The sequence below is a fragment of the Symphalangus syndactylus genome, chromosome 17, assembly GCF_028878055.3.
Source record: "Symphalangus syndactylus isolate Jambi chromosome 17, NHGRI_mSymSyn1-v2.1_pri, whole genome shotgun sequence".
Classification (NCBI taxonomy): Eukaryota; Metazoa; Chordata; class Mammalia; order Primates; family Hylobatidae; genus Symphalangus; species Symphalangus syndactylus.
The window spans coordinates 18,777,092-18,916,295 of NC_072439.2; the positions used below are offsets into that span (position 1 = coordinate 18,777,092).

Sequence of the window (139,204 nt, forward strand, 5' to 3'; positions counted from 1 at the left end):
TATGCAAATTTATCAACCCCTGATTTTACTTCTTCAAAGCCAGCCTGAGGCTAGTCAAGCCTGGTTTCCTCTTACAGGAATTAAGGTTTTTGCCCCATGGTATTTGTGTAACCAGGTTACAAGATTCAAAAATCTATCGCAAGTGACAGTAATTTAAAAAAAAAAATCAAATGTGGGCTACTCTGGAAGAAGAAAGCATTGGAATGTAGATTTTATTTGTTTATTTGCAGAGACATGAACCAGCTTATACTCGTTTGATTTCCACATTATTCATGGCGGGTCCAAAGTCAATTCTGGGAACAACAAACCAACTTGAAAAGCTGTTTAAATTCTATTAGTGGGACTTCCAGAGGTACAAGGGTTAAGAAAAAGAGAGGAGAAAAGAGAAAAGAGGGGTAGGGAGAAATGAAAACGTGACACGAATGTGAGCCAGATAATGGAGATGGAGAAAAAGCAGTCGAGAGGGACAGAGGGTGCGGTGGAGGTCTGCAGGATCTGAAGATCCGCCTCTCTTCTCCGGATGCTGACCTCTTACCCGATCACAGAAACAGACTGAGCTTTAACTCTGACCACATACTCCTCAGGGTGACGGAGGGTGGGGCCACCTGCACCCCGCCAGCCTTCCACAGCCCGTCTGCATGGGCTCTGCCCCGCACCCTACTAGTGCTCTGAGGCCTCTTATTGCAACAAATGACTTCCTGGGGCTTCCATTCCCTCCACCGCCTCTTGCTTCTCGGCCAAGCATCTTCAATGGTCTGGATATACGTTTCTTTGCTTCCACTGGTCGCCTTCCACTCACTCGTCCATATCCACTTCCATCTTCCCCTTTCTCTAACATTGCTTGTACTGAGATCAGCAACATCCTCCTTTATTGCTAAACCTGCCAGGAACTCACAGGTTAGTTTTGCATCCTTTGACACTGGTGGCCACTTCTTTTCCTGGAATAATCTCGGTGAGGTAAATATGCATTTTTAAAAATTTTGTTTAGCCTGTTGCAAAAAGATAAAGAGACTCTCCTCTTTTCGCTCAGAGCATTTTCTATTCATTCATTTATTCATTCATTCATTCATTGACAGAGTCTCCGTCTGTCACCCAGGCTGGAGTGCAGTGGTGCCGTCCAAGCTTACTGCTGCCTTAACCTCCTGGGCTCAGGTGATCCTCCCTCCTTAGCCTCCTGAGTAGCTGGGACTACACGCACACCCCACTATGCCCAGCAAATTTATTATTATTATTGTGTGTGTGGAGATAGGATCTTGCTAGTTGCCTAGGCTGGACTTTGAGAGCATTTATTTTTTAGAAGAGGTGTAAGTGAAAATTCTTTCTCTGTCCCTTGAAGATGTATGCAAAGCTTTCTAAAGCATACATAAGCATCTTGCCTGCCTCACAACCAGAACTGTCCTCCTCAAGGCCATAGGAGCCCTGTCTTTGAAAGGCAGGCATCCGGGCACAAAGTGCCCCTGTCTCCCAGTTTCTGTGAGAAGGAAGGAACCTCAGTTCTGGGGGCATCTCACTCCCAGTTGCAAAACTACCTCCTGTCATAGACAAGAGAGGTTTGCTTTTCCTGTGGATAAAGCCAATTAACCACACAGAGAATCAGCCCAGTTACTGGGTGAATTTAGGATGAACCATGTGTGACAAATGGTGCCGTTGAGTCCTCTCAACTGGGAACTAGTCACCGTCTATCTGGAGACCATGTGTGTAACGGGTTGCACCTGCTTGGCTGGATACAAAGGTGGGATTTCTTTCTGTCTTTGTCATCTCTTAGCAGATTGCATCGCATTTTGGCTTAATGCTTACTCAATCATAAGACAGGTTTCTTTTACTTCTACGGATGTGAGTGGGGTTTCTGGGCTGAGCAGAAATTTGTTTCTTAATTATATTTTTCCAGCACCCCCTACCCAAGCTACCCCACCTTCTCTGAAGCTACTTCCCCCAGGCTTTAAAGGAGGCTGCTCCCCGGGGTTCCTCCCGGGCCCTCCCTCTCCCGGTTCATCTGATCTCCCACCCTTGAGGCATCGTACCTTCCCTCCCTTCCGTGTGCTCATGCCTCTAAGATCTCTAACTCTAGGCAGAAACCAGCTTCTCAGTTCCTCAGCTCAAACACCCACCTTGGGATGGGCGTCTGCACCGGGACATCCCGCCGGGAACTCTCCTGGTGGAACACGGTGCATGTTCTCTGGCTGCTCTGCAGTTTTCAAATGCCACCAGTACACATGGGGAATGTTCTGCCTTCCCAAGGAGGAAGCCGGAAAGTTCATTTTCCCAGCACTCCTTGTAGGAGGGACACCGACACGGGTCCAGCCTTTCCCCATCAGGTGCTCCCGTGAAAGACTCAGGATCCCGAACAGCACCAGGAAGCGGAGGGTGCATGGCACCGATTTGCTTTTTGTTTTTGTTTTAATTTTTTGAGTGGGGATGGGGGACAGAAGCGTCTGGTGCAGAAGCTTCTGGACTCCAGGGCCAGCCTCAGTAGTGCAGGGTGCAGGGTGTGGTTTCTGCATCCTGCAGTAGCCAGAAGATTTTGACTGGAGCTGTCCTGTGCCTGTGGTTTGGTCCTTGCCCTGGGCCCTGTGGCCTCCAAGCGGGCTTCATGAGGGCCCTGGGAGCTTGGTGACCTTCCTACCCTGTCCTTTAACCAGTTCCTTTTCTGCTTCTTGCTGGAGTGAGCTGGACGGTTTTCTCTGAATCTGGTCCTCTCCTGGGTTCTCCCTTAGGGAAGGCACCTTGGGCACCCGACCCCTCAGCCAGATGCCCAGCAGATGTTCTCATGCTTCCACTTCCTTGCCCCTTTACGTCCGGTGATCACTCCTTTCTGTCCCTTCCATGTCCTACATCTCTCTCTGCTGTGTCCTGTCTTCTGCACCCTGTGGCCTGCACCTAAGTTTGCACCAGCACCCATTCCTCCTTGAATGAGTACAGTTGTCTCCCCGGGTCTCCCTGTCTCCTCGGGGGCCACCAGCATCCCAGCCAGTTTCTTCTCTGTGGCAGAGATGATCTTTTCCAGGCCTCCTCCAGCCATGGCCCTCTCCTGCTCCTCTTTCCAGAGCTGCCAAGTCCCCGGGATGCGCTCCAGCTGCTAAGAGAGTCCTCGAAGGTTGGGTGATGTGGCCTCCACAGTCCTCCTGAGCCGCCCCCGCCCTCATCCTTCAGCTCCATTACATTTCCTTTCTCTGTGTAATTGTTTGAATAGGTGTTGTATTTAGATGGCTCCGAAATTTGCATCCGTGTGTATCCGTACGTGTGTGCAGGCATGAAGAGCCTGTGTCTCATCCCTGTTCCCTATGCACCCGGGTCCTAGCCCCACGCCAGCCCCAGTGGCCAGCTGTGCTGTTCATGACCTGCAAAGCTTTCTACAGCTGTTTTATGCAAAACAATAGGTATTATTGTAAATTATGGTAAAGTATATATAACATAGAATTCACCATTTTAACCACTCTTTTCTTTTCTTTTCTTCTTTTTTTTTGAGAAGGGGTCTCCTTCTGTCACCCAGGCTGGAATGCAATGGCACGATCTCGGCTCACTGCAACCTTCACCTCCCAGGTTCAACCGATTCTCCTGCTTCAGCCTCCCGAATAGCTGGGACTACAGGTGCATGGCACCACGCCCGGCTAATTTTTTGTATTTTTAGTAGAGATACAGAGGGGATTTTGTCATGTTAGCCAGGATGGTCTTGATCTCCTGACCTCATGATCAGCCCGCCTCGACCTCCCAAAGTGCTGGGATTAGACGTGAGCCACCTTGCCCAGCCCATTTTAACCACTTTTAAGTGTACATCCAGGGGCAGGAAGTACATTTAGGTTGTTGTTCAACCACCACCACTGTCCATCCCCACCCAGAACTTTTTCATATTCCCCAACTGGAATTCTGTACCCATTAAACACCAACTCCACTTTCCCCCTCCCTCCAGCCACTGACAACCACCTTTTCATTTCCTGTCTATGCATTTCATGATGTTAGGCACTTCTGATAAGTGGAATCATGCAATATTTGTCTTTTTGAGTCTGATTATTTCACTTAGCAGAAAGACCTCAAGGCTCATTCATGTTGAAGCACCATCAGAGCCACCCTTCTTGTTATGGCTGAATCCATTCGTTTGTATGTATAGACCACGTTTTGTTTATTCATTCACGGATGGATGGACACTGGGCTTGTTTCCAACTTTTAGCTATTGTGAATAACGCTGCTATGAACAAAGACATGCAAATATCTGCTGGGGCCCCTGCTTTCTGTTCTTTTCGGAATACACCAGAAGCCGAATTGCTGCATCTTGTGGTAAGTCTATGATTAATTTTTTGAGAAATGACCACAGTGGTTGAGCCATATTACATACCCACAAACACTACACAAGTGTTCCGATTCCTCCTCGCCAACACTTGTTCTTTTCCGTTTTTCTTTCTTTCTTTTTTTTTTTTTGAGAACAACCATCGTAACGGATGTAAGGTGGTATCTCACTGTAGCTGTGATTTTTATTTTCCTAATGATTAGTGATGTTGCGCATCTTTTCATGTGCTTATTGGCCATTTGTAAATTAATTTTACATTTCCTCCTTTGTAATGCAAGAGGTAGCACACTGTGCATTGTTCTGCTTCTTGTTTTTCTCACTGTGCTGTGTATCTTGGAAACCTTTCCCGGTGCACAGACAGAAGGACACCTCATTCTTTGCCACAGCTGCACAGTACCCATGACGTGGATCATGGCTCGTGACCCAGTTCCCTACGGATAAATGTCAGGGTCGTTCCCGGTCTGTGGCCGTCGCCAACACTGCTGTGACTAGTCTAGAATGGGTGCCATTTCATGCATTTGCAGTTCCCAGAAGTACACTGGTTAGTCAGCAGGTGAGTGCATTGGTGAGAGGATGTGACTGCAGTCTCAGGAAATATGGAAACCTTCTTCCCTTTCTAGCTGCAACACCCCCAGTCTGGACAGCATATGGAAAGCACCGAGAGGAAGCCCCCACTAAGCACAGAACCCTGCTGGCCACCCGAGACCTCAATACAGATGGACAACATGAAGCCCCTGGCTTAGGGGAAAACAGAGAGACTGAGAAACACACAGAGAGAGTTGGGGCAGGGATGGAGAGAGAAAGAGAAAATGATAAAGACCCAGAGAGAGACAGTCAGAGAAATATGGGGGTGGAGAGGGGAGATAGAGAGAGAGACAGAGAGCAAAGGGGACAGAGACACTAACACAGAGAGATGGAGGGAGTGGAGAGGCATGGAGAGAGGGAGAACTCAAAGAGCCAGAGCCAGAGAAGTAGAAGGTGAGCCATAGAGAGATGTAGGGAAGGACTAGGGTGAGATAAGAGAGGACCCAGGCTTGTGGATTCTTGATTAAAAATCAATGGTGTTGTAATCCAGAAAAGAGAGAGAGTGGGGGGAGAGAGAAAAGGCCTAGGACCAAAAATTAAGGGGTCACTTGTGCAACCCCAGATTTGGGTGTCTCCTTAGATTTTGCAGCAGAGACACCTCACTTACCTCACCCTCGTCCTGGTCCTGAGACCCCCACAGGGACACAGAGACAGAAGGAAAACACACAGAACCAAAAGAGCATCCGAGAGGAGGAGGAGGAGGGACATGGAGACACCACGATAGTCAAGCTGATGGGGCCACACAAAATCAGGACAGAGTGAGCTCCTTTCTATCCCCCAGAGCCACCTCTGTCACCTTCCTGCGGGGCATCATCCCACCTTCCCAAGCACTAAAGAGCATGGGGAGACCCGGCCAGCTGGGTTTCTGCATCACAAAGAAAAGAATTCCCCGGGTTTGGATTTCCAGGGCTCTGCGTGTGGAGCTGACAGACTTGAGGCCAGGACATATCAGAGGTCAGCCCTGGGGAGGGCAGGTCATCCTCCCAGGGGACAGGGTTGCACCAGCCTTGCTACTGAAAGGGCCTCCCCAGGACAGCGCCATCAGCCCCGCCTGAGAGCTTTGCTAAACAGCAGTCAGAGGAGGCCACGGCAGTGGCTGAGCTCCTGCTTCAGGCCCCAACAGACCAGACCAACAGCACAATGCAGTCCTTCCCCAATGTCACAGTCACCAAGGAAAAACTGAGTTGCTACCTGACCTTCGAAAGATAATAGCCGATTTCACGAACAGGCCAGTTTCAATCGCATGACAATGACCTCCCCTCTGCTCTCACGGTTCCCAAAACAGGAACCTGATTCTCCCCCATCAGAGATTTCTCCCTTGTTCCATGAGCCTTCCCTGAGTGGCCCTCTGTTTTTTTGTGTTTGCTTTCCGCAGCCCTCCCCTTTCTATTAAACCTGCGCTTCTGCTCAGCTCCTTGACCCACATATTCTGTCTCATGGGATGAAGTCTCGCCCGATTTTAGGATGGCAAATAAAGCCACTTGAAGTCTTTATCTGTGCTAGTTTGTCCTGTGACAGCTCTGTGTATCTGTATGTGTACATGTGTCTCAGTTTCAATGAGTCTGAGTATATATGTGTTTGTGTCCATATATGTGTGTTTGCCTGTATGTCTGTATATACGTGTATATGTGTTTGCCTGTATGTCTGTATATATGTGTGCCTGTGTGTATGTGTGTCTGTGTTTGTGTCATGTCTGTGTGTATGTGTGTGTGCATCTCTGTGTGTGTCTCTGTGTGTGTGTATGTGTGTGTGTGGACAAGTGTGGAAGGAGAGCCATATCTAAAGAAGGCAAATGGCCTCAGCAGGTCCTAGGGACCAAACACACACAGAAGGGAAGGGGAAGCAGGAACCAGAAGGCAGGACTGAGAGGGGAGGGGACAGAGAGGCATCCTGGCCAGAGCCCCACCCTTGCCCCTGGCCCTACGAAGTGCTCCTGCCCTGAGAGAAGGCTCAGCACAGAGGGAGGAAAGACAGCAGAACTGGCAGTCACAGTAGCCCTGACCATGCTGGAGCCAAGCTCCTCTCCACAGAAGAGAAGCAGGCAGCAGAGACCATGAGGCCCTGCCTCAGCCCATCCCTGCAGAGGATGCACCCCCCTGGCAGGGGCTCCTGCTCACAGGTGAGGGGAGGACTCCCTGGGAGAGGGTGGGAGGAGGAAGCACAGAGACTGGCTGGTGTCTCCTGGGGAGGACGGGGCTTTGAGAGGGGACAGGAGGCTTCTGTTGAAGCCTGAATAGGGGAGAGGACATCAGAGAGGGACAGGAGTCACAGCAGGAAAATTACATTGAACTGGAATTGGAAAGGAGCAGGAAAACCTCAATTGCTCCGTGTTTCTAAGGCAGTAATCAGTGGCCACTAAATATTGAAAAATGATAAGGAAAGCAACCATTTATGTCACCGTGACACTGCAGAAAACAAACCTTCCCAGGGACTCCTGGGAAACCCCTGCCGGGTCTGAGACATAAGCCTATACTTTCTTGACCCTATTCATTAATGGCCTCCACGAAGAACTCAGTAATCCTGTTGAGAAACACGAGCTACATGGAAAAGCCACTTTATTTGAGATGTAAAATTATATGAAAAGCATTTTCAAATCATAAGGGGTAAAGGATGCTAAACCTTCTCTATGGTATATTTATGGATATGTTACTGATATGATTGTTCCAAAAATTGTATGAGATTCCTAGAAATTAAATATGTTATCAGCCATAATGTCACATACCACAGAAGTAACTAACTTTTTATGTGAGCTGTGTTATCACAATGAATTCTCATCAGAGTTTTAACCATAGTCATTTAAAATCTTTGTCATTCACAGACATTGTTTCTATTCTTCCTCAAAGCACTTCCAATCAGCTACAGTCCAAAATTGCTTCGTTTTCAAGGAGATTTATAGAAAAGATGCTGACAAGTACTCTTTAATAGAAGTTTCTGATAACTTTCAGATTATACCACTGGACTGTCTAAGAACTTCCAAAACTTTAACAAACAGGCTGATATCTTCATAAAATTCCCGGCCTAGACCAAGCAGGAAAAACATTGATTTCATTGAAATAATTGATAATAATGAGGGTAATGTTTTTATGATTTTTATTTGAAAATTTGCTGATTCTTTAAATGGTTTGTTTTCTAGATTTGTGGATTTTTCTCCTTTAATCTATCTATAGCTTATAGCAGTTCAATAAACTATACTTCTGGGAATGATAATTGAAACATTTACTTTTGCTCTCTACCTGATTGCCCCAGAATTGGGCAACTATTCACAAGTATTGATATGTTTATGGTAATACACATATTTTCACAAGTACAGTAAAAATCTGCTCTCTTTGTAACAGGACACACTTGAAATCATTGATTATATTACCAAGGCTTTGACTGGGATGTTATATTTAAGAATATAGATAGAATGAACCAATATGAACTGCAGGCAAAATCTGAAGTCAGCCTTGGTTTGGCATCCTATTCTCAAGAGTTTTGTGAAAGTTTAATCTGAGATTCCTTATAAAAACTTAGAGCAAAGAAAATTTTAAAAGACAGCCTACACGGTCCATTGCTACTCTTGCTGCACTTATGTAAAGAATCAGACCACGTTTGAAGAAACTCAACCTATTTTGCAAACGAACTTATTCTACTGAAATTATCATTGGTAAAAATAGAGATGCCCATAGAGAGAAAAATTATGTGGAAAATAAAAACTGTAGTACACCTGTTATGAGATTGCAGCCCTGTTCATTGTTTCTGTGTTTTTATTATCCATCTGGAGACTGGACATTACCCTGAATTCTACCAGTTCCTCCAATTCCATTTTCTCCCATGGAATCACTAAGAGCAAGACCCACGCTGTTCCAGAAGCCCTATAAGCTGGAGGTGAACAACTCAACGTAAATTTCATGGGAAAACCCTTGGACCTGAAGCCTGAGCCACTCAGAACTCACCAAAATGTTCAATACCATAACGACAGCCGCCCAAACTGTAAACTACGACAACAAGCTGATGACTTCACACCGTGGACAGTTTTTCTCAAGATGTCAGAACACGACTCTCCATCATGATGAGGCTCTCACCCCTCTTAACTGTCCTTGCTCATGCCTGCCTCTTTCACTTGGCAGGATAATGCAGTCATTAGAATTTCACATGTAGTAGCTTCTGAGGGTAACAACAGAGAGTCAGATATGTCCTCTCAACCTCAAACTTTTACATAACATCTCAGGGGGAAATGTGGCTCTCTCCACCTTGCATACAGGGCTCCCAATGGAAATGAACACAGAGATATTGCCTGTGTGTTTGCAGAGAGGATGGTTTCTATAAAGAGGTAGGAAAGCTGAAATTATAGTAGAGTCCCCCTTTAAATGCACATTGTGTGGATGGCTCTCGCTGTTTCCTAAGAGATACATTGTAAAACGTGACAGTAATACTGATTCTAGCAGAATAAAACATGTACCACATTTGCTAATACTGTTCTCTTAAAATAATTTTAAAAGAATGGGGTGGGCCCTCCCATGTGTCCAGGCCAGGTCTCTAAACAGAATCCACCATCTTCGGTAGCAATGCCTAAGAAGATGACATGGACTTGTTCCTGATATGCAGCCATCCCTGTATACCCTTCCCCTGCTGCAGGTCCGTACCAGCCCAGGGCCCAAATCTTCAGCTGCAGAGCTGACAGAGAACATGGGATACCCAGCATCCCTTACCTTCTTCCAGGCCACTGCAGTGGCTACCGGCATGGCCCATTTACCCCTGAGGACACCCATCTGCTGACCCACAGTTTCTAAGAGTCAGACTTTCCTGGCTTCTCAGAGTCCCAGCTACTTTCACTCTGCTGAACCCTTCTTCTCCCCACAGGTGTGATTGCCTTAGCAGACACCTCTTTCAGCTGCAGCTAACAGGTAAGCCAAGACCCAGACCCCAGAGGATAAACAAGGATTTCAAAACCTACTGTGTCCAATGGAGATGCCCATTTGTGGGTGGCAAGCCACCCAGGTGCCGAGGCAAGAGACTGAGGGCACGAGCTGTTCCAGTATAATAAAACATAAAAGAAGAATAGTTATAGCAGATATAGATCTTAGATATGACAATATATGAATATCATTAATCATTAGCTGGTAGCAGTTACTCTTTATTCCAATATTATAATAATCCTTGCTCTATAATCATAACCTAGGAAAAACCAGGCCATACAGAGATAGGAGCTGAGGAGACATAGTGAGAAGTGACCAGAAGACAAGAGTGTGAGCCTACTGTTATGCCCAGACAAGGCCACTGGAGGGCTCCTTGGTCTAGCGGTAACGCCAGCATCTGGGAAGACGCCCGTTGCCAAGCAGACCATGGTCTAGAGGTAGCCTCAGTGTCAAGGAAAAACACCCGCTACTTAGCAGACTGGGAAAGGGAGTCTCCCTTTCCCCGGGGGAGTTTAGAGAAGACTCTACTCCTCCACCTCTTGTGGAGGGCCTGACATTAGTCAGCTCCACCCACAGTTATCCGGAGGCCTAATCATCTCCCTGTGATGCTGTGCTTCAGTGGCCACACTCCTAGTCCGCCTTCATGTTCCATCCTGTACACTTGGCTCTGCCATTTAGTTAGTGGTAGCAAATTAGTGAAAGTACTAAAAGTGCCTAATAAGCAGAAATAATGGTGTAAGCTCTCTCTCTCTCTCTCTCTCTCTGCCTCGGCTGCCAGGCAGGGAAGGGCCCCCATCCAGTGGACACTTGACCCACGTGACCTTACCTATCACGGGAGATGGCTCACACTCCTTATCCTGCCCCTTTGTCTTGTATCCAATAAATATCAGCACAGCCTGGCATTCGGGGCCACTACCGGTCTGTGCATCTTGGTGGTAGTCATCCCCCAGGCCCACCTGTCTTTTCTTTTATCTCTTTGTCTTGTGTCTTTATTTCTACAATCTCTCGTCTCTGCACATGGGGAGAAAAACCCACCGACCCTGCGGGGCTGGTCCCTACACCTACTGTACAGAGACAAAGAAGTAGAGATGTATACAACTCGCCCAACAACACTGTATCCCAAAACAGTGTCCTCTCTGCCCCTCATCATGGAATTCAATGTCTCTCACCACGTGGGCAGGTACTTCCAGGGTCTCACAACTACAAGAGGCAATGCACACTTTCACATAGCACTTCAGCAAATAAAGTGGTGACAGTTTACCTACTTAGATAAAGTTTCTTAAAAGGTTCTCCCAAATTTCCCCCTGAAGAATACAGAAAAGGCTTTCCCAATTGTGAAACATTGGCCTCCCCACCTTTCAAAAAAGTACCCCTGAATAGCCAAAACAATCTTGCCAAAATAAATTGTAGGGCTTGAACTTTCTTATTTGAAATCTCACAAAGGAGTACAATTATTAAAACAGAAGCTGCTGGCAAAAGAATGGACATAAAGACAAATGGGATAGAATTGAGAGTCTAGAAATAAACCCTCACACTTATGGTCAATTACTCTTTGAAGAGGGTGTCAAGACAATTTAATGGAGGAGCAATTCTCCTTTCAAATGATAGTGCAGAAACAACTAGATACCCACATGCAAAACGGCGAATTTAGATAACTCTACCGCCCACCATATCAAACACTTCTCTAAAAAATTGATTAGTGAGTTAAATATAAGAACTACAACCACAAAAACATCTTAAAATAGACATAGAGGTAAATATTGATGACCTCAAATGTACAATGGATTCTTAGATATGATACAAAAGCATGAGAAACAAGAAAAAAAGATAAATTGGGCTTTATCAAGATGTGAGCCTTTTGTGCATCAAAGGAAATTATCAAGAAAATAATTAATAGACACAGAATGAGAGAAAATATTTGCAAACCACACACAGGCAGTTTTCATGTCCAGATAATATAAAGAACTAGCTACAATTCCATAACAAAAGGACAAACCATCCAATTTATAAAAAGACTCAAATAGACATTTCTTCAAAGATGATATACAAATAGTCAAGAAAGACATGAAAAGATACACAACATCATTAGTCTTTAGGAAAATACAAAGTCAAAGCTGCAATGAGACGCCACATCACACCTACAAAACTGGCTACCATTCTGTTAAAATGTTAAATAACAAGTAGCAGCCTTATGTAGAATTTGGAATCCTCATACATTGCTGGTGAGAATATAAAAAGCTACAGCCATTAGGAGAAACAGTTTTGCTGTTCCTCAAAAAGATAATCATAGAATTCTCATTTGAAACAGCATCCATTCCTAGGTATATACCCAAAGAATTAAATGCAGGGACTCAAACAGCTACTTGCATGGGAATGTTGATTGCAGCATTATTCACAAAAGATAAAATATGAAAACAATCCAAGTGCTCATCAACACATGAATAAATAAATATGGTGACACATACAACAGAATGTTAATCTGCCATAAAGAGGAATGAAGCTCTGACACCCACTGGAACGTGCATGGACTTTGGAAACATTATGCTAAGTGAAATATGTCAGAAAAAAATAACATAATTATATAATTCCATTTATATGAAACATCAAGAATAGGCAAATTCATAGAGACAGAATAGAGATGATCAAGGTCTAGGGTGGAACATACAGGGAGTTATTGCTTAAAAGATACAGAGTTTCAGTTTAAAATGATAAAAATTTTCTAGGAAAAATAGTGGTGATGGTAATTTAACACTCTGTATGTGGTTAATTCCACTTGGTTGCACATTTTAAAGTGGTTAAAATAGCACATTATTCACAGAACTGTGAAAAACATATTTCTATTATTTAATTCACCTAGGCTGAGGCGTCTGTTATGGCAGCTGAAGCCCATAAATACATCATCTGACCCAGTGTTTTCAATGAAATGCATCAGTTTTTCAATCAAGTTAGCTGGAAGCTCCTGTCCCCAGCAGAACCAGAGGCCCCAAAACGAGAGCTCCAGCAGGGGCTCAGCCAGCACAGGTCCCATAGGGCAGCCTCAATGTCAGGTCCTGGATGGCATGTGAGGCCACAGCGATACAACCACAACGTGAAAGTGTTAAGTATTTTTACTACTTACAGACACCGGGGAGCACTCGGCACACCTGGAGACCACAGACACAGAGATCAGTGAGCCCCGGCAGGGAGGAGAGAAGAGACCGGTAAGCCAATGGCTTTATTAAGTCCTGGGTGTTATCTGACAGGTTTCCAGCAGGGAGCTTTAATGGATGTGTTCAAAGCAACTAGCAAACACTGCGACGAGGAGCTCACGCTGTGACTGAGAGGTGGTCACTTTAAATGTGAGGGCGAATGTCAGAATGATCAGTTTAAAGAAAGCAGCTGGAGAGAGGGGAGCCCAGCACACCAAGCAGGAGAGATGCCTCTAAGATTTTATCTCTGGCCACCAACTGGAGCCACTTGAAGCAGATACAGTATTGAAAACTGCCATGGTGACGAAGCCCTGCCTCTGATTTGAGGCAAATAAACTTACACCTTAAAAAATGAACGTCAAGGCAACATGACACTATGAGCATCATGACATCCAGGGACACCAGCAGGGTGTGGTGCTGTGCCCTGGAGTCACAATCCTGGGTTCTGGTCCCTGGGAGTGAGAAAATGAAAATGACTTGTGCCTGCCCCCCTGACATTGATCTTCCCACCCTGCTGCTCCCTCTTCTGCTCCCAAGCCCATGTGCAGTGCTCAGCCCCAGACATCACTGCCCCCAGGGTATACACAGTGCCGCCTACTGCACACACACAAACTCACAGAAGGTGACAAAAATCTGCGTTTGGGACATCTGATTGTGAAAGAGGGAGAACAGTGAATGTAGAGCCACAGAGACTGGGACTCACGGGGCTGGAAGGTGATGGAGCTGTAACATAACATATGTGTGACCTCATGTGAAGTGTGCAGATCCATGTGGAATAAAACATACAGCCTGGCCTGGGATTGCTGCCGTTCACACTTCCCTCCCTGTCCACAAGAGGGAGACAGAGTCCCTCCCAGCCTGGAGACTTCCCAGGGGATGCCAACCTCCCTCAGCGGAACCCACAGCCCAGCAGGGTCCACCCTCACCAGGGTCACTTCGGCCCAAGTCCTCAGCGCCCTCCATGCTCCCCACACGGACTCTGTCGGCTCCTCTCTGACCTGGCGGCCGCCAACCTAACACCACTCCCTCTGCAGGTAGCTCCTGCCCCACACACCTGCTCCTTCCCTGGGCCCAGCTAAAGGCATCTCCCAGGGCAGCGCTGGCACACGCGACGCCACACTGGGCGCTTTCCCCTCATGACCTCCCTCCATCCTCATCAACTCTTTCTGTCACTGCTCCCTAAATGCCCGCCCCTGCTCCATCTGTCCTGTTCTCTGGGGCATCCCAGGCCAAGCCTAGCACTGACACAGAACAGCGGCTGCCTGAGGGCCCACAGCCTCCCCGGGAATCAGCCAGGCACCCTGTGTCCTGCCTGCCCGCTGCACCCCGGGGGGCTCAGAGCGCGTGTGATGGTCACACAGAGGCACCATCCGGGATGTGGCCACCTACCCCCAGCTGTCCCTGGGGAAGACAGACCTCTCCTGTGTGCTTGCGGGGAGAAGGGGGGTGTTATTGCTCTTTGCTCCCAGAACACAACTCACCCCCACCCGCCCTCTCAGGTGTGAGCAACGCCCCTCCAGACAGGCTCTCTGGCCACTGCCTGTTCCCCATCTACAGACAGCAGCTTGGCCAGGTCAAAACCCTCAGGACAGACCCCTGGGTATGTCAGCACATGGAGGGCTGAGCCCATCATCGCCTCGGAGTAAGCCGGGATGAATCTCTCCAGCTCTGAACCCCTGCTCTGTCCCAGGCTCCCCTTCCTGCGTCTCAATGAGTCATGTCCCACGGGGTTCCTGGGTAACTCCCCACTTCCTCCTGCACCACCACGGGGAAGGTGTGGTGACCACAGGACAATCAGCTGGGCAGAGAAGAGAGGACCTCAAAGATGGTCAGGAAGAACATGAGAAACCCTGAGCTCCAGCTCAGCCGCCAGACCCCAGGGAGCCATAGAGTGAGCGAGAACTGTCCCTTTGACTATGGGACTCACAGCCCCCACTGAGCAACCAGCACAGGCCTCTCCTCCCAAGAGGCATGAGAGATTCACCCTGCACACCTCCACGAAGGACAGTTTCCTCTGGGACACCCAGGTTCTGAATGTCCATCCTTGGAAGCTGCAGCCAAGCTAGACACGATTACAGAAAGGAAGGGTCCCTCTCACCAGGCAACACACGGCTCACCCACAGCAAAATGGGGTGTCACTATGACAGGGACCTGGTGCAGCTCCAGCCTCCTGCACTGAAGGGGAGAGCCAGATGGGGATGAAAGAGGGCAAAGGGCGTGAATGTGCACCCCGACCCAGAGCCATGGGGACAGCAGGAGGCTGAGGCCCAGGACTGTGTTTGCCCAACCTGCAGGGTATGTGTGTGACTGTGTGGGTCTGTGTGTGTCTCTTCTGTGTGTGTGTGTGTCTGCACAAAGTGTGTGTTGAGGTTTGGTGAAAGAATCACTGCTGAAAAAGGCAGAGACCTCCACAATTCCCAGGGACCTGAAACACAGACAAAAGGAAAAACAGAAGGAGGGACAAGGAGGCAGGACTGAGAGAGGAGGGGACAGAGAGGTGTCCTGGGCCTGACCCCGCCCATGAGCCTGAGAAGTGCTCCTGCCCTGGGAAGACGCTCAGTGCAGAAGGAGGAAGGACAGCACAGCTGACAGCTGTGCTCAGGAAGCTTCTGGATCCTAGGCTCATCTCCACAGAGGAGAACATGCAGGTAGCAGAGACCATGGGGCCCCTCTCAGCCCCTCCGTGCACACAGCACATCACCTGGAAGGGGCTCCTGCTCACAGGTGAGGAGAGAACTTCCTGGGAGAGGACAGGAGGAGGAAGCAGAGTCACTGGATGGGGTCTCCTGGAGAGGATGGGGTTCTAAAAAATAAAGGAAGCCAGCACTTTGGGAGGCTGAGGTGGGTGGATCATGAGATCAGGAGTTCAAGATCAGTCTGGCCAACACAGTGAAGCCCTGTCTCTACTAAAAATACAAAAAATTAACCAGGTATGGTGGCGTGCTCCTGTAATCCTAGCTACTCGGGAGGCTGAGGCAGGAGAATCACGTGAACCCGGGAGGCAGAAGTTGCAGTGAGCCGAGATAGCGCCACTGCACGCTGGCCTGGGCGACAGTACGAGACTCCATCTGAAGAAAAAAAAAGGAAAAAAGAAAAGAAAGGAAAGAAGGCTCTGTTGCAGCCTCGATAGGGGAAAATACACCAGAGAGGGACAGGGGTCAAAACAGGAAAGCCACATTGTACTGGAATTGGTAAGAGGTAGGAAAATCTTAAGTGTTCTGTTTTCCTGATTAATCATCCTGGGCCACCACATTTTCAAAAATGATAATAACAACTGTATCAGATGACACTTCAAATAAAAATATAAACAGGGCATGAAACACTGTCCTCAGCAAAAAACCTCACAATTGGGGAGGAGGGGGAAAAACACCCAGAGTGTGGAGGGCCCTGAGAACTCTCACATCTACAGGAGTCTTGTAGCCTGTTCCAGGCACTGGGGTGCAACCAGGATCACAAAAGTCCCTGTCCTCACGGAGCTCACGCTGTCATGAGGAGGAAGACAGACATGCAAAGAGATCTAGAATGTGAGGTCAGGTGTTGACAAGAACCCTGGAGGGAGCAGAGCAGGGAAAGGTCAGAAAGGGAAGACCCAGGTTCTCTGAAGGAGGTGTCAGGAAAGAAGTCTAAGGATGCCCTGATGTGAGCAGGACCTGGGGGCAGTGTGCAGGGGGCCGTGCGGACCCCTGGGGAAGAGGATTCCAAACAGAAAAATGCCAAAGTCAGAAGTGTTGAAGGAATGGGGATCATGCTGCTGACCTTGACCTAGTAGGACAGTAGGACACACACACATACACACACACAAACACACATGCCCTTTTGTGTGTGTGTGTGTGTGTGTGTGTCTTCAAGGCTGAGGATTGAAGAGACCTTCTCAAGACCCAGGGCCCCATCTTTTCACCCCAATACATAGGTCTTAATATTAACTGATGCTCTCTCTACCTCCTAGCATCACTTTTACACTTCTGGAATGCACCCACCACTGCCCAATTCACGATTGAAGTCCAGCCACTCAAAGTTTCCGAAGGGAAGGATGTTCTTCTACTTGTGCACAATTTGCCGGAGAATCTTGCTGGCTACTTCTGGTACAAAGGGGAAATGACGGACTTCCAGCATTACATTACATCATATGTAGCAGACCGTCAAATAATTACATCTGGGCCTGCATACAGTGGACGAGTAACACTATATTCCAATGCATCCCTGCTGATCCAGAATGTCACCCGGGAGGACGCAGGATCCTACACCTTAGAAATCATAAAGCGAGGTGATGAGACTAGAGGAGTAACTGGACATTTCACCGTCACCTTATACCGTGAGTGATTCCACATGATCCCTGGGTGTTGGGGGGCAGGGGTCACTTCTACTTCACACACACAGGATTGTCAGGCATGGACTGTGCCTGTGTCCCTCTCTGCATTATGCCCCATGCTGGGGTTTGGACATTTAGTGCAGGACACACACAGAGGAGACAAATTTCAACAGATCAGAATTCCTTTCCCGCATCCAGACCCTGCAGACACTTGCTGCAGAGGAAGGACAGTCTGATGGGGGGACTCAGCAGCAGGAGATCAGTCTCAGCCAAGCTCCTCATGCCCTCTTCATAAATTTCACCCTGAGAAAGACCCTGGAGAACTGAGTAGAGCTTGGCCTCAGGGGCCCCCTGAGATACTCTCAGAGAAGTTCAGCCCTAGAAGCCTCAATCCCAGACGGCTGTCCCTAAATCCTTACTCCAGATAAAGCTGAGGAGCCTGTGCCAGGGCTGGGCTGCGGCTTCTTGGGCAGGGCTTACTGGGACCAGGGATTTACCAGCTGTCTGAGGACTGTGTCTCCTGGAGCTGCTCACCAGCCAGGGCTCAGCCCTCAGAGCCTCACCTGGGCAAGGACAGAGCTTTCTTCACCTGAGACTCAGAGTGGAGAGGACAGAAAGACAAGCTTTGTAGACCATTAGCCAACTGCCTTGGGAGGCTTAGGACAGTCCTTAGAAAGTCTAATGTCCCCAGAAGCAGAAACAGAAGAGAGAAGATGTACCTGGTAGCAGCTTGTCCACAGGGATCTGACCTAAAGGTGCTTTCTCATGGAAGCAAATGAACAATAAATGATGTTTGTGTGAACACCTCCACTGTGCCAAGCATTAGGTCAGGTGACTGTGAATAATTTAAAATTTATTCACAGATAGAATGAAAAGCCACAGTCCATTTGCCATTTAGCTTATTTGACTGAGAGAAAACTGAGGCACAGGAAGGCACAGTCACTGAACCAGAGTCACACAAACACAAAGGGGAAATCAGGGTCACATGAGGTCTGTCTGCAGCCACAGGCCCATCCTCTCCTCCACCAGAAGTGAGGGCTTACTGGGTTCCAAGGACCCCATAGTCATTTATTGGCTCAAATCCTCTCTTCTTAGGCATCCAAACCTCAGAGGAGTGAGAGCAAATGGTCAGCTGAGTAGTCTGTACCCCAGAACTAAATCACCTGCCTCAACCGTCAGAGTCAGTGCAAAAAAACTGTCCAGGCCTCCCCCTCAGATCTTCATCCCCATCCCTGAACCTGAAATCCTGTGTTTCCCAAAGTGTCCATGTCACTGTTATGAGAGGATCAAGGAGAGGACCTTGTTTTCTTTCCGCGCTCACCCCCTACACTAGCACAGGCCCAGCGAGAGAGACACACTCAGGAGCTCTCACATAACAAATGAAGGAATCGAATGAAGAAATGAATGATCCAAAACCTCTTTAGAGACTGGATCTTGGATGCAGAATCCTAGGAGGTTCTAGCCATACCTGTCCCTTGTCCTTCAGAGGCTGACACCCATGTTTCATCCCCCCACTACCTCTTGCCCCTAAAGCCACCCCACCTCGTGTAACTCTGAAGCTCTTTGGCCACCGGAGGGTTCTCAGGGCTCCTTGGTCCTGGACTGTGGAACTGGGGGCACCTGGTCCCTGGGGTCTCTGAAGTCAGTGTAGCCCTCACTGCTCACTGCCATGGTGTCTCTACCTCTCTCTGCTTCTCTGTGTCCCTCATCTTCCTCCCACTTCATTCTGACTGGCAAGCCCTGTCCTGCACAGCTTCTTCCTCCACCCCTAGGCCTTCCACAGACACTCCCTCTAACTAGGCTGGCTGTTCTGTTCCCTTCCCACTAACACTGTGGCCTGGCCCATCTCCCAGGAAATAGGAAAGGTGCAGAAATCACTGGAGTTGTCACTCCTGCCAGGCTTCATCTCGAGCCAATGTCCCCAGGTCACTAAGAGAATGACCTTCCACTGTATTCCCATCCAGGGCTCTTTCCCTTTGTGAGGCTGACCTGTGGACAAGACCATGGGACAGGGATAGGCAGTTCCTCCATCGACTCTTATAATTGCCAGACAAGTTCTTCTGGCCTCCTGCACACAGACACACAAAAAATTTTATCGAAATTGTGATTTGTAGTAAAGAAAGATTTTAAGGACTCCAAGTCTGCGATACAGGAGGACGGAGGTTTATTATTCCTCAAATCAGCCTCCCCGGTGGATCAGGGGTTAGAGATTTTCAAGGATAGTTTCAGGGTCACAGGACTAAAAAATGAGTACTGCTGATTGTTTGGTGATGGAATCATGCGGGCGGAGGGAAATGATCTGTTTGTGCTTGAATCCGCCTCTAGGTAGGGACCACATGACTGGCTGAGCCATTAGTCATAGGTATGGATGAGGTCAACCAGTTGCCAGAATGCAAAAGAATGAGAAACATCTCAAAAGACCAATCTCACGTTCTACAATAGTGATGTTATCTACAGGAGCAATTAGTTACAAATTTTGTAAACTCTGGCCAAATGACATTTGAGCAGTCAGGGATTATAGAAACTGTGCCTACATTTTAGCAGAATTCAGTTCCCTCCTATCATCTTAACCTCATGGTCTTTCACTAGTTTTACAAAGGCAGTCCCTGTGCAAAGTAAGGGTGTTAGTTTTATGGAGGAACTATTATCATTCCTGCTTCAAGGTTAAACCATAAATTAAATTCCTCCCAAGGTTAGCCTGGCCTATGCCCAGGAATGAGTGAGGACAGCCAGCCTGAGACTAGATGCCAGATGGTGTCAGCCATGCTAGTTTGCTGTCACTGTTGTAATCTTTGCACTGACTCACCAGAGTGTCAGAGGCTGGACAGGCCTGCAGTCCCCAAAGCCCATGGGCTCATTTCACCCATTTCACTCGTTACTCCATCCTCAACCTGCTATGGAGCTCACATTCTCTGGTCACTTCCTAGAGACTTCTGGCTTCCTGTCAGGCAGATAACAAGCTTGAAATTTGTCACTCGGTTCTAACACTAAGTAAAAAGCCGAACAAACTCAAAAGTTAACAACTCGCTAAAATCCCTCAGAGACGGCTGGGCACAGTGGCTCATGCCTGTAATCCCAGCACTTTGGGAGGCCGAGGTGGGCACAAAGTCAGGAGACAGAGATCACCCTGGCTAACATGGTGAAACCCCGTCTCTACTAAAAATACAAAAAATTAGCCGGGTGTGGTGGCGGGTGCCTGTAGTCCCAGCTACTTGGGTGGCCGAGGCAGGAGAATCGCGTGAACCCCGGAGGCGGAGCTTGCAGTAAGCTGAGATCATGCCACTGCAATCCAGCCTGGGCGACAGAGTGAGACTCTGTCTCAGAAAAAAAAATGCTGTTAGAAAACGAAGAATGCTTTTGATGCTTACTGGTAGACTGCACACAGCTGAGGAAAGAATCCCTAGCTTGAGGATGTGTCAATAGAAACTTCCAAAACTGAAACAAGAAAGTTCAAAAAGAGTGGGGAAAAAAAAGTGGAACAACATATTCAACTTCATATTTAATATTTTGTTCTGACAATAGCAATTTTTAAATTTTGTAGTTGTGGGACAACTACAAAGGCTGTAACATACACGTAATGGGAATACTGGTGGTTTTGGGGACCAGTTGGAGGTGGCCCGGTGGGCGCTATCTAATGGTTTTACTGCCTGTGCCACATACAACTGTTTCCTCATGATGATGCCGTATTCACACGTTGGAGTTCTTCGTGTGGGGAGACACACGAGCCATTGGCATCTCACTTAGATTCTTCCTAATTCACACAAACTTACACTCTAGCGGTGTTTCCTGAGCTTAAGAGAAAATGAAGAAAGCATTTCACATACCTGTTTTGGGGTCCTCCCCATTTTTCCTAACTCTGTAGAGAAATTAGAAGCAGGAGTTCTTTCTATATTTACTGACATAACACACATCGCTTCTTTTAATTTGGCATCATTCCTCCCTTTATGTAATTGACGCACTGACCAGTTCTGTCCTTTTAACGGGACTCTCTCTACTTAAGGAGTTGCTAATTTCAAATCACCTTTGGCATCTTTCTTTGAGCATCATGTGATCCTGCTGGAATTCACGGCACACCTCAACCTTATTTTGATCTCAAGAGAAATACTACCAGCAATTGATCTTAGATGTTTGAACCATCAGTAAAAATTTCCACTTATGAAAACATTTTCATGTTTCCTCCAAATGTATTTTTTGTTACTAGAGTGAGAACATAACATGAGGTCTAAACTCCTGACAACATTTTATGGGAAAATTCCAGTATTACAAATTGAGCATCCCAAATCCAGAAATCCAAAATCTGAAATGCTCCAAAACTCAACACTTCTGACCACCGATGTGATGCTAAAAAGAAGTGTTCACTGGTGCATTTTGGATTTTAAATTTTTCAGATTTGGGATGCTAAACCAGTACATATACAGCAAATATTCCAAAATAAAAAAATGAGAAACCCAAAACACTTGGTTTGAAGCTTTCTGCATAAGGAGCACTTTATCCGTATGAACTATAGGCATGAGGCTGTACAGGAGATCTCTAGAACCTCCTCATCCTGCATAACTGAAACCGCACACGGACGGAACAACGCCCTATTCCCCTGATCCCAGCTCCTGGAAACTACTATTCTACTCTCTGATTCACTCTGGAATCAACTGATATGAGGTGCATAGAGTAGTCAAACTCAGAATCAGAGAGTAGAATGTCTAATGAGAGAAAGTATCTGCAAGACTTCTTCCCAAATATTGGTCTAATACCCACCAAACACATATGGTCCATGAGGGCCAGACTTCCATCATCAGTTCATGTTCGCCCTTTCCACCAGTCAGTTCTGCATTTGCAAATATCCAGATGTATTGCTAGAAAGATCCACATGGTCCTCACCTGCGCTCTACAGGGGGAGGGGAGCATCATGGACCCAGAACAGGGAACATGGTCTTGGTCCAAAGCTATCAGCTCTTGCCTGTCCCCTTCACTCTTTGTAGGTCATTCCTTGGACTCTCCTTTATCTTTAGAGGTCACTGGCTCAAGCCAGTCACTATGAGACACCTGGGAAAACTGCCCCACCTTGTGGCTCCACTGCCTGAATACTGAACTGACCTCCAAGCTTGATTCTGGTCTCCCAGTCCCAGGCCAGGCTTTCCAGTACCCAAAGGATTTAAGGACAAGGGGAAGTTCCATCATCCATCTCTAGGATGTCCTTGGAAAGGGAAGCTGCAGAGAAAACATACCTCAGGGGGCAAAGTAAGACTGAAACTAAGAAGATTCCAGCACTGCATGCTCCAAGTGAGGACCACAAGGTGGGCCAGGGAGGCAGATGGAGACGGAGGGACTCAGAGAGGTACCAGGGGCTGTGCCTGCTGGTCCTGTGTCTTTCCATGACCCAATGCTGCTACTCAATTCACACTTAAGAAAGTCTGTGCTTCTCCCACATAAAGCAGGCAGTCTCACAATCTCTGAGCCCTCAGATTGCCATGCATCTGTCTTGTAACACACACACCTGCCATGGGCTTTTAAGGACTTGGGTGGACTGAGAGGTGGGAAATGCCAAATCGGATTGAAAAACGCCTTTGGAGGAATGAAAGTTGACACACACGGCAATCTTGTCTCTGTTTTCTGCACAGTGGAGACTCCCAAGCCCTCCATCTCCAGCAGCAACTTAAACCCCATGGAGGACATGGAGGTTGTGATCTTAACCTGTGATCCTGAGACTCCGGATGCAAGCTACCTGTGGTGGATGAATGGTCAGAGCCTCCCTGTGACTCACAGGTTGCAGCTGTCCAGAAGCAACAGGACCCTGTTTATATTTGGTGTCACAAAGTATATTGCAGGACCCTATGAATGTGAAATACGGAACCCAGTGAGTGCCAGCCGCAGTGACCCAGTCACTCTGAATCTCCTCCGTGAGTATCTTCTGTTCCTCTGGGAGCCAGGCTGCCATCCCAAATACACATGGTCAGAGGCCAGGCCTCTCAGTCTCTCTCAGGTCCAAGTACAGAGACCTTTACCCCTGGACATCAAAGCTGGCCATGACTTTCTGCCCCAGGCAAACCAGAGTAGGCCTAGGCTTGATCAACAATAGGAGAAAAGAGGCTGCTCCTGTCATGGAGACTCAGGGTCCACAGCTTGTGATGGGAGAAACAGGTGAATGTCTCAGGCTCCAGATCAGTGAACACAGCGGGGATTTGGCTGGGACTTCAGTGTTGCCACTTGGCTCACAGGGTCACTGTGGCCCTTCCACAGACCAGGAGTTTCCCTTCCCTCTGACAGTATCACCTGTGACTTTATTCTCTTTGCTCCAGATGGTCTGGATGCCCCCACCATTTCTTCCTCATATACCTATTACCATACAGGGGAAGTCCCCAAGCTCTCCTGCCTCACAGACTCTCACCCACTGGCAGAGCATTTTGGCTGATTGATGGGAAGGTCCAGCAATCAGCACAAGTGTTCCTTATCCCCCAAATCACTAAAACATACAGAGGGGTCTATGTCTGTTTCATCCATAACTCAGCCACTGGTGGAACAAATCTCATAATCAGGAGCATCATAGTCCCTGGTAAGTGGCTCCCTGGAGCATTGGCAATATGTTTTCCAGTGCAGTCTATCTAGCTATCAGGGAAGAGCCACCTGCCCTCTGCAAAGGGAGAGGGAAAATAAAAAAACCAGGACAGGGAATATGTTTCTGCTCCAAAACCACCAGCTTTTGCCTGTCCTCTTCACTCTTTCTAGATCATTCTTTAGACTATACACTAACAGTGAACAATCTGAAAGGAAATTAAGGAAAGAATTTCAATTCACATTAACATCAAAGGAATAAAATATTTTGGAATAAGTTTAACCAAAAAAGTCAAATGATTATACCCTGAATACTACAAAACATTGCTGAAAGAAATTAAAGACGATATCAATATATGGAAAGACGTTTCATTTTCGTGGATTGGAAGAATCAATATTGTTAGAAAGACAATACTACCCAAAGTGAGTTGCAGATTCAATGCAACCCCTACCAGAATCCCAGTAACATTTTTTGCAGAATTAGAAAATTCTGTCCTAAATCTGACCTGACAGGCTCTTATTAATGACTGCCACAACAGAAACACCGAGAAAAAGATGCAACCATGAAAAGGTGGAAAGCTCTGATGACATAGAAAATAGCAATCAGCCTTTCTCGCATCCCAAAACCTTCAAAAATATACCAGTGCAGCATGGCCAGTATGGAATTGACCGAAAACTAATCACCAAGCTAGAAACGTGGTGAGAGGAAAAAAAAAAAAGGGCAATAATATATTTGGCTTATCAACTCCCACTTTTGCCTACTAATCTGATGCTGAAAAGAAATGCTCACTGAAGTATTTTAGATTTTGAATCTTTCAGATTTGGGATGCTAAACCAGTAAGTATATGACAAATATTTCAGAGTGAAAAAATGTCAGAAATACAAACACTTTTTGTCCTAAGTCTTATGCAGAAGAAATACTCAATCTATGTGAACTATAGGCATCAAGCTGTACAGCAGATCTCTAGAACCTCCCCACCTTGCATAACTGAAACTTCACAGCCATGAACAACTTCTGATTCTCCCCACTCCCAGCTCCTGGCAACCAGCAGTCTCTTCTCATATTCACTCTGGAATCCACTTACATGACATCCCTAGAGTAGTCGAACCCATGGAATCAGAGGGTAGAATGTCCAATGAAAGAAAATATTTCTAAAACTTCTCTCCAAATTTGTCTCATATCCATCAAACACACATAGCCCATGAGGACCGGATTTCCACCAGTTCATTCCCACCCATTCCACCAGTCAGCTCTGCATTTGCAAATGTCCACATGTATTTCTGGGAAGATCCACGTGGTCCTCACCTGCCCTCTGCAGGAGAGGAAACTTAAGGAACCCAGGACAGGGAACATGGTTCTGCTCCAAAGCCACCAGCTCTTGCCTGTCCCCTTCACTCTTTCTAGATCATTCCTTGCACTTTTCTCTATCTTTAGAGGTCACTGGTTCAAGTAAGCCATCATGAAACACCTGCAAAAAATTGCCCCACCTTGTGCCTCCACTGCCTGATGACTGAACTGACCTCCAGTCTTGACTCTGGTCTCCCCTGTGTTATTTCTGCTGAAACATCCAGTCCTAGCCCACGCTGCTCAGTATCTTCAGGGTTTCAGGACACTGGGAAGTCCCATTATTACTCATCTCTAGAATGTCCTTGGAAATGGAAGCTGCAGAGAAATCATATCTAGGGGGGCAAAGTAGGATGGAATTTGGAAGGGGCCCAGCAGTTGCACATTCCAGTTCAGGAACCCAAGGTGAGCCAGCCAGTCAACTGATGAGGGAGGGACTGGGAGGGGTACCAGGGGCTGTGACTCCCACTGATGTGTCTGTCTATGACCCAACACTGCTGCTCAATTGACCCTTGAGAAAGTCTGTGCTTCCCTAAGACAGAGCAGGCGGCCTCACAGTCTTTGAGCCCTTAGATCATCATGCATCTGTCTTGTGACACACGCACCAGCTATTGGCTTTCAAGGACTTGGGTGGGCTGAGAGGTGAGAGATGCCAACTCTGATTGAAGGATGCCTGTGGAGGAATCAAATGTGCCACACAGGACAATCTTCTCTCTGTTATCCACACAGCAAAGCTGCCCAGGCCATACATCACCATCAACAACTTACACCCCAGGGAGAATATGGATGTCTTAGCCTTCACCTGCGAACCTAAGAGTGAGAACTACACCTACATGTGGTGGCTAAATGGTCAGAGCCTCCCAATCAGTCCCAGCGTAAAGCGACCCATTGAAAACAGGATCCTCATTCTACCCAGTGTCACGAGAAATGAAACAGGACCCTATCAATGTGAAATACGGGACCGATATGGTGGCATCCGCAGTAACCCAGTCACTGTGAATGTCCTCTGTGAGTATCTTTTGTTCCTCTGTGGGCCAGGACATCAGCTTAAGTCCAAACGACCAGAGGCCAGGCCTCTCAGTCTCTCTCCGGTCCAAGTATAGACACCTTTACTTCTGGACATCCGAGCTGGCCATGACTCCCTGCCCTGGGAAAACCTGGGTAGGCTCAGTTTTAACCAAGAATATAAGTGGAGGGGACACTCTTGTCATGGGAGACTTGGGGCCCACAGCTTGTGATGGGAGAAACAGGTGAATACCTCAGGCTTGGGCTCAGTGAACATAGAAGGGGTTTGGCTGGGACTTGAGTCTGTGTCTTGACTCAGAAGGTCACTGTGTTCCTTTAAGAGACGAGGAGCATCCCCTTCCCTGGGATGACATCACCTGTAGCTTTATTCTTTTTGCTCCAGATGGTCCAGACCTCCCCAGAATTTACCCTTCATTCACCTATTACCGTTCAGGAGAAAACCTCTACTTGTCCTGCTTCGTGGACTCTAACCCACCGGCACAGTATTCTTGGACAATTAATGGGAAGTTTCAGCTATCAGGACAAAAGCTCTCTATCCGCCAAATTACTACAAAGCATAGCGGGCTCTATGCTTGCTCTGTTCGTAACTCAGCCACTGGCAAGGAAAGCTCCAGATCCATAACAGTCAACGTCTCTGGTAAGTGGATCCCAGCATGCTTGGCAATAGGGTTTTAGGTGGAGTCTATCTGGCTTTCAGAGAAGAGTCAGGAAAACATTTTTATTCCCAGCCTGTGTGCCATGGGCACAAGCAAATCCCAAACTCTCCTCCTGAACCCTCCCAATTTGTCTAAGGATTTCCAAAACTTTAACAAACAGGCTATCTTCATAAAATTCCCAGCCCAGACCAAGCAGGAAAAACATGGATTTCATTGAAATAATTGATAATAATGAGGGTAATGTTTTTATGATTTTTATTTGAAAATTTGCTGATTCTTTAAATGGTTTGTTTTCTAGATTTATGGAATTTTTTCTCTTTCAATCTATCTATAGCTTATAGCAGTTCAATAAACTATACTTCTGGGAATGATAATTGAAACATTTATTTTGCTCTCTTCCTGACTGCCCCAGAATTGGGCAACTATTCATGAGTATTGATATGTTTATGGTAATACACATATTTTCACAAGTACAGTAAAAATCTGCTCTCTTTGTAACAGGACACACTTGAAATCATTGATTATATTACCAAGGCTTTGACTGGGATGTTATATTTAAGAATATAGATAGAATGAACCAATATGAACTGCAGGCAAAGTCTGAAGTCAGCCTTGGTTTGGCTTCCTATTCTCAAGAGTTTTGTAAAATTTTAATCTGAGATTCCTTATAAAAACTTAGAGCAAAGAAAATTTTAAAAGAGAGTCTACATGGTCCATTGCTACTCTTGCTGCACTTATGTAAAGAATCAGACCACGTTTGAAGAAACTCAACCTATTTTGCAAACAAATTTATTCTACTGAAGTTATCATTGGTAAAAATAGAGATGCCCATAGAGAGAAAAATTATGTGGAAAATAAAAACTGTAGTACACCTGTTATGAGATTGCAGCCCTGTTCATTGTTTCTGTGTTTTTATTATCCACCTGTAGACTGGACATTACCCTGAATTCTACCAGTTCCTCCAATTCCATTTTCTCCCACGGAATCACTAAGAGCAAGACCCACGCTGTTCCAGAAGCCCTATAAGCTGGAGGTGGACAACTCAATGTAAATTTCATGGGAAAACCCTTGGACGTGAAGCATGAGCTACTCAGAGCTCAGCAAAATGTTCAACACCATAATGACCGCCGCTCAAACGATAAACCAGGACAACAAGCTGATGACTTCACACTGTGGACAGTTTTTCCCAAGATGTCAGAACAAGACTCCCCATCATGATGAGGCTTTCACCCCTCTTAACCGTCCTTGCTCATGCCTGCCTCTTTCAATTTGCAGGATAATGCAGTCATTAGAATTTCACATGTAGTAGCTTCTGAGGGTAACAACAGAGTGTCGGATATGTTATCTCAACCTCAAACTTTTACATAACATCTCAGGGGAAATGTGGCTCTCTCCACCTTGCATACAGGGCTCTCAATAGAAATGAACGCAGAGATATTGCCTGTGTGTTTGCAGAGAAGATGGTTTCTATAAAGAGGTAGGAAAGCTGAAATCATAGTAGAGTCCCCTTTAAATGCACATTGTGTGGATGGCTCTTACCATTTTCTAAGAGATACATTGTAAAACGTGACAGTAATACTGATTCTAGCAGAATAAAACATGTACCACATTTGCTAATACTGTTCTCTTAAAATAATTTTAAAGGAATGGGGTGGGCCCTCCCATGTGTCCAGGCCAGGTCTCTGAACAGAATCCTCCATCTGCAGTAACAATGCCTAAGAAGATGATATGGACTTGGTCCTGATATGCAGCCATCCCTGTATACCCTTCCCCTGCTGCAGGGCCGTACCAGCCCAGGGCCCAAATCTTCAGCTGCAGAGCTGAGAGAGAACGTGGGATACCCAGCATCACTTACTTTCTTCCAGTCCACTGCAGTGGCTACCGGCATGGCCCATTTACCCCTGAGGACACCCATCTGCTGACCCATAGTTTCTAAGAGTCAGACTTTCCTGGCTTCTTTGAGCCCAAGCTACTTTCGCTCTGCTGAACCCTTCTTCTCCCCACAGGTGTCATTGCATTAGCAGACACCTCTTTCAGCTGCAGCTAACAAGTAAGCCAACACCCAGACCCCAGAGGATAAACAAGGATTTCAAAACCTACTGTGTCCAATGGAGATGCCCATTTGTGGGTGGAAAGCCACCCAGGTGCTGAGGCAAGAGACTGAGGGCACGAGCTGTTCCAGTATAATAAAATATAAAACAAGAATAGTTATACCAGATATAGATCTTAGATATGATTATATATGAATATCATTAATCATTAGTTGGTAGCAATTACTCTTTATTCCAATATTATAATAATCCTTGCTCTATAATCATCACCTAGGAAAAGCCAGGCCATACAGAGATAGGAGCTGAGGAGACATAGTGAGAAGTGACCAGAAGACAAGAGTGTGAGCCTTCTGTTATGCCCAGACAGGGCCACTAGAGGGCTCCTTGGTCTAGCGGTAACACCAGCATCTGGGAAGACTCCCGTTGCCAAGCAGACCATGGTCTAGTGGTAGCCTCAGTGTCAAGGAAAAACACCTGCTACTTAGCAGACTGGGAAAAGGAGTCTCCCTTTCCCCGGGGGAGTTTAGAGAAGACTCTACTCCTCCACCTCTTGTGGAGGGCCTGACATTACTCACGTCCACCACAGTTATCCGGAGGCCTAACCATCTCCCTATGATCCTGTGCTACAGTGGTCACACTCCTAGTCCACCTTCATGTTCCATCCTGTACACCTGGCTCTGCCATTTAGTTAGCAGTAGCAAATTAGTGAAAGTACTAAAAGTCTCTAATAAGCAGAAATAATGGTGTAAGCTCTCTCTCTCTTTCTCCTCTCTCTCTCTGCCTCAGCTGCCAGGCAGGGAAGGGCCCCCTGTCCAGTGGACACGTGACCCATGTGGCCTTGCCTATCACTGGAGATGGCTCACACTCCTTATCCTGCCCCTTTGTCTTGTATCCAATAAATATGAGTGCAGCCTGGCATTCTGGGCCACTACCGGTCTCCACGTCTTGGTGGTAGTGGTCCCCTGGGCCCAGCTGTCTTTTCTTTTATCTCTTTGTTTTGTGTCTTTTTTTCTACAAAAAGTAGAAAAAAATTGGTGATGGTAATTTAACACTGTGTATGTGATTAATTCCACTTGATTGCACATTTTAAAGTGGTTAAAATAGCACATTATTCACAGAATTGTGAAAAGTAGATTTCTATTATTTAATTCACCCAGGCTAAGGTGTCTGTTATGGCAGCTGAAGCCCATAAATACATCATCTGACCCACTGTTTTCAATGAAATGCATCAGTTTTTCAATCAAATTAGCTGGAAGCTCCTGTCCCCAGCAGAACAGAGGCCCCAAAACAAGAGCTCCAGCAGGGGCTCAGCCAGCACAGGTTGCACAGGGCAGCCTCAATGTCAGGCCCTGGATGGCATGTGAGGCTACAGCGATACAACCACAGCGTGAAAGTGTAAGTATTTTTACTACTTACAGACACTGGGGAGCACTCGGCACACCTGGAGACCACAGACACAGAGGTCAGTGAGCCCAGGCAGGGAGGAGAGAAGAGACCGGTAAGCCAATGGCTTTATTAAGCCCAGGGTGTTATCTGACAGGTTTCCAGCAGGGAGCTTTAATGGATGTGTTCAAAGCAAGCAGCAAACACTGGGACCAGGAGCTCACGCTGTGACTGAGAGGTGGTCACTTTAAATGTGAAGGCAAATGTCAGAATGATCAGTTTAAAGAAAGCAGCTGGAGAGAGGGGAGCCCAGCACACCAAGCAGGAGAGATGCCTCTAAGATTTTATCTCTGGCCACCAACTGGAGCCACTTGAACCAGATACAGTATTGGAAACTGCCATGGTGACCAAGCCCTGCCTCTGATTTGAGGCAAATAAACTTACACCTTAAAAAATGAATGCCAAGGCAACATGACACTATGAGCATCATGACATCCAGGTACACCAGCAGGGTGTGGTACTGTGCCCTGGAGTCAGAATCCTGGGTTCTGGTCCCTGGGAGTGAGAAAATGAAAATGACTTGTGCCTGCCCCCCTGACATTGATCTTCCCACCCTGCTGCTCCCTATTCTGCTCCCAAGCCCATGTGCAGTGCTCAGCCCCAGACATCACTGCCCCCAGGGTATACACGGTGCCGCCTACTGCACACAAACACAAACTCACAGAAGGTGACAAAAATCTTCATTTGGGACATCTGATTGTGAAACAGGGAGAACAGTGAACGTAGAGCCACAGAGACTGGGACCTACGGGGCTGGAAGGTGACGGAGCTGTAACATAACATATGTGTGACCTCGTGTGAAGTATTCAGATCCATGTGGAATAAAACATACAGCCTGGCCTGGGATTGCTGCCGTTCACACTTCCCTCCCTGTCCACAAGAGGGAGACAGAGTCCCTCCCAGCCTGGAGACTTCCCAGGGGATGCCAACCTCCCTCAGCGGAACCCACAGCCCAGTAGTGTCCACCCTCACCAGGGTCACTTCGGCCCAAGTCCTCAGCGCCGTCCATGCTCCCCACACGGACTCTGTCAGCTCCTCTCTGACCTGGCGGCCGCCAACCTAACACCACTCCCTCTGCAGGTAGCTCCTGCCCCACACACCTGCTCCTTCCCTGGGCCCAGCTAAAGGCATCTCCCAGGGCAGCGCTGGTGCACGCGACGCCACACTGGGCGCTTTCCCCTCGTGACCTTCCTCCATCCTCATCAACTCTTTCTGTCACTGCTCCCTAAATGCCCGCCCCTGCTCCATCTGTCCTGTTCTCTGGGGCATCCCAGGTCAAGCCTAGCGCTGACACAGAACAGCGGCTGCCTGAGGGCCCACAGCCACCCGGGGAATCAGCCAGGCACCCTGTGACCTGCCTGCCCGCTGCAACCCGGGGGGCTCAGAGCGCATGTGATGGTCACACAGAGGCACCATCCGGGATGTGGCCACCTACCCCAGCTGTCCCTGGGGAAGACAGACCTGTCCTGTGTGCTTGCGGGGAGAAGGGGGGTGTTATTGCTCTTTGCTCCCAGAACACAACTCACCCCCACCCGCCCTCTCAGGTGTGAGCAACGTCCCCCCAGACAGGCTCTCTGGCCACTGCCTGTTCCTCCGCTACAGACAGCAGCTTGGCCAGGCCAAAACCCTCAGGACAGACCCCTGGATATGTCAGCACATGGAGGGCTGAGCCCATCATGGCCACGGAGTAAGTCGGGATGAATCTCTCCAGCTCTGAACCCCTGCTCTGTCCCAGGCTCCCCATCCTACGTCTCAATGAGCCATGTCCCGAGGGGTTCCTGGGTAACTCCCCACTTCCTCCTGAACCACAAAGGGGAAGGTGTGGTGACCACAGGACAATCAGCTGGGCAGAGAAGAGAGGACCTCAAAGATGGTCAGGAAGAACATGAGAGACCCTGAGCTCCAGCTCAGCCGCCAGACCCCAGGGAGCCACAGAGTGAGCGAGAACTGTCCCTTTGACTATGGGACTCACAGCCCCCACTGAGCAACCAGCACAGGCCTCTCCTCCCAAGAGGCATGAGAGATTCACCCTGCACACCTCCACGAAGGACAGTTTCCTCTGGGACACCCAGGTCCTGAATGTCCATCCTTGGAAGCTGCAGCCAAGCTAGACACGATTAGAGAAAGGAAGGGTCCCTCTCACCAGGCAACACACAGCTTACCCACAGCACAATGGGGCATCACTGTGACAGGGACCTGGTGCAGCTCCAGCCTCCTGCACTGAAGGGGAGAGCCAGACGGGGATGAGAGAGGGCAAAGGGTGTGAATGTGCACCCCAACCCAGAGCCATGGGGACAGCAGGAGGCTGAGACCCAGGACTGCTTCCCCAACCTGCAGGGTATGTGTGTGACTGTGTGGGTCTGGGTGTGTCTCTTGTGTGTGTGTGTGTCTGCACAAAGTGTGTGTTGAGGTTTGGTGAAAGAATCACTGCCAAAAAAGGCAGAGGCCTCCACAATTCCCAGGGACCTGAAACACAGACAAAAGGAAAAACAGAAGGAGGGACAAGGAGGCAGGACTGAGAGAGGAGGGGACAAAGAGGTGTCCTGGGCCTGACCCCGCCCATGAGCTTGAGAAGTGCTCCTGCCCCAGGAAGAGGCTCAGCACAGAAGGAGGAAGGACAGCACAGCTGACAGTCGTGCTCAGGAAGCTTCTGAATCCCAGGCTTATTCCACAGAGGAGAACACGCAGGCAGCAGAGACCATGGGGACCCTCTCAGCCCCTCCCTTCACACAGCGCATCACCTGGAAGGGGCTCCTGCTCACAGGTGAGGAGAGAATTTCCTGGGCGACGACAGCAGGAGGAAGCAGAGTCACTGGATGGGGTCTCCTGGAGAGGATCAATGCTAAAATATAAAAGAAGCCAGCACTTTGGGAGGCTGAGGTGGGTGGATCATGAGATCAGGAGTTCAAGATCAGTCTGGCCAACACAGTGAAGCCCTGTCTCTACTAAAAATACAAAAAATTAACCAGGTATGGTGGTGTGCCCCTGTAATCCTAGCTACTCGGGAGGCTGAGGCAGGAGAATCACATGAACCCTGGAGGCAGAAGTTGCCGCGAGCCGAGATAGCGTCACCGCACGCTGGCCCGGCGACAGTACGAGACTCCGTCTCAAAAAAAAAAAAAAGAAAAAAGAAAAAAAAGGAAAGAAGGCTCTGTTGGAGCCTCGATAGGGGAAAATAAACCAGAGAGGGACAGGGGTCAAAACAGGAAAGCCACATTGAACCGGAATTGGTAAGAGGTAGGAAAATCTTAAGCGTTCTGTTTTCCTGATTAATCATCAGGGGCCACCACATTTTGAAAAATGATAATAATAACTATATCAGATGACACTTCAAATAAAAATATAAGCAGGGCATGAAACACTGTCCTCAGCAAAAAACCTCAACAATTGGGGGGAAGAAAAACACCCAGGGTGTGGAGGGCCCCGAGAATTCTCACATCTACAGGAGTCTGCAGCCTGTTCCAGGCACTGGGGTGCAACCAAGATCACAAAAGTCCCTGTCCTCACGGAGCTCACGCTGTCATGGGGAGGAAGACAGACATGCAAAGAGATCTAGAATGTGAGGTCAGGTGTTGACAAGAACCCTGGAGGGAGCAGAGCAGGGAAAGGTCAGAAAGGGAAGACCCAGGGTCTCTGAAGGACGTGTCAGGAAAGACGTCTAAGGATGCTCTGAGGTGAGCAGGACCTGAGGGCAGTGTGGAGGGGGCAGTGCGGACCCCTGGGGAAGATGATTCCAGACAGAAAAATGCCAAGGTTAGAAGTGTTGAAGGAATGGGGGTCATGCTGCTGACCTTGACCTAGTAGAACAGTAGGAGACACACACATACACACACACAAACACACATGCCCTTTTGTGTGTGTGTGTATTTGTATGTGTGTGTGTTTTTGTGTGTCTTCAAGGCTGAGGATTGAAGAGACCTTCTCAGGACCCAGGGCCCCATCTTTTCACCCCAATACATAGGTCTCAATATTAACTGATGCTCTCTCTACCTCCTAGCATCACTTTTACACTTCTGGAATGCACTCACCACGGCCCAAGTCACGATTGAAGCCCAGCCACCCAAAGTTTCCGAGGGGAAGGATGTTCTTCTACTTGTCCACAATTTGCCCCAGAATCTTGATGGCTACTTCTGGTACAAAGGGCAAATGACGGACTTCCACCATTACGTTGCATCATATGTAGCAGACAGTGAAATAATTATATATGGGCCGGCATACAGTGGACGAGTAACACTATATTCCAGTGCATCCCTGCTGATCCGGAATGTCACCTGGGAGGACGCAGGATCCTACACCTTACACATCATAAAGCGAGGTGATGGGACTAGAGGACTAACTGGACATTTCACCTTCACCTTGTACCGTGAGTGATTCCACATGATCCGTGGGTGTTGGGGGGCAGGGGTCACTTCTACTTCACACACACAGGATTGTTAGGCCTGGACTGTGCCTCTGTCCCTCTCTGCAGTAAGTTCTATGTTGCGGTTTGGGCATTTAGTGCAGGACACATGCACAGGAGACAAATTTCAACAGATCAGAATTCCTTTCCCGCATCCAGACCCTGCAGACACTTGCTGCAGAGGAAGGACAGTCTGATGCGGGGACTCAGCAGCAGGAGATCAGTCTCAGCCAAGCACCTCATGCCCTCTTCATAAATTTCACCCTGAGAAAGACCCTGGAGAACTGAGTAGGGCTTGGCCTGAGGGGCCCCTGAGATACTCTCAGAGAAGCTCAGCCCTAGAAGTCTCAACCCTAGATGCCTGTCCCTAAATCCTTACTCCAGATAAAGCTGAGGAGCCTGTGCCAGGGCTGGGCTGTGGCTTCTTCGGCAGCACTTACTGGGACCAAGGATTTACCAGCCGTCTGAGGACTGTGTCTCCTGGAGCTGCTCACCAGCCAGGGCTCAGCCCTCAGAGCCTCATCTGGGCAAGGACAGAGCTTTCTTCACCTGAGGCTCAGAGTGGAGAGGACATAAAGACAAGCTTTGTAGACCATCAGCCAACTGCCTTGGGAGGCTTAGGACAGTCCTTAGAAAGTCTAATGTCCCCAGAAGCAGAAACAGAAGAGAGAAGATATACCTGGTAGCAGCTTGTCCACAGGGATCTGACCTAAAGGTGCTTTCTCATGGAAGCAAATGAGTAATAAATGCTGTTTGTGTGAACACCTCCACTGTGCCAAGCATTAGGTCAGGTGACTGTGAATAATATAAAATTTATTCACAGATAGAATGAAAAGCCACAGTCCATTTGCCATTTAGCTTATTTGACTGAGAGAAAACTGAGGCACAGGAAGGCACAGTCACTGAAGCAGAGTCACACAAACACAGAGGGGAGATCAGGGTCACATGAGGTCTGTCTGCAGCCACAGGCCCATCCTCTCCTCCACCAGAAGTGAGGGCTTACTGGGTTCCAAGGACCCCATAGTCATTTATTGGCTCAAATTCTCTCTTCTTAGGCATCCAAACCTCAGAGGAGTGAGAGCAAATGGTCAGCTGATTAGTCTGTACCCCAGAACTAAATCACCTGCCTCAACCGTCAGAGTCAGTGCAAAAAACTGTCCAGGCCTCCCCCTCAGATCTTCACCCCCATCACTGAACCTGAAATCCTGTGTCTCCCAAAGTGTCCATGTCACTGTCATGAGAGGATCAAGGAGAGGACCTTGTTTTCTTTCCCCACTCGCACCCTGCACCAGCACAGGCCCAGCGACAGACACACACTCAGGAGCTCTCACATAACAAATGAAGGAATCGAATCAGGAAATGAATGATCCAAAACCTCTTTAGAGACTGGATCTTGGATGCAGAATCCTAGGAGGTTCTAGCCATACCTGTCCCTTGTCCTTCAGAGGCTGACACCCATGTTTCATGCCCCCACTACCTTTTGCCCCTAAAGCCACCCCACCTCATGAAACTCTGAAGCTCTTTGGCCACTGGAGGGTTCTCAGGGCTCCTTGGTCCTGGACTGTGGAACTGGGGGCACCTGGTCCCTGGGGTCTCTGAAGTCAGTGTAGCCCCACTGCTCACTGCAATGGTGTCCCTGCCTCTCTCTGCTTCTCTGTGTCCCTCATCTTCCTCTCACTTCATTCTGACTGGCAAGCCCTGTCCTGCACAGCTTCTTCCTCCACGCCTAGGCCTTCCGCAGACACTCCCTCTAACTAGGCTGGCTGTTCTGTTCCCTTCCCGCTAACACTGTGGCCTGGCCCACCTCCCAGGAAATAGGAAAGGTGCAAAAATCACTGGAGTTGCCACTCCTGCCAGGCTTCATCTCGAGCCAATGTCCCCAGGTCACTAAGAGAATGACCGTCCACTGTATTCCCATCCAGGGCTCTTTCCCTTTGTGAGGCTGACCTGTGGACAAGACCATGGGACAGGGATAGGCAGTTCCTCCATCCACTCTTATAATTGCCAGACAAGTTCTTCTGGCCTCCTGCACACACACACACAAAATTATCAAAATGGTGATTTGTAGTAAAGAAAGATTTTAATGACTCCATGTCTGCCAAACAGGAGGACAGAGGTTTATTATTACTCAAATCAGCCTCCCCGGTGGATCAGTGGTTGGAGATTTTCAAGGATAGTTTCAGGGGCACAGGACTAAAAAATGAGTACTGCTGATTGTTTGGTGATGGAACAATGCGGGCAGAGGGAAATGATCTGTTTGTGCTTGAATCCGCCTCTAGGTAGGGACCACATGACTGGCTGAGCCATTAGTCATAGGTATGGATGAGGTCAACCAGTTGCCAGAATGCAAAAGAATGAGAAACATCTCAAAAGACCAATCTCACGTTCTACAATAGTGATGCTATCTACAGGAGCACTTAGTTACGAACTTTGTAAACTCTGGCCAAATGACATTTGAGCCATCAGGGATTATAGAAACTGTGCCTACATTTTAGCAGAATTCAGTTCCCTCCTATCATCTTAACCTCATGGTCTTTCACTAGTTTTACAAAGGCAGTCCCTGTGCAAAGTAAGGGTGTTAGTTTTATGGAGGAACTATTCTCATTCTTGCTTCAAAGTTAAACCATAAGCTAAATTCCTCCCAAGGTTAGCCTGGCCTATGCCCAGGAATGAGTGAGGACAGCCAGCCTGAGACTAGATGCCAGATGGAGTCGGCCATGCTAGTTTGCTGTCACTGTTGTAATCTTTGCACTGACTCACCAAGGTGTCAGAGGCTGGACAGACCTGCAGTCCCCAAAGCCCATGGGCTCATTTCACCCATTTCACTCGTGACTCCATCCTCAACCTGCTATGGAGCTCACATTCTCTGGTTACTTCCTAGAGACTTCTGGCTTCCTGTCAGGCAGATAACAAGCTTGAAATTTGTCTCTCGGTTCTAACACTAAGGAAAAAGCTGAACAAACTCAAAAGTCAACAACTCGCTAAAATCCCTCAGAGATGGCTGGGCACAGTGGCTCACACCTATAATCCCAGCACTTTCGGAGGCTGAGGCGGGCATAAGGTCAGGAGATAGAGACCATCCTGGCTAACATGGTGAAACCCCATCTCTACTAAAAATACAAAAAATTAGCTGGGTGTGGTGGTGCACGCCTGTAGTCCCAGCTACTTGGAAGGCTGAGGCAGGAGAATGGCATGAATCCCAGAGGTGGAGGTTGCAGTGAGCTGAGATCATGCCACTGCAATCCAGCCTGGGCGACAGAGTGAGACTCTGCCTCAGAAAAAAAAAATGCTGTTAGAGAAATGAAGAATGCTTTTGATGCTTACTGGTAGAGTGCACACAGCTGAGGAAAGAATCCCTAGCTTGAGAATGTGTCAACAGAAACTTCCAAAACTGAAACACGAAAGTTCAAAAGGAGTGGGGACAAAAGAGTGGAACAACATATTCAACTTCATATTTAATATTTTGTTTTGACAATAGCAATTTTTAAATTTTGTAGTTGTGGGACAACTACAAAGGCTGTAACATACACGTAATGGGAATACTGGTAGTTTTGGGGACGAGCTGGAGGTGGCCGGGTGGGTGCTATCTGATGGTTTTACTGCCTGTGCCACATACAACTGTTTCCTCATGATGATGCCGTTTTCATACATTGGAGTTCTTCGTGTGGGGAGACACAAGAGCCATTGGCATCTCACTTAGACTCTTCCTAATTCACACAAACTTACACTCTAGTGGTGTTTCCTGAGCTTAAGAGAAAATGAAGAAAGCATTTCACATACATGTTTTGGGATCTTCCCCATTTTTCCTAAATCTGCACAGAAATTAGAAGCAGGGAGTTCTTTCTATGTTTACTAACATAACACACATCTCTTCTTTTAATTTGGCATCATTCCTCCCTTTATGTAATTGACACACTGACTAGTTCTGTCCTTTTAATGGGACTCTCTCTACTTAACGAGGTGCTAATTTCAAATCATCTTTGGCATCTTTCTTTGAGCATAATGTGATCTTGCTGGAATTCATGGCACACCTAAACCTTATTTTGGTCTCAAGAGAAATACTACTACCAGCAATTGATCTTAGATGTTTGGATGATCAGTAAAAATTTCCACTTATGAAAACATTTTCATGTTTCCTCCAAATTTTTTTGTTGTTACTAGAGTAAGAACATAACATGAGGTCTAAACTCCTGACATTTTATGGGAAAATTCCAGTATTACAAATTGAGCATCCCAAATCTAGAAATCCAAAATCTGAAATGCTCCAAAACTCAACACTTCTGACCACTGATGTGATGCCAAAAAGAAGTGCTCACTGGCGCATTTTGGATTTAAAATTTTTCAGATTTGGGATGCTAAACTAGTACATATACTGGAAATATTCCAAAAAGAAATTAGAAATCCAAAACACTTGGTTTGAAGCTTTCTGCATAAGGAGCACTTTATCCGTATGAACTATAGGCATGAGGCTGTACAGGAGATCTCTAGAACCTCCTCATACTGCATAATTGAAACCGCACACCCACGGAACAACGCCCTATTCCCCTGATCCCAGCTCCTGGAAATGACTATTCTACTCTCTGATTCACCCCGGCATCCACTGATATGAGGTACATAGAGTAGTCTGACTCAGAATCACAGAGTAGAATGTCTAACGAGAGAAAGTATCTGCAAGACTTCTTCCCAAATATTGGTCTAATATCCACCAAACACATATGGTCCATGAGGGCCAGACTTCCATCATTAGTTCATGTTCGCCCTTTCCACCAGTCAGTTATGCATTTGCAAACATCCACATGTATTTCTAGAAAGATCCACATGGTCCTCACCTGCCCTATACAGGGGGAGGGGAGCATCATGGACCCAGAACAGGGAACATGGTCTTGGTCCAAAGCTATCAGCTCTTGCCTGTCCCCTTCACTCTTTGTAGGTCATTCCTTGGACTCTCCTCTATCTTTAGAGATCACTGGCTCAAGTCAGTCACTATGAGACACCTGGGAAAACTGCCTCACCTTGTGGCTCCACTGCCTGATGACTGAACTGACCTCCAGGCTTGACTGTGGTCTCCCGTGTGTTATTTCTGCTGAAGTACCCAGTCCCAGGCCAGGCTTTCCAGTACCCAAAGGGTTTAAGGACAATGGGAAGTTCCATCATCCATCTCTAGGATGTCCTTGGAAAGGGAAGCTGCAGAGAAAACATAACTCAGGGGGCAAAGTAAGACTGAAACTAAGAAGATTCCAGCACTGCATGCTCCAAGTGAGGACCACAAGGTGGGCCAGGCAGCAGTTGGTGACGGAGGGACTCAGAGAGGCACCAGGGGTTGTGACTGCTGGTCCTGTGTCTTTCCATGACCCAATGCTGCTGCTCAATTCACACTTAAGTCTGTGCTTCTCCCACATAAAGCAGGCAGTCTCACAATCTCTGAGCCCTCAGATTGCCACGCATCTGTCTTGTAACACACACACCTGCCATGGGCTTTTAAGGACTTGGGTGGGCTGAGAGGTGGGAAATGCCAACTCTGATTGAAAAATGCCTTTGGAGGAATCAAAGGTGCCACACAGGGCAATCTTCTCTCTGTTTTCTGCACAGTGGAGACTCCGAAGCCCTACATCTCCGGCAGCAACTTAAACCCCAGGGAGGCCATGGAGGCTGTGAGATTAACCTGTGATCCTGAGACTCCAGACGCAAGCTACCGGTGGTGGATGAATGGTCAGAGCCTCCCTATGACTCACAGGTTGCAGCTGTCCAGAAGTAACAGGACCCTCTTTATATTTAGTGTCACAAAGGATATTGCAGGACCCTATGAATGTGAAGTACGGAACCCAGTGAGTGCCAGCCGCAGTGACCCAGTCACCCTGAATCTCCTCCGTGAGTATCTTCTGTTCCTCTGGGAGCCAGGCTGCCATCCCAAATACACATGGCCAGAGGCCAGGCCTCTCAGTCCCTCTCAGGTCCAAGTACAGAGACCTTTACCCCTGGACATCAAAGCTGGCCATGACTTTCTGCCCCAAGCAAACCAGAGTAGGCCTAGGCTTGATCAACAATAGGAGAAAAGAGGCTGCTCCTGTCATGGAGACTCAGGGTCCACAGCTTGTGATGGGAGAAACAGGTGAATGTCTCAGGCTCCAGATCAGTGAACGCAGCGGGGATTTGGCTGGGACTTCAATGTTGCGACTTGGCTCACAGGGTCACTGTGGCCCTTCCACAGACCAGGATTTTCCCTTCCCTCTGACAGTATCACCTGTGACTTTATTCTCTTTGCTCCAGATGGCCTGGATGCCCCCGCCACTTCTTCCTCATACACCTATTACCATACACGGGAAGTCCCCAAGCTCTCCTGCCTCACAGACTCTCACCCACTGGCAGAGCATTCTTGGCTGATTGATAGGAAGTTCCAGCAATCAGCACAAGTGTTCTTTATCCCCCAAATCACTAAAACATATATAGGGGTCTATGTCTGTTTCATCCATAACTCAGCCACTGGTGAAAGAAATCTCATAATCAAGAGGATCATAGTCCCTGGTAAGTGGATCCCTGGAGCATTGGCAATATGTGTTCCAGTGAAGTCTATCTAGCTATCAGGGAAGAGCCACCTGCCCTCTGCAAAGGGAGAGGGAAAATCAAAAACCCAGGACAGGGAATATGTTTCTGCTCCAAAACCACCAGCTTTTGCCTGTCCCCTTCACTCTTTCTAGATCATTCTTTAGACTATACACTAACAATGAATAATCTGAAAGGAAATTAAGAAAAGAATTTCAATGCACATTAACATCAAAAGGAATAAAATATTTTGGAATAAGTTTAACCTAAAAGGTCAGATGATTGTGTCCTGAAAACTACAAAACATTGCTGAAAGAAATTAAAGATGATATCAATATATGGAAAGACATTTCATTTTCGTGGATTGGAAGAATCAATATTGTTAGAAAGACTATACTACCCAAAGTGAGTTGCAGATTCAATGCAACCCCTACCAGAATCCCCGTAACAGTTTTTGCAGAATTAGAAACGTCAGTCCTAAATGTGACCTGACAGGCTCTTATTAACGACTGCCACAACAGAAACACAGAAAAAGATGCAACCATGAAAAGGTGGAAAGTTCTGATGACATAGAAAATAGCAATCAGCCTTTCTCACATCCCAAAGCCTTCAAAAGTATATGAGTGCAGCATGGCCAGTATGGAATTGACTGAAAACTAATCACCAAGCTGGAAACGTGGTGAGAGAAAACAAAAGGGCAAGAATATATTTGGCTTATCACCTCCCACTTTTGCCTACTAATCTGATGCTGAAAAGAAATGCTCACTGAAGCATTTTAGATGTTGAATCTTTCAGATTTGGGATGCTAAACCAGTAAGTATATGACAAATATTTCAGAATCAAAAAATGTCAGAAATCCAAAACACTATTTGTCCTAAGTCTTATGCAGAAGAAATACTCAATCTGTGTGAACTATAGGCATCAAGCTGTACAGCAGATCTCTAGAACCTCCCCACCTTGCATAACTGAAACTGCACAGCCATGAACAACTTCTGATGCTCCCCACTCCCAGCTCCTGGCAACCAGCAGTCTCTTCTCATATTCACTCTGGAATCCACTTACATGAGGTCCCTAGAGTAGTCGAACCCATGGAATCAGAGAGTAGAATGTCCAATGAAAGAAAATATTTGAAAAACTTCTCTCCAAATTTGTCTCATATCCATCAAACCCACATGGCCCATGAGGACCAGATTTCCAGCAGTTCATTCCCACCCTTTCCACCAGTCAGTTCTGCATTTGCAAATGTCCACATGTATTTTTGGAAAGATCCACATGGTCCTCACCTGCCCTCTGCAGAACGACAGGAAACTTAAAGAACCCAGGACAGGGAACATGGTTCTGCTCCAAAGCCACCAGCTCTTGCCTGTCCCCTTCACTCTTTCTAGATCATTCCTTGCACTCTTCTCTATCTTTAGAGGTCACTGGTTCAAGTAACTCATCATGAAACACCTGCAAAAAACTGCCCCACCATGTGCCTCCACTGCCTGATGACTGAACTGACCTCCAGGCTTGACTCTGGTCTCCCCTGTGTTATTTCTGCTGAAACATCCAGTCCTAGCCCACGCTGCTCAGTATCTTCAGGGTTTCAGGACACTGGGAAGTCCCATTATTACTCATCTCTAGAATGTCCTTGGAAATGGAAGCTGCAGAGAAATCATATCTAGGGGGGCAAAGTAGGATGGAATTTGGAGGGGGCCCAGCAGTTGCACATTCCATGTCAGGAACCCGAGGTGAGCCAGCCATTCAACTGATTAGTGAGGGACTGGGAGGAGTACCAGGGGCTGTGACTCCCACTGACATGTCTGCCCATGACCCAACACTGCTGCTCAATTGACACTTGAGAAAGTCTGTGCTTCCCTAAGACAGAGCAGGCGGCCTCACAGTCTTTGAGCCCTTAGATCATCATGCATCTGTCTTCTGACACATGCACCAGCTATTGGCTTTCAAGGAGTTGGGTAGGCTGGGAGGTGGGAGATGCCAACTCTGATTGAAGGATGCCTGTGGAGGAAGCAAAGGTGCCACACAGGACATTCTTCTCTCTGTTATCCACACAGCGAAGCTGCCCAAGCCCTACATCACCATCAACAACTTAAACCCCAGGGAGAATGTGGATGTCTTAACCTTCACCTGCGAACCTGAGAGTGAGAACTACACCTACATGTGGTGGCTAAATGGTCAGAGCCTCCCGGTCAGTCCAAGGGTAAAGAGACCCATTGAAAACAGGATCCTCTTTCTACGCAGAGTCACGAGAAATGAAACAGGACCCTATGAATGTGAAATACGGGACCGATATGGTGGAATTCGCAGTGACCCAGTCACCCTGAATGTCCTCTGTGAGTATCTTTTGTTCCTCTGTGGGCCAGGCCACCAGCTTAACTCCAAACGACCAGAGGCCAGGCCTCTCAGTCTCTCTCCAGTCCAAGTATAGACACCTTTACTTCTGGACATCCGAGCTGGCCATGACTCCCTGCCCTGGGAAAACTTAGGTAGGCACAGCCTTAACCAAGAATATAAGGGGAGGGGACGCTCTTATCATGGGAGACTTGGGGCCCACAGCTTGTGATGGGAGAAGCAGGTGAATACCTCAGGCTTCGGCTCAGTGAACATGGAGGGGGTTTGGCTGGGACTTGAGGGTGTGTCTTGGCTCAGAGGGTCACTGTGTCCCTTTGAGAGACCAGGAGCATCCCCTTCCCTGGGATGACATCACCTGTGGCTTTATTCTCTTTGCTCCAGATGGTCCAGACCTCCCCAGCATTTACCCTTCATTCGCCCATTATCGTTCAGGAGAAAACCTCTACTTGTCCTGCTTCGCGGACTCTAACCCACTGGCAGAGTATTCTTGGACAATTAATAGGAAATTTCAGCTATCAGGACAAAAGCTCTCTATCCCACAAATTACTACAAAGCATAGCGGGCTCTATGTTTGCTCTGTTCGTAACTCAGCCACTGGCAGGAGAAACTCCAAATCCATGAGAGTCAAAGTCTCTGGTAAGTGGATCCCAGCATCCTTGGCAACAGGGTTTTAGGTGGAGTGTATCTGGCTTTCAGAGAAGAGTCAGGAAAACATTCTTATTCCCAGCCTGTATCCCATGGGCAGAAGCAAATCCCAAATTCTCTTCCTGAACCCTCCCAATTTGTCTCTACAGACTCTCTTCTCCTTGTTTTTCTGTTTTATCATGGCTGACCTTGTGTCTGGCCTGAGAAAGGTAGGGAGGGGGCTTTATCAGTCCTGAGCCCTATGTGGTAAAACAGGCTACACAGAGGGACAAGAAGGAGAGTCCTCAAGATCAATTTGCTTGTCGCTGTCACCAACACAACCCCTTCTGCCACGTCTTTGTTTTCTTGTACCTATTCCATGAGCTACAAGGGACATGTGAGGCTTTGAAACAAGCTCACACTTTTCCCCCAAATGAGAGGAGGAAGCCCCTTGGGTGAGGGAGGAGCAGCTCAGACTCTGCTTCCTGCTCTGCTCCGGGCTCCTCTGGTGACTGTCCCTGCCTGACTCCACCTGGGGAGGGACCAGCATGTGTGGAGAAAGAGCCCTGGTGGCCTGTCCTGAATTTGGCTAAATTGAGCTGCCAGTTGAAGACAAGCCTCCCCCAGGCCAGGCTGCAGGGAAATAAGAAGAGAAGGAGCCTCAGGGCAGACTCCTGAGCTGCGTCCTGGCTCTGAAGTCACCGGCTATATGAGGCTGTGTGCGCAGCACGTGGGACACAGCACGGAGGACAGTGACTGATGCAGTGCTGGAGAAATAGGGAGATTCACCCCTCGGGCTCTGCATGGCAGGAAAGGGGTAGTGCCAAAAAGTGTGTAATTATAGAGAGGGTAAGACTACCAGACACTTTATATATATCTAATATAAGACTAACCATTAACTACTTCTAAGTGTGCAATTTACTGTTGTGTAACCATCACACTATCCATTTCCAGAACTTTTTCCTCTTACCATAGTAAACCTCTGTACCCAATAAACAGTAACTCTCACTCCTTCTCCCCCTAACCCTTAGCACCCACCATTCTACTTTCTGTCTCTATGTAACTGGCTATTCTAACTATCTTTTATAAATGGAATTATATGCTAGTGATCCTTTTGTGTCTGGCTTATTTGAGTTAGCATAATATCTTCAAGGTTCATCCATTTTGAAGGATGTGTTGGAATTTTGTTCCTTGTTAAGGTTGAATAACATTTCAATGTGTAGATACACCTCATTTGCCTACCCACTTCTCTTTCAATGGACTTTTCAGTTGTTTCCATTTTTTGGCTATTGTGAGTAATGCTTCTCTGAACATCAGTGTACAAATATTTGTTCAAATTTCTTTCAATTCTATGGGGAGTATGTCCAGAAGTGGCATTGCTGGATCAAATGGTAATTTATTGTTTAATTTTTTGAGAAACAGCCACAGCACTTTTTCCAGTGGCTATAACATTTCCCATTCCCATCAGCAATGCACTAGAGCTCCAATTTTTCCATCTACTTGAAAACACCTGTTGTTTTTTGTTGCTGTCATTGTTGTTGTTCATCAAAGCCATCCTAAAGTGTGTGAGGTGGTGTAACATTGTGGTTTTGATTTGCATATCTCTAAGTATTCGTGATGCTGAGGAACTTTGCATGGGTTTATTGGATATTTGTGTATCTTCCTTGGAGAAAACTCTACTTTAATCCTTTGTTCATTTATTCATTGGGTTTTTGGAGGTTTGCTGTTGTTGACTTGTAGCTTTTCATGTATTCTGGAAGTTAATTTCTTATCACACATATAATTTGCAAATATTTGTATCATTTCATGGGTTGCCTTTTTACTTTCTTGATAATGTTCTTTGGTATATAAAAGGTTTTGATTTTTATGAAGTCCAATTTATCCATTTTATTTGTTGCCTATACTTTTGTTGTTACAACCAAGAAATCATTGTGAAATCCAGTAGCATGATGCTTTTCTTCTAAGAGTTGTATAGTTTTTGCTCTTACATTTAGATCTTTGATCTATTGTGGGTTAATTTTTGTACATGATGTTGGTAAAGATTCCACTCTTCTTGCCCTTGGATATCCAGCTTTCCCAATATGATTTGGTGAGAACACTCTCCCTTCCCCATTGAACAATCTTGGCACACTCGATGAAAATCATTTGGCCATATATGCAAACATTTCTTTCTGGGCTATTATATTTCATTAATTTCTATGTCCTCCTTTATGCCAGTACCACACTGTATTGATTACTGGGGCTTTGTAGTAAATGCTGAAATCAGGAAGTGTGAGTCCTCCAGCTTCATTCTTCCTCTTCAAAGCTGTGTGTCTATTTAGAGTCATGAGATTCAATATAAATTTCAGGACAGATTTTTCTTTTTCTGCAAAAATGTCACTGAGATTCTGATAGGAATTGTATTGAATCTGCAGCTCACTTTGGGTAGCACTGTCCTCCTAACAATATTGAGGCTTCCAATTCATGAAAACAAAATGTCTTTCAATTTATTGATGTCGTCTTTCATTTCTTTCAGCAATATTTTGTAGATTTCAGATTTGGTCATTTCACCTCTTTGGTTAAATTTATTCCTAAATATTTTATTCTTTTTGATGTTAATATAAATTGAAATTTTTTTTCTTAATTTCCCTTCAGATTGTTCATGGTTACTGTTTTGAAATACAACTGATGTTTGAATGTTGATTTTGTATTGTGTAACATTACTGAATTTATTTCTTAATTCTAATAGGTTTGTTCCATCTTTAGGATTTTCTACATATAAGTTCAAGTTATCTGTAAACAGAAATAATTTTACTCCTTCCTTCCAATTTGAATGTGTTTTTTAAAATTCTTGCCTAATTTTTCTGACTAGACCTTTCAATATTATGTTGAATAAAAGAGTCAAAAACAGGCATCCTTGTCTATTTCCTGCTCATACAGGGAAAGCTTTCAGTCTTTCTCCGTTGAGTATGATGTTAGCATCGAGGTTTTCACATATTGCCTTTATGTTGAGGTGGTTTGCTTCCATTCTTAGAATGTTTTTATTATGAAAAAATATTGAATTTCATCAAATGCTTTTACTGATTCAATCTTATTACCGATTTTAGTTCTATTCATATTTTTGTTTGTTTCTAGGCATTTGTCTACTTCATCTAGGTTATCCAATTTATTGGCATACAATTATTTGTAGTACTTTCATAATCGTTATTTTATTAGAATTGGTAGTAATTGCTTCATTTCTCTCTTTTTTTTTTTGAATAGAGAGAGACAGGCTGTCACTCTGCAGGCCAGCCCAGGATGGAATACAGTGGTGTGATTATGGCTCAATGCAGCCTCAACCTCCTGGGCTCAAGCAATTCTCCTTCTTCAGCCTCCCAAGATGCTAGGACTACAGGTGCATGCCACCATGCCCAGCTAATTCATTTTTCATTTTTTTGTAGAGACAGTGTCCCCTCAGGTTACCTATGCTGGTCCAAACACCTGGTCTCAAGAAATCCTTCTGCTGTGACCTCCCAAAATGCTAGGATTCAAACATGACCCACCTTGCTCAGAGTCCATTTTCATTTCTGATTTTAGTAATTTTAAACTTTTCTCTTTTTTTCTTAGTCAATCTAGTTAATGGTTGTCCATTTTGTTGATTTTATTTTGAAGAATCAAATTTTGGTTCATTAATTTCCTCTATTCTTTTTCCATTCTCCATTTTATTTATATCCACTCTAATCCTATTATTTCCCTCATTAACTGTGCTTGGGTTTAGTTTGTTTTTCTTTCATATCCTGAAGTATTAAAGTAGGTTGTTGACCTGAGATCTTTCTCCTTTTTTAATGTGAGAGTTTACAGTTATAAATTTCTTGCACAAGACTCAACTTTTCTGAACCTCTGATTCCTCCCCTGAAAACTGCAATGAGAGTGCTTTCTTCATACCATTCTTTTAAAGGTTTAATGCAGTCAATGAAACAAGATGCCACACACAGAGGATCCAATGTCAGCTGCTATATTACTACCATCATCATTAGCCTTGAGATCAAATAGTCCTAGAATCAAATCTCAGATCCACCTGTCACTAGCCATATGACACCTGGAAAGTTTTTACACCACTCTAAGCTTCTGTCTTCTCATCGGCAAAATGGAAATAATGTCTACCTGACAGGGTTATTGTGTGGATTAAGTGAGATACAGGTAAAATATTTAGCACAGGGCCTGGCACATAGGAAGTGCCCTTCAACAGTACCTACCTTTTTCCATATGTATATGGAAAAAGAGGTAACACATAAAACACTAGGACATGGTTATTGACTGCTTGTGGGAGAGAAAGAAAAAAAGCTAAGTGCAAAGAATCAAGCCTGGTATGTTAGTTTTTACCAACTGAGATGCAACCAAGATGGGATTAGACATACAAGATAATTGATCAGGGAAGACACCTGTGAGGGAATGTGGGGCAGGCATGAAGGTAGCATGGGAGAACCCACAGACCACTATACAGAGCTGATTCCTGTGAAAAAGAAAGAGAAAGAAGTTTTAGGTACCAATGCAGTTCTAAGAGTTTTTGCAAGGCTGATGGGGAGTCCTCCAACCAGTCACCCATTAGAGTTAAAGAGAGCCTCAGAGAACTAGGCTTGCTTTCACGCCCTTGCTGGGAGCCTGTGGGAAAGAAGCTTTCTGTGCAAAGGAGGTGGTGAATTTGAAATGCGCTGACCTGGGCCTTCTGTCAATCAGGTCCCTGCCATGAGATCTGGCAGGGTCTCATTCATGGCTGCCACAACACAGACACTGAGAAAAAGATGCAATCATGAAAAGGTGCAAAGGTGGCAAGCTCTAATGACATAGAAATTAGCAATCAACCTTTCTCACATCTGAAAACCTTCCAAAATATCTGAATGCAGTAGAGAATTGACAGAGGACTGATCACCAACCTAGAAACATGGTGAGAGGGTAAAAAAACTGCAAGAATATCATCATCTCCCATTAATTTTCCAACAGAAATAATGTGGTCCTTGAAGAAACAATTCTAGAGTACCTCATGTTACATGCTTGTTCTTGAGGCTCCCCCATGTAAAATAACATCACCTTCATTCCTTCTTTTCTTTTCTTTTCTTTCCATGACAGCTCCTTCAGGAACAGGACGTCTTCCTGGCCTTAATCCATTAGAGCAGCCGTGATGTCATTACTGTATTTCAGGAAGACTGGCAGGTATGATGGCCTTTTCTCTTATCCTGGTTTCTGCAGGGCTGACTGCCATGCTTGGGAGAGGGAAAAGACTTACTTGCCTGTGTCTGGGACCGGATCTCCTCCTTCCTCCACTAAACTCCTGCTTCTCTGCCCTAATTCCTGCAGTTACCTTTCTCCCTCGCCTTTACCCTCCCTGTACCCCACTGTCTTTTAGACATAATTATCTCCAGCCTCTGCCCATTTGTTTCTCAGATTCAAATGAGAAACACAATTCCACATGGTGAAACCCTCTTCATTATTTTTAACATCTCTCAATAGTGTAATTCTCTCCATTCCCATAAAGCTCAACCACTTCTCAAGGTATTGCTTGACTTCTTGTCTCCAGACTTTGAAACCTTCCTTGCATATGACTGCCTCATTACCTTTCTAAAATCTAGTTAATTCATTTAAGCAAGAATCTCCAGGTGTCTACTCTAGCCTGTTTGATAGAATCTCCAGGGGTCTACTCTAGACTCTTTGATAAGTTCACCTTTCTTCTATTTACTAAGGCTTCTCACTTCCTTTACCTCTACTTCCTAGTATAATTCCTCCATCCTAATTAGAACTGTCTTCCTACACATCCCTGCCCCTTCACCCATACAGACATAAAATTCTTAGTTCCAATGCTATGTCTAAAAACAGAGTGAAATCCCCTCCAGCATCTGCACTGCAGACTTAACCACACGTTAATCACAGGCAACATCTGACCTCGTGAAGAACAAAGACTTTAGGATTAACATGTGAACCTGAAACTCAGAACACAACCTATGTGTGGTTGAGATCTTTTCCTGATGACCAGTTCACATGTTCAAAAAAGATACATAAATGAAGAAGGCAAGGTCCCTACCCCAGGAGACATAAATCCTAAGACAGGAAATGAGACCTGAAAATAATCATGATACCAAAATAGAAAAAATTGAATGCCACAAGAAATCAGAGAAATCTGGTGGGAAATAGAGCTACACATTGGAATCACTGGAAAACATTTTTAAAAGTGATGCTCAAGCCCCACCCATTAGTTCCAGTTTAAAGGTCTGGAGAGGGACCCAGGCATTGGTAGTTTTTAAGTCTTCCCTGACACTACTAACATGTAACAAGGATGGAGAACTCTTGTTGTAACAGGTAGAACTTAAAACTAAATCAATGATTTTCAGCTAGAAGTACTGGAGTTACCTAAGGAGCTTTTTCAACATACATAAGACTATACTTTCTTGGCCCTATTTATGAATGGGCTACACCAAGCACTCAGTAATCCAGTTGAGAAACAGAAGCTGAATGGAAAAACCACCTTATTTATTATGTTCTGATAAATAAGGTGGAAAAGCCACCTTATTTAATATCACCTTATATGATATTAAATTATATAGAAAGCGTTTTCAAATAAGTGATATGTGATGCTAAACCTTCTCTAAATAATATTTATGGGAATGTTAATAATATGAGTATTCTAGGCTGGGTGCGATGGCTCACGCCTGCAATCCTAGCACTTTGGGAGGCCGAGGTGGGTGGATCATGAGGTCAGGAGATCGAGATCATCCTGGCTAACACAGAGAAACCCCATCTCTACTAAAAATGCAAAAACAAAATTAGCCGGGTGTGATGGGAGGCACCTGTAGTCTCAGCTACTGAGGAGGCTGAGGCAGGAGAATGGCATGAACCCGGGAGGCGGAGCTTGCAGTGAACTGAGATTGCACCACTGCACTCCAGCCTGGGTGACAGAGTGAGACTCCGTCTCAAAAAAATTTTTTTTAAATGAGCATTCTAAAAATTATATGAAATTCTGGAAATCAAATATGTTATCATAGTGTCATATGCCACAGAAGTAACTAGATTTCTATGTGAACTGTGTCTTTACCATAATAAACTCTCATTAGATTTTTAACCATAGTATTTTAAACCTTTGTCCTTCCCAGACAGTTGCTTTGATTCTTCCTCAAAGCCTTTACAATCAGCTACAGTCCAAAATTGCTTTTTCTTCAAGGAGTTTTATGGAAAAGACTCTGACAAGGACTCTTGAATACAAGTTTCTGATAACTTCAAGATCACACTACTGGACTAAGAACTTTCAAAATTTTAATGAAGAGGCTGATATCTTCATGAAATTCAAAACAAAGAAGAAAAAAACTCAATGTTATTGGACTAAATAATCAAAAGCATAACGTTTTCATAATTTTTTATTTGAAAATGTGCTGATTCTTTGAATGCTTTATTCTCCAGATTTATTGACTTTTTTCCTTGAGCAATTGGTAAAGTGTAATTTGTAAAGAAAAACTGAAACATTTGCTTTTGCTCTCTGAGTGCCCCAGAATTGGGAAACTATTCATGAGTATTCACAGGTTTATGGTAATAAAGTTATTTGCACAAGTTCAGTAAGAATCTGCTCTCTTTATAACAGGACACATTTGAAAACATTGGTTATTTTACCAAGGCTTTGACTGGGATGTTATATTTGAGAATATACATAGAATAAACCCATAGGGAATACAGGCAAAGTCTAAAGTTGGCCTTGGTTTGGCTTCCTAGTCTCAAGAGGTTTTTGGAGGTTTAATCTGAGATTCTTATTAAAAACTTCTAGCAAAGCGAAGTTTAGAACGAGCCTCTATGATCCGTTGCTACTCTTGCCGCACTTAGGTAAAAAATCTGGGCAAGTTCGGTGAGACTCAACCTATTTTGCAAACAAATTCATCCTACTGGAATTACCTTTGGTAAAAATAGAGACTGCTATAGAGAGAAAAACTATGTTGAAAAGAAAAACTGTAGTACACCTGTTACCAGATTGAACCACAGTTCATTATCTTTGAGTACTTATAATCCACTGGTAGACTGGACTGGACCCTGAATTCTTTTAGTTCTTCGCATTCAATTTTCTCCAATGAAATCATGAAGAACAAGAGCGGCTCTGTTCCTGAAGCCATGTAAGCTGGACGTGGACAACTCTATGTAAATTTCATGGGAAATCCCTCGTGTCTGAGGTGTGGGCCACTAAGAGCTCACCAAATGTTCAACACCATAACTTAGAGACACTCAAAGTGCAAACCACAACAAGTTGATGACTTTACACTGTGGACAGCTTTTCTCAAGATGTCAGAACAAGACTATAAATCATGATGAGACTCTTACCTCTCTTAATTTGTCCTTGCTTATGCCTGTCTCCTTTGCTTCCCAGAATAATGCTCTACTTAGGATTTCACAAGAAGTAGCTTCTGAGGCTAAGTTAACAGTGTCAGATATATCATGTCAACTACACTTTTTTTTATATAAGAAGAAGTTTCACTCTTGTTGCCCATGCTGGAGTGCAATGGCACATTCTTGGCTCACTGCGACCTCCACCTCCTGGGTTCAAGTGATTCTCCTGCTTCAGCCTTCCGAGTAGCTGGGATTACAGCCATGCGCCACCATGCCCAGCTAATTTTGTATTTTCAGTAGAGACAGGGTTTCTCCATGTTGGTCAGGATGGTCTTGAACTACGGACCTCAGGTGATGCACACGCCTCAGCCTCTCAAAGTGCTGGGATTACAGGTGTGAGCCACCACACCCGGCCCACACATTTTTACATAACAAGAGATCCTTTAGTCCACCCAAAGGCTGATGATAGCTGCATCTGTAACACAACTTTTTCCTCAAATGTATGGAGTTTTTTTTAGGCTTCCACTTCTATACTTGCCTATTCTCACTCCCTGTTTTAATTTAACATAGACATGCAATGCTAGATAATAGAATTGCTCTCTACCAGCTGAATAGCGGGGAGCCTGTGCAGTTTCTGACATTTCTTGTTGCACATGGATTAATACATCGGGTATTATAGAGACTCAGTTGTAAAAATCAATAAATGTGCTGCCTGGTTAAAATGACTAGACTCTTCTGGCTTCTTCTTTGATCTATCCTATTGTAGTTGGTTTGCACCTTGCCTAAGGTGCATATTCCAAACTCTTGATATTTTCCTCCTGATAGTCGTACTGGTAGTCTCCCTCGTGTGGTGCAATCTACAGATGTTTTTGTGTGCAAATATTTGTGTGCAGCCATTCTTCAAATATCAAATAGTGTCTCTTGGGCTGGAATGACAAAAACTCAAAGAAATGTGTGATTTATGGGCTGGACGCAGTGGCTCACATCTGTAATCCCAGCACTTTGGGAGGCCAAGGCAGGCAGATCACAAGGTCAGGAGTTCAAGACCAGACTGCTCAATATGATGAAACCCTGTCTCTACTAAAAATACAAAAATTAGCCAGGCATGGTGGCACGCACCTGTAGTCCTGTAGAGATATCCCCTGAAACTATTGCTACAGAATAAAAGATGAAATGCTCCTGATTATTGCATATACAAAATTGCATGCAGGATTGTGTAAAGACAATGCCAGGTTGGAGCCTACAGCGTGTGATGTGCTTCTGTTATATGGATGGGAGATAGAATTATGAGTTTAGAACATAGATTACAAATGCAATGTGATTGGAATACTTCTGATTTTGGTACAACTCCGCTCCAATATAGTGAGTCTGTTGACAATTGGGAATCAGTAAAATGCCATTTACAAGGAAGTGAAGATAATTTAAGTTTAGACATAAGCAAGGTAAGAGAACAGATTTTTGAAGCCTCTCAAGCACACTTAGTGGCTTTACCCCGTGCTGAAGTTTTAGAAGGTATCTCTGTGGGATTATCTAATCTCAACCCCATTCAATAGGTAAAATCTCTGGGAGGATCCACTATCATTAATTTTGTTCTGTGTATAATTTGTGCTATTGGTTTATTGTTCATGTGTAGAATTGGAAAAAATATTCTTCAATCCAATCGTGATCAGTGCCAAGCTATGATTGCTATGGTTCATTTAAATCAGAGAAAATGGGGAGATGTAGGGAGATCCCCTGAAACTATTACTATGGAATAAAAGATGAAATGCTCCTGATTATTGTAAATACAAAATTGCATGCAGGATTGTGTAAAGACAAATGCCAGGTTGGGCTGCCAGAATGAGCCAACAGCACATGATGTGCTTCCCCCTGCAGAGAGCCTATGAACAGACGTGCAAGTCAGAGAGGTTTCACATTACCAAGATTCCTATCCTAGAAAAGCAGATGTTCATAGCTCTGGGAATGGAATGCGACCCTTGTGGAGAGCCTATAAATGACCCTAAATCCCTCACTAACCTACCCCCACTCTCACTAAACTTAATAATAAATGCTGGTATATCCAGTGCATTGGCAGCATCGCAGGACCAGAAGGCAGTGACCCCCCTGGACCCAAGTTTCACTATTTTTTGTGTATCTTTTATTTCTCAACCTGCCGATCTGCCTGGGAAGAAAGAAGGAGCCCCATTGGATTGCAGGCTGCTGCCCAGATCCTGCAATATAGTCCCAGCTACTTGGGATGCTGAGGCATCTGTAGAAGAAGAGCTGCCCAAAATCATAAATCACAAATAAAAGCCAATTACATCTATATCTAAATTAGTTGTAATTTTGTCTTATCACACATGTTCACAGCAATCAATGGCCAGTGGAGTCTCTCAGGCTGCATCATTCTCACCCTGACCGTCCTGCCTTTCTCTTTCACCTACAAGGACCCTTATGATGACACTTGGAGCCACCCAGCTAAGCCAGAATAAGCTTTCCATCTGAAGATACTCAACTTCATCATCTTTGAACAGCTTTTTTGCCAAGAAAAGTAAATGCATGTGTTCTAAGAGTTAGGATGTGGATCTTTTTTTTTTTTGAGACAGAGTTTCACTCATGTTGCCCCAGCTGGAGTGCAGTGACACAATCTCAGCTCACTGCAACCTCCACCTCCCAGGTTCAAATGATTCTCCTGCCTTAGCCTCCCAAGTAGCTGGCATTACAGGCGCCCACCACCACACCCAGCTAATTTTTGCATTTTTAGTAGAAACGGGGTTTCACCATGTTGGCCAGGCTGGTCTTGAACTCCTGACCTCGTGATTCACCCGTCTCAGCCTCCCAACGTGCTGGGATTACAGGCATGAGCCCCCACACCTGGCCCAGATGTGGATATTTTTAAGAGGCCATTATTCTGCCTCATATGGGTCACTTTCATAAACATCATCCACAACAAAAATGTTTTGCCTTCCTTCCATGTCTCACTTTTCTGTCTGCACAAACCACAGTGAAACACACTAGCTCTGCTATGAAGTGGCTGGATGACCCTGGGCTACTCATTTGACCTCCCTCAGCCTCTTTCCTCATCTGCAGTGTAAGGCTGACTCTTACTGCATCAGAAAATGACAGTGGAAGAGTAAATTAACATGTGTAAGACATTAGTCACAGAGCCTGGTTCCTGATGAGCCCTTGGTAAACATTCCTTTCAGTCCTTTCCTTTCCCCTTCCCATTTTTCTTGCCCTCACCCATCTTCTCCTTCAACTCCTTCCTCTTCAGTAACTTACTCAGTCTAACCTGCCAATTAAAGAAGCCACACTACCCATTCTCTCATGACTCTGCTGGAATGTTCTTGTGATGTGGTCTGCTATCCACTCAGAGCAATGGGTATTATTTATATGGAGAGGTCTGTTTGCAACAAGAAATCCTTTTTATGTTCACACAAAATTTATACACAATTTCTCTTAACTTACACGTACCAGTCTCAATTCTGTCCTGTTATTTCATACATGTACTTCATTATTTTATTCTTCAGTTTTTCTCCTTACACCTTAAAAATTAGGATAATAAAAACAAAAATAATGGCCTGTGCCAGAAGAGGGGATTCCTTTAGCAAGAAGAATGCTTTCCTTTTTCAAGATGAATGAATGCTATGTGCAAGGCAGCCCTGAAGCCCATTTCTGGGTTTGGCTTACATCAAAGCCATTTGACTCTAGGACACATTCTTAGATTCCCAGGAGATAATGATTGCCACGGAAGCCACACCCACTCTGAGTATTCCTACTGTTGGGTAAAGGAATGTTTCCAGAATGTTGTGCATTCTGTTTACTCCTCCTAAATTCTTCCACTCCAGGAAGTTAAGCTTCCCCACTAATCAGCTTCATCTCCAGCTGGCCTGCCTGGACCCTGACCAGAAAATACCTCCCCACTCTGGATGGCCAGGGTGGCACCTTTGTCTATGCCCATAATTATAACAGCTCACACTGATGTAGCACTCACTATGCACCAGGCACTATCCTAAGAGCTTTCCAGGTAACTACAGTCCTCACCAAAAAATCCCAAGTGCCACAATTCCCATTTTTAGATTAAAAAAAACAAAAAACTGAGGCAGAGAAGCATGTACCCACTGTCACCTAACTCCATAATTCAACCTCATCCTCCACTTCATCTGGTAAGAGGACAATCTAAGATGTACAAGGTCTCCTGAATGACATCCACCTTCAAAAATGATTTTTGTCCCATTTACTTTCAGGATTTGACAAACAGCCAGCATTTTGTTTTCTGTCTCACCCTTCACTTATCCACCTGTTCCCTAAAACTACACTCACAACTGCACAGCCCTGCATAAAAGTTAGCTTTTAGAAACCTCAATCTCTTTTGGGAAAAAGAAAGGACAGGTACCAAGTCTCACAAAAAGTCATTTTTTATTCTATTGTCAACTATTTGCATGGCCATTCTCTGGCCATAAACGAGTGCACTAGAAACAGAAAGTGTAATGAGAAGAAAGTATGAGGAGGGTGAGTTTCTAGATAGGCACACAGGGAAAAGTTTCCAAATCCAGAAAAATTCATAATATGCACCCAGGTTGTGTGGCTTTGAGCAATGACAGCTCCACCTGCCACTTTCCATGGCTGTTGGCCTCTTACTTCCTTCTCAACCTGCCCCTCCTGGTCTTGCTTTCTTAGACCAATACAAACAACCTGGGAGCTGGGGTCAGATCAGAGCACACAGCACTGAGTGGTAGGTTGGGAAAGACAGAAAAGGAACACGAGGGTTTGACTCACGAAGACCTGACTCACCTGGGTACACATCACCTAGGAAGGCAATAGATTACTGAAGGGCTTTGCAGGACTCATGGTGGTTATCCAGAGTGACTGACTGAGGCAAGGGTCTTGACAAATTGAGTTTTATTGAGCCAGAGCTTGACGGTGCACCCTGGGAAAACATGAGTTGCAAAAGATCTCTGTGGCTTGTGTTTTCTCTGAAGAGGTTTCAGGAGGCTTAGTATTTATACATTTGATTAAAGGGGAGAAGGCAGGTCGGAAGAGATGGAGTGGGCAGAAAAACAATTGATCTAATCTTGTCTTTCTTCTGTGCCTCAGAAAATAAATATTATCAGAATGAGAGTTAAAATACTTCAGTTTTAGGAGCTAGATTTCGACTGCGCACTTAAAGTTACAATTGGCATGACTTTCTTTTACAAAGAAATATACATCTTGAAAGGTTTTGAAGCCAAGAAAAAACAATTTTTTCAGGCAATCATCTGGAGATGCCCGAGATCTTTGGCGATCCTGTTTTTTTCCCGTTCTTTTTCCTTCTTTTTTTTCTTTTAGAGACACAACCTTGCTCTGTCACCCAGACTGGAGTGTACTCACCACAGCCTTCAACTCCTGGGCTGAAGCGGTCCTCCCACCTTAGCCTCCCAAGTATCTGAGACTATAGGCATGCACCACTGCACCTGGCTAATTTGATTTATTTTATGTTTTGTAGAGACGTGGTCTCCCTTTGTTGCCCAGGCTGGTCTTAAACTCTTGGTTTCAAGTGATCCTCCTGACTTGGACTCTCAAAGTGCTGGGATTACAGGCCTGTGCCAGCACACCTGGCCCCCTGATTCTTCAAAAGCTTTCAGAGAAAGCATTGTAGAAGACATGGCTTTGTGACTGTATGTTTCATCGGATCCTACATCACTAGGAAGGCTCATTCTTAAGAAGTCATGTCCCATGGAAAAGGGGATAAAGACAAATCAGAAAGGGGCAAAGGGAAGTCACAGCAACAAAGGGACAGTATAATCCTGGAACCTTATTAAAGTCACAAAACTGTTGCTTCAATTAGAGCAATTCGTTTCGCAAACATCGCTCTAACCCTTTCAGTTGCATGTTGGCTCACCTGTAATGTCTGGAGCAGTCTATAGACTAGATTTTCTAGAGTTTCTGAAGCATCTTCCAATTGCAATGACAATCTGACATATTCCTCTGAATTGCAGTCTGAATCCAGTGATCATGTTTACCTTTTGTGTAGTCCACACATCAGCAGGCACAAAGGTTGTTTATATATCCTGATGTTTACATAAGTCATCTAGCTTCAGCTTGCAAGGTTTAATCTATCCATCTGACAAAAGGCTAATATCCAGAATCTACAAGAAACTTAAACAAATTTACAAGAAACAAACAAACAACCCCATCAGAAAGTGTGCAAAGCTCATGAACAGACACTTCTCAAAATAAGACATTTATGCAGCCAACAAACATATGAAAAAAAGCTCATCAGCACTGGTCATTAGAGACATGCAAATCAAAACCACAATGAGATACCATCTCATGCCAGTTAGAATGGTGATCATTAAAAGATCAGGAAACAACAGATGCCGGAGAGGATGTGGAGAAATAGGAATGCTTTTACACTGTTGGTGGGAGTGTAAATTAGTTCAACCATTGTGGAAGACAGTGTGGTGATTCCTCAAGGATCTAGAACAAGAAATACCATTTGACCCAGTGATCCCATTACTGGGTATATACCCAAAGCGTTATAAATCATTCTACTATAAAGACACATGCACACATATGTTTATTGCAGCACTATTCACAATAGCAAAGACTTGGAACCAACCCAAATGCCTATCAATGATAGACTGGATAAAGTAAATGTGGTACATATGCACCATGGAATTCGATGCAGTCATAAAAAAGGATGAGTTCATGTCCTTTGCAGGGACATGGATGAAGCTGGAAACCACAATTCTCAGCAAACTAACACGGGAACAGATAACCTTACAGCTATTACAATTAATGCCACAGAAATACAAAAGATCATTCAAAGGTACTATGAACACGTTTATGTGCAAAAACTAAAAAACCTATAGGGGATTAATAAATTCCTGGAAATATAAAACTCTCCTAGATTAAATCAGAAAGAATTAGAAACCCTGAACAGACCAACAAAAAGCAGCAAGATTGAAAAGATAATTAAAAAATTAACAAGAAAACAAATTCCAGGACCAGACAGATTCAGAGCTGAATTCTACCAGACATTCAAAGAAGAGTTGGTACCAATTTAATTTACACTATTCCACAAGCTAGAAAGAGAGGGAATTCTCCCTAAGTCATACTATGAAGCCAGTATCACCCTAATACCAAAACCAGGAAAGGACATAACAAAGAAAACTACAGACAAATATCCCTGACGCACACAGATGCAGAAATGCTTAACAAAATACTAGCTAACTGAATCCAAGAGCACATCAAAAACATAATCCACCAGGATCAAGTAGGTTTCATATTAGGGATGCAGGAATGGTTCCACATACACAAGTCAATAAATGTGGTACACCACATAAACAGAATTTGAAAATCACATGATCCTCTCAATAGACATTGAAAAGGCACTTGACAACATCCAGTATCATTTTATGATTAAAACTCTCAGCAAAATTGGCACACAAACCCACAGCCAACACAATACTGAATGAGAAAAAGTTGAAAGCATTCACTCCGAGCAGGGGAACAGACAACGATGCCCGCTCTCACCACTTTTATTCAACAGAGTACTGAAAGTCCTAGCCAAATCAATTAAACAAGGGAAATAAATAAAGGGCATCCAAATTGGCAAAGAGGAAGTAAAACACTCTCTGTTTGCTGATCATATAATCGTATAACTAGAAGACCCCAAAGACTCCTCCAAAAAGCTCCTAGAAGTGATAAATGAATTTAGCAAAGTTTCAGTATACAAAATTAATGTGCACAAATCAGTAGCTCTGCTACACACCAACAGCGACCAAGCAGAGAATCAAATCAAGAACTGAACCCCTTTTATGACAGCAGTTATAAAAAAATAATAACTAAGAATGTATCCAAACAAGGAGGTGAAAGACCTCTACAAGAAAAACTACAAAACACTGCTGAAAGAAATCACAGATGACGCAAAAAATGAAAACGCACACCATGCTCATGGATGAATAGAATCATTATTGTGAAAATGACCATGCTGACAAAAGCAATCTACAAATTCAACGCAATTCCCATCAAAATGCCACCATCATTCTTCACAGAACTAGAAAAAACAATTCCAAAGTTCCTATGGAACCAAACAAGAGCCCACATAGCCAAAGCAAGAATAAGCAGAAAGAACAAATCTGGTGGTGTCACATCACCTGACTTCAAACAATACTCTAAGTCCAAAACAGCATGTGCTGGTATAAAAATAGGTATATAGACCAATGGAACAGAATACAGATCCCAGAAATAAACCTAAATAATTACAGCCAACTTATCTTTGACAAAGCAAACAAAAACATAAAATGGGTAAAGGACATCTTATTCAACAAATGGTGCTGAAATAATTGGCAAGCTGAAAGTAGGAGAATAAAACTGAATCCCCATCTCTTACCTTATACAAAAATCAACTCAAGATGAATCAAGGACTTAAATCTAAGACCTGAAACTATAAAAATTCTAGAAGATAACATTGAAAAAACCCTTCTAGACATTGACTTAGGTGAAAAGTTCATGACCAAGATCCCAAAAGCAAATGCAACCAAAGCAAAAATAAACAGGTGAGACAATTAAACTAAAGAGCTTCTGCACAGCAAAGCAACAGTCAGCAGACTAAACATATAACCTACAGAGTGAAAGAAAATCTTCACAGTCTATATATCTGAAAGACAACCAATATCCAGAATCTATAAGAATCTCAAATTAGCAAACAAACAAACAAACAAACAAATAGACAATCCCATCAAAAAGTGGGCTAAGAATGTGAATAAACAATTCTCAAAAGAAGATATACAAATGGATAACAAACATATGAAAAAATGCTCAGTATCACTAATGATCAGGGAAATGCAAATCAAAACCACAATGTGATACCACCTTACTCCTGCAAGAATGTTCATAATCAAAAAATGAATAAATAATAGTTGCTGGCCAGGCGCGGTGGCTCACACCTGTAATCCCAACACTTTGGGAGGCCAAGGTGGGCGGATCACTTAAAGTCAGGGGTTTGACACCAGCGTGTACAACATGATGAAACCCTGTCTCTACTAAAAATACAAAAAAATTACCCGGGTGAGGTGGCACATGTCTGTAATCCCAGCTACTCCAGAGGCTGAGGCAGACAAATGACTTGAACCTGGGAGGCAGAAGCTACAGTAAGCCAAGCTCATGCCACTGCACTCCAGCCTGGGTGACAGAGCAAGACTCTATCCATCTCAAAAATAAATAAATAAATAAAAATAATAGATGTTGGTGTGGAAATGGTGAAAAGGGAACACGTCTACTCTGCTGGTGGGAATGTAAACTATAAATAAGTGGATAAAGAAATTGTGGTATATATATATATATGATTGAATACTACTCAGCCATAAAAATAATGAATTAATGGCATTCGCAGCAACCTCGAAGAAACTGGAGACTATTACTCTTTTTTTTCTTTTCACTGTTTCTTTTATTTTTCTATTTTTTAATTTTAATTTAATTTAATTTAATTTTATTATTATACTTTAAGTTTTAGGGTACATGTGCACAACATGCAGGTTTGTTACATATATGTACATGTGCCATGTTGGTGTGCTGCACCCATTAACTGGTCAATTAGCATTAGGTATATCTCCTAATGCTATCCCTCCCCTCCTCCCACCCCACAACAGTCCCCAGAGTGTGATGTTCCCCTTCCTGTGTCCATGTGTTCTCATTGTTCAATTCCCATCTATGAGTGAGAACATGTGGTGTTTGGTTTTTTGTCCTAGCGATAGTTTACTGAGAATGATGATTTCCAGTTTCACCCACGTCCCTACAAAGGACATGAACTCATCATTTTTTATGGCTGCGTAGTGTTCCATGGAGTATATGTGCCACATTTTCTTAATCCAGTCTATCATTGTTGGACATTTGGGTTGGTTCCAAGTCTTTGCTATTGTGAATATTGCCGCAATAAACATACGTGTGCATGTGTCTTTATAGCAGCATGATTTATAGTCCTTTGGGTATATACCCAGTAATGGGATGGCTGGGTCAAATGGTATTTCTAGTTCTAGATCCCTGAGGAATCCCCACACTGACTTCCACAATGGTTGAACTAGTTTACAGTCCCACCAACAGTGCAAAAGTGTTCCTATTTCTCCACATCCTCTCCAGCACCTGTTGTTTCCTGACTTTTTTTTTTTTTTTTTTTTTTTTTGAGATGGAGTCTTGCTCTTTCACCCAGGCTGGAGTGCAGTGGCGCGATCTTGGCTCACTGCACGCTCCGCCCCCCGGGGTTCACGCCATTCTCCTGCCTCAGCCTCCCACGTAGCTGGGACTACAGGCGCCTGCCACCTCGCCCGGCTAATTTTTTGTATTTTTAGTAGAGACGGGGTTTCACCGTGTTAGCCAGGATGGTCTCGATCTCCTGACCTCGTGATCCGCCCGCCTCGGCCTCCCAAAGTGCTGGGATTACAGGCGTGAGCCACCGCACCCGGCCGTTTCCTGACTTTTTAATGATCGCCATTCTAACTGCTGTGAGATGGTATCTCATTGTGGTTTTGATTTGCATTTCTCTGATGGCCAGTGATGAGCATTTTTTCATGTGTTTTTTGGATGCATAAATGTCTTCTTTTGAGAAGTGTCTGTTCATATCCTTTGCCCAATTTTTGATGGAGTTGTTTTTTTCTTGTAAATTTGTTTGAGTTCATTGTAGATTCTGGATATTGGCCCTTTGTCAGATGAGTAGGTTGCAAAAATTCTCTCCCATTTTGTAGGTTACCTGTTCACTCTGATGGTAGTTTCTTTTGCTGTGTAGAAACTCCTTAGTTTAATTAGATCCCATTGGTCAATTTTGGCTTTTGTTGCCATTGCTTTTGGTGTTTTAGACATGAAGTCCTTGCCCATGCCTATGTCCTGAATGGTATTGCCTAGGTTTTCTTCTAGGGTTTTTATGGTTTTAGGTCTAACATGTAAGTCATTAATCCATCTTGAATTAATTTTTGTATAAGGTGTAAGGAAGGGATCCAGTTTCAGCTTTCTACATATGGCTAGCCAGTTATCCCAGCACCATTTATTAAATAGGGAATCCTTTCCCCATTGGTTGTTTTTGTCAGGTTTGTCAAAGATCAGATAGTTGTAGATAGGCGGCATCATTTCTGAGGGCTCTGTTCTGTTCCATTGATCTATATGTCTGTTTTGGTACAAGTACCTTGCTGTTTTGGTTACTGTAGCCTTGTAGTATAGTTTGAAGCCAGATAGTGTGATGCCTCCAGCTTTGTTCTTTTGGCTTAGGATTGACTTGGTGATGTGGGCTCTTTTTTGGTTCCATATAAACTTTAAAGTAGTTTTTTCCAATTCTGTGAAGAAAGTCATTGGTAGCTTGATGGGGATGGCATTGAATCTATAAATTACCTTGGGCAGTATGGCCATTTTCATGATATTGATTCTTCCAATCCATGAGCATGGAATGTTCTTCCATTTGTTTGTATCCTCTTTTATTTTTATTTTTATTTACTTATTTTTTATTTATTTATTTTTATTATTATACTTTATGTTTTATTGTACATGTGCACAATGTGCAGGTTTGTTACATATGTATCCATGTGCCATGTTGTTGTGCTGCACCCATTAACTCGTCATTTAGCATTAGGTATATCTCCTAATGCTGTCCCTCCCCCCTCCCCCCACCCCACAACAGTCCCCGGAGTATGATGGAAGTCAGTGTGGCAAATCCTCAGGGATCTAGAACTAGAAATACCATTTGACCCAGCCATCCCATTACTGGGTATATACCCAAAGGACTATAAATCATGCTGCTATAAAGACACATGCACACATATGTTTATTGTGGCACTATTCACAATAGCAAAGAGTTGGAACCAACCCAAATGTCCAACAATGATAGACTGGATTAAGAAAATGTGGCACACATACACCATGGAGTACTATGCAGCCATAAAAAATGATGAGTTCATGTCCTTTGTAGGGACATGGATGAAACTGGAAAACATCATTCTCAGTAAACTATCACAAGGACAAAAAACCAAATACCGCATGTTCTCACTCATAGGTAGGAATTGAACAATGAGAACTCATGGACACGGGAACGGGAACATCATACTCTGGGGACTGTTTGTATCCTCTTTTATTTCATTGAACAGCAGTTTGTAGTTCTCCTTGAAGAGGTCCTTCACCTCCAGTGTAAGTTGGATTCTTAGGTATTTTATTCTCTTTGAAGCAATTGTGAATGGGAGTTCACTCATGATTTGGCTCTCTGTTTGTCTGTTATTGGTGTATAAGAATGCTTGTGATTTTTGCACATTGATTTTGTATCCTGAGACTTTGCTGAAGTTGCTTATCAGCTTGAGGAGATTTTGGGCTGAGACAATGGGGTTTTCTAGATATACAGTCATGTCATCTGCAAACAGGGACAATTTGACTTCCTTTTTTCCTAACTGAATACCCTTTATTTCCTTCTCCTGCCTAATTGCTCGTGCCAGAACTTCCAACACTATGTTGAATAGGAGTGGTGAGAGAGGGCATCCCTGTCTTGTGCCAGTTTTCAAAGGGAATGCTTCCAGGTTTTGCCCACTCAGTATGATATTAGCTGTGGGTTTGTCATAGATAGCTCTTCTTATTCTGAGATACCTCCCATCAATACCTAACTTACTGAGAGTTTTTAGCATGAAGGATTGTTGAATTTTGTCAAAGGCCTTTTCTGCATCTATTGAGATAATCATGTGGTTTTTGTCTTTGGTTCTGTTTATATGCTGGATTACATTTATTGATTTTTGTATGTTGAACCATCCTTGCATCCCAGGGATGAAGCCCACTTGATCATGGTGGATAAGCTTTTTGATGTGCTGCTGGATTCGGTTTGCCAGTATTTTATTGAGAATTTTTGCATTGATGTTCATCAAGGATATTGATCTAAAATTCTCTTTTTTGGTTGTGTCTCTGCCAGGCTTTGGTATCAGGATGATGCTGGCCTCATAAAAAGAGTTAGGGAGGATCCCCTCTTTTTCTACTGATTGGAATAGTTTCAGAAGGAATGGTACCAGTTCCTCCTTGTACCTCTGGTGGAATTCGGCTGTGAATCCATCTGGTTCTGGACTCTTTTTGGTTGGTAAGCTATTGATTATTGCCACAATTTCAGAGCCTGTTATTGGTCTATTCAGAGATACAAATTCTCTCTTGGTTTAGTCTTGGGAGGATGTATGTGTAAAGGAATTTATCCATTTCTTCTAGATTTTCTAGTTTACTTGCATAGAGGTGTTTGTAGTATTCTCTGATGGTAGTTTGTATTTCTGTGGGATCGGTGGTGATATCCCCTTTATCATTTTTATTGCATCTATTTGATTCTTTCTCTTTTCTTCTTTATTAGTCTTGCTCGTGGTCTATCAATTTTATTGATGTTTTCAAAAAACCAGCTCCTGGATTCATTAATTTTTTCAAGGGTTTTTTGTGTCTCTATTTCCTTCAGTTCTGCTCTGATTTTAGTTATTTCTTGCTTTCTGCTAGCTTTTGAATGTGTTTGCTCTTGCTTTTCTAGTTCTTTTAATTGTGATGTTAGGATGTCAATTTTGGATCTTTCCTGCTTTCACTTGTGGGCATTTAGTGCTATGAATTTCCCTCTACACACTGCTTTGAATGTGTCCCAGAGATTCTGGTATGTTGTGTCTTTGTTCTCATTGGTTTCAAAGAACATTTTTATTTCTGCCTTCATTTCCTTATGTACCCAGTAGTCATTCAGGAGCAGGTTGTTCAGTTTCCATGTCATTGAGTGGTTTTGAGTGAGTTTCTTAATCCTGAGTTCTAGTTTGATGGCAATGTGGTCTGAGAGACAGTTTGTTATTATTTCTGTTCTTTTACATTTGCTGAGGAGAGCTTTACTTCCAACTATGTGGTCAATTTTGGAATATGTGTGGTGTGGCGATGAAAAAAATGTATATTCTCTTGATTTGGGGTGGAGAGTTCTGTAGATGTCTATTAGGTCTGCTTGGTGCAGAGCTGAGTTCAATTCCTAGGTATCCTTGTTAACTTTCTGTTTCATTGATCTGTCTGATGTTGACAGTGGGGTGTTAAAATCTCCTATTATTATTGTGTGGGAGTCTAAGTCTCTTTGCAGGTCACTCAGGACTTGCTTTATCAATCTGGGTGCTCCTGTATTGGGTGCATATATATTTAGGATAGTTAGCTCTTCTTGTTGAATTGATCCCTTTACCATTATGTAATGGCCTTCTTTGTCTCTTTTGATCTTTGTTGGTTTAAAGTCTGTTTTATCAGAGACTAGGATTGCAACCCCTGCCTTTTTTTGTTTTCCATTTGCTTGGTAGATCTTCCTCCATCCTTTTATTTTGAGTCTATGTGTGTCTCTGCACGTGAGATGGGTTTCCTGAATACAGCACACTGATGGGTTTTGACTGTTTATCCAATTTACCAGTCTGTGTCTTTTAATTAGATCATTTAGTCCATTAACATTTAAAGTTAATATGTTATGTGTGAATTTGATCCTGTCATTATGATATTAGCTGGTTATTTTGCTCGTTAGTTGATGCAGTTTCTTCCTAGCCTCAATGGTCTTTGCAATTGGGCATGATTTTGCAGTGGCTGGTACCGGTTTTTCCTTTCCATGTTTAGTGCTTCCTTCAGGAGCTGTGTTAGGGCAGGCCTGGTGGTGACAAAATCTCTCAGCATTTGCTTGTCTGTAAAGTATTTTATTTCTCCTTCACTTCTGAAGCTTAGTTTGGCTGGATATGAAATTCTAGGTTGAAAATTCTTTTCTTTAAGAATGTTGAATATTGGCCCCCACTCTCTTCTGGCGTGTAGAGTTTCTGCTGAGGGATCCGCTGTTATTCTGATGGGCTTCCCTTTGTGGGTAACCCGACCTTCCTCTCTGGCTGCCCTTAACATTTTTTCCTTCATTTCAACTTTGATGAATCTGACAGTTGTGTGTCTTGGAGTTGCTCTTCTCAAGGAGTATCTTTGTGACATTCTCCGTATTTCCTGAATCTGAATGTTGGCCTGCCTTGCTAGATTGGGGAAGTTCTCCTGGATGATATCCTGCAGAGTGTTTTACAACTTGGTTCCATTCTCCCCATCACTTTCAGGTACACCAATCAGACGTAGATTTGGTCTTTTCACATAGTCCCATATTTCTTGGAGGCTTTGTTCATTTCTTTTTATTCTTTTTTCTCTAGACTTCCCTTCTCACTTCATTTCATTCATTTCATCTTCCATCAGCAATACCCTTTCTTCCAGTTGATCGCATTTGCTCCTGAGGCTTCTGCATTCTTCACGTAGTTCTTGAGGCTTGGCTTTCAGCTCCATCAGCTCCTTTAAGCACTCCTCTGTATTGGTTATTCTAATTATACATTCGTCTAATTCTTTTTCAAAGTTTTTAACTTCTTTCCCTTTGGCTTGCATTTCCTCCTGTAGCTTGGAGTAGTTTGATCATCTGAAGCCTTCTTCTCTCAACTCATCAAAGTCATTCTCCATCCAGCTTTGTCCCGTTGCTGGTGAGGAAGTGCATTCCTTTGGAGGAGGAGAGGTGCTCTGCTTTTTAGAGTTTCCAGTTTTTCCTGCTCTGTTTTTTCCCCATCTTTGTGGTTTTATCTACTTTTGGTCTTTGATGATGGTGATGTACAGACGGGTTTTTGGTGTGGATGTCCTTTCTGTTTGTTAGTTTTCCATCTACCAGACAGGACCCTCAGCTGCAGGTCTGTTGGAGTTTGCCAGAGGTCCACTCCAGACCCTGTTTGCCTGGGTGTCAGCAGCGGTGGCTGCAGAACAGTAGATTTTTTGTGAGCCACGAATGCTGGTGACTGATTGTTCCTCTGGAAGTTTTGTCTCAGAGGAGTACCCGGCTGTGTGAGGTGTCAGTCTGCCCCTATTGGGGGTGCCTCCCAGTTAGGCTGCTTGGGGGTCAGGGACCCACTTGAGGAGGCAGTCTGCCTGTTCTCAGATCTCCAGCTGCGTGCTGGGAGAACCACTACTCTCTTCAAAGCTGTCAGACAGGGACATTTAAGTCTGCAGAGGTTACTGCTGTCTTTTTGTTTGTCTGTGCCCTGCCTCCAGAGGTGGAGCCTACAGAGGCAGGTGGGCCTCCTTGAGCTGTGGTGGGCTCACACAGTTCGAGCTTCCTGGCTGCTTTGTTTACCTAATCAAGCCTGGGCAATCACGGGCACCCCTCCTCCAGACTTGCTGCTGCCTTGCAGTTTAATCTCAGACTGCTGTTCTAGCAATCAGTGAGACTCTGGGGGCATAGGACCTTCTGAGCCAGATGCGGGATATAATCCCCTGGTGTGCCGTTTTTTAAGCCCATTGGAAAAGTGCAGTATTAGGGTGGGAGTGACCCAATTTTCCAGGTGCCATCTGTCACCCCTTTCTTTGACTAGGAAAGGGAACTCCCTGACCCCTTGCACTTCCCCAGTGAGGCAATGCCTCGCCCTGCTTCAGCCCAAACATGGTGCGCTGCACCCACTGTCCTGCAACCACAGTCTCGCACTCCCCTTTGTCCATTTTTTATTGGGATTTTGGATTTTTCCTGTTTCTGATTTGTAGTGTTCTTCATGTATTCTGGAAATTAATCCCTTATCAGATATATGATTTGCAGATATTTTCCCTATGTCATAGTTTGCCTTTTTACATTCTTGATAATGGCCTTTGAGATATAAAAGTTTTTAATTTTCATGAAGTCCAATTTATCCCATTTTTGTTGCCTATGCTTTTGCAGTTATAACTAATAAGTCATTCTGAAGTTCAATGTCATGAAGCTTTTTCCTTATGTTTTCTTCTCAGAGTTAGTTAGTCTTCACTCTTCCATTTAGGTCTTTGATCCATTGTGGGTTCATTTTTTTTGTATATGGTGTGAGGTAAAGGTTCAACTCATACTTGTCCATGGGTAGCCAGCTTTCCCAGTATCACATGTTAAATAGACTATCCTTTCCCCATGGAATAGTCTTGGCACTCTTGACAAAAATCATTTGGCCATATATGCAAGCTTTCTTTCTGGGTTCTCTATTCTATGCCATTAGTTTCTATGTCCTCCTTTATGCCAGTACCACACTCTATTGATTACTGTAGCTTTGCAGTAGATGCTGAAATCTGAAAGTGTGAGTCCTCCAGCTTCCTCTTTCCTTTTCAAGATTGAAGTTTTTAATTCCATCCTGGACATGCTGCACCCAGATATTTTTGAAGGTTTTGGGAAATGAGAAAGGCTGATTGCTATTTTCTATGGCTTTAGAACTTTTCACCTTTTCATAGTTGCATCTTTTTCTCGGTGTCTCAGTTGTGGCAGCCATGAATGACCTCTGTGGCAGGGACTTGACTGACAGAGGGCCCAGGTCAGGGCATTCCAAATTCACCTTACATATGATAAGTCAATCGTGTATATACTTATTTATATATGATAAAATTGGGATTTATATTACATATGTGAATTTTATATATACATGGCCTAGTGTTTTATGTGTTACCTTTTTTCATATATATGGAAATATGTATATATTTTAAATGGTTGTATATTATATACTTTTAGATTATATATTGTATATAAATAAATAGAGATAAATATGTATATGCTTTTTCCATATGTATACATAGAAAAAGAGGTAACACATAAAACACTAGGAGGCTGTGGACAGAGCACATGGGACACAGCACAGAGGACAGTGAGTGACACACTCGGAGAAATAGGAGATTCGGCCATGGGAGTTCTGCATGGGAGGGAAGGGGCAGTGACAAAAAGTGTGTATTTATAGAGAGGGTGAGACTACCAGACACCATATATACATTGTATATATATATGTATATATATATGTGTGTATATATATGTGCATATATATGTATATATATCTATATGTATATATATGTGTATATATATATAATGTCAATTTTATTATGTATAAATGTCCTGGTGTTTTATGTGTTACCTCTTTTTCCATATACATATATGGAAATGTGTATATGTTTTACATTATTATATATTTTATATTATTATATATTTTGTTATTATCTATTATATATAAATAAGTATATGAAATATATATATTTTTCCTATACACACAAAAAAAGAGGTAACACATAAAACACTAGGACATAGTTACTGGCTACATGTGGGAGAGAGAGAAAAAATCTAAGTGCAAAAAAGTCAAGCCTGGTACGTTAGTTTATACCCAGTGAGATGCATCCAAGCTGGGATTAGACATGCAAGATAATTTATTAGGAAAAGTGTCTGTGAGGGAAAGTGGAGAAGGCATGAAAAAAGTCTGGGAGAGCCTTGGGACCACTATGCAAATCTGATTCCTGTAGCGAGAAAGAGAAAGAAGATTTAGCTTCAGTTCAAAGAGAGCATGGCAAGGCTCACAGGGAGTCCTCCCACCAGTCACCCAAGAGAGTAAAACAGAGTCTCACAGAACTGGGCTTGCTTTCATATCCCTGCTGAGAGCTTCAGGAAAGTGAGGACTCTATGCAAAGTAGGTTGTCAATTTGGAATGCACTGATCTGGGCCTTCTGTCAATCAAGTCAATTGAGTATTAATTAATCACTTATTAGCTGGGAGTATTGGAATTATCAAGGGAAATTTTTCAACATACTTAAGCCTATACTCTCTCTGCCTTATTCATTAATGGGCTCCACCAAGAACTCAGTAATCCTCTTGAGAAACACAAGCCGCCATGGAGATCTGACAGAGTCTTACTCATGCCTACCACAACTGAGACACTGAGAAAAAGATGCAACCATGAAAGGGTAGAAAGTTCTAATGACACAGAAAATAGCAGTCAGCCTTTCTCACATCATAAAGCCTTCAAAAATATCTGAGTGCAGCATGGTCAGGATGAAACTGACAGAAGACTGATCACTAACCTAGAAACACATTGAGAGAGAAAAAAATACCTGCAAGAATATAGTTGGCTAATCATCTACCAGCAACACTCCCACAAAATTAATGTAATCCCTGAAGGAAGAAGTAGAAACTACTTCATACTTAGTGATGGTTCCTAAGGTACCACACTGTAAAATAACATCACCTTTATTCCTTCTCTTCTTTTCTTTCCATGACAGATACTTCAGTACAAGCAAGTTTTCCTGGCCTTTCAGGTAGAGCCACTGTCAGCATCATGATTGGAGTACTGGCCAGTGTGGCTCTGATATAGCAGCCCTGGTGTAGTTTATTTCAGGAAGACTGGCAGGTATGATGGCCTTTCCTTTTGTCCTGTTTCCTGCAGGGCTGACTGCCATGCTTGGGAGAGAGAAATGACTTCTTTGCCTGTATCTGGGACTGGATCTCCTCCTCCTCCCACTAAACTCCTGCTTCTCAGCACTTATTCCTGCAGGTCTCTTCTCCCCTGTTCTTCATGCTCTCTGTACCCCACTGTCTCCTACAAATGATTATCCTCAACCTCTGCTCATTTGTTTCCCAGATTCAATACCTTATAAAACCCTCTCGATACCTTTTTTTTAACATCTCTCACTTGTGTCATTCTCTCCATTCCCACAACCTCAACAACTGCTAGAGGTACTGCTTGACTTATCTCCAGGCTTTGAAATCTTCTTTGTGTATGACTACGTTATTACCTTCCTAAATTCTACTTAACTCGCCTATTCAAAAATCTTCAGGGATCTACTCTTGCCTATTTGATAAGTTCACATTTCTTCTCTTTACTAATTTTTATTGCTTCCATTCCCTCTATTCCCTAGTGTAATTGCTCCATTCTAATTAAATCTGTCTTTCTACATATCTATTCCCCTCTACCTGATATACACATAGAATGCTGAGTTCCAATGCTATGGCTAAAAACAGGGTGATCTCCCTTCTACAATCTACAGTACGGGCTTACCCATACCCTTCATCACAAGCAACCTCTGACCTTCCGGAGAACGATGACTCCAGCATTAATGTGTAAACCTGAGACTCAGAACACAACCTACATGTGATTGAGAACCTTTTCCTGACGACCAACTCATATGTTCATGAAAGATACAGAAATGAAGAAGGCAAGGTTTCTACCCCGAGGAACATAAAGCCTAAGATAGATGATAGGACCAGAAAAATAATTATAATACCAAAATAGAAAAAAGTGAATGCCACAAGAAATCAGAGAAATCTGATGGGAAATATAGCTATACATTGGAATCACCAGAAAACGTTTTTTTAAATGGATGCCCAAGCCCCACCCAGAGGATGCAATTTAATGTCTAAAGTGAGACTCAGGCATTGGTAATTTTTAAGTCTTCTCAGATGCTACTAATGTGTAACCAGGATAAAGAACAGCTGTTCTAATAGGTAAAACTTAGACCTAAATTAATGATCATTAGCTGGGAGTATTGGAATTATCTAGGGAAATTTTTCAGCATACATAAGCCTATACTTTCTTGACCCTATTCATTAATGGCCTCCACCAAGAACTCAGTAATCCTGTTGAGAAACACAAGCTACATGGAAAAGCCACTTTATTTGAGATGCAAAATTATATGAAAAGCATTTTCAAATCATAAGGGGCAAAGGATGCTAAACCTTCTCTATGGTATATTTATGGATATGTTACTGATATGATTGTTCCAGAAATTGTATGAGATTCCTAGAAATTAAATACGTTATCAGCCATAATGTCACATACCACAGAAGCAACTAACTTTTTATGTGAGCTGTGTTATCATAATGAATTCTCATCAGAGTTTTAACCATAGTCATTTAAAATCTTTGTCATTCACAGACATTGTTTTTATTCTTTCTCAAAGCATTTCCAATCAGCTACAGTCCAAAATTGCTTCCTTTTCAAGGAGATTTATGGAAAAGATGCTGACAAGTATTCTTTAATAGAAGTTTCTGATAACTTCCAGATTATACCACTGGACTGTCTAAGAACTTCCAAAACTTTAACAAACAGGCTGATATCTTCATAAAATTCCCGGCCTAGACCAAGCAGGAAAAACATTGATTTCATTGAAATAATTGATAATAATGAGGATAATGTGTTTATGATTTTTATTTGAAAATTTGCTGATTCTTTAAATGGTTTGTTTTCTAGATTTATGGAATTTTTCTCTTTTAATCTATGCATAGCTTATAGCAGTTCAATAAACTATACTTCTGGGAACGATAATTGAAATATTTACTTTTGCTCTCTACCTGACTGCCCCAGAATTGGGCAACTATTCATGAGTATTGATATGTTTATGGTAATACACATATTTGCACAACTACAGTAACAAGCTGCTCTCTTTGTAACAGGACACATTTGAAATCATTGGTTATATTACCAAGGCTTTGACTGGGATGTTATATTTAAGAATATAGATAGAATGAACCAATATGAACTGTAGGCAAAGTCTGAAAGCAGCCTTGGTTTGTTTCCTATTCTCAAGAGTTTTGTGAAAGTTCAATCTGAGACTCTTTATAAAAACTTAGAGCAAAGAAAATTTTAAAAGAGGGTCTACATGGTCACTGCTAATCTAGCTGCACTTATGTAAAGAATCAGACCATGTTTGAAGAAACTCAACCTATTTTGCAAACAAACTTATTCTACTGAAATTACCATTGGTAAAACTGGAGATGCCCATAGAGAGAAAAATTATGTGGAAAATAAAAACTGTAGTACACCTGTTATGAGATTGCAGCTCTGTTCATTGTTTCTGTGTTTCTATTATCCACCTGCAGACTGGACATTACCCTGAATTCTACCAGTTCCTCCAATTCCATTTTCTCCCATGGAATCACTAAGAGCAAGACCCATGCTGTTCCAGAAGCCCTATAAGCTGGAGGTGGACAACTCAAGGTAAATTTCATGGGAAAACCCTTGGACCTGAAGCGTGAGACACTCGGAACTCACCAAAATAATCGACACCATAATAACAGACGCTCAAACTGTAAACAAGGACAAGCTGATGACTTCACACTGTGGACAGTTTTACCCAAGATGTCCGAACAAGACTCCCCATCATGATGAGGCTCTCACCCCTCTTTACTGTGCTTGCTCATGCCTGCCTCTTTCACTTGGCAGGATAATGGAGTAATTAGAATTTCACATGTAGTAGCTTCTGAGGGTAACAAGAGTGTCGGATATGTCATCTCAACCTCAAAATTTACATAACATCTCAGGGGGAAATGTGGCTCTCTCCACCTTGCATACAGGGCTCCCAATAGAAATGAACACAGAGATATTGCCTGTGTGTTTGCAGAGAAGATAACAATGCCTAAGAAGATGACATGGACTTGGTCCTGATATGCAGCCATTCCCGTATACCCTTCCCCTGCTGCAGGGCCGTACCAGCCCAGGTCCCAAATCTTCAGCTGCAGAGCTGACAGAGAACATGGGATACCCAGCATCCCTTACCTTCTTCCAGTCCACTGCAGTGGCTACCGGCATGGCCCATTTACCATTGAGGACACCCATGTGCTGAACCTGGGAGTAAGAAATGAAAATGACTTGTCCCTGCCCCCCTGACATTGATCTTCCCAGCCTGCTGCTCCCTATTCTGCTCCCAAGCCCATGTGCAGTGCTCAGCCCCAGACATCACTGCCCCCAGGGTATAAACAGTACCGCCTACTGCACACAAACACAAACTCACAGAAGGTGACAAAAATCTGCATTTCGGACATCTGATTGTGAAAGAAGAACAGTGAATGTAGAGCCACAGAGACTGGGACCTACGGGGCTGGAAGGTGATGAAACTGTAACATAACATATGTGTGACCTCGTGTGAAGTGTGCAGATCCATGTGGAATAAAACATGCAGCCTGGTCTGGGATTGCTGCCATTCACACTTCCCTCCCTGTCCACCAGATGGTGACAGAGTCCCTCCCAGCCTGGAGCCTTCCCAGGGGATGCCAACATCCCTCAGCCGAACCCACAGCCCAGCAGGCTCCACCTTTACCAGGATCACTTCAGCCCAAGTCCTCAGCGCCCTCCATGCTCCCCACATGGACTCTGTCAGCTCCTCTCTGACCTGGCAGCCGCCAACCTAACACCACTCCCTCTGCAGGTAGCTCCTGCCCCACACACCTGCTCCTTTCCTGGTCCCAGCTAAAGGCATCTCCCAGGGCAGCGCAGGTACATGCGATGCCACACTGGGCGCTTTCCCCTCGTGACCTCCCTCCATCCTCACCAACTCTTTCTGTCACTGCTCCCTAAATGCCCGCCCCTGCTCCATCTGTCCTGTTATCTGGGGCATCCCAGGCCAAGTCTAGCGCTGACACAGAACAGCAGCTGCCTGAGGGCCCACAGCCTCCCCGGGAATCAGCCAGGCACCCTGTGACCTGTCTGCCCGCTGCAACCCGGGGGGCTCAGAGCACGTGTGATGGTCACACACAGGCACATTCCGGGATGTGGCCACCTACCCCAGCTGTCCCTGGGGAAGACAGACCTCTCCTGTGTGCTTGCGGGGAGAAGGGGGGTGTTATTGCTCTTTGCTCCCAGAACACAACTCACCCCCACCCGCCCTCTCAGGTGTGAGCAACGTCCCTCCAGACAGGCTCTCTGGCCACTGCCTGTTCCTCCGCTACAGACAGCAGATTGGCCACGTCAAAACCCTCAGGACAGACCTCTGGGTATGTCAGCACATGGAAGGCTGAGCCCATCATGGCCACGGAGTAAGTCAGGATGAATCTCTCCAGCTCTGAACCCCTGCTCTGTCCCAGGCTCCCCATCCTACGTCTCAATGAGCCATGTCCCGAGGGGTTCCTGGGTAACTCCCCACTTCCTCCTGAACCACAAAGGGGAAGGTGTGGTGACCACAGGACAATCAGCTGGGCAGAGAAGAGAGGACCTCAAAGATGGTCAGGAAGAACATGAGAGACCCTGAGCTCCAGCTCAGCCGCCACACCCCAGTGACTCATAGAGTGACCGAGAACTGTCCCTTTGACTATGGGACTCACAGCCCCCACTGAGCAACCAGCACAGGCCTCTCCTCCCAAGAGGCATGAGAGATTCACCCTGCACACCTCCAGGAAGGACAGTTTCCTCTGGGATACCCAGGTCCTGAATGTCCATCCTTGGAAGCTGCAGCCAAGCTAGACACGATTAGAGAAAGGAAGGGTCCCTCTCACCAGGCAACACACAGCTCACCCGCAGCACAATGGGGCATCACTGTGACAGGGACCTAGTGCAGCTGCAGCCTCCTGCACTGAAGGGGAGAGCCAGATGGGGATGAAAGAGGGCAAAGGGCGTGAATGTGCACCCCGACCCAGAGCCTTGGGGATAGCAGGAGGCTGAGGCTAAGGACTGTGCTTCCCCAACCTGCAGGGTATGTGTGTGACTGTGTGGGTCTGTGTGTGTCTCTTCTCTATGTGTGTGTGTGTGTGTGTGTGTGTGTGTCTGCACAATGTGTGTGTTGAGGTTTGGTGAAGGAATCACTTCTGAAAAAGGCAGAGGCCTCCACAATTCCCTGGGACCTGAACCATAGACAAAAGGAAAAACAGAAGGAGGGACAAGGAGGCAGGACTGAGAGAGGAGGGAACAGAGAGGTGTCCTGGGCCTGACCCCGCCCATGAGCTTGAGAAGTGCTCCTGCCCCAGGAAGAGGCTCAGCGCAGAAGGAGGAAGGACAGCACAGCTGACAGCCGTGCTCAGGAAGCTTCTGGATCCTAGGCTCATCTCCACAGAGGAGAACACGCAGGCAGCAGAGACCATGGGGCCCCTCTCAGCCCCTCCCTGCACACAGCGCATCACCTGGAAGGGGCTCCTGCTCACAGGTGAGGAGACAACTTCCTGGGAGAGGACAGGAGGAGGAAGCAGAGTCACTGGATGGGGTCTCCTGGAGAGGATGGATTCTAAAAAATAAAAGAAATCAGCACTTTGGGAGGCTGAGGTGGGTGGATCACGAGATCAGGAGTTCAAGATCAGTCTGGCCAACACAGTGAAGCCCTGTCTCTACTAAAAATACAAAAAATTAACCAGGTATGGTGGTGTGCCCCTGTAATCCTAGCTACTTGGGAGGCTGAGGCAGGAGAATCACGTGAACCCGGGAGACAGAAGTTGCAGGGAGCCGAGATAGCGCCACTGCACGCCGGCCTGGGCAACAGTACGAGACTCCGTCTCAAAAAAAAAAACAGAAAAAAAAAGAGAAAAGAAAAAAAGGAAAGAAGGCTCTGTTGGAGCCTGGATAGGGGAAAATACGCCAGAGAGGGACAGGGGTCATAACAGGAAAGCCACATTGAACCGGAATTGGTAAGAGGTAGGAAAAACTTAAGTGTTCTGTTTTCCTGATTAATCATCAGGGGCCGCCACATTTTGAAAAATGATAATAATAACTATATCAGATGATACTTCAAATAAAAATATAAGCAGGGCATGAAACACTGTCCTCAGCAAAAAACCTCAACAATTGGGGTAAAAAAAAAACACCCAGGGCGCGGAGGGCCCTGAGAACTCTCGCATCTACAGGAGTCTGCAGCCTGTTCCAGGCACTGGGGTGCAACCAAGATCACAAAAGTCCCTGTCCTCATGGAGCTCACGCTGTCAGGGGGAGGAAGACAGAGATGCAAAGAGATCTGGAATGTGAGGTCAGGTGTTGACAAGAACCCTGGAGGGAGCAGAGCAGGGAAAGGTCAGAAAGGGAAGACCCAGGGTCTCTGAAGGAGGTGTCAGGAAAGAAGTCTAAGGATGCTCTGATGTGAGCAGGACCTGAGGGCAGTGTGGAGTGGGCCATGCGAACCCCTGGGGAAGAGGATTCCAAACAGAAAAATGCCAAGGTCAGAAGTGTTGAAGGAATGGGGGTCATGCTGCTGACCTTGACCTAGTAGGACAGTAGGACATACACACATACACACACAAACACAGATGCCCTTCCTGTGCGCGTGTCTGTGTTTGTATGTGTGTGTGTGTGTGTGTCTGTGTCTTCAAGGCTGAGGATTGAAGAGACCTTCTCAGGACCCAGGGCCGCATCTTTTCACCCCAGTACATAGGTCTCAATATTAACTGATCTCTCTCTACCTCCTAGCATCACTTTTACACTTCTGGAACCCGCCCACCACGGCCCAAGTCATGATTGAAGCCCAGCCACCCAAAGTTTCTGAAGGGAAGGATGTTCTTCTACTTGTCCACAATTTGCCCCAGAATCTTGATGGCTACTTCTGGTACAAAGGGCAAATCACGGACGTCCAGCATTACATTACAGCATATGCAGCACACCGTCAAATAATTACATCTGGGCCTGCATACACTGGACGAGTAACACTATATTCCAATGCATCCCTGCTGATCCAGAATGTCACCCAGGAGGACACAGGATCCTACACCTTAGAAATCATAAAGCGAGTTGATGAGACTAGAGGAGTAACTGCATATTTCAACGTCACCTTATACCGTGAGTGATTCCACATGATCCCTGGGTGTTGGGGGGCAGGGGTCATTTCTACTTCACACACACAGGATTTTCAGGCCTGGACTGTGCCTGTGTCCCTCTCTGCATTATGTCCCATGCTGGGGTTTGGGCATTTAGTTCAGGAAACATGCACAGGAGACAAACTTCAACAGATCAGAATTCCTTTCCCCTTTCCAGACCCTGCAGACACTTGCTGCAGAGGAAGGACAGTCTGATGGGGGGACTCAGCAGCAGGAGATCAGTCTCAGTCAAGCTCCTCATGCCCTCTTCGTAAATTTCACCCTGAGAGACCCTGGAGAACTGAGAAGGGCTTGGCCTGAGGGGCCCCTGAGATACTCTCAGAGAAGCTCAGCCCTAGAAGCCTCAACCCCAGAACCCTGTCCCTAAATCCTTACTCTAGATAAAGCTGAGGAGCCTGTGCCAGGGCTGGGCTGTGGCTTCTTCGGCAGCACTTACTGGGACCAAGGATTTACCAGCTGTCTGAGGACTGTGTCTCCTGGAGCTGCTCACCAGCCAGGGCTCAGCCCTCAGAGCCTCATCTGGGCAACGACAGACCTTTCTTCACCTGACTCTCAGAGTGGAGAGGACAGAAAGACAAGCTTTGTAGACCATTAGCCAACTGCCTTGGGAGGCTTAGGACAGTCCGTAGAACGTCTAATGTCTCCAGAAGCAGAAACAGAAGAGAGAACATGTACCTGGTAGCAGCTTGTCCACAGGGATCTGACCTAAAGGTGCTTTCTCATGGAAGCAAATGAGTAATAAATGCTGTTTGTGTGAACACCTCCACTGTGCCAAGCATTAGGTCAGGTGACTGTGAATAATATAAAATTTATTCACAGATAGCATGAAAAGCCACAGTCCACTTGCCATTTAGCTTATTTGATTGAGAGAAAACTGAGGCACAGGAAGGCACAGTCACTGAACCAGAGTCACACAAACACAAAGGGGAGATCAGGGTCACATGAGGTCTGTCTGCAGCCACAGGCCCATCCTCTCCTCCACCAGAAGTGAGGGCCTACTGGGTTCCAAGGACCCCATAGTCATTTATTGGCTCAAATCCTCTCTTCTTAGTCATCCAAACCTCAGAGGAGTGAGAGCAAATGGTCAGCTGAGTAGTCTGTACCCCAGAACTAAATCACCTGCCTCAACCGTCAGAGTCAGTGCAAAAAACTGTCCAGGCCTCCCCCATAGATCTTCACCCCCATCACTGAACCCGAAATCCTGTGTTTCCCAAAGTGTCCATGTCACTGTTATGATAGGATCAAGGAAAGGACCTTGTTTTCTTTCCGCACTCACACCCTACACCAGCACAGGCCCAGCGAGAGACACACTCAGGAGCTCTCACATAACAAATGAAGGAATCGAATGAAGAAATGAATGATTCAAAACCTCTTTAGAGACGGGATCTTGGACACAGAGTCCTACGAGGTTCTAGCCACACCTGTCCCTTGTCCTTCAGAGGCTGACACCCATGTTTCATCCCCCCACTACCTCCTGCCCCTAAAGCCACCCCACCTCATGTAACTCTGAAGCTCTTTGGCCACCGGAGGGTTCTCAGGGCTCCTTGGTCCTGGACTGTGGAACTGGGGGCACCTGGTCCCTGGGGTCTCTGAAGTCAGTGTAGCCCTCACTGCTCACTGCCATGGTGTCTCTGCCTCTCTCTGCTTCTCTGTGTCCCTCATCTTCCTCCCACTTCATTCTGACTGGCAAGCCCTGTCCTGCACAGCTTCTTCCTCCACCCCTAGGCCTTCCGCAGACACTCCCTCTAACTAGGCTGGCTGTTCTGTTCCCTTCCCACTAACACTGTGGCCTGGCCCACCTCCCAGGAAATAGGAAAGGTGCAGAAATCACTGGAGTTGCCACTCCTGCCAGGCTTCATCTCGAGCCAATGTCCCCAGGTCACTAAGAGAATGACCTTCCACTGTATTCCCATCCAGGGCTCTTTCCCTTTGTGAGGCTGACCTGTGGACAAGACCATGGGACAGGGATAGGCAGTTCCTCCATCCACTCTTAGAATTGCCAGACAAGTTCTTCTGGCCTCCTGCACAAAAAAGAAAAAAAAATTATTGTAATGGCGATTTGTAGTAAGGAAAGATTTAACGACTCCAGGACTGCCAAACAGGAGGATGGAGGTTTATTATTACTCAAATCAGCCTCCCCAGGGGATCAGGGGTTAGAGATTTTCAAGGATAGTTTCAGGGGCACAGGACTAAAAAATGAGTACTGCTGATTGTTTGGTGATGGAATCATGCGGGCGGAGGGAAATGATCTGTTTGTGCTTGAATCCACCTATAGGTAAGGACCACATGACTGGCTGAGCCATTAGTCATAGGTATGGATGAGGTCAGCTGGTTGCCAGAATGCAAAAGAATGAGAAACATCTCAAAAGACCAATCTCACGTTCTACAATAGTGATGTTATCTACAGGAGCAATTAGTTACAAATTTTGTAAACTCTGGCCAAATGACATTTGAGCAGTCAGGGATTATAGAAACTGTGCCTACATTTTAGCAGAATTCAGTTCCCTCCTATCATCTTAACCTCATGGTCTTTCACTAGTTTTACAAAGGCAGTCCCTGGGCAAAGTAAGGGTGTTAGTTTTATGGAGGAACTATTATCATTCTTGCTTCAAAGTTAAACCATAAACTAAATTCCTCCCAAGGTTAGCCTGGCCTATGCCCAGGAATGAGTGAGGACAGCCAGCCTGAGACTAGATGCCAGATGGAGTCAGCCATGATAGTTTGCTGTCACTGTTGTAATCTTTGCACTGACTCACCAGGGTGTCAGGGGCTGGATAGGCCTGCAGTCCCCAAAGCCCATGGGCTCATTTCACCTGTTTCACTCGTGACTCCATCCTCAACCTGCCATGGAGCTCACATTCTCCGGTCACTTCCTAGAGACTTCTGGCTTCCTGTCAGGCACATAACAAGCTTGAAATTTGTCACTCCGTTCTAACACTAAGGAAAAAGCTGAACAAACTCAAAAGTCAACAAGTCGCTAAAATCCCTCAGAGATGGCTGGGCACAGTGGCTCAGACCTATAATCCCAGCACTTTGGGAGACTGAGGAAGTTACAAGGTCAGGAGATAGAGACCATCCTGGGTAACATGGTGAAACCCCGTCTCTAATAAAAATACAGAAATTTAGCCAGGTGTGGTGGCGGGCGCCTGTAGTCCCAGCTACTTGGGAGGCTGAGGCAGGAGAATGGCATGAACCCAGGAGGCGGAGCTTGCAGTGAGCTGAGGTCATGCCACTGTACTCCAGCCTGGGCGACAGAATGAGACTCTGTCTCAGAAACAAAAAATTGCTGTTAGAGAAATGAAGAATGCTTTTGATGCTTACTGGTAGATTGCACACAGCTGAGGAAGGAATCCCTAGCTTGAGGATGTGTCAATAGAAACTTCCAAAACTGAAACAGGAAAGTCCAAAAACAGTGGGTAAAAAAAAGTGGAACAACATATTCAACTTCATATTTAATATGTTTTGACAATAGCAATTTTTAAGTTTTGTAGTTGTGGGACAACTACAAAGGCTGTAACATTCATGTAATGGGAATACTGGTGGTTTTGGGGACCAGTTGGAGGTGGCCAGGTGGGCGCTATCTGATGGTTTTACTGCCTGTGCCACATACAACTGTTTCCTCATGATGATGTCGTTTTCATTAGTTGGAGTTCTTCTTGTGGGGAGACACACGAGCCATTGGCATCTCACTTAGACTCTTCCTAATTTACAGAAACTTACACTCTAGTGGTGTTTCCTGAGCTTAAGAGAAAATGAAGAAAGCATTTCACATACCTGTTTTGGGGTCCTCCCCATTTTTCCTAACTCTGCAGAGAAATTAGAAGCAGGGAGTTCTTTCTATATTTACTAATATAACACACATCGCTTCTTTTAATTTGGCATCATTCCTCCCTTTATCTAATTGACACACTGACCAGTTCTGTCCTTTTAAAGGGACTCTCTCTACTTAAGGAGTTGCTAATTTCAAATCACCTTTGGCATCTTTCTTTGAGCATCATGTGATCCTGCTGGAATTCATGGCACACCCAAACCTTATTTTGGTCTCAAGAGAAATACTACTACCAGCAATTGATCTTAGATGTTTGAACCATCAGTAAAAATTTCCACTTATGAAAACATTTTAATGTTTCCTCTAAATTTTTTTTTGTTGTTACTACAGTCAGAACATGATATGAGGTCTAAACCCCGGACAACTTTATATGGGAAAATTCCAGTATTACAAATTGAGCATCCCAAATCCAGAAATCCAAAATCTGAAATGCTCCAAAGCTCAACACTTCTGTCCACTGATGTGATGCCAAAAAGAAGTGCTCACTGGCGCATTTTGGATTTTAAATTTTTCAGATTTGGGATGCTAAACAAGTACATATACTGGAAATATTCCAAAAAAGAAATTAGGAATCCAAAACGCTTTGTTTTTAGCTTTCTGCATAAGGAACACTTTATCTGTATGAGGTGCATAGAGTAGTCAAACTCAGAATCAGAGAGTAGAATGTCTAATGAGAGAAAGTATCTGCAAGACTTCTTCCCAAATATTGATCTAATATCCACCAAACACATATGGTCCATGAGGGCCAGACTTCCATCATCAGTCCATGTTCGCCCTTTCCACCACTCAGTTCTGCATTTGCAAACATCCTCATGTATTTCTAGAAAAATCCACAGGATCCTCGCCTGCCCTCTACAGGGAGAGGGGAGCATCATGGACCCAGAACAGGGAACACGGTCTTGGTCCGAAGCTATCAGCTCTTGCCTGTCCCCTTCACTGTTTGTAAGTCATTCCTTGGACTCTCCTCTATCTTTAGAGGTCACTGGCTCAAGTCAGTCACTATGAGACACCTGGGAAAACTGCCCCACCTTGTGGCTCCACTGCCTGATGACTGAACTGACCTCCAGGCTTGACTCTGGTCTCTCCCCTGTGTTATTTCTGCTGAAGTACCCAGTCCCAGGCCAGGCTTTCCAGTACCCAAAGGGTTTAAGGACAATGGGAAGTTCCATCATCCATCTCTAGGATGTCCTTGGAAAGGGAAGCTGCAGAGAAAACATACCTCAGGGGGCAAAGTAAGACTGAAAGTAAGAAGATCCCAGAACTGCATGCTCCAAGTGAGGACCACAAGGTGGGCCAGGCAGGCAGTTGGAGGCGGAGGGACTCACAGAGGCATCAGGGGCTGTGACTGCTGGTCCTGTGTCTTTCCATGACCCAATACTACTGCTCGATTCACACTTAAGAAAGTCTGTGCTTCTCCCATATAAAGCAGGCAGCCTCACAATCTCTGAGTCCTCAGATTGCCATGCATCTGTCTTGTAACACACACACCTGCCATGGGCTTTTAAGGACTTGGGTGGGCTGAGAGATGGGAAATGCCAACTCTGATTAAAAAATGCCTTTGGAGGAATGAAAGTTGCCACACAGGGCAATCTTCTCTCTGTTTTCTGCACAGTGGAGACTCCCAAGCCCTACATATCTAGCAGCAAGTTAAACCCCATGGAGCACACGGATATTGTGAGATTAACCTGTGATCCTGAGACTCCGGACGCAAGCTACCTGTGGTGGATGAATGGTCAGAGCCTCCCTATGAATTACAGGTTGCAGCTGTCCAGAAGTAACAGGACCCTCTTTATATTTGGTGCCACAAAGGATATTGCAGGACCCTATGAATGTGAAATACGGAAGGCAGTGGGTGCCAGCCGCAGTGACCCATTCACCCTGAATCTCCTCTGTGAGTATCTTCTGTTCCTCTGGGAGCCAGGCTGCCATCCCAAATACACATGGCCAGAGGCCAGGTTTCTTAGTCCCTCTCAGGTCCAAGTACAGAGACCTTTACCCCTGGACATCAAAGCTGGCCATGACCTTCTGCCCCAGGCAAACCAGAGTAGGCCTAGGCTTGATCAACAATAGGAGAAAAGAGGCTGCTCCTGTCATGGGAGACTCAGGGTCCACAGCTTGTGATGGGAGAAACAGGTGAATGTCTCAGGCTCCAGATCAGTGAACGCAGCGGGGATTTGGCTGGGACTTCAATGTTGCGACTTGGCTCACAGGGTCACTGTGGCCCTTCCACAAACGAGGATTTTCCCTTCCCTCTGACAATATCACCTGTGACTTCATTCTCTTTGCTCCAGATGGTCTGGATGCCCCCACCATTTCTTCCTCATATACCTATTACCATACAGGGGAAGTCCCCAAGCTCTCCTGTCTCACAGACTCTCACCCACTGGCAGAGCATTCTTGGCTGATCGATGGGAAGGTCCAGCAATCAGCACAAGTGTTCTTTATCTCCCAAATCACTAAAACATATAGAGGGGTCTATGTCTGTTTCATCCATAACTCAGCCACTGGTAGAACAAATCTCATAATCAAGAGGATCTTAGTCCCTGGTAAGTGGATCCCTGGAGCATTGGCAATATGTGTTCCAGTGCAGTCTGTCTAGCTATCAGGGAAGAGCCACCTGCCCTCTACAAAGGGAAAGGGAAATTCAAAATCCTGGACAGGGAATATGTTTCTGCTACAAAACCACCAGCTTTTGCCTGTCCCCTTCACTCTTTCTAGATCATTGTTTAGACTATACACTAACAGTGAACAATCTGAAAGGAAATTAAGGAAAGAATTTCAATTCACATTAACATCAAAAGGAATCAAATATTTTGGAATATGTTTAACCAAAAAGGTCAAATGATTATCCCTGAAAACTACAAAACATTCCTGAAAGAAATTAAAGACGATATCAATATATGGAAAGACATTTCATTTTCATGGATTGGAAGAATCAATATTGTTAGAAAGACAATAATACCCAAGTGAGTTGAAAATTCAATGCAACTCCTACCAGAATCCCAGTAACATTTTTTTGCAGAATTAGAAAACTCTGTCCTAAATCTGACCTGACAGGCCCTTGTTAGTGACTGCCACAACAGAAACACTGAGAAAAAGATGCAACCACGAAAAGGTGGAAAGTTCTGATGACATAGAAAATAGCAATCAGCCTTTCTCACATCCCAAAACCTTCAAAAATATACGAGTGCAGCATGGCCAGTATGGAATTGACTGAAAACTAATCAACAAGCTAGAAACATGGTGAAAGAAAAAAAAAAAGAGCAAGGATATATTTGTCTTATCACCTCCCACTTTTGCCTGCTAATCTGATGCTGAAAAGAAATGCTCATTGAAGGATTTTGGATTTTGAATCTTTCAGATTTGGGATGCTAAACCAGTAAGTATGTGACAAATATTTCAGAATCAAAAAATGTCGGAAATCCAAAACACTTTTTGTCCTAAGTCTTATGCAGAAGAAGTACTCAATCTGTGTCAACTATAGGCATCAAGCTGTACAGCAGATCTCTAGAATCTCCCCACCTTGCATAACTGAAACTGCACAGCCATGAACAACTTCTGATTCTCCCCACTCCCAGCTCCTGGCAACCAGCAGTCTCTTCTCATATTCACTCTGGAATCCACTTACATGAGGTCCCTAGAGTAGTCGAAACCACGGAATCTGAGAGTAGAATGTCCAATGAAAGAAAATATTTGAAAAACTTCTCTCCAAATTTGTCTCATGTCCATCAAACACACATGGCCCATGAGGACCAGATTTCCAGCAGTTCATTCCCACTCTTTCAACCAGTCAGTTCTGCATTTGCAAATGTCCACATGTATTTCTGGAAAGATCCACATGGTCCTCACCCGCCCTCTGCAGAAGGAGAGGAAACTTAAGGAACCCAGGACAGGGAACATGGTTCTGCTCCAAAGCCACCAGCTCTTGCCTGTCCCCTTCACTCTTCCTAGATCATTCCTTGCACTCTGCTCTATCTTTAGAGGTCACTGGTTCAAGTAAGTCATCATGAAACACATGCAAAAAACTGCCCCACCTTGTGCCTCCACTGCCTGATGACTGAACTGACCTCCAGGCTTGACTCTGGTCTCCCCTGTGTTATTTCTGCTGAAACATCCAGTCCCAGGCCAGGCTGTTCAGTATCTTCAGGGTTTCAGGACACTGGGAAGTCCCATTATTACTCATCTCTAGAATGTCCTTGGAAATGGAAGCTGCAGGGAAATCACATCTAGGGGGGAAAAGTAGGATGGAATTTGGAAAGGGCCCATCAGTTGCACATTCCAGGTAAGGAACCCAAGGTGAGCCAGCCAGTCAACTGATGATGGATTGACTGGGAGGGGTACCAGGGGCTGTGACTCCCACTGATGTGTCTGTCTATGACCCAACACTGCTGCTCAATTGACCCTTGAGAAAGTCTGTGCTTCCCTAAGACAGAGCAGGCGGCCTCACAGTCTTTGAGCCCTTAGATAATCATGCATCTGTCTTGTGACACACGCACCAGCTATTGGCTTTCAAGGACTTGGGTGGGCTGAGAGGTGGGAGATGCCACTCCGATTGAAGGATGCCTGTGGAGGAATCAAATGTGCCACACAGGACAATCTTCTCTCTGTTACCCACACAGCGAAGACGCCCAAGCCCTACATCACCATCAACAACTTAAACCCCAGGGAGAATAAGGATGTCTTAGCCTTCACCTGTGAACCTCAGAGTGAGAACTACACCTACAGGTGGTGGCTAAATGGTCAAAGGCTCCCGGTCAGTCCCAGGGTAAAGCGACCCATTGAAAACAGCATCCTCATTCTACCCAGTGTCATGAGGAATGAAACAGGAGCCTATCAATGTGAAATACGGGAACGATATGGTGGCATCTGCAGTGACCCAGTAACCCTGAATGCCCTCTGGGAGTATCTTTTGTTCCTCTGTGGGCCAGGACACCACCTTAAATCCAAACGACCAGAGGCCAGGCCTCTCAGTCTCTCACCGGTCCAAGTATAGACAACTTTGTTTCTGGACATCCGAGCTGGCCATGACTCCCTGCCCTGGGAAAACCTGAGTAGGCACAGCCTTAACCAATAATATAAGGGAAGGGACGCTCTTGTCATGGGAGACTTGGGGCCCACAGCTTGTGATGGGAGAAACAGGTGAATACCTCAGGCTTCGGCTCAGTGAACATAGAGGGGGTTTGGCTGGGACTTGAGGGTGTGTCTTGGCTCAGAGGGTCACTGTGTCCCTTTAAGAGACCAGGAGCATCCCCTTCCCTGGGATGACATCACCTGTGGCTTTATTCTCTTTGCTCCAGATGGTCCAGACCTCCCCAGCATTTATCCTTCATTCGCCCATTACCATTCAGGAGAACACCTCTACTTGTCCTGCTTCGCGGACTCTAACCCACCGGCGGAGTATTCTTGGACAATTGATGGGAAGTTTCAGCAATCAGGACAGAATCTCTCTATCCCCCAAATTACTACAAAGCATAGCGGGCTCTATGCTTGCTCTGTTCATAACTCAGCCACTGGCAGGAGAAACTCCAAATCCATGAGAGTCAAAGTCTCTGGTAAGTGGATCCCAGCATCCTTGGCCACAGGGTTTTAGGTGGAGTCTATCTGGCTTTCAGAGAAGAGTCAGGAAAACATTTTTATTCCCAGCCTGTGTCCCATGGGCACAAGCAAGTCCCAAATTCTCCTCCTGAACCCTCCCAATTTGTCTCTATAGACTCTCTTCTCCTTGTTTTTCTGTTTTCTCATGGCTGACCTTGTGTCTGGCCTGAGAAAGGTAGGGAGGGGACTTTATCAGCCCTGAGCCCTATGTGGTAGAAGAGGCTTCACAGAGGGACAAGAAGGAGAGTCCTCAAGATCAAGTTGCTTCTCGCTGTCACCAACACATCCCCTTCTGCCACGTCTTTGTTTTCTTGTACCTATACCATGAGCTACAAGGAACATGTGAGGCTTTGAAACAAGCTCACGCTTTTCCCACAAATGAGAGGAGGAAGCCCCTTGGGTGAGGGAGGAGCAGCTCAGACTCTGCTTCTTGCTCTGCTCCGGGATCCTCTGTGACTGGCCCTGCCTGACTGCACCTGGTGAGGGACCAGCATGTGTGGAGAAAGAGCCCTGGTGGCCTATCCTGAATTTGGCTAAATCGAGCTGCCAGTTGAAGCCAAGCCTCCCCCGGGCCAGGCTGCAGGGAAATAAGAAGAGAAGGAGCCTCAGGGCAGACTCCTGAGCTGCATCCTGGCTCTGAAGTCACCCGCTGTATGAGGCTGTGGGCACAGCACGTGGGACGCAGTACGGAGGACAGTGACTGATGCAGTGCTGGAGAAATAGAGAGATTCACCCCTGGGGCTCTGCATGGCAGGAAAGGGGCAGTGCCAAAAAGTGTGTAATTATAGAGAGGGTAAGACTACCAGACACTTTATATATATCTAATATAAGACTTACCATTAACTATTTCTAAGTGTACAATTTAGTGTTGTGTAACCATCACACTATCCATTTCCAGAACTTTTTCCTCTTACCATATTAAACCTCTGTACCCAATAAACAGTAACTCTCACTCCTTTTCCCCCTAACTCTTAGCACCCACCATTGTACTTTCTGTCTCTATGTAGCTGGCTATTCTATCTTTTATAAATGGAATTTTATAATAATTATCCTTTTGTGTCTGGCTTATTTCAGTTAGCATAATATCTTCAAGGTTCATCCATTTTGCATGATGTATTGGATTTTATTCCTTCTTAATGTTGAATAACATTTCAATGTAAAGATACACCTCATTTGCCTACCCACTTCTCTTTCAATGGACTTTTCAGTTGTTTACATGTTTTGGCTGTTGTGAGTAATGCTTCTCTGAACATCAGTGTACAAATATTTGTTCAAATTTCTTTCAATTCTATGGGGAGTATGTCCAGAAGTGGAATTGCTGGATCAAATGATAATTTATTGCTTAATTTTTTGAGAAACAGCCACAGCACTTTTTCCAGTGGCTATAACATTTCCCATTCCCATCAGCAATGCACTAGAGCTCCAATTTTTCCATCTACTTGAAAACACCTATTGTTTTGTATTGCTGTCATTGTTGTTGTTTATCAAAGCCATCCTAAAGTGTGTGAGGTGGTGTAACATTGTGGTTTTGATTTGCATATCTCTAAGTATTCGTGATGCTGAGGAACTTTGCGTGGGCTTATTGGATATTTGTATATCTTCCTTGGAGAAAACTCTATTTTAATCCTTTGTTCATTTATTCATTGGGTTTTTGGAGGTTTGCTGTTGTTGACTTGTAGCTTTTCATGCATTCTGGAAATTGATTTCTTATCACACATATAATTTGCAAATATTTTTATCATTGCATGGGTTGCCTTTTTACTTTCTTGATAATGTTCTTCGATATATAAAAGGTTTTGATTTTTATGAAGTCCAGTTTATCCATTTTATTGTTATGACCAAGAAATCATTGTGAAATCCAGTATCATGAAGCTTTTCTTCTAAGAGTTGTATAGTTTTTGCTCTTACATTTAGATCTTTGATCTATTGTGGGTTAATTTTTGTACATGGTTAGGTAAAGGTTCCATTCTTCTTGCCCTTGGATATCCAGCTTTCCCAATATGATTTGGTGAGAACACTGTCCCTTCCCCATTGAACGATCTTGGCACACTCGATGAAAATCATTTGGCCATATATGCAAGCATTTCTTTCTGGGCTATTATATTTCATTAATTTCCATGTCCTCCTTTATGCCAGTACCACACTGTATTGATTACTGGGGCTTTGTAGCAAATGCTGAAATCAGGAAGTGTGAGTCCTCCAGCTTCATTCTTCCTCTTCAAAGCTGTGTGTCTATTTAGAGTCATGAGATTCAATATAAATTTTAGGACAGATTTTTCTTTTTCTGCAAAAATGTCACTGAGATTCTCATAGGAATTGTATTGAATCTGCAGCTCACTTTGGGTAGCACTGTTCTCCTAACAATATTGAGTCTTCCAATTCATGAAAACAAAATGTCTTTCAATTTATTGATGTCGTCTTTCTTTCCTTCAGCAATATTTTGTAGATTCCAGGTATAATCATTTCACCTTTTTAGTTTAACTTATTCCTAAATATTTTATTCTTTTTGATGTTAATATAAATTGAAATATTTTTCTTAATTTCCCTTCAGATTGTTCATGGTTAGTATATTGAAATACAACTGAAGTTTGAATGTTAATTTTGTATTGTGTAACATTACTGAATTTATTTATTAATTCTAATAGGTTTGTTCCATCTTTAGGATTTTCTACATATAAGTTCAAGTTATCTGTCAACAGAAATAATTTTACTTCTTCCTTCCAATTTGAATGTCTTTTTTAAAATTTTTGCCTAATTTTTCTGACTAGAGCTTTCAATAATATGTTGAATAAAAGTGTCAAAAGCAGACATCCTTGTCTTGTTCCTGCTCATACCAGGAAAGCTTTCAGTCTTTCTCCATTGAGTGTGATGTTAGCATTGGGTTTTTCACATATTGCCATTATGTTGAGGTGGTTTCCTTCCATTCTTAGAATGTTTTTATTATGAAAAAATATTGAATTTCATCAAATGCTTTTATTGATTCAATCTTATTACTGATTATAGTTCTATTCATATTTTTGTGTGTTTCTAAGAGTTTGTCTACTTCATCCACTTTATCCAATTTATTGGCATAAAATTATTTATAGTACTTTCATAATCATTATTTTATAAGAATTGGTAGTAATCGCTCCATTTCTTTTTTTCTTTTTTTTTTTTTTTTTTTTGGAGAGAGAGAGACAGGCTCTCACTCTGTAGGCCAGCCCAGGATGGAATTCAGTGGTGTGATTATGGCTCACCACAGCCTCAAGCTCCTGGGCTCAAGCAATTCTCCTTTTTCAGCCTTCCAAGATGCTATGACTACAGGTGCATGCCACCATGCCCAGCTAATTTGTTTTTTTTTTTTTTGTAGAGACAGGGTCCCCTATGGTTACCTATGCTGGTCCAAACACCTGGTCTCAAGAAATCCTTCTGCTGTGACCTCCCAAAGTGCTAGGATTAAAACATGATCCACCATGCTCAGAGTCCATTTTCATTTCTGATTTTAGTAATTTTAAACTTTTCTCTTTTTTTCTTAGTCAATCTAGTTAGTGGTTGTCAATTTTGTTGATTTTATTTTGAAGAATCTACTTCTGGTTTCATTAATTTCCTCTATTCTTTTTCCATTCTCCATTTTATGTATATCCACTCTAATCCTTATTATTTCCCTCATTCACTGTGCTTGGCTTTAGTTTGTTCTTCTTCCATATCCTGAAGTATTAAAGTAGGTTGTTGACCTAAGATCTTTCTTTTTTTTAATGTGAGAGTTTACAGTTATACATTTGTTGCACAAGACTCAGCTTCTCTGAAACTCTGATTGTTCACTTGAGAACTGCAATGAGAGTGTTTTCTTCATACCATTCTTTTAAAGGTTTAACACAGTCAATGAAACAAAATGCCACACACAGAGGAACCAATGTCAGCTGCTATATTACTACCATCATCATTAGCCTTGAGGTCAAATAGTCCTAGAATCAAATCTCACATCCACCTGTCACTAGCCATACGACACCAGGAAAGTTTTTACACCACTCTAAGCTTCTGTCTTTTCATAGGAAAATGGAAATAATGTCTACCTGACAGGTTATTGTGTGGATTAAATGAGATACAGGTAAAGTATTTAGAACACGGCCTGACACATAGGAAGTGCCCTTCAACTGTACCTATCTTTTTCCGTATGTATATGGAAAAAGAGGTAACACATAAAACACTAGGACATGGTTACTGACTGCTTGTGGGAGAGAAAGACAAAAAGCTAAGTGCAAAGAATCAAGCCTGGTATGTTAGTTTTTACCAACTGAGATGCACCCAAGATGGGATTAGACATACAAGAAAATTGATCAGGGAAGACACCTGTGAGGGAATGTGGGGCAGGCATGAAGGTAGCATGGGAGAACCCACAGACCACTATGCAGAGCTGATTCCTGTGAAAAAGAAAGAAAAAGAAGTTTTAGGTACCAATGCAGTTCTAAGAGTTTTTGCAAGGCTGATGGGGAGTCCTCCAACCAGTCACCCATTAGAGTTAAAGAGAGCCTCAGAGAACTAGGCTTGCTTTCACGCCCTTGCTGGGAGCCTGTGGGAAAGAAGCTTTCTGTGCAAAGGAGGTGGTGAATTTGAAATGCGCTGACCTGGGCCTTCTGTCAATCAGGTCCCTGCCATGGAGACCTGGCAGGGTCTCATTCATGGCTGCCACAACAAAGACATTGAGAAGAAGATGCAACCATGAAAAGGTGCAAAGGTGGCAAGTTCTAATGACATAGAAAATAGCAATCAGCCTTTCTCACATTTGAAAACCTTCCAAAATATCTGAGTGCAGTAGAGAATTGACAGAGGACTGATCACCAACCTAGAAACATGGTGAGAGGGAAAAAAACTGCAAGAATATCATCATCTCCCACCAATTTTCCAACAGAAATAATGTGGTCCTTGAAGAAACAATTCTAGAGTACCTCATGTTACATGCTTGTTCCTGAGGCTCCCCCATGTAAAATAACATCAACTTCATTCCTTCTTTTCTTTTCTTTCCATGACAGCTCCTTCAGGAACAGGACATCTTCCTGGCATTAATCCATTTTAGCAGCCACGATGTCATTTCTGTATTTCAGGAAGACTGGCAGGTATGATGGCCTTTTCTCTCACCCTGGTTCCTGCAGGGCTGACTGCCATGCTTGGGAGAGGGAAAAGACTTATTTGTGTCTGGGACTGGATCTCCTCCTTCCTCCACTAAACTCCTGCTTCTCAACACTAATTCCTGCAGTTCCCTTTCTCCCTGGCCTTTATGCTCCCTGTACTCCACTGTCTTTTAGACATAATTATCTCCAGCCTCTGCTCATCTGTTTCTCAGATTCAGATGAGAAACACAATTCCACATGGTGAAAGCCTCTTCATTATCTTTAACATCTCTCAATAGTGTAATTCTCTCCATTCCCGTAAAGCTCAACCACTTCTCAAACTATTGCTTGACTTCTTGTCTCCAGACTTTGAAACCTTCCTTGCATATGACTGCCTCATTACATTTCTAAAATCTAGTTAATTCACTTAAGAATCTCCAGGTGTCTACTCTAGCCTATTTAATAAGTTCACATTTCTTCTGTTTACTAAGTCTTCTCACTTCCTTTACCTCTACTTCCTAGTTTAATTCCTCCATGCTAATTAGAACTGTCTTCCTACACATCCCTGTCCCTTCACCCATACAGATACAAAATTCTTAATTCCAATCCTATGTCTAAAAACAGAGTGAAATCCCCTCCACCATCTGCACTGCAGATTTAACCACACCCTTCATCACAAGCAACATGTGACCTCGTGGAGAATAAAGACTTTAGGATTAACATGTGAACCTGAGACTCAGAACACAACCTATGTGTGGTTGAGATCTTTTCCGGATGACCAGTTCATGTGTTTAAAAAAGATACAGAAATGAAGAAGGCAAGATCCCTACCCTAGGAGACATAAAGCCTAAGACAGGAAATGAGACCTGAAAATAATCATGATACCAAAATAGAAAAAATTGAATGCCAGAAGAAATCAGAGAAATCTGATGGGAAATAGAGCTACACATTGGAATCACTGGAAAACCTTTTTAAAAGTGATGCTCAAGCCCCACCCATTACTTCCAGTTTAAAGGTCTGGAGAGGGACCCAGGCATTGGTAGTTTTTAAATCTTCCCTGACTCTAGTAACATGTAACAAGTACAGAGAGCTCTTGTAATACGTAGAACTTAAAACTAAGTCAATGATTCTCAGCTAGAAGTACTGGAATTACCTAAGGACTTTTTCAACATACATAAGACTATACTTTTTGGCCGTATTGATGAATTGGCTACACCAAGAACTCAGTGATCCAGTTGAGAAACCGAAGCTTAATGGAAAAGCCACCTTATTTGATATGTTAAATTATATAGAAAGCATTTTCAAATGAGTGATAAGTGATGCTAAACCTTCTCTAAATAATATTTATGGGAATGTTAATAATATGAGTGTTCTAGGCTGGGTGCGATGGCTCATGCCTGTAATCCCAGCACTTTGGGGGGTCGAGGTGGGTGGATCACAAGGTCAGGAGATCGAGACCATCCTGGCTAACACAGTGAAACCCCTTCTATACTAAAAATGCAAAAACAAAATTAGCCGGGTGTGGTGGCAGGCACCTGTAGTCCCAGCTACTCAGGAGGCTGAGGCAGGAGAATGGCATGAACCCAGGAGGCGGAGCTTACAGTGAACTGAGATCGCACCACTGCACTCCAGCCTGGGTGACAGAGTGAGACTCCATCTCAAAAAAATTTTTTTTAAATGAGTATTCTAAAAATTATATGAAATTTCTGGAAATCAAATATGTTATCATAGTGTCGTATGTCACAGAAGTAACTAGATTTCTATGTGAGCTGTGTCTTTACCATAATAAACTCTCATTAGATTTTTAACCATAGTCATTTTAAAACTTTGTCCTTCCCAGACAGTTGCTGTGTTTCTTCCTCAAAGTATTTACAATCAGCTACAGTCTGAAATTGCTTTTTCTTCAAGGAGATTTATGGAAAAGACTCTGACAAGGACTCTTGAATACAAGTTTCTGATAACTTCAAGATCACACCACTGGACTAAGAATTCTCAAAATTTTAATGAACAGGCTGATACCTTCATGAAATTCAAGACAAAGAAGAAAAAAACTCAGTTTTATTGGATGAAATAATCAAAAGAATAATGTTTTCATAATTTTCTATTTGAAAATGTGCTGATTCTTTGAATGTTTTATTCTCCAGATTTATGAATTTTTTCCTTGAGCAATTGGTAAAGCATACTTTTGTAAACAAAAATCGAAACATTTGCTTTTGCTCTCTGAGTGCCCCAGAATTGGGAAACTATTCATGAGTATTCACAGGTTTATGGTAATAAAGTTATTTGCACAAGTTCAGTAAGAATCTGCTCTCTTTATAACAGGACACATTTGAAAACATTGGTTATATTACCAAGGCTTTGACTGGGATGTTATATTTGAGAATATACATAGAATAAACCCATAGGGAATACAGGCAAAGTCTGAAGTTGGCCTTGGTTTGGCTTCCTAGTCTCAAGAGGTTTTTGGAAGTTTAATCTGAGATTCTTATTAAAAACTTCTAGCAAAGCGAAGTTTAAAAACAGCCCCTATGACCCATTGCTACTCTTGCCGCACTTAGGTAAAAAATCTGGGCCTGTTCAGTGAGACTCAACCTATTTTGCAAACAAATTCATCCTACTGGAATTATCTTTGGTAAAAATAGAGACTGCTATAGAGAGAAAAACTATGTTGAAAAGAAAAACTGTAGTACACCTGTTACCAGACTGAACCACTGTTCATTATCTTTGAGTACTTATAATCCACTGGTAGACTGGACTGGACCCTGAATTCTTTTAGTTCTTCCAATTCAATTTTCTCCAATGAAATCATTAGGAACAAGAGCGGCTCTGTTCCTGAAGCCCATATAAGCTGGAGGTGGACAACCCTATGTAAATTTCATGGGAAATCCCTCGTGACTGAGGTGTGGGCCACTAAGATCTCATCAAATATTCAACACCATAAATTAGAGACACTCAAACTGCAAACCACGACAACGAGTTGATGACTTTACACTGTGGACAGCTTTTCTCAAGATGTCAGAACAAGACTATAAATCATGATGAGACTCTTACCTCTCTTAATTTGTCCTTGCTTATGCCTGTCTCCTTTGCTTCCCAGAATAATGCTGTACTTAGGATTTCACAAGAAGTAGCTTCTGAGAGTAAGTTAACAGTGTCAGAAATATCATGTCAACCAGACTTTTTTTTAATATAAGATGAAGTTTCGCTCTTGTTTCCCATGCTGGAGTGCAATGGCACAATCTTGGCTCACTGTCACCTCCACCTCCTGGGTTCAAGTCATTCTCCTGCTTCAGCCTTCCGAGTAGCTGGGATTACAGCCATGCACCACCACGCCCAGCTAATTTTATATTTTCAGTAGAGACAGGTTTTCTCCATGTTGGTCAGGCTGGTCTCGAACACCCGACCTCAGGTGATCGGCACGCCTCAGCCTCCCAAAGTGCTGGGATTACAGGCATGAGCCACCACACCAGGCCCACACATTTTTACATAACAAGAGATCCTTTAATCCACCCAAAGGCTGACATTAGCTGCATCTGTAACACAACTTTTTCCTCAAATGTATGGAGTTTTTTTTAGGCTTCCACTTCTATACTTGCCTATTCTCACTCCCTGTTTTAATTTAACATAGACATGCAATGCTAGATAATTGAATTGCTCTCTACCAGCTGAACAGGGGGGAGCCTGTGCAGTTTCTGACATTTCTTGTTGCACTTGGATAAATACAACGGGTATTACAGGGACTCAGTTGTAAAAATCAATAAATGTGCTGCCTGGTTAAAATGACTAGACTCTTCTGGCTTCTTCTTTGATCTATCCTATTGTAGTTGGTTTGCATCTTGCCTAAGGTGCATATTCCAAACTCTTGATATTTTCCTCCTGATAGTCATACTGGTAGTCTCCCTCGTGTGGTGCAATCCACAGATGTTTTTATTTGTGTGCAGCCATTCTTCAAATATCAAATGGTTTCTCTTGGGCTGGAATTACAAAATCTCAAAGAAATGTGTGATTTATGGGCCAGACTCAGTGGCTCATATCTGTAATCCCAGCACTTTGGGAGGCCAAGGCAGGCAGATCACAAGGTCAGGAGTTTGAGACCAGACTGCTCAATATGGTAAAACCCTGTCTCTACTGAAAATACAAAAATTAGCCGGGCATGGTGGTGCACCCCTTAGTCCTGTAGGGAGACCCCCTGAAACTATTGCTACAGAATAAAAGATGAAATGCTCCTGATTATTGTAAATACAAAATTGCATGCAGGATTGTGTAAAGACAATGCCAGGTTGGGCTGCCAGAATGAGCCTACAGCGCATGATGTGCTTCTGTTATATGGATGGGAGATACAATTATGAGTTTGGAACATAGATTACAAATGCAACGTGATTGGAATACTTCTGATTTTTTTATAACTCCACTCCAATATAATGAGTCTGTTGACAATTGGGAATCAGTAAAATGCCATTTACAAGGAAGTGAAGATAATTTAAGTTTAGACATAAGCAAGCTAAAAGAACAGATTTTTGAGGCCTCTCAAACACACTTAACTGCTTTACCCAGTGCTGAAGTTTTAGACAGCATCTCTGAGGGATTATCTAATCTCAACCCCATTCAATAGGTAAAATCTTTGGGAGGATCCACTATCATTAATTTTGTTCTGTGTATAATTTGTGCTATTGGTTTATTGTTCATATGTAAAATTGGAAAAAATATTCTTCAATCCAATCGTAATCAGTGCCAAGCAATGATTGTTATGGTTCATTTAAATCAGAGAAAAGGGGAAGATGTAGGGAAACCCCCTGAAACTATTGCCACGGAATGAAAGATGAAATGCCCCTGATTATTGTAAATACAAAACTGCATGCAGGATTGTGTGAAGACAAATGCCAGGTTGGGCTGCAAGAAGGAGCCAACAGCACGTGATGTGCTTCCCCCTGCAGAGAACCTCGTAATCCGCCCGTCTCGGCCTCCCAAAGTGCTTGGATTACAGGTGTGAGCCCCCACGCCCGGCCCGGATGTGGACATTTTTAAGAGGCCATTGTTATGTCTCATACAGGTCACTTTCATAAACATCACCCACAACAAAAATGTTTTGCCTTCCTTCCATGTCTCACTTTTCTATCTGCACAAACCACAGTGAAACACACTACCTCTGCTATGAAGTGTCTGGATGACCCTGGGCCACTCATTTGACCGCCCTCAGCCTCTTTCCTCATCTGCAGTGTAAGGCTGACTCTTACTGCATCAGAAAATGACAGTGGAAGAGTAAATTAACATGTGTAAGACATTAGTCACAGAGCCTGCTACCTGATGAGCCCTTGGTAAACATTCCTTTCAGTCCTTTCCTTTCACCTTCCCATTTTTCTTGCCGTCACCCATCTTCTCCTTCAACTCCTTTCTCTTCAGTAACTTACTCAGTCTAATCTGCCAATTAAAGAAGCCACATTTTTTGATGGGGTTGTTTGTTTTTTTCTTGTAAATTTGTTTCAGTTCATTGTAGATTCTGGATATTAGCCCTTTGTCAGATGAGTAGGTTGCAAAAATTTTCTCCCATTCTGTAGGTTGCCTGTTCACTCCGATGGTAGTTTCTTTTGCTGTGCAGAAGCTCTTTAGTTCAATTAGATCCCATTTGTCAATTTTGGCTTTTGTTGCCATTGCTTTTGGTGTTTTAGACATGAAGTCCTTGCCCACGCCTATGTCCTGAATGGTATTGCCTAGGTTTTCTTGTAGGATTTTAATGGTTTTAGGTCTAACATTTAAGTCTTTAGTCCATCTTGAATTAATTTTTGTATAAGGTGTAAGGAAGGGATCCAGTTTCAGCTTTCTACATATGGCTAGCCAGTTTTCCCAGCACCATTTATTAAATAGGGAATCCTTTCCCCATTTCTTGTTTTTGTCAGGTTTGTCAAAGATCAGATAGTTGTAGATATGCGGCATCATTTCTGAGGGCTCTGTTCTGTTCCATTGATCTATGTCTCTGTTGTGGTACCAGTACCATGCTGTTTTGGTTACTGTAGCCTTGTAGTATAGTTTGAAGTCAGGTAGGGTGATGCCTCCAGCTTTGTTCTTTTGGCTTAGGATTGACTTGGCGATGCGGGCTCTTTTTTGGTTGCATATGAACTTTAAAGTAGTTTTTTCCTATTCTGTGAAGAAAGTCATTGGTAGCTTGATGGGGATGGCATTGAATCTATAAATTACCTTGGGCAGTATGGCCATTTTCACGATAAAGTGGGCAAAGGATATGAACAGACACTTCTCAAAAGAAGACATTTACGCAGCCAAGAAACACATGAAGAAATGCTCATCATCACTGGCTATCAGAGAAATGCAAATCAAAACCACAGTGAGATACCATCTCACACCAGTTAGAATGGCTATCATTAAAAAATCAGGAAACAACAGTTGCTGGAGAAGATGTAGAGAAATAGGAACACTTTTACACTGTTGGTGGGACGGTAAACTAGTTCAACCATTGTGGAAGTCAGTGTGGCGATTCCTCAGGAATCTAGAACTAGAAATACCATTTGACCCAGCCATCCCATTACTGGGTATATACCCAAAGGACTATAAATCATGCTGCTATAAAGACACATGCACACGTATGTTTATTGCGGCACTATTCACAATAGCAAAGACTTGGAACCAACCCAAATGTCCAACAACGATAGACTGGATTAAGAAAATGTGGCACATATACACCATGGAATACTATGCGGCCATAAAAAATGATGAGTTCATGTCCTTTGTAGGGACATGGATGAAACTGGAAAACATCATTCTCAGTAAACTATCGCAAGGACAAAAAACCAAACACCGCATGTTCTCCCTCATAGGTGGGAATTGAACAATGAGAACTCATGGACACAGGAAGGGGAACATCACACTCCGGGGACTGTAGTGGGGTTGGGGTTGGGGGAGGGGGGAGGGACAGCATTAGGATATACACCTAATGCTAAATGACGAGTTAATGGGTGCAGGAAATCAACATGGCACATGGATACATATGTAACAAACCTGCACATTGTGCACATGTACCCTAAAACCTAAAGTATAAAAAAAAAAAAAAAAAAGAAGCCACACTACCCATTCTCTCATGACTCTGCTGGAATGTTATTGTGATGTGGTCTGCTATCCACTCAAGGCAATGAGTATTATTTGTATGGAGAGGTCTGTTTGCAACAAAAATCTTTTTATGTTCACACAAAATTTATACACAATTTCTCTTAACTTACACGTACCAGTCTCAATTCTACCCTGTTATTTCATACATGTACTTCATTATTTTATTCTTTGGCCTTTCTCCTTACACCTTAAAAATTAGGATAGTACAAAAACAAAAATAGTGGCCTGGGCCAGAAGAGGCGATTCCTTTAGCAAGATGAATGAATGCTATGTGCAAGGCAGCCCTGAAGCCCATTTCTGGGTTTGGCTTACATCAAAGCCATTTGACTCTAGGACACATTCTTAGATTCCCAGGAGATAATGATTGCCATGGAAGCCACACCCACTCTGAGTATTCCTACTGTTGGGCAAAGGAATGTTTCCAGAATGTTGTGCATTCTGTTTACACCTCCTAAATTCTTCCACTCCTGGAAGTTAAGCTTCACCACTAATCAGATTCATCTCCAGCTGGCCTGCCTGGGCCCTGACCGGAAAATACCTCCCCACTCTGGATGGCTAGGGTGGCACCTTTCTCTATTCCCATGATTATAATAGCTCACACTGATGCAGCACTCACTATGCACCAATCACTATCCTAAGAGCTTTCCAGGTAACTACAGTCCTCACCAAAAATCCTGAGTGTTATCCTCCCCATTTTTACAGAATTAAAAAAAAAACTGAGGCAGAGAAGGATGTGCCCACTGTCACCTAACTCCATAATTCAACCTTACCCTCCACTTCATCTGGTAAGAGGACACTCTAAGATGTACAAGGTCTCCTGAATGACATTCACCTTCAAAAATGATTTTTTCCCCATCTACTTTCAGGATTTGACAAACAGCCAGCATTTTGTTTTCTGTCTCACCCTTCACTTATGCACCTGTTCCCTAAAACTACACTCACAACTGCACAGCCCTGCATAAAAGTTAGCTTTTAGAAACCTCAATCTCTTTTGGAAAAAAGAAAGGCCGGCTTCCAAGTCTCACAAAAAGTCGTCTTTATTCTATTGTCAACTATTTGCATGGCCATTCTCTGGCCACTAATGAGTGCACTAGAAACAGAAAGTGTAATGAGAAGAAAGTAGGAGGAGGGTGAGTTTCTAGATAGACACACAGAGAAAAGATTCCAAATCCAGAAAAATTCATAAAATGCACCCAGGTTGTGTGGCTTTGAGCAATGACAGCCCCACCTGCCACTTTCCATGGCTGTTGGCCTCTTACTTCCTTCCTAACCGGCCCCTCCTGGTCTTGCTTTCTTAGACCAATACAAACAACCTGGGAGCTGGGGTCAGATCAGAGCACACAGCACTGAATGGTAGGGATGGGAAAGACAGAAAAGGAAGACGAGTGTTTGACTCATGAGGACCTGACTCACCTGGGTACACATCACCTAGGAAGGCAATAGATTACTGAAGGGCTTTGCAGGACTCATGGTGGCTATCCAGAGTGACTGACTGAGGCAAGGGTCTTGACAAATTGAGTTTCATTGAGCCAGAGCTTGACGGTGCACCCTGGGAAAACATGAGTTGCAAAAAACCTCAGTGGCTTGTGTTTTCTCTGAAGAGGTTTCAGGAGGCTTAGTAGTTACACATTTGATTAAAGGGGAGAAGACAGGTAGGAAAAGATGGAGTGGGCAGAAAAAGAATTGATCTAATCTTGTCTTTCTTCTGGGCCTCAGAAAATAAATTATCAGAATGAGAATTAAAATACTTCAGTTTTAGGAGCTAGATTTTGATTGCTCACTTAAAGTTACAATTGGCATGTCTTTCTTTCACAAAGAAATACACATCTTGAAAGATTTTGAAGCCAAGAGAAAACAATTTGTTCAGGCAATCATCTGGAGATGCCCAAGATCTTTGGCTTTCCTGTTTACCCCGTTCTTTTTCTTTTCTTTTTTTTTTTTCTGTTAGAGACACAACCTTGCTCTGTCACCCAGACTGGAGTGTATTCACCACAGCCTTGAACTCCTAGGCTGAAGCGGTCCTCCAACCTTAGCCTCCCAAGTATCTGAGACTATAGGCACGCACCACTGCACCTGGCTAATTTGATTTATTTTATGTTTTATAGAGATGTGGTCTCCCTTTGTTGCTCAGGCTGGTCTTAAACTCCTGGTTTCAAGTGATCCTCCTGCCTTGGACTCTCAAAGTGCTAGGATTACAGGCCTGTGCCAGCACACCTGGCTCCCCGATTCTTCAAAAGCTTTCAGAGAAAGCATTGTAGAAGACATGACTTTGTGACTGTATGTTTCATCGGATCCTACATCACTAGGAAGGCTCATTCTTAAGAAGTCATGTCCCATGGAAAAGGGGATAAAGACAAATCAGAAAAGGGCAAAGGGAAGTCACAGCAACAAAGGGACAGTATAATCCTGGAACCTTATTAAAGTCACACAACTGCTGCTTCAATTAGAGCAATTCATTTGGTAAACTCTGCTCTAACCCTTTCAGTTGTATGTTGGCTCACCTGTAATGTCTGGAGCAGTCTATAGACAAGGTTTTCTAGAATTTCTGAAGCATCTTCCAGTTGCAGTGGTAATCTGACACATTTCTCTGAATTGCAGTCTGAATCCAGTGTTCATGTGTACATTTTGTGTAGTCCACACATCAGCAGGCACAAAGGTTGTTTATATATAAGTTGCTATGATTTCTCCAGAAGTTTACATAAGTCATCTAGTTTCAGCTTGCAAGGTTTAATCTATCCATCTGAAAAAAGGCTAATATCCAGAATCTACAAGAAACTTAAACAAATTTAGAAGAAAAAACAAATGACCCCATCAAAATGTGTGCAAAGTACATGAACAGACACTTCTCAAAATAAGACATTTATGTGACAAACAAACATATGAAAAAAAGCTCATTATCACTGGTCATTAGAGACATGCAAATCAAAACCACAATGAGATACCATCTCATGCCAGTTAGAATGGCGATCATTAAAAGGTCAGGAAACAACAGATGCCGGAGAGGATGTGGAGAAATAGGAATGCTTTTACACTGTTGGTGGGATTGTAAATTAGTTCAACCATTGTGGAAGACAGTGTGGCGATTCCTTAAGGATCTAGAACAAGAAATCCCATTTGACCCAGTAATCCCATTACTGGGTATATACCCAAAGGATTAGAGATTATTCTACTATAAAGACATATGCACACATATGTTTATTGTGGCACTGTTCACAATAGGAAAGACTTGGAACCAACCCAAATGCCTATGAATGATAGACTGGATAAAGAAAATGTGGTACATATACACCATGGAATTCGATGCAGCCATAAAAAAGGATGAGTTCATGTCCTTTGCAGGGACATGGATGAAACTGGAAACCGCCATTCTCAGCAAACTAACACAGGAACAGAAAACCAAACACCACATGTTCTAACTCATAAGTGGGAGTTGAACAATGACAACACATGGACACATGAAGGGGAACATCACACACTGGGGCCTGTTGAGTGGTGGGGGACTTGGGGAGGGAAGTCATTAGGAGAAATATCTAATGTAGATGATCGGTTAATGGGTGAAGCAAAACACCATGGCACGTGTATACCTATGTAATAAACCTGCAGGTTATGCACCTGTATCCCAGAACTTAAAAGTGTACTAAAAAAAAAATATGATAAAATTTAAAATGCACAGTTTTAATTTATGATATACCAAAATGGAAGAAAAATGGAAGAAAATTCTCAAACCATTAGTTTTGAAATTTGTAGCCAGGAAAAAATTTAGGATTCAGTATAAATTGTAGGTAAATAAAAAAATTCAAAAAAAAAGGAACAGATCTAAAATTTAATAACCTTTGTTCTGTTGCTTTCTTCTGAAAAATAATTTTCCCCCTCCTGTCTCCCATTTTTATGAAATGGAAATCATATGGGACCAATGTATTTCCAAAATAAGTTTTAGTCTTATACCTGGGTTGTTTACATAAAGTGCAGCAAGAATGTAGATTCAAGGCCTCTGTGAATACATATATTTTATATATATGTATAAATACAAGAATATATATATATTCTATCATGTAGAATGGCACTAAAGTATATTAATGGCAGCAAATCTGTAGAAGTCTGCAGCAGCCTCAATTCTTGCTTCTTCAGAAGAAAGAATTCAACTAAGAGTCATAAGACAGAAGAAAAGACTGAGGCAAGTTTTAGAGCAACAGTGAAAATTTATTGAAAAGCTTTAGAGCAGAAATTAAAGAAAGTAAAGTACACTTAAAACAAGGCCAAACAGGCGATGAGATTTCAAGTGTGTGGTTTGACTTTTGACTTAGGCTTTTGTATATTGGCATAATTCTGGGGTCTGCATCTCTTCTCCCCTGATTCTTCCCTTAAAGTGGGCTGTCTGGCTGTGCAGTGGCCCACCAGCACTTAAGAAGGGAGCTTGTGTAGTGTGTTTCCTGGAGTACAGTTGGAAAACAGAGACCAAAATAAAAGCTATGTATGCAAATAAAATTGGTCTCCTTATAAAATCCTGTTATAAATTTCTATCATTTTTGTGTTACCTTGGCATCTATTTTTAATCTTCCTTGAACACACCCAAATTCCTTCTCTCTCTCTCTCTCTCTCTGTGTGTGTGTGTGCTCTGAGATGTGAATTTACTACCTACTTTCTCTAAAACTCAGCAAGGGCTTCCTCAGATAAATGTTAACTTTTTCTATTTACAAAAACACAATTTAAATCCAAATTTTTTAATAGTGAGTTTTATGGGTTCCATGCATAAAGTTTTAAAATAAAAAATCTAAAGTATTTCTCTCTCCTTCTATCTTTTTGTGCACATGTATATGTTCTACGTTGTATCACATGTATGCATATGTCCATACCTATGTTTATATATTGCTTATACATGGTATCAAATTAATGCAAAAATAAATGAGCACTCATCAATTAAGTAAATGATCCCAAATGCTTTTCAACACATGTGATTTTAGCAGTCTTTAATAAGGGAGGAACACCTCAAATGAGCATGCATACCTATCTGCAGCCTCCTTTAAAAAAAATTATCAGCCAAGAATTTTGTAGCCAGCAAAAGTAAAGTTCATAAATAAAGGAAAGATAACAGTCTTTTTCAGAAAAACAAATGCTCAGAGAATTTGCCACTACCAAGCCAGCACTACAATAACTGCTAGAAGGACCTCCAAATCTTGAAACAAATCATGGAAACACATCAAAAGAGAACCTCTTTAAGCATGAAACTCACAGGACCTATAAAACAAAGATAGAATAAATAAATATATAAAATCAAGGTATTCAGGCAACAAATAGCAGGATGAATGGAACAGTATCTCACATCTCAATACTAACATTGAATGTAAGTGGTATAAATGCTCCACTTAAATGATACAGAATTGCAGAATTAATAATAATTCATCAAGCAAGTATCTGCTGCTCTCAGGACGCTCCCCTGACCATAAAGTGTCACATAAACTTAAGGTAAAAGGGTAGAAAAATACACCCCATGCAAATGGCCACAAAGTGAGCAGGAATAACTATTCTTCTATCAAAAAAACTAAAGCAACAGCAGTTAAAAAAGACAAAGAGGGACATTATATAATAAAAACAGGACTTGTGCAACAGGAAAATATCAGAATCCTAAATATATATACACCTATCACTGGATCTCCCAAATTTATATAGCTAATACTACTAGACCTAAGAAATGAGATAGACAGTAACACAATAATAGTGGGGGACTTCAATACTCCACTGACAGCACTAGACAGGTCATCAAGACAGAAAGTCAAGAAAGAAACAATGGATTTAAACTATACCCTCGAGCAAATAGACTTAAGAGATATTTACAGAATAGTCTATCCAACAACCACAGAATATACATTCTATTCATCAGCACATGGAACTTTCTTCAAGATAGGCCATATGATAGGCCACAAAACAAGTCTCAATAAATTTAGGAAAATTGAAATTATATGAAGTACTCTCTGACAACAGTAGAATAAAACTGGAAATCAACTCCAGAAGCAACCTTCAAAACCATGCAAACACATGGAAATTAAATAACTTGCTCCTGAATGATCACTGGGTCAAATATGAAATCAAGATAGAAATTTAAAAATTCTTTGAACTGAACAATAGTAACACATTCTATCAAAACATCTGGAATACAGCAGAAAGCATGCTAAAATCTCATAGCCGTAAATATCTACATCCAAAAGACTGAAAGCACAAACAGGCAATCTAAGGTCACATTTCTAGAAACTAAAGGAAAAAGAACATACCAAACCCAAACCCAGAAGAAAGAAAATAACCAAGATCAGAGCAGAATTAAATGAAACTAAAGCAAAATAATACAAAATATAAATAACATGTAAAGCTCATTTTGGGGAAAAATAAATAAAATTGATAGACCATTGGGAAGATTAACCAAGAAAAGAAGAGAGAAGGCCAAATAAGATCAATTAGAAATGAAACGGGAGCTATTACAACAAACGCCACAGAAATACAAAAGATCATTCAAAGGTACTATGAACATGTTTATGTGCATAAACTAGAAAACCTACAGGGGATGAATAAATTCCTGGAAATATAAAACCCTCCTAGATTAAATCAGAAAAATTGGAACCCTGAACAGACCAACAAAAAGCAGCAAGATTGAAGATAATTTAAAAATTAACAATAAAACAAATTCCAGGACCAGACAGATTCACAGCTGAATTCTACCAGACATTCAAAGAAGAGTTGATACCAATTTAACTGACACTATTCCACAAGCTAGAAAGAGAGGAAATTCTCTCTAAATCATACTATGAAGCCAGTATCACTCTAATACCAAAACCAGGAAAGGATATAACAAAGAAAACTACAGACAAATATACCTGATGCACACGGATGCAGAAATTCTTAACAAAATACTAGCTAACTGAATCCAACAGCACATCAAAAACATAATCCACGATGATCAAGTAGGTTTCATATTAGGGATGCAGGAATGGTTCCACATACACAAGTCAATAAATGTGGTACACCACATAAACAGAATTTAAAAATCACATGGTCCTCTCAATAGACCCTGAAAACACACTTGACAACATCCAGCATTGTTTTATGATTAAAACTCTCAGCAAAATTGGCACACAAAGCCACAACCAACACAATACTGAATGAGAAAAATTTGAAAGAATTCACTCTGAGCAGGGGAACAAGACAAGGATGCCCGCTCAAATTAGCAAACAAACAAACAAACAATCCCATCAAAAAGTGGGCTAAGAACGTGAATACACAAGTCTCAAAAGAAGATATACAAATGGCTAACCAACATATGAAAAAATGCTCAATATCACTAATGATCAGGGAAATGGAAATCAAAACCACAATGTGATACCACCTTACTCCCGTAAGAATGTTCATAATCAAAAAATGAATAAATAATAATTGTTGGCCAGACACGGTGGCTCACACCTGTAATCCCAACAATTTGGGAGGCCAAGGTAGGTGGATCACTTAAGGTCAGGGGTTTGACACCAGTATATACAACATGATGAAACCCTGTCTCTACTAAAAATACAAAAAAATTACCCGGGTGAGGTGGCACATGTCTGTAATCCCAGCTACTCCAGAAGCTGAGGCAGACAAATGGCTTGAACCTGGGAAGCAGAAGTTAGAGTAAGCCAAGATCATGCCACTGCACTCCAGCCTGGGTGACAGAGCAACTCCATCCATCTCAAAAATAAATAAATAAATAAAAAAATAGATGTTGGTGTGGAAATGGTGAAAAGAGAACACGTCTACACTGCTGGTGGGAATATAAACTATAAATGAGTGGATAAAGAATTTGTGGTATATGTATGATTGAATACTACTCAGCCATAAAAGGAATGAATTAATGGCATTCGCAGCAACCTTGAAGAAACTGGAGACTATTATTCTAAGTGAAGTAACTCACGAATGGAAAACAAAACACTGTAAGTTCTCCCTCATAAGTGGGAGCTAAACTATGAGGATGCAGAGGCATAAGAATGATACAATGACCTTGGGGAAAAGGGTGGGAAGAGGGTGAGGGATAAAAGACTACAAATTGAGTTCAGTGTATACTGCTCAGGTGATGGCATCAAAATCTCACAAATCACCTCTAGAGAACTTATGTGATTAAATGCCAAATCCCCAAAAACCTATGGAAATAAAAGATTTAAAAATAAAATAAAATAAAAAATTTAAAAACATAGCTCCTAAAAAATGATGCTTCTAAAATGTAAAAAAAAAAAAAAAAAAAGTCCCTGGAAGGTCATATAGCAGAAACTATATTATGTTGCCTCTTAATGTGTATATTTGAGCCCACTTGCTCAACTTCTGAGAACTTATCGGGAAGCTGCTGATCACCTGTTTCAGGTGTTTTCTATCTATTGTGAGACTATATCTCCCTGGCACTACCTGCAACCAATTATTACTTTAGAGAGACAGTTAACAACCACCTGACTTGACTATCACCTGGTGATGATCACTAGACATTTCTAGTGTGTGGGGATGGAAGGATCTCTCCCGGTCTGCTCATGTCTGACCAGCTACCTACTGTAACACTTTCAGATTTTTTTTTTTTATGGGGTCTGTCACCCAGGCTGGAGTGCAATGGCATGATCTCGGCTCACTGCAACCTCTGCCTACCGGGTTCACACCATTCTCCTGCCTCAGCCTCCCAAGTAGCTAGGACTACAGGCACCCGCAACCATGCCTGGCTGATTTTTTGTATTTTTACTAGAGGTGGGGTTTCACCATGTTAGCCACGATGGTCCTGATCTCCTGACCTCGTGATCCACCTGCCTCAGCCTCCTAAAGTGCTGGGATTACAGGCATGAGCCACCGTGCCTGGCCTCAGATTTCTTATTATCAGATTTTAGGTAGGACAAACAGCTGGTATTTCTGGCTTTTGATTGTTTTTTTAAACCAAAAGTATCCTCCCAAATGAAACAAATAAGCCTTAACCAAGATTATAGCTTAGCCAAGGATGTATGAGGCATCTCCAAAGAAGTGAAGGAGCATACTGGGTGCAGCACACCAACATGGTACATGTATACATATGCAACTAACCTGCACGTTGTGCACACGTACCCTAAAACTTAAAGTATAATAAAAAATATATTAAAAAATAAGCTTCAAAAAGAGAAAAAAACCTCAAAAATCATGCAAATATCAAAACAAATAAGGCTGGCTCCCTGACCTGAAATTAAATCCAGGCTGCAGCAGTAAAAGCATAAAATTTTAACTATTCGATGACAAGGTAAAGTGCCTTTTATTCTTATTTTCTCAGAGGATCTAAGGCAAGCAGTTTGAGCTTAAACAAAAAAATTAACTTTGTTTCAGATCAGATTTTTGCTCTGTGATTTAGTCAAAAGAAATGTTAAGGCTAGCCATAACACTATCAGTTGTCTTTCTTTGAAATTCAATCCTCTGATTAACTGTTTGGAAGAAGAGATCTCTAAAATATTTTTTAACTTAGAAGTCCCAATCCCAATTTAAAGAATCCATCTTCTGGCCATGGACAATTAGAATTTCCAGTCGTGTATTCGTTCTAAGTGACTCAATCCAACAGCCTCTTCAGTGAAAAACCAATCCCAATGATCTTTTCCCTCACCCTAAAATAAAATAGCTACTCTCAGGAATAGGCTTAGGAAAGCAAAGGTTCTTCTTGCCACAGCCCTATCCAAGCAACAAGACTTGGGATGACAAAAGTCCCTGATGGATGCGACTTCTTTTTTTTTTTTTGAGATGGAATCTCCCTCTGTCCTCCAGGCTGGAGTGCAGCGACCCGATCTAGGCTCACTGCAAGCTCCGCCTCCCAGATTCATGTCATTCTCCTTCCTCAGCCTCCCGAGTAGCTGGAACTACAGGCACCTGCTACCATGCCCAGCCAATTTTTTGTATTTTTAGTAGAGACGGGGTTTCACCATGTTAGCCAGGATGGTCTCGATCTCCTGACCTTGTGATCTGCCTGCCTTGGCCTCCCAAAGTGCTGGGATTGCAGGCGTGAGCCACCGTGCCCAGCCTGGATGGCAGTTCTTATGACAAGCCCTCTTGGGAGCTTAACACATTTGGAAAACAAAACAAAAAAAAAACCTCAGGTTCTCAGCCATGTTACAGCTGGTCACCTAATGTGACTCAAAAATGACTCCTCCCCCTGATGGTGGAGACCAAGAGTGAGTGCTCTGACTTGGTCACAAATCAAGCCCTCAAGGACATATGACAAGATGAGAGAAAACTTTATCCAGTACCTCCCTTTATGAACAACACAGAATGAAAGAGATAAAGGAAAAGACTACTTCTGGGAGGAAATGGATTAAACAATCAAAATACTCAGACCCCAACATTACTAAAAAGTACACCAGAATTACTACACCAAGACTAGTCCAACACAAATCTTCTCCCATTAATCAAAATTTGGTGGAGGAAACAGTGATTTTTACCATCCAATTGGAAAGAACACACAGAGAGAAAACAGGAAACTTGAGACTAATACATTTTTACCCTTTAGCTGGCTGATTATTTTTATGTATTTCTGCATGTCCAAAATGAGGTTATGGAGGTAAATCAGGTTTCAGTGGTAATACAGGTCATGGGAGAAAGAAAGGAAGTTCAGTTAGCAAAGCTGGTCTTGTGTCAGTGAAACCTTGCAGGTAGCAGCCCTCAGAGAAAATCATTGCTAAATTTGTTTATCTTTAAGGTATCAGATTCAGTCCATTTTTCCCAGATCCAGATAAGGGAAGACATGCCTGCACTAATAATGATTCTCTATGACGTAGATTTTTTCCACAAAAGGCAACTGTGCACAGCCACTTCTATTTGCTGGCCCTTTGACAGACAGGTCAAAATTTGTCAAAGAAATATATTGTGGGTTAAAATATTTGTATTTTCGTCAACAAACAGGTATTTCTAGAGGTGGATTTGGATGTTCTGCAGTTACAGAATTTTAGTCAATTTAAAAGCCTGCTTCACCATAATTTAGAGCTCCTGTTAAATTTGGATTTGACCAAGTGAAAGGTGTTTTGGAAATTAGACAAGGTGAAAAGTTGGTCAAATCCAAAGGAAGAATGATAAAAAACAAAAACACAAAGAGCGATTGCACTATTTACATACTGCTGAACACTCTAAGCATAAGGAGAGCTTAGAATGAAGTAGTAATAAGCCTTATCCTGCAGCTACCAAATTCTAAAACAAAACCCCAAACCAGCTCCTTAGTTGAGCAGGGACCAAGCTGCAGTCTGCTCTCCATTGTCACAGGAGCAGGAAACTCACGTTCCTTTTAGGAAGTGAGCAAAGCTCCATGAAGAGAGGAGTTCCATGAAAAAACAAAACTCAGATCTCAAACGAAAAATCAGAGAGAGCAGGGACCTCAAGAGAAAGTAGGTTCCAATTCTTAGAAAGTCACACGATTGGTCAGAACTAAAGCTCTATAGTTGGTAGTGAGCATAAACAAAAGAAGCACTGCAGGTCAAAGGTTCTAAACTCCATTAAGAGGACCCCTTCATAGTTGGCAAAATGTTAACCAAATTGAGTGCCTGATTCAAGTGTCTGAATCAGTTGAGGTTTATGTCTGAATCAATTGAGGCTTTTTGGACCAGAGCTTGGGGGCATACCCTGGAAAAACACAAGTTGTAGAAACCCTCTATGGCTTGTTGTATCTTTGAGGAGGTTTTCAGGAAGCCTGGCATTTATACATCTTCTGAAATGAGGGAAGACTGGTAGGAAGAGACAAGTAGGGGGAAGAATATTTGGTCTCATCTTGTCTTTATTCTCTACATAGAAAGAAAAAGCATTATCAGTGTAAAATCTGACAGACTTTAGTTTTAGGAGCTAGACTTAGATTGCACACCTAAAGTTGCAATTGATGTGACCTTGTTTTATGAGAGAATGTACATCTTAAGATGAAGATGAAAATGAAGATGAAAAAACCTGCTATGCACTGGGGACCTTTATGTTTGCACCTCATATAATGCTCACAATGACCCTTTAATCAGTTACTATTATCCTTCTATCCCAAAATATCAATGAATTTGTCCCTTATCTCAGAGCCCATTAAAGGTGGAAACAGGACTCAGACTCACATATTTCTGAATCTAAAACTCATGCTTCCAGCAAAGAAATTATTGACAGAGTGAGCAGACAACCTAAGAAACGATAGAAAATATTTAGAAACTAAGCATTTGACAAAAGTCTGATATCCAGCATCTATACAAAACTTAAATAAATTTACAAGAAAAAAAACCATTAAAAAGTGGGCAAAGGACATGCAGAGACACTTTTTAAAAGAAGATGTACATGTGGCCAACAGCACACGAAAAAGCTCAATATCACTTATCATTAGAAAAATACAAATCAAAACCACAACAAGACACTCTCTCACACCAATCAGAATGGCTATTATCAAAAAATAAAAAGATAACATGCTGGCAAAGTTGCAGAGAAAAGGGAATGCTTATACACTGTTGGTGGCAGTGTCAATCAGTTCAACCATTGTGGAAAGCAGTGTGAAAATTCCTCAAACAACTAAAAACAGAACTACCATTTGACCCTGCAATCTCATTGCTGGTTATATACCCAGAGGAATATTAATCATTCTACCATAAAGACACATGCACACAAATTTCCATTGCAGCACTATTTGCTATAGGAAAGACATGGAATCAACCTAAATGCCAATCAATGGAACCTGGATTTTTTTAATTTGGTACATACACACCATGGAATACTATGCATCCATAAAAAAAAAGAATGAGATCTTGTCTATTGCAGGAACATAAATGAAGCTAGAGGATAATATCCTTAGCAAACTAATGCAGGAACCAGAAAACTAAATATTGCATGTATAAGTGGGCACTACATAATGAGAACACATGGACACGATGGGAACGACACACACCAGGACCTACTTGAGGGTGGAGGGTCGGGGTCAAAAGAAGAGGAGAAAAAATAATTACTGAGTATCAGGCTTAGTACCTAACTGATGAAATAATCTGTACATCAAACCTTCATGACATGGGTTTACCTATATAACAGACCTACACGTGTACCCCTGAAACTAAAATAAGCATGTTTAAAAAAAAAACCACAATGAATTTCAAACATTAACACTTTAATCTCTAATCCTTCTCCAACCAAAATTTTAAGATTTGTTTTAAAAAGAAAACTTTCAATGAGCAGAATAAATTGGCTTCTTTTTTCTAAAATAATAATAAAATAAAACTCATATTTCACTCCACACAATTGTACCTACCAGAATTCAAAGAAAGGAAAATTGGTTGCCTCTAACAGAAATAACCATATAGACTTCAATGAAGAGACAGGGTCTGAAATGGGCCTTAGGACAAAAAACAATTAAGGAGGTTTCGTGTCTGGGTCAGACCAGCAGACCCTGGCCCAGTGACGGATGAATAAATATACTCAGACAAATATCCAGTGAAAGAGTGGGCTGGGTGGCCGAGCCACATACTGATACCGAGAAAGTTCCAGAAAAGAGTTAGCAGCAGTGGCCTCAATCAGCCAGCTAAGTTTGCATTTATTTAGTACAGATTAAATGACAAATGTATTGAGTAAACCCAACTAGAGGGTAATTGACATTACCAACCTCCCGAGTAGGCAGCAATCATGCACCTGCAGATAATCAAAGGTTGTTCTTAAGACCACCTGAATAAACTCCTCTACAATCCTATGTATCTACACCCTAAGCTTTTAAGAGAATTCAGCTGCCTTCAGCCAAATCTTTTACTGAAGCTATGCAAACCCCTCGGCTTTCCAAGAAGGTTTATGACTATTTCCTATAACTATCTTTATAATTTTTCCTCTAAAATCTTTCCCACCACACTGACTGAAAGATCACATCTCCCCATTTTCTGTTTCTTGTATCAGGCTTTGTTGATTGAAGAGCACAGGTGTGTGCAGCAACAGGTCTGTCAGTTGAGACTGTCATTGCTTTTATTCTAGCTTTGCATCCTAGAATTAGCAAGTCACATAAGACAAACATAATCAACAACACTCTCTTCCAATCAAGGAGTGACCAGTAGTGTTACTTGGCACCTCAGTTCGCTATATGTCATTACTGAGAAACCCCGCACAGCCTGGGCGACAGTGGGAGACTCCATCTCAAAAAAAAAAAAAAAAATTCTTCCCACTTGTTCCCAAAGCTCTACGTCTTGTGTACCTTCTTCTGGGAACCATGGGTTAAGTGATACAATTTGCATTACGTCCCTTAATTGAGCCTGCAAAACCGAGGCTCCAGTGGCTTTAAGCAGCTGTTTGAATACTTTTATATACTGCTTCTGTTGTGCTGATGATAACTGTTGTCACATGATCCAATCCTAGCCTGAACAATTCCCTCGAACTTGGAGATCCCAAGCAGGCACAAATGACCTACTGACTTACTGACTTATCCACTTAATGGCTTACCAATGGCACAGTCTTCTTCGTTTTTGAGGGTTCGTGATTCTTTGCAGCTATACCTCAGACCTTGGCACCAACATGCCAGTTCCTCATACGGGGCACCAACTGTCTGGGTCCAACTGGCAGACCCTGACCCAGCAACGGAGGAATAAATACACTCAGACACAAATATCCAGTGAAATAGCAGGCTAGGCTGCCAAGTCACTACTCACCTATACAGAGAAGGGTCCGGACCTTTCCGGTAAAGAGTTAGCAGCTGTGTCCCTGATCAGCCAGCAAAGTTCAGATTTATTTAGTACAGATTAAATGACAAAGGTCTTGAGTAAACACCACTAGAAGGTAATTGACATCTTCGACCTCCCGAGTAGTTCCCCAAGCATAAGATTAAATGTTGGTTTTAGGACTGCCTGAGTAAACAAGCTATTTAGATAACCTCCTCTATGTTCCTATGTATCTACACCCTAAGCTTTTAAGATAACTCAGCTGCCTTCAGCCAAACATTTTACTGAAGCTATGCAAAACACCCAGCCTTCCATTGTTTCTGACTATTTCCTATAACACTCTTTATAATTTTTCTTCTAAAATCTTTCCCACCACCCTGACTGAACTCCCATAGTTGAGAAGACAGGGAAGGGCATTTCATAAGCAAGAAAACATTAGAACAGGTTTGGACATAAGAAAGTAAAATGTTGGTAGGTCTTTCAACACAAATCAGAAAAAAGGGAGATTAGGGCTATGCTATGAGGGCACTGAATGACAGCCTACATAATGGGAACTTCATCCTACAGATAAGAGAAGTCACTGGAAAGCTTTGAGGTCACAAACATGACAAACAGCATTTCCCAGAAGATTACTCTGACAGTATTAGGCAAGATAAGTTGGGAAATGGTCTTCAACTTTGGCAACTTAATAGAAATATCTAAAAGATCTGTATTTCTTTTCTTTTCTTTTAATGTTCAATTTTGAAATAATTTCAGACTTTCAAAAATGTTCCAAAAATAGGCAAAGTCCTCATATGCTTTTCATTCAACTTCCCCAAATATTAATGTTATATATATGCATGTAATCAACAAAATCAATAAATGATTATTAACACTGTAAAATGAATGCCTGTACAGACCTTATTCAAATCCCCTCTATCTTCTGACTAATGTCCTTTTTCTGGACCAGGATACAATCTGGTATCACATACTGCATTTCATTGCACTGTCCTCTCAGTCTCCTTTAATCTGGGAAAGTTAATCTAGATTTCTTTTACCTTTAAGACCTTCACATTTTTGAAGAGTATTGGTGACTTCTTTTGTAGAATGACCCTCAGTCTGGACTTTTCTAATATTTTCTCATGATTAAACTCAGGTTATACACTTTGTAAAAGAATACCACAGGGGTGATGCTGCACCTTCTCCGTCCACTGTATTAGAATGCCCTAAGATGTCATTATCTCTGATTACTGGGGATGTTAACTTTGATCACTGGGCTAAAGTTCCTGCACTGCAAAATGACCCTTTTCCTTGAAAGCATTTTTAAACAACCAATCCCTGGGCCCCACCACACATCAGCCAAATCAGATACACTTGAGGGATGGTACAGGCATTGGTAGGCTTTAAATGCCCTGCAAGTGACTCTAATCAGTATCCAGAGTTGGAAAACTATGGCTCAGACAGTGAAGATTAGAATCCTGAAAATCAGCTAGGAGACCATTCCTAAGGCTTCTCTTTCACACAAAAAAATCTAATTCTAGATAAAAGCAAATACATCTGGATTTTGGCATGGACATATGGTAGAGAAATAGAGGAAAATTAGAAATCACCTGATGGGGAAGTGATGAGTGAGTAGACTGCAGTCCAGTTAAAAAAAAAAGGCAGAATCAGGTGTGATGACACTTGCTTATAATTCCAGCATTTTGGGAGTGAAAGTGGGCAGATCACTTGAGCCCAGAAGTTTGAGACCAGCCTGGGGTTTCACCAGCCTGGGTGAAACCCCATCTCTACAGAAACAAACACAAAAAATTAGCTAGGCATGGTGGCAAGTGCCTGTGATTCCAGCTATTCAGGAGGCTGAGGCAGGAAGATCACTTGAGCTCACAAGGTTGAGGCTGCAGTCAGTTATGATCTTGCCACTGCACTTCAGCCTGGGTATGAGAGTGAAACCCTCTCTCTTAAAAAAGAAACAGTAAAAATAATGTTCTAAGGTCAGATCTAATGCAAAAACTGCATCCGATTCTGTGATGTTTAGATGCTATAATTAAAACAGAACATGGAGGTGTTTCCATATGAATAGCTGAAAGATTCCATACTTTTTATGCAGCTGCATCATATTCTATTGTGTAGATATAAGGTTACCTGTTTAATTAGCATTGTATTGGTGAAAGTCTAGGTTGTTCCCAATATTTTGCTGTTAAACAATACAGTGAATAACTCTGATTAGGTGTCTTTTTTATGACTGTGACTGTGATAAATTTTTCCCAGTAAAGTTTGGGAGGCAAAAATATATATATTTTAAATTTTCACATGCATTAAGAAACGTTACAAGGTTTGCACAAATTTTTATGTTTCAAGAAAAGCAGGGGAGGGTAATATCACCTCAGTTGCTCTCACACAAATATCCTGAGTGACAGGACGTTTAGGGACACAGGCCCACGGCCATATCCCTAGTGCCCATACAGGGCAGGGGCATCTGTATCCTGGGAAGCTACAGAAAAGGTGAGGATGCCCTCTAGGGGACACCCTGCTAAGGATCAGAAAGGAGTCAGGGGAGTTGAGAGCTTACAGCAGGTCTTAAACTAAGGGCAAGTTGAAGTGGAGGGCATTAAGGTTCAAGGTGTAAGCTGGGGTGAGACGTAAGGAGAAGGTGAAAAGCTCCAGGGAAGCTAGGGGAGGCACATCACGGCTCTCCACTCCTCCTCAGCATTAAACTTTGTAATGGTCATGCTTGTGGGACTCTGTGAGCTCTAGAATGTTCAGCACTATCTGGGGACTCTACCCACTCGAGGCCAGCAGGACTCCCTCCCCCAGCTCTGACAACCAGCAATGTCTCCAGACTTTGCCAAATGCTTTTCCAAATGAAAAAACTGCCCCTGCCAGAAGCATTAATCTACACTAATCTATAAAAGCAAATCACCACTAAAATCTGTCACCTGTTGGTAGAAGAATCACAAGTGTGAGAGGGGTAAAATTAAGGTCTTCAATATCTATGGGAATGACTTTTACTTAATCAGCAATTTGATGACCCAGAAGGCATGTTTAGAGGTGATGCCACATGGCTGCCTGTACCTCACAGCAGAAACGGCATGGGTTTTCCAAGGGTCTGTAACCATGAACTGGAAAGGTCTGTAACTGCGAATGGGAATGACACCCACTGGGTTACATTAAAAAGGGGGATGTAGGGAATTCTGTAGATATTGGCAGAAAAAAATACACAATGTAAACCCAAACCCCATTCTGATTCTCTCACCATCTTAGGGCCATCTTAGCAATCTATGAATGGTAGCATAGGGATTTTTGTATACTTTCAAAATTGTATACTGTTGGATGATTTTAAAAATATGAATAAATCCCAAAATGGACCAAGTAACTGGACACTGCTGGAGTCTCCCTTTAGGGCAGGAGAGCTGACAACATCCTGCTCCCCCTGTCCTAGACACTGTATGACTCAGGGCCCTAAATGCTCTCTTATTATGGAGAAAGAAGATGTTTTGAACATTCTCACCATTCACCCATCCAACTCTCACGCTCATGGACCTCTCAAACCTCTTGCCCACTCTTGGATTTCATTCTTAATTTACTGAGCTCTATTTCTGTCCCTCATTCATTCCAACATGTGGCAGGTCCAGGTGGTGGATTCTGCCCATCATTTTGTAAAAAAAAAAAAAAAAAAAAAAAGGACTATCAAAATTACTTTCCCTGACACCTCCTTAAACTGACCTCCACCTGCAGCCCCATGATCATTACCAGCAGCATTTGGACACTTTTTCTGGTAGTCAGATGCTTTCCATCTCTCATTAGGAAATGTCACTCTCTCCAGCCAGCATAAATGTTTCCCAGCAGAAATGAACACAGACATGCTGCCTGTGTGTTCCCAAAGAAAATGGTTTCTATAAAAACATATGAGAGCTGCAATTATAGAAAAGACCACTTAAAACATACATTATGTAGATGATTCTCACCATTCCTTTAAGAGATACATTGTAAAACATGACGTTAATAATTATTCTAGAAGAAAAAATCATGTATACTGTTTTATTAAATTAATTGTAACAAGGTGGTGCCTCCCATGTCCCCAGGCTGGGCCTCTGAACAAAATTCTCCATCTTCAGTTGCAATGCCTGAGAGGATGACATGAACTTAGGCCTGATATGCAGCCATTCCTGTCTACCCTGCCCCTGCTGCAGGACAGTACCAGCCCAGAGCCCAAATCTCCTACTGAAGAGCTGAGAGAGAAAATGGGATACCCAAAGCCTCTTACCTTTTTCCAGTCCACTGCAATGGGTACCAGTGCAGTCCATTTGCCCCTGAGGACACCCACCTGTTGGTCTTTGACTTCTAAGAGTCAGACCTCCCTGGCTTCTCTGGGTCCCAGCTGCTTTCACTCTGCTGAGCCCTGCTCTTTCCCATGGGGGTCACTCCCCTGCCAGGCATGTCCTCCAGCTCTGGCTGACAGGTCAGCCAACCCAGAACCAAGACAATGAACAAAGATTTCAATATCTAGTATGTCCAGCAGATACGCAAGCTGTACAAAAAATAAAGAAGTAGAGATGCACACAGCTACCCTGACAACATTGTGTCCCAAAGCAATGTCTTCTGTGCCCCTCATTATGGAGCTCATTGTCCTTCACCACATGGGCAAGTGCTTCCAGGGTCTCTCAATTCCTCAACGGGAGGCAACACAGATTTTAACACAGTAGCTCAGCAAAGGAAGTGGTGATAATTTACCTATTTTGATAAAGTTCCTGAAAAGATCCCTAGACAGCAAAATTTCCTTCCAAAAGAAGACAGAAAAGGCTTTCCCAGTTGCAAAACATTGACCTCCTTGCTTTTCAAAAAAGTACCCTTGAAATAGCCAAAACAATTTTGCCAAAATAAATTGCAGAACTTCAACTTTCTTATTTGAAATCACAAAACATTACAACCATTAAAAACGGAATCTGCTGGCATAAGAATTCAAATAGACACGAAAGGGATAGAATTGAGAGTTCGCAAATAAACCCTCACCCTTATAGTCAATTGATCTTGCACAAGGGTGTCAAGATAATTTAATAGAGGAACAATCATCCTTTCAAATAGTGGTGCAGAAACAACTAGATAACCACTTGCAAAACAATAAAATTAGAGAACTATACTTTAAACCATATCAAATGATTATCTAAAAATGGATCAGTGAGTTAATTATAAGATCTATAACCATAAAAACATCTTAGAAAAAGACACAGGGGTCAAACTTAATGACCTCAAATGTGCAATGGATTCTCAGATATGACCCAAAAGCATGAGAAACAAAAAGGAAAAATAGATAAATTGGGCTAAATATGCAAACCTTTTGTGCATCAAAGGATATTATCAAGAAAATAAAAAGACCAAATACAGAATGAGACATAATATTTGCAAATCACATAGACAATGCTTTCATGCCCAGAATATACAAAGAACTGCTACAACCCAATAACAGAAATACAAGCCACCCAATTTATATAAATGGGCAAAGAACTCAAATAGACATTTCTTCAAAGAAGATATGAAAATCATCAAGAGGGACATGTAAAGAAACTCAACATCATTAGTCATTAGGAAAATACAAAGTCAAAGCCACAATGAGATACCACATTACACCTACAAATATGGCTACCATTCTTTTAAAATGTTAAATAACAAGTGAAAGCCTTATGTAGAATTTAGAATCCTCATACATTGCTGGTGAGATTATAAAAAGGTACAGCCACTAGGAGAAAGAGTTGTGCTGTTCCTCAAGAAGCTAATCACAGAATTCTCATATGAAACAGCATCCATTCCTAGGTATATACCCAAAGAATTGAATCGAAGGACTCAAACAGGTACTCACATGGGAATGTTGATTGCAGCGTTATTCACAAAAGATCAAATATGAAAACAATCCAAGTGTTCATCAACACACGAGTAAACAAATGTGGTGACACATACAGCAGAATGTTAATCTGCCATAAAGAGGAAGAAAACTCTGACACACACTGGAACATTCATAGACCTTGAAAACATTATGGTAAGTGAAATACCCAAGAAGCAAAATGACAAATGTGTATGATTCTATGTATATGAAACATCAAGAATAGGCAAATTCATAGAGACAGAGAGTGGACTAGAGATTATCAAGGTCTAGGGTGGAAAAAATAGGGAGTTATCATTTAAAAGATATAAACCTTTAGTTTAAAATGACAGAAATTTTCCAGGAAAAATAGGGCTGATGGTAATGTAACACTGTGTCTGTGGTTAATTTTATTTGATTGCACATTTTAAAGTGGTTAAAATGGCACACTTGGCCGGGCACGGTGGCTCACCCTTGTAATCCCAGCACTTTGGGAGGCCGAGGCGGGCAGATCACGAGGTCAGGAGATCGAGACCACGGTGAAACCCCGTCTCTACTAAAAATACAAAAAATTAGCTGGGTGTGGTGGCGGATGCCTGTGGTCCCAGCTACTCGGAGAGGCTGAGGCAGGAGAATGGCGTGAATCTGGGAGGCAGAGCTTGCAGTGAGCCGAGATTGCGCCACTGCACTCCAGCCTGGGAGACAGAGCGAGACTCCGTCTCAAAAAAAAAAAAATAGATAAAACGGCACATTATATATAAATTTAATATATATTTGTATTTCCATAAATATATGTATATTTATATTTCTATAAATATATATTAACACCTAACACATGTAAATATGCATGTGTGTCTATATATATATTCTATCACAGCTTTTTGACGGGTCTTTGATGAAAAACAACTCCACTATGCAAAACACACCCACCCTGATCAGATAGCTTTTATATAGTTATATGCAGACTCTTTATTACCTTATCCAGAGAGTGATACAAGAATTTAGAGACATAAGACTTCCCAGCCAACAACGCATGCAAACCATAAATGGGTTTGCAAAGAGACTGAGAGTTAATCTAGGGCATAGACCCCAGCACTGCCAGGACACACACCCATGCTGGGGATTCTGACTTTATCTGACCCGGCCCACTATCCAGATCTTGTTGTGGGGTTGGGGCAGGGGAGGTCAAGAAGCCTGTCCCCTGGACACTCTGTGTGAGCACACAAGACCCTTCAATAGGTCTCCACACACAGCCCTGACCATCAGGTATTGTGAGGAGGACTCTAGAACAGGCTCAGGAATCAGGCAAGAGAATCAGCTACAAAGAGGAACACGAAGTTGAAGGAGCTGGTTGCTGACATGGAGCAGAATTCCTGTAATTCACAGGTGCAGCCAAGTCAAAAGTGCCCCCATCTTGTGATCCAGGCCACCCTGAGAAACAGCTTTTTCCCACAGCCTCCTCCATAGTGACACATCAGGGCTCCTCATTATCAAGCTTCAGGAGAGGGCAGCAACCTGGACAGCACCCATTCCATCAGACTGTCCCTGGAGATGGAGGACACTGAGATCAGAATCAGTTCCACAAATGGTCCAATGGGACTGATGGGTCCCAGGATTCAAACCCCTGGCTCCAGCAGCTCAAGCTGCCATTACTACACAGGAACCCCAGGTGATATGGAAATTAAAAGAAGAAGGTTGGACCTCCTTCTGCACACTGGAGCCAGTCTCTCTCTTCTCTTTAATCCAGACCTCCGCTCTTCCTGTAGCATGACTGTGATAGACATCTCAGGAAAGGTTCTAACCTGATATTTTTCTCAACCCCTTAGTTGTAGAGGGGAGACCTATTATTTATACATGCCTTCTTAAGTATGTCTGAAAGTCTCACTCCTTCATTAGGTAGAAATATTTTTAATCACACGGGGGCCAACATCCTTATCTCCCCAGGATAAACACTTTGTCTCCCACAGTGGAAGCTAATATTAATCCAGAAGCATGGGCAGTTCAAGGAAGAATATGTTGAGTCCTCCTCAAACCCTGTAACAGCCCCTGCAACACCCCAATATTAGGAGTGTAAAAACTAAATGGGGCATGGATGCTAGTTCAGGACCTCTGCCTCATTAATAAGGCCACAGTCCCAATTCATCCTGGGGTCCCTAATCCCTATATCTTGCTAACTCAAATACCTGAGGGAACTAAATTGTTCACAATCCAAGATATAAAGGATGGCTTTTTCTGTATACCATTACATCCTCACTCTCAATACTTGTTTGCCTTTGAAGATCCCTCTGGCCAGACCACCCAGTTAACATGGATGGTGCTGCCTCAGGGATTTTGAGACAGTCCTCACTTCTTTTGACAAGCATTGTCAAAGGACCTCTCTGAGTTTTCCCATCCTCAGGTCAGGGTCTTGCAATATATGAGTGACATGTTGCTCTGTGCTGCAGCTGAGGAAGCTTCTCAGGAAGGCACTGAAAACTCTTCTTAATTTCTTAGCAGACAGAGGTTTCAAAATCCAAGCCCAGCTTTGCCAAATCTCAGTGAAGTACCTAGACTTAATATTGTCTGAAGGGACCAGAGCATTAGGAGAAGAAAGGATTAAGTCCATTTCCTTCTTCCCCCTCCCTAAAACACTCAAGCAACTAAGGATTTTTGGGCATTACAGGATTTTGCAGACTATGGATACCTGGGTACGGTGAGATAGAACATCCCTTATATCACCTCATAAAAGAAACTCAAGTGGCTACAACTCATTTTCTAAACTGGGAACCTGAAGGTTGAAAGGCCTTCAACCAGCTAAAACGAGCCTTACTTAAGACACCATCCCTCAGCTTTCCCATAGGGAGGGCCTCCAATCTTTATGTATCAGAAATGCAGGGAACGGCCCCGGGAGTTTTAACTCAAGCCCAAGGACCAACTCAACAGCCAGTGGGCTACCTGAGGAAGGAACTTGATTTGATGGCTAAAGGATGGCCAGCATGCCTCCGAGCAGTTGCCACAATGGCCCTACTGGTATTGAAGGCCACCAAATTAACCCTTGGAAATGGCTTAACTCTTTATACCCCACATAATGTAGCAAGATTGCTGTCTTCTAGGAGAAGCCTTCAGCTAACAGACAGGTGACTCCTTAAATATTATGTTCTGCTGTTAGAAGGGTCTACAGTCCAATTGAAAACTTGTTCTCACCTAAACCTAACCACTTTCCACCCTGAGGAACCTGAACATGACTATGAAGAAGTTGTGGTACAGACCTGCATAGCCAGGGAGGATCTCAGGGAACCTCCTCTAGAAAATCCAATCTGCAGCCTCTTCATGGATGGAAGTTTCTTTGGAAAGCAGAGTCCATAAGGCAGGATATGTCACAGTCACTCTGAATGATGTTACTGAAAGTGGGCCCCTCTCTCCAGGCACAAATGCTCAACTAGCTGAACTGATAGCTCTTACAAGAACACTAGAATTAAGCAAGGGACTTGCTTGGACTGACTCCAAGTATGCTGTCTTAGTTCTCCGTGCTTGTTGCAGGAAGTCACGGACACCAAATGGAGGGACCAGCTGGAACCATGGCAGAGGAACATAAATTGTGAAGATTTCATGGACATTTATCACTTCCCAAATAATACTTTCATAATTTCTTACACCTGTCTTACTGTAATCTCTTAATCCTGTTATCTGCATAAGCTGAGGATGTATCTCACCTCACGACCCTGTGATAATTGTATCTAACTGTACAAATTGATTGTAAAACATGTGTGTTTGAACTATGTGAAATCAGTACACTTTGAAAAAGAACACAATAACAGCGATTTTAGGGAACAAAGGAAGACAACCATAAGGTCTGATTGCCTGCAGGGTCAGGCAAAAAGAGCCATATTTTTCTTCTTGCAGAGAGCCTGTAAATGGACGTGCAAGTAGGGAAGATATCACTAAATTCTTTTCCTAGAAAGGAATATTAATATTAATACTCTGGGAAAAGAATTGCATTCCTGCGGGGGTGTCTATAAATGGCTACTCTTGGAGTGTCTGTCTTATGTGGTTGAGATAAGGACTGAAATATGCCCTACTGTCCTGCAGTACCCTCAGGCTTATTAGGGTGGGGAAAAAAACCTGCCCTGGTAAATTTGAGGTCAGACCAGTTCTCTGCTCTCAAATCCTATTTTCTGTTGTTTAAGATGTTTATCAAGACAATACATGCACAGCTGAACATAGACCCTTATCAGTAGTTCTGTTTTGCCTTTTGTCCTGTTTCCTCAGAAGCATGTGATCTTTGTTCTCTTTTTCCCCTTTGAAGCATGTGATCTTGTGACCTATTCCCTGTTCTTGCACTCCCTCCCCTTTTGAAATCCTTAATTAAAACTTGCTGGTTTTGTGGCTCAGGTGGGCATCACGGTCCTACTGATATGTGATATCACCCCCAGAGGCCAAGCTGTAAACTTCCTCTCTTTGTACTCTTTATCTCTCAACTGGCCGACAGTTATGAAAAATAGAAAGAACCTACATTGAAATATTGAGGGCGGGTTCCCCTGATACATGTTCATGCTGCAATTTGGAAGGAAAGAGTCTTACCACTAATGGATCTCTTATAAAATACCATTGGGAAATTAACAGGTTATTATCCTCAGTTTTCCTTCCACAAGAGGTAGCAGTAATGCATTGTAAGGGACATCAGAAGGGAACAGATGAATTAGCCAAAGGAAACAAGTTAGGTGATCAGGCAGCCAAGTCAGTGGCACGAAAGCCTCAGGATCTTAATACACTAAAAGGCTCTCTAATCTGGGAAGGCTCCATAAGAAAAATTAAGCCTCAGTACTCCCCTGCAGAGAGAGATTGGGCCATCCCTCAAGGGTACACTTTCCAGCCCTCAGGATGGCAATAGCCAGAGGATGGCAAACTCCACTTGCCAGCCTCCAGCCAGTGGAACACCCTTAATATCCTTCACCAAGATTTTCACTTGAGAAATGATAAAACTTATCAGTGTGCCCAGAGATTGTTTTCAGGAGAGAACTTATTAAAAACAGTTAAGCATGTTGTTAATGCTTGTGAAGTCTGTCTTAAAAATAATTCCAACAGGCAGCTTCTTCCTCATCAAACTTAAAGGATGAGAAACTATCCAGGGGAGTACTGGCAGATAGACTCCACCCACATGCCAAAGATGAAGGGCATTTCATACCTCCTGGTATAGGTAGATATTTTCACTAACTGGGTAGAAGCATTTCTATGCCTTACAGAAAAGGCCTCTGAGGTAATAAAAGTGTTAGCTAATAAAATAACTCCGTGCTTTGGTCTACATAAGTACGTCAAAATTGGCAGTGGCCCCTCATTGAAGGCAGCCATCACACAGGGGGTCTCAAAGGCATTAGGCATACAGTGTCATCTCCGTTGTGCTTGGAGACCCCCATTCTCAGGAAAGGTAGAAAAGACAAATGATATTATCAAAAGACACCTCAGAAAACTGTTCCAAGAAACCCACTTTCCTTTGGTCATTCTTCTTCCCATGGCTTTACTGTGGGTAAGAAATACCTTTTCAAAGTTAGGCCTAAGCCCTCTCGAAAGTTGTGTGGATGACCTTTCCTTACCAATGATTTTCTTTTTTCTCTTCTTCTTTTTTTTGAGATGGAGTTTTGCTCTTGTCACCCAGATTGGCATGCAGTGGTGCAATCTCCACTCACTGCAACCTCTGCCTCCCAGGTTCAAGCCATTCTCCTGCCTCAGCCTCCCAGGGAGCTGAGATTACAGGTGGCTGCCACCATGCAAGGCTAATTTTTTTTAATTTTTAGTAGAGATGGGGTTTCACCGTGTTGGCCAGGCTGATCTCGATCTCCTGAAGTCAGGAAATCCACCTGACTCGGCCTCCCAAAATACTGGGATTGCAGGTGTGAGCCACTATGCCTGGCCTTACCAATGATTTTCTATTAAACCTCTGAACTGGTTAAACATGTAACCTCTCTGGCTCATTTTCAACAGAAAACACAACTAGCAGAAGTCCAACTACAGAAAATAAGACCACCTTTATTTAACCGAGGAGATTTGGTATTAGGAAAGCTCTCCCTTCTCTCTCTCCTTCCCTAGGCTCAAGCTGGGAAGAAACTTACACTGTTCTTCTTTCAACACCCTCGGCCGTAAAAATTACAGGTATTGACTCCTGGATACGTGACCCTCGAGCCAAAGTCTGGAAAGCTGAGGGAGCAACCCGTGACAGCCTAGAGTAATGTCCCAGATATCAATGTGAAGACATAGGAGAACTTAAGCTAAAAATCATAAAAGATAAGTAAATGAGTGAGGTCTCCTCATCCTCCTCAGTCCCACCCCTACCTCACCAGATACTTTCTCATTTCTACCTTTCCTCTCAAGATTCACCACCAGATACTAGGACTTCCTTTGGACACATACTTGCAGGGAGATTTTGATTATCCATGGGATTACATTTGTAATTTCATAGACCCCCCCAAAGGGAAATTCTATAACTTGGGGAGTAAAATTTTAGAGGTAAATTATTTACTACACCACCCTTGTGGGAATTGTTATATTCACTCTACTATTTGCAGCATGACTATACACTGTGGCACTCACAATGTGAAACTCTTGATGGGAAATTCTAATTGCTGTAATATTCTGCTTAATGATCAACTTTATAGCAGGACTAATCATTACAGAAAAGATTTAGCCAAAGTTAACACTAAAGTTACTCTCAACACCCATTCCAATGCCACTTATCCAAAAAAAAAAGTTTCTCTATTAACGCTCCTGGTGATGTGCAGTGACATCTGGTGGAGGAAATCAGTATTACAACCCATCAGAAGAGCTAACAGCTATCAAACTCTACTGTCATGGTTGTGGCCTATAGTACCCCCACTAACAATGATAATCTTAATGCTCATATTCAAACTCTATACTCTAAGCCATCTTGTAACATTTATATCTTCTCATCTAGAAGCTATTAAACTCCAAATGGTGCTGCACACAATGGAACCACACATGGACACGCATCTCTTCTGAGGACACTTAGATTGACCTCAGGAGGAGACTTAACTGTTGTTTCCCACACTACACCCCTTTTCAGCAGGAAGTAGCCGGAAAGAGTCATTGTCCAACACCCCTTAACAGCAGTTAGGGTTACTACACTTAAGGGGGGAAATATGATACAGGAGATAGGAAGAAGTCATTTAAGCAGATAGTAAAAGCAACAGAGTCCTTGGTGAATTTTCCCTTTTAATAAAAAAGCAGCTCCCAAATCATTTCTTTTCAAACAAAGAGCAGCCTGGAAAATCGAACTGCAGAAATAGATAAGCAAGCTGCAATCTTCAGTGAATGCTAGCAGCTGTGCCTATAGACAGGAGCTACCGGTGGGTGGGGGGCAGACATGGTCTACATGGAGGCTCCATCTTTCCTTTTCATTGTCACCACATGTACGGTAAAGAAACTGGCAACATGGTGCCAGTGAGGTAGAAAACCCATCTGCATAATAAAATGTTAGCGTGGGGGCAGCCAGATTTTCACACCCTATGCAAATGGCACACCTAGCCCTAACAAGTTTTTTGCACCTTATGCAAATGGAACACCTAGTCTGACTAATATCTCATGCCCTTGGTAAATCAGGCACAACCTCCTCAAGTTCTCCTATAAAACCTGCTGCTTTTCACCACAGAAGCAGCAACCCACTTCTCCAGGACCCCTCTCTGCTGTAGAGAGCTCTTCTCTTTCTTTCACCTATTAAACTTCCATTCTAAACCTAGTTTTCTGTAGCCATGAGACAATAAATCTTGGGTATTTACCCCAGACAATGATGCTGCTTCACTTTTCTGCTTTTTTTATTTGTTTCTTGAATTTCTTTTTCAGGTGACTGGAATCAATTTAAATCATGTTCTTAGTCTCTCCGTTCCTTTCTTAACAATTTTTCTTTTATTCATTCCTCTCTTTATCTCCCTCTTGCTACACTTGATGCCACATGAGGGGACCTAAAGAATTCTGAACAGCCTGGGACCACTTAGGAAAAACAGAAAAGATGCCACAGACTTTTCTGTTTGGGAAGATTCTGTGTTTTTCCACATGGAACCCCAAGAGTTGTGAGTGAATGGATTCCTTTCCGGTATAAAACCCTGCTCTGTTTTCTGTTGTGTTACCTGACCACTGGCTTTTAGGGTCATCAGCGATTACTTTGTACTGTGCAAATACTTTATCTTGTGTTGTGCTGGCTGCTGGGTCAGTGGTAAATCTATGGTTTTGGAGGTGACTAACAGTGGTTATAATAAATGATTACTACTTCAGAAGACTACTTATATCTTTGCATGTTTAGATAAGAAAGACACAGTTTAAACAATGAGAAAAATGCCTTTGTAGCAAAGTAAACTGTGGAAGTGTTGCACATTATGGTTCCCATGGCATTTTACTCTTCTTGGGGACCTGGGATTCAGTGAAATCCTTGATTTTTAAAGGTCTAGGTTCTCTCCCTTCCAACTGTTCTTCTTTTCATATATTTAAATTATTAGGATCTAACAATTGCAAAGACTTTGTCAACCCTCTTCTTTAATGGGCTCTGTCCTGAGCTCAGTGGTCCAGCTGGTAAACAGAGACCAAATTAGAGCTACCTATTAAAATAAAATTAGTTTTCTTATAAAATCTTATGGTAAATTTCTGTAATTTTTGTGTTACCTTAGCATCTATTTTTAACCTTTCTTGAACACATCCAAAGTCTTTCTTGTAAAAGCCTAAATTCTATCCCTTTTTGTGTTTTGAGATGGAAATTTGCTGCCCACTTTTTCTAAAACTCAGTAAGGGCTTCTTCAGATAAATGTTACCTCTTTCATTTACAAAGGCACAATTTGAATCCAACTGTCCTTTTTAAATAGTGAGTTTTACCCATCCAATCCTCAAAGTCCTAAAATTAAAACTCTGAAGTCTTTTTGTCACTCTCTATCTTTATGGGTATATGTATATGCAACATGTTACGTTACATATATGTATATGTCTATCCATATGTTTGTATATAGTTTACACATGGTATCTATTTAATGTAAAGATAAATGAGTACTCATAATTAAAGTAAATAAGAACAAACGCTTTTCAGTTCATGCAATTTTAGTAATCTTTAAATAAAGATAACTTTTAAATTATTGTTAATATAAAATAGAAATATCTTCAGAATTTAATTTAGATATTTGTGCCTGGTTCTGTTGGCAGACAGGTTTATAATGTCTACTAGATGTCTTAAGGTCATCAAACAGCTGCTCTGCATATATACATTTCCTTAATTTGTCTGTAGGCTCATGTCTTTAGATTTGGCTCTTAGATTCTGAGTTCAAGAGACGTAACCATAGCAAAGCTTGGGAACAACAGCCAGTCCATGTCCCAGCTGTGCCTCTTGGCCATGCTGGGAGAGATTCCAGGCATAATCTTCATAGCTCTGTTCTTTGTCCTGAACTTCCCATCAGGTACATAGTTAGAACTGCTTTCTTCCTAGTTTGTTCTACTGAATATAAGGGTGTATTAGTCTGTTCCCATGTTGCTACCAAGAAATATCTGAAACTGGGTAATTTATAAAGAAAAGGGATTGAGGCCGGGCGCCGCGGCTCACGCTGTAATCTCAGCACTTTGGGAGACAGAGACGGGCGGATCATGAGGTCAGGAGATGGAGACCATCCTGGCTAACATGGTGAAATGACGTCTCTACTAAAAATACAAAAAATTAGCTGGGCATGGTGGTGGGCTCCTGTAGTCCCAACTACTCGGGAGGCTGAGGCAGGAGAATGGCATGAACCTGGGTGGTGGAGCTTGCAGTGAGCCGAGATCATGCCACTGCACTCTAGGCTGGGTGACAGAGCGAGACTCCATCTCAAAAAAAAAAAAAAGAAAAAAGGAAATAAACAAAAAAGAAAAAGAAAAGAGTATTAATTCACCACCCATGGTTTGGCAGGCTGTACTGGAAGCATAATTCTGGCATCTGCTCTGCTTCTGGGGAGGCCTCAGAAAACTTACAATGGAGGAAGGAAAAGAGGGAACAAGGCATCTCACATGATGGAAGCAGAAAGAGGAAAGCAAGAGGGAGGTGCTACACACGGTTAAACAATCAGATCTCACAAGAATTCTCAATCATTATGGCAGCACCAAAGGCAATGATGTTATATCATGACGGACCTCCCCCATATTTCAATATTTCAATCGCCTCTCACCAGGCCCCAACTCCAACATTGGAGATTACAATTTGATATGAGATTTGGGCAGGGACACAGATCCAAACCATATCAAAGGGTTACTAGGAGCTTATTATGTAATTACGGTACGTGATTAAAAATATAGGAAAAACAACCCTGTATGCAAACTATATTACAAAAAGTAGAATGTGTTTTTAGTTTAAAAAGGTACCAGAAGAAATGGATAAATTCCTGGACACATAGAGCCTCCCAAGTCTAAACCAGGCAGAAGTCGAATCCCTGAAGAGACCAATAACAAGTTTTGAAATTGAGGCAGTAACTAATAGCTTACCAACCAAAAAAAAGCCCAGGACCAGAGGGATTCACAGCCGAATTCTACCAGAGGTACAAACAGGAGATGGTACCATTCCTTCTGAAGCTATTCCAAACAATAGAAAAATAGGGATTCCTCCTTAACTCATTTTATGAGGCCAACATCATCCTGATACCAAAACCTGACAGAGGCAAAACCAAAAAAGAAAATTTCAGGCCAATATCCCTGAGGAACATTGATGCAAAAATCCTCAATGAAATATTGCCCAACCGAATCCAGGAGCACATCAAAAAGCTTATCCAGAACGATCAAGTCAGCTTCATCCCTGGGATGCAAAGCTGCTTCAACATACACAAATCAATAAATGTAATCCATTACATAAACAAAACCAATGACAAAAACCACATGATTATCTCCATAGATACAGAAAAGGCTTTTGATAAAATTCAACACTCCTTCATGCTAAAAACTCTCAATAAACTAGATGTTGATGGAACGTGTCTCAAAATAATAAGAGCTATTTATGACAAACCCACAGCCAATATCAAACTGAATGGGCAAAAGCTGGAAGCATTCCCTTTGAAAACCAGCACAAGACAAGGATGCCCTCTCTCACCTTTCCTATTCAACATAGTATTGGAAGTTCTGGCCAGGGCAATCAGGCAAGAAGAAGAAATAAAGGGTATTAATACAGGAAAAGAGGAAGTCAAATTGTCCCTGTAAATGGCATGATTCTATATTTAGAAAACCCTATTATCTCAGCCCCAAATCTCCTTAAGATGATAGGCAAGTTCAGCAAAGTCTCAGGATACAAAATCAATATGCAGAAATCACTTGCATTCCTATACACCAATAACAGACAAACAGAGAGCCAAATCATAAGAGAACTCCCATTCACAATTGCTACAACGTGAATAAAATACCTAGGAATCTAACTTACAAGGGATCTGAAGGACCTCTTCAAAGAGAACTACAAACCACTGCTCCAGCAAATAAGAGAAGACACAAACAAATGGAAAAACATTTCATGCTCATGGATAGGAAGAATCAATATCGTGAAAATGGCCATACTGCCCAAAGTAATGTATAGGCTCAATGCTATCCCCATCAAGCTACCATTGACTTTCTTCTCAGAAAAAACTACTTTAAATTTCATATGGAACCAAAAAAGAGCCCGTATAGGCAAGACAATCGTAAGCAAAAAGAACAAAGCTGGAGGAATCACGATACCTGACTTCAAACTATGCTACAAGGCTACAGTAACCAAAAAAACATTATACTGGTACCAAAACAGATATATAGACCAATGGAACAGAACAGAGGCCTCAGAAGTAGCACCACACAACTACAACCATGACAAACCTGACAATAAGAAGCAATGGGGAGAGGATTCCCTATTTAATAAATGGTATAGGGAAAACTGGCTAGCCATATGCAGGAAACTGAAACTGGACCCCTTCCTTACATGTTATACAAAAATCAACTCAGGATGCATTAAAGAGTTAAACATAAGGCCCAAAACCATCAAAACCCTAGAAGAAAACCTAGGCAATACCTTTCAGGATATAGGCATGGGCAAAGACTTCATGACTAAAACATCAAAAGCAATGGCAACAAATGCCAAAACTGACCAATGGGATCTAATTAAGCTAAAGAGCTTCTGCACAGCAAAAGAAACTATCATCAGACTGAACAGGCAACCTACAGAATAGGATAAAAATTTTACAATCAATCCATCTGACAAAGGGCTAATATCCAGAATCTACAAGGAACTTAAACAAATTTACAAGAAAAAAACAAACATCCCCATCAAAAAGTGGGAGAAGGATATGAACAGGCACTTCTCAAAAGAAGACATTTATATACCAACAAACATATGGAAAAAACTCATCATCACTGGTCATTAGAGAAATGCAAATCAAAATCACAATGATATACCATCTCATGCCAGTTAGGATGGCAATCATTAAAAAGTCAGGAAACAACAGATGCTGGAGAGGATGTGGAGAAATAAGAACACGTTTACACTGTTGGTGGGAGAGTAAATTAGTTCAACCATTGTGGAAGACAGTGTGGCAATTCCTCAAGGATCAAGAACAAGAAATACCATTTGACCCAGTAATCCCATTACTGGGTATATACTCAAAGGATTATAAATTATTCTACCATAAAGACACATGCACACGTATGTTTATTGCAGCACTATTTACAATAGCAAAGACTTGGAACCAACCCAAATGCCTATCAATGATAGACAAGATAAAGAAAATGTGGCACATACATACCATGGAATACAACACAGCCATAAAAAAGGATGAGTTCATGTTCTTTGCAGGGATATGGATGAAGCCTGAAACCATTATTCTCAGCAAATTAACACAGGAACAGAAAACCAAACACCGCATGTTCTAACTCATAAGTGGGAGTTGAACAATGAGAACATATGGACACAGGGAGGGGAACATCACACACCGGGGCCTGTGGGGGGGTCGGGGGCTAGGGGAGGGATAGCATTAGGAGAAATACCTAATGTAGGTGATGGGTTGATGGGTGCAACAAACCACCATGGTACATGTATACCTATGTAACAAACCTGCATGTTCTGCACATGTATCCCAGAACTTAACGTATAATAATAATAAAAAAAGAAAATTTAAAAACCGGAAAAAAAAAGAATCACCTTCTACTGCAGATGAGAAGAAGCTGAGGGAATTTAAGTCCGTGGTCCATAGTCATCCAGCCAGTTCATAGCAGAACTACTGTGTTTCATCTTAAAGTTGATGCACAGTCAGAAACGTGAGACACAGAAGGAAGACAAAGCTAATTTTTGTTGTGGTTGATGTTCATGAAGGGTACGTGTGTTACACAGAATCATAGCCTCCTAAAAATGTCCACATCCTGACTCCTGGAACCAGTGCACGTTACTATATTCGGCAAAAAGACTTCGAATATGTGATGAGGTTAAGAATCTTGAGATGGGAAGGTCATTCTGGATTATCTCAGTGGGCCCAGTGTATCATAAGGGTACTTGTAAGTGAAAGAGGGAGGCAGGAGGGTCAGGGTGAGAATGATGCAGAGAGACACCACTGGCCATCACTGGCTGTGAACGTCCATCAAAAGACAAAATTACTATAGATCTATAACGAAATTAGTTACAGTTATGGCTTTTTTTTTTCTTTGAGATGGAGTCTCTCTTTGTTGCCCAGGCTGAAGTGCAGTGGCACCATCTCAGCTCACTGCAAGCTCCACCTCCTGGGTTCATGCCATTCTCCTGCCTTAGTCTCCCGAGTAGCTGGGACTACAGACACCTGCCACCATGCCCAGCTAATTATTTTTTGTATTTTTGGTACAGAAAATACCCCATGTTATCCAGGATGGTCTCGATCTCCTGACCTTGTGGTCTGCCCACTTCGGCCTCCAAAAGTGCTGGGATTACAGGCGTGAGCCACTGTGCCTGGCAAGATCTAATTGGCTTTTAATTGTGATTCATGATTTGGGGCAGAAATCATTCTACAAATACAGTGATAGTTTCCCTGGGCGATACAATAACACAACTGTGGATTTGAGAACCAGTAAACAGAGAACCAGTAAACAGAGCCATGGAAATGGATTGGTTAACGTCAATATACTTCAGGTCACTTTTTTTGTAACAGTTAAAGCAGAGGTGACTTCCTTATTATGCTGACTCAGGTAGACTGGAATCTCCTGTTCTCAGAAAAAAAAAAAAATTGGTCTGTTTTGGAATCCATCTGCTTCCTTAAACTTCCAGTTGGAGTGTGTAGCATTTAGCATGAGTGGCTCTGTTTTGGAGTCTCTAGACTCTCACTAAGGGCCCAGAACTTAAGACATTAACATTGCTTTCCATCACCATCATTTTGACACATATACATATGTGTGTATATTTATAGACATATGTATGTATATATTAAATTTATATGAATATATATTCACATCTAAGGAATATAAGTATGTATGTGTTTCTATATACACACTCAACCACAGTTTTTTGAAAAGTGTTTGGTTAAAAAAAGACCCACTATGTAAAACACACCCACCCTAATCAGATAGCCCTCATATACTTCCATGCAGACCCCTCATGACATTAACGACAGACAGATTCAAGAATTTAAGGACATGAGACAGCCCAGCAAACAGCACATGCACAACATAAATGTATTTGCAGAGACTGGGAAGTAACCTAGAGGCACGAACCTCAGCACTGCCAGGACACATACCCTCCCCCATGGATTCTGATTTTATCTGACCCAGCCCACTATCCAGATCTTGTTGTGGGGCTGGGGCAGAGAAAGTCACAAAGCCCGTTCCTTGGACACTCTGTGTGACACAAAAGACCAACCCCACCCCATCATTAGATCTCCCCACACAGGTCTGACCGTCAGGCATCATGAGGAGGAATCTAGCATGGGCTCAGAAATCACACAAAAGAATAAGACACAGAGAGAAACACTGAGCTAGAGGAGCTGGTTGCTGACATGGGAGCGGGTCCCTGTAGTTCACGAGTCCAACCTGGTCTGAATTCCCCTCACTTCATAAGCCAGGCACCCCCTGAGAAACAGCTTTTTCCCACGGTCTCCTCTGTGGTAACACATTAGGGTCGCTCACTGTCAAGATTCCAGAGATGGAAGAAACCTGGACAGCACACAGCCCAGCTTCACCCTTCCTCCCTCCCAGGAAGCAGGGCTCAGGGCTCAGGAGGAAAGGCAGGGCCCAGTGAGGCCAGAGTTGGTGAGATATCTGAAAGGTGTTCTGTGAAAAAACTGCATCCCCCTTTCATTCCACCTGATGAGACCTGTCCTGCACAGCTTCCTCTACCCTGAGGACTTCCCCAGACACCTCCTATAACAAAGCTGACTGTTCCATTTCCTTTCTTCTCACACGGAGGCCTGTCCTGCCTTTGGGGAATGAAAAATGCACCAAAATCAGCAAGGGCAGCCACCCCTGCCAGGCTTCATAATGAGGCAATGTCCCCAGGTCACCAGGAGAGTGAGCTTCCACTGTGTCCCTGTCCGGGGCTCTTTCCCTCTGAGAGGCTGACTCATGAAACAGGCCACCAGAGAGAGATCAGCGACTCCTCCATCCATTCTTATAATCACCTGACAGGCGATGGGGTCAGAAAACCTGAACTGTAATTGAGGAATTTCTAGAGGCTCAGTGTGGACACAGCACAGAGATAAACACGCCAGTGGATGGATTAGTCTTGGGAGTAGGGGGGACAGTTTTATGACTTTTAGCTCCTGGAGCTCTACCAGGTTCTCAGAGTCAATATCCAAAAAGAATCCCCACATCATTCTTGTAGGAAGAAGGGAAAAAAAACACTTGGAAAGTTGTCAGTGAATTATATTCTTCTTGGTGAGACCTACATTTTTTTTTTTTTAAGTCTTTTTTTTTTTTTTTTTTTTTTTTATTATACTTTAGGGTTTTAGGGTACATGTGCACAATGTGCAGGTTTGTTACATATGTATCCATGTGCCATGTTGATTTCCTGCACCCATTAACTCGTCATTTAGCATTAGGTGTATATCCTAATGCTGTCCCTCCCCCTCCCCCCACCCCACAACAGTCCCCGGAGCGTGATGTTCCCCTTCCTGTGTCCATGAGTTCTCATTGTTCAATTCCCACCTATGAGTGAGAACATGCGGTGTTTGGTTTTTTGTCCTTGCGATAGTTTACTGAGAATGATGTTTTCCAGTTTCATCCATGTCGCTACAAAGGACACAAACTCATCATTTTTTATGGCTGCATAGTATTCCATGGTGTATACGTGCCACATTTTCTTAATCCAGTCTATCGTTGTTGGACATTTGGGTTGGTTCCAACTCTTTGCTATTGTGAATAGTGCAGCAATAAACATACGTGTGCATGTGTCTTTATAGCAGCATGATTTATAGTCCTTTGGGTATATACCCAGTAATGGGATGGCTGGGTCAAATGGTATTTCTAGTTCTAGATCCCTGAGGAATCGCCACACTGACTTCCACAATGGTTGAACTAGTTTACAGTCCCACCAACAGTGTAAAAGTGTTCCTATTTCTCCATATCCTCTCCAGCACCTGTTGTTTCCTGATTTTTTAATGATGGCCATTCTAACTGGTGTGAGATGGTATCTCACTGTGGTTTTGATTTGCATTTCTCTGATGGCCAGTGATGAGGAGCATTTCTTCATGTGTTTTTTGGCTGCATAAATGTCTTCTTTTGAGAAGTGTCTGTTCATGTCCTCTGCCCACTTTTTGATGGGGTTGTTTGTTTTTTTCTTGTAAATTTGTTTGAGTTCATTGTAGATTCTGGATATTAGCCCTTTGTCAGATGAGTAGGTTGCAAAAATTTTCTCCCATTCTGTAGGTTGCTTGTTCACTCTGATGATAGTTTCTTTTGCTGTGCAGAAGCTCTTTAGTTTAATGAGATCCCATTTGTCGATTTTGGCTTTTGTTGCCATTGCTTTTGGTGTTTTAGACATGAAGTCCTTGCCCACGCCTATGTCCTGAATGGTATTGCCTAGGTTTTCTTGTAGGATTTTAATGGTTTTAGGTCTAACATATAAGTGTTTAATCCATCTTGAATTAATTTTTGTATAAGGTGTAAGGAAGGGATCCAGTTTCAGCTTTCTACATATGGCTAGCCAGTTTTCCCAGCACCATTTATTAAATAGGGAATCCTTTCCCCATTGCTTGTTTTTGTCAGGTTTGTCAAAGATCAGATCGTTGTAGCTATGCGGCATCATTTCTGAGGGCTCTGTTCTGTTCCATTGATCTATGTCTCTGTTGTGGTACCAGTACCATGCTGTTTTGGTTACTGTAGCCTTGTAGTATAGTTTGAAGTCAGGTAGCGTGATGCCTCCAGCTTTGTTCTTTTGGCTTAGGATTGACTTGGCGATGCGGGCTCTTTTTTGGTTCCATATGAACTTTAAAGTAGTTTTTTCCAATTCTGTGAAGAAAGTCATTGGTAGCTTGATGGGGATGGCATTGAATCTATAAATTACCTTGGGCAGTATGGCCATTTTCACGATATTGATTCTTCCAACCCATGAGCATGGAATGTTCTTCCATTTGTTTGTATCCTCTTTTATTTCATTGAGCAGTGGTTTGTAGCTCTCCTTGAAGAGGTCCTTCACATCCCTTGTAAGTTGGATTCCTAGGTATTTTATTCTCTTTGAAGCAATTGTGAATGGGAGTTCACTCATGATTTGGCTCTCTGTTTGTCTGTTATTGGTGTACAAGAATGCTTGTGATTTTTGTACATTAATTTTGTATCCTGAGACTTTGCTGAAGTTGCTAATCAGCTTAAGGAGATTTTCGGCTGAGACAATGGGGTTTTCTAGATATACAATCATGTCATCTGCAAACAGGGACAATTTGACTTCCTCTTTTCCTAATTGAATACCCTTTATTTCCTTCTCCTGCCTGATTGCTCTGGCCAGAACTTCCAGCACTATGTTGAATAGGAGCGGTGAGAGAGGGCATCCCTGTCTTGTGCCAGTTTTCAGAGGGAATGCTTCCAGTTTTTGCCCATTCAGTATGATGTTGGCTGTGGGTTTGTTGTAGATAGCTCTTATTATTTTGAGATACGTCCCATCAATACCTAATTTATTGAGAGTTTTTAGCATGAAGGGTTGTTGAATTTTGTCAAAGGCCTTTTCTGCATCTATTGAGATAATCATGTGGTTTTTGTCTTTGGTTCTGTTTATATGCTGGATTACATTTATTGATTTGAGTATGTTGAACCAGCCTTGCATCCCAGGGATGAAGCCCACTTGATCATGGTGGATAAGCTTTTCGATGTGCTGCTGGATTCGGTTTGCCAGTATTTTATT

The 139,204-nt window shown here is 43.2% G+C and overlaps 3 protein-coding genes across 9 annotated transcripts; all 3 read left to right on the forward strand.

The window, feature by feature from the left end:
* The first annotated feature begins 15,402 nt into the window (after nucleotides 1–15,402).
* Nucleotides 15,403–74,222, forward strand: LOC129465880 (pregnancy-specific beta-1-glycoprotein 7-like). 7 transcript variants are annotated; one of them, XM_055248548.2, is made up of 6 exons: nucleotides 15,403–15,677; nucleotides 16,900–17,265; nucleotides 22,878–23,156; nucleotides 25,883–26,161; nucleotides 26,562–26,816; nucleotides 74,146–74,222. In XM_055248548.2, exons 1-6 carry the CDS (start codon nucleotides 15,596–15,598, stop codon nucleotides 74,160–74,162), a joined length of 1,278 nt encoding a protein of 425 aa, XP_055104523.1. In that variant the 5' UTR covers nucleotides 15,403–15,595; the 3' UTR covers nucleotides 74,163–74,222. The 7 variants fall into 7 exon arrangements, with proteins under 7 accessions (XP_055104523.1, XP_063477104.1, XP_055104522.1 ...); XM_063621034.1 differs by lacking the exon at nucleotides 74,146–74,222 and adding an exon at nucleotides 27,765–28,450; XM_055248547.2 differs by lacking the exon at nucleotides 74,146–74,222 and adding an exon at nucleotides 27,170–27,213.
* On the forward strand, nucleotides 33,029–47,767 carry LOC129465881 (pregnancy-specific beta-1-glycoprotein 4-like). Its single transcript, XM_055248552.2, has 6 exons — nucleotides 33,029–33,092; nucleotides 34,326–34,691; nucleotides 40,317–40,595; nucleotides 43,322–43,600; nucleotides 44,001–44,255; nucleotides 47,663–47,767. The coding sequence occupies exons 1-6, from the start codon at nucleotides 33,029–33,031 to the stop codon at nucleotides 47,728–47,730; spliced, it is 1,311 nt and encodes a 436-aa protein (XP_055104527.1). The 3' UTR covers nucleotides 47,731–47,767.
* A 2,782-nt stretch (nucleotides 74,223–77,004) lies between the features above and the next one.
* LOC129465412 (pregnancy-specific beta-1-glycoprotein 6-like) lies at nucleotides 77,005–92,121 on the forward strand. The gene is made up of 6 exons (XM_055247470.2): nucleotides 77,005–77,177; nucleotides 78,425–78,790; nucleotides 84,270–84,548; nucleotides 87,277–87,576; nucleotides 87,955–88,209; nucleotides 91,602–92,121. The coding sequence occupies exons 1-6, from the start codon at nucleotides 77,114–77,116 to the stop codon at nucleotides 91,667–91,669; spliced, it is 1,332 nt and encodes a 443-aa protein (XP_055103445.1). The 5' UTR covers nucleotides 77,005–77,113; the 3' UTR covers nucleotides 91,670–92,121.
* The last annotated feature ends 47,083 nt before the right edge of the window (nucleotides 92,122–139,204 follow it).

Bases quoted from the DNA above. Each gene is read 5' to 3' on its own strand.
- LOC129465880 (XM_055248547.2), top strand. From the start codon at position 15,596: ATGCAGGTAGCAGAGACCATGGGGCCCCTCTCAGCCCCTCCGTGCACA. The intron at 23,157-25,882 runs GTGAGTATCTTC...TTATCCACACAG, and splicing joins AGTCACTCTGAATCTCCTCC to CAAAGCTGCCCAGGCCATAC. The intron at 26,817-27,169 runs GTAAGTGGATCC...ATCTATCTATAG, and splicing joins CATAACAGTCAACGTCTCTG to CTTATAGCAGTTCAATAAAC.
- LOC129465881 (XM_055248552.2), top strand. From the start codon at position 33,029: ATGGGGACCCTCTCAGCCCCTCCCTTCACACAGCGCATCACCTGGAAG. The intron at 33,093-34,325 runs GTGAGGAGAGAA...TCTACCTCCTAG, and splicing joins GAAGGGGCTCCTGCTCACAG to CATCACTTTTACACTTCTGG. The intron at 44,256-47,662 runs GTAAGTGGATCC...ATTTTTTTGTAG, and splicing joins CATGAGAGTCAAAGTCTCTG to AGACAGTGTCCCCTCAGGTT.
- LOC129465412 (XM_055247470.2), top strand. From the start codon at position 77,114: ATGGGGCCCCTCTCAGCCCCTCCCTGCACACAGCGCATCACCTGGAAG. The intron at 78,791-84,269 runs GTGAGTGATTCC...TTTTCTGCACAG, and splicing joins TTTCAACGTCACCTTATACC to TGGAGACTCCCAAGCCCTAC. The intron at 84,549-87,276 runs GTGAGTATCTTC...TTACCCACACAG, and splicing joins ATTCACCCTGAATCTCCTCT to CGAAGACGCCCAAGCCCTAC.